The following is a 140,193-nucleotide window of genomic DNA, read 5'->3' as shown; positions in this document are numbered from 1 at the left end:
TAAATCCATGCTGGCTTTCCTTTATTAATCCACACTTGCCCAAGTGACTGTTCATTTTGGCCCGGATCATCGTTTATAAAAGCTTCCCCCCACCGAGTTTAATTTTACTGGCCTGTAGTTGTTGGGTTTATCCTTACACCCTTTCTGAACAAGGATCTAACATTTGTAATTATCCAGTCCTCTGGCATCACCCCCGCATCTAAGGCGGATTGGAAGATTATGACCAGGACCTCTGAAATTTCCACCCTTCCACTCCCTCAGCAACCTTGAAAGCATCCCATCCGGACCTGGTGACTTATCAACTTTAAGCATGGCCAGCCTTTCAAGTGCCTCCTCTCTATCAATTTTCACCCCATCCAGTGTCTCAACTACCTCCCTTTTTACTGTGACTTTGGCAGCATCTTCTTCCTTGGTAGAGACAGATGCAAAGTACTCTTTTAGTGCCTCAGTCACGCTTTCTGCCTCCATGCGTCGATCTCCTTTTTGGTCCCGAATCGGCCACACCCCTCCTCTTTTGAACCTTTCATTATTTAAATGCCTGTCGAAAACATTTGGATTACCTTTTATGTTAGCCGTCAAACTATGTTCATACTCTCTCTTTGCCCCTCTTATTTACTTTTTCACGGTACACGGAACTCACTTGCATTGTCAAACTGATATCTATCATAAACCCCCTTTATCTGCTTCATTTTACCCCCTATCTCTTTCGTCATCCAGCGATCTCAGGCCCTACCTTCCCCCTTCTTGGGAATCTACCTAATCTGTACCCGAAACATCTCCTCCACCCATTGTTCGATTATATTTTAGCCTGCAAATCTTTGATTCCAATTTACACGGGCCAGGTACGTTCTCAACCCATTAAAATTGGCCCTTCTCCTGTTAAGTACTTTACTCGAGATAGCTCCTTCTCCTTTTCCATAACCAATCTAAACCTTATGATACTATGATCACCGTTCCCTAAATATGACACTGACACTTGCTCCACTTGACTCACCTCTTTCTCCAGAACCAGATCCACCAATGCCTCCTTCCTCGTATCATTATGTGTTAATATTAACACCTGTGACGTATTTGTATATTTGTTATATTTAATGTAAGATATTTGAGCTGCGAATGTGTCCAAAACACGTTTTCAGGATAACGCACTCGTGGGCTTATTTTACAAACTCCTTTAACTACAACCAGCAACCAATCTCCATGAAAGGTTGCGAAGCAAAGCTGGTTTCAGAGCAGTTTTCGGCGTTCAGCTTTTGTCCACAATGTGTAATTAGTAGAAACTCATTTAAAGCACATCTTAGTATCAATGAGAATGTCAGGCACAGGACAGTTGGGATGGAACCGTCTCTTATAATAATTACAAAGTGTAATAGATTATAAAGTGAAAAAGCCAATCCAATCTCTCAGTCTCTCTCTCTGTCATTTTCTCGATGAGTGAACGTAAACCAGCAGAAGAAGCTAAAACAAAGTACTGAGAAGTTTTGTTTGTTTCCTTTTCCTTCGGGCGAGTACAGTTGAAGAGAATGATTTCTGATTTCTGCTGGACAAATAACTGGAATGAGCAGTGCATCTGGTTCCCATGGTTACCCAGTGAAACATCCACGTTTATATTTCACATTTACACTGATACCTTCCTTCCTCACTAATTATAGGAAACTTTTGGTAAGGTTCAATCACACTTCAGAAGTCCAGAAGCGCAAAGAAAGGTGAACACCTCATGGTGACGTAACCTGCAGGCGAGGGAGGTTTGCAGTTTTACCTGGAGCTGTAAATGTATAAACTCCTTCCAATGTACAAACTCCCCTCACCAACAGTAATTCAATTCTAACTGATCTGAGACTTTGGTCATTTTGGTGATTATACTTTGTAGAGTTAAAGGAGCAGTAAAATCCGTTGTGTGTTGTACACATAGCCGTTCAGTCAATATAAAACATTGTCATCCGACCTACCATGAGCAATGCCACAGGGGGTATGTTTGGTTACGGACAGTTCTGCCTCCAGCAGTTGTTCTCTCGGTCACACATCCGGCATCACCTCTTGGTCTCACACTTCAGAGTCACGCCTGAATATAAACACATTTCTGTTTCAGAATTTGACCTGAAGGTCAACAAATCGCAAGTCAAGAGGAAGGGAACAAACAAATCAAATATTTAAGAACGTTAACGGATAGAAAATTCACCATAAATGACTGAGGAAAAAATGAAGCAAACGGATCAAGATGAACAATTAGCAAAATGTAACAAATAAAGAAAGGAGAAGGGGAACCGATCAAATCGCTCCAAATAGTTTTTGAAAAATCCTTTTGTTTTTCATCTTAATTTCTCCGTTAAGTTGGGGACGAACATCGAAAAATACTTTTCGTAACATCATAAAGACAATTAGAATACAAATTTCACAAAGTAGGCCTTAATCTTACTTATACGATAGCATGTTATGTGTTTGTAAAATCTGCAATTGTTTTACCATTCTTTAAGTTTAGAGAGATGCTCTGAATATATGTTCTACATTGAAACGGAAGTGGATTAATAAAATAAAATGAGGACATTTGTTTATGAATATGAAGAGCTGATTTTCCATGTTAGATATCGCAATAACTGTAATTTGTGAAATGGTGGAATGTATTTATTTCTATATCTGTACAGGTAAGGAAATCCCCACTGGATCATTTCCAGGAACCAGTCAAGTACTTAAATTAGTTTGTCAAACCCAAAACACCCTTTGGGATTTGCTGATTGAAAATTTCAATGGAAATCGCGACCATCACAAAGCATTGGAACAAATATACCCGCTGAGGTTTTGGGATTGTTACTGACTTCTTTATATCACTGAGTAACCTATTTTAAACTGGGTGAAGCTACAAATCTGATGATAAGAGTTTGGGTTAGAGAAGGAACAAATGAAAGTATCAAATTTAATTACACTTATTCCACAAACACTGTACACCACATCCTTTAAACATTGTTAACTGTTTCGACATAAAACTGGAGAGGGTGTAAATAGAAAGTAACAGAAAAAAATCTCATTAATGTCTCAAATTTAATTTTGATATTGTTGCATAAACATCGAACAGCCCATCCCCAAAACACTGTCCCGATCTAAAATCTATCAGCAGGACCCTGAGCCACAGTGAAAATGCTGCGATATCAACCTGGTTCAAAACACACAGCCTTCTGATTTGGAGTCAGACGCGACTGTTCTTGCACCAGGCCCACAACAAGCGGCTGGAGCCGGATCCATTGGAGGGCGATCGGTGCAGACTGCCGCCGCGGCTCTCGGAATGTGAGAGGCGGAAGCAGGAGCAGCCTGACCGCCTCAACCACAGCACAGGATCCCCGCTCTGCCTCACATTGCATAACTGACTCTGTGGCGCAATGGATAGCGTGTTGGACTTCTACTTAAGGGTTGGAGGAGACATCCAAAGGTTGTGGGTTCGAGTCCCACCAGAGTTGGATTTTAGTTCAGGGATCGGGAACTGGGAAGTGAAATTTTGCAGCAAAACCGCAACAGGATCATTGATGTCCGTGAAGGACGGGAAGATTGGCGAAACATTCTCAAGGAGGAGACTCAACATCTGCTCAGACCGAATGTCAATCCGCTGGACTTCCGGCTCTGTCATACTGCATGTTCCTTCAGACAGGTTTCCAACTGGACACATGCATCAGGCTGCCGTGACAGCATTGGTGCTTCAGGGGTAGAATTCTTGCTTGCAGTAATTCTATTCCTGTAAAAGCGGCTCCTAAAAATCGCAAGATGGAAAGTATCCTGCCTGAGAGGTCTAACCCGCTGGTTTAAAGCTCCAGTTAAATCCCTGAAATTTAGATGGATCAAAATCATAGTTTGTGGTTCCAATTCCGCAGCCTCCCTCCGGAAAACAAGTAATGCTAAACATCTCATCTGATATTGCAACAGCGCAGACCGGAGGAACCACATGGCAATTCAAATAAGTAGATGCATTTTGGAACACACCAATTGTACCTTCAACTCCGGTTGAAATGTTCACGAGCAAAAGGATTGTTTGACCTTGCTGAGACTCGAATTAACAACCACGGCATTTCCCGATCCTGCACTGTCATGGAAGGAACGCTCACTGACCGATTGCGCCGCTAAAGTCCGGTCACTCTGATCACCTGTCCCACTCTGCTGGAAAGAATCTTAAGGTAAGAGGCCCTCACCTGTGGAAACGTGTCCTGTCCCCGAAATGAAACTAATATCTGCACTTCCACTTCCAGCTTCTTGCACATCCTCTGCTCCATCGCACGACAATCGGGTTTTCTGCGAACAGGTCAAAATGAACATTGCAAGAAATTCTATCAGTCGTAAGATTTGAACCCAGCGCCCACGCAGCGATTGGATTTATTATCTTAAAGCAGTGATTTCCGTTCGGACAACGCCTTGTCAGCCTTTCACTTTTTGTTTAATGCCCAAATAAATAAATTGGAGCTAATTGACCACATTTACGCCGTGCTGGGGTTGTTCTCCTTAGAGCAGAGAAGGTTCAGAGGAGATTTGATGGAAGTGTTCAAAGTCATGGAGGGTTTAGATAAAGTTAATAAAGAGACGCTGTTCCCATTGGCGGAAGTGTCGAGAACCAGAGGACACAGATTTGAGGTGATTGGCAAAAGAACCAAAGGCGACATGAGGAAAATCCTTTTTTTACGCAGTGTATGGTTCTGATCTGGAATGCGCTTCCTGAAAGGGTGGTGGAAGCAGATTCAATCGTGGCTTTCAAAAAGGAATTTGATAAATACTTGAAGGGGAAAATGCAGGGCCACGGGGAAAGGGACGGGGAATGGGACCAATGGGATTGCTCTTACAAAACGCAGGTAAGGAATTGATCGGTCGAATGATCTCCTTCTCCGGTGTGTTCATTCTATGATAAATATTATTTTACATACAGTGAACAGACCATCCCTAAAAGACTGCCCCGCGTCAAAACAGAGTAATACTGAAAAGTGATTTGAGCACGCATCTATTCTAATCTGGAGTCAGATGCGCTACGGTTGCGCTACGTGGTCATCAGCAAGTAGATGGAGCCGTATCTATTGGAGGGAGATCGGTACCGACCGCCACAGGGACTCGAAGAAACGGAAGCAGCAGCAGCAACAGCGCAGGAGCCCCACTCTCTCATCCAGCCGTTACCAGCGGAGAGCTGCCAGTCCCGGCCTGAGCCCTGTCTGGGAGCCGCCTACCATTCTTTCTTTACAGAACGGGACCGATCCAGTTTCAGCTCACACACAAGCTCAGGAATCCCACTCCTGTCAGATTCACTTATTTAAACCTTGTTTAGCTTCAGTGAATTGGGATTTAATTCAATCCTCATCTGCCCGCCGCTCTGTCAGTTCAGGACTTTATTTAAACCGACACTTGGAACTCTGTTTTAGAGGGTGCCGACTGATTAAGCATTTCGCAGTCCCACCTCAAACACTTTTTGCTGCTAACTTCTGCTTAATACAAAGTTCCCAGGAACGAGGGAATTTCTCCTGGTTACTGAGTTCGAGTTAAGGAACAATAGGGGTGCCATTACACTACTTGGTGTATTCTATGGGCCACCAGCTAGTGGGACGGATATAGAGGAGCAAATTTACAGGGAAGATACAGAGAGGTGCAAAAGCCATAGAGTAGTGATAACAGGGGATTTCAGCTATCCTAATATAAACTGGGATAACAATAATATAAGGCGCAAAGAAGAGGAAGAATTTGTGAAATGGGTTCAGGATAACTTTCTCGACCAGTACGTTTCTGGCCCACTGAGGAAGGAGGCATTGCTGGACTTGGTTCAAGGGAATGACGTGGGCCAAGTGGAGCACGTGTCAGTGGGGGAGCATTTTGGAGCAGCGATCAGTATCATAAGGATTAGAATAGCTATGGAAATGGACTCTGTCCACTCTAAAGAAAAATACTCAATTGGAGGAGGGTCAATTTCAGTGGGATGAGAACAGATCTGGCCCCGGTAAATTGGAATTAAAGGTTGTCAGGCAAAAGTATAATTGGACAGTGGGCGGCTTTTAAAAAGATTATTCGGGTATAGAGAAGGTACATTCCAACGAGGTAGAAAGGTAGGGGAACTAAAGCCAGAGCTCCCCGAATAATAAGAGAGATAGAGAGTAAGATGAAGCGGGAAAAAGTGGCGTATGACAGGTGTCAGGTTGATAACACAAGTGCCAACCAGAGAGAATGTAGAAAGTTCAGAGGGGAAGTGAAAAAGGAAATAAGAGGGGCAAAGAGAGAGCACAAGAATAGCGGAAAACATAAAATGGAATCAAAAAGTATGCTACAGACATGTTAACAGTAAACGGGTAGTAAGAGGAGGGGCGGGGACGATTAGGGACCATAAAGGAGATCTACTCATGGAGGCAGTGGGGATGGCAGAGGTATTAACTGAGTACTTCGCATTTTTCTTTACCAAGGAAGAAGATGCTGCTCGATTCTCGATAAAGGAAGATATAGTTAAGAAACTGGATGGGCTAAAAAATGAGAAAGAAGAGGTACTAGAAAGGCTTGCTGTGCTTAAAATAGACAAGTCACCTAGTCTGGATAGGATGCACCCGAGGATGCTGAGGGAAGTAAAGGGGGAAATTGCAGAGGGACTGGCCATAATCTTCCAGACATCCTTCGATATGGGGATGGTGCCAGAGGACTGGAGAATTGCAAAGGTTTCAACCTTGTTCAAAAAAAGGGTGTAAAGATAAACCCAGCAATTATAGGCCAGTCAGTTTAACCTCGGTGATGGGGAAAGTTTTGGAAATGATAATCCGAGACAGAATTAACAGTCACTTGGACGAGTGTGGATTGATTACGGAATGCCAGCACGGATTTGTTAAAGGCAAATCGTGTTTAACCAACTTGATAGAGTTGTTTGATGAGGTAACAGAGAGGGTAGATGAGGTCAATGCAGTTGACGTGGTGTATATGGACTTTCAAAAAGCGTTTAATAAAGTGACACGTGGTAGGCTTGCTATCAAGATTGCAGCCCATGGAATAAAGGGGGCAATTGCAACATGGATGCAGCACTGGCTAAATGACAGGAAACAGAGAGTTGTGGTGAATGGTTGTTTTTCGGACTAGAGGGAGGTGGGCAATAGTGTTCCGTAGGGGTCGGTGCTGGGACCACTACTTTTCTTGATCGATATTAATGACTTGGACTTGGGAGTAAAGGGTACAATATCAAAATTTGCAGATGACATAAATCTTGGAAGGGTAGAGAACAGTGAGGTGGATCGACTTAAAGAGGATATGGACACGCTGTTGGCATGAACGGACACGTGGCAGATGAAGTTTGACACTGAACAATGCGAGGTGATGCATTTCGGTGGGAAAAACGAGGAGAGGCAATATAAACTAGAGGGCACAATTCTAAAAGGGTTAGAGAAACAGAGCGATCTGGGGGTATATGTGCACAAATCGTTGAAAGTGGCAGGGCAGGTTGAGAAAGTGGTTTAAAAAGCAGACGGGGTCCTGGGCTTTATAAAGAGGGGCATAGAGTACAAAAACAAGGAAGTCATGATGAACCTTTATAAAACACTATTTCGGCCACAAATGGAATATTGGGTCCAGTTCTGGGCAGTGCACTTTTGGAAGGACGTGAAGGCCTTGAGAGGGTGCAGAGGAGATTTACTACAATGATTCCAGGGATGAGGGACTTAAATTACATGGATAGACAGAAGAAATTGGGATTGTTCTCCTTGGAACTGAGAAGGCTGAGAGGAGATTTGATAGAGATATTCAAAATCATGAAAGGCCTAGACAGAGTAGATCGAGTGAAACTGTCCCCATTGACGGAAGGTACATGAACCAAAAGGCATAGATTTAAGGTGATTGGCAAAAGAACCAAAGGTGACATGAGTAAAAACTTCTTTACACAGCGAGTGGTTGAAATCTTTGCTTTTTGTGCTTTGCATGTGATGAAATGTCATCATTTTACAGACTGTATCTTAAGAGTGGGATTCAAAGTTCAGTGCTTCTGACACCAGGAATCGGGTGCAGCCGTTGTTAAATTTATCAAAGCAAGCAATTGTCGCCGTTTATCACAAGAACGCCCGAACCGGATATGCGGTCAAGATGAAAGTAACGCAACGAGAAGCATCTGATACAACACGAAAGGCATCGGACTATGACAACAATCCCCACCGTTTTGCTTTTCCAACATGAAGGGTGTGACATTTATTCTCTGAATATAGAAACAGTCTGGTATCGCTCGCTACAGAAATCTCCACGTCACAGCGAATTCACCTTTCGGGACCTTGTCTGTCAAGATGAATTGTAATTTCCGTGAAGCCAATGTTCCATTCCTTTATACGTTTCATGTGCCTGCTCTCCGATCACAAGGTTTTTTTTAGTCCACAGGGTAAATGTTGGACTAACAGCCATGCTCAGCCGGCAATGATCACGGTACATTTTCTTGCAGACAAAACACACAATGAAACCCTGGAACTTTGAGGCGATGAATCCTCAGGAAAAATAAAATAAGGGCTCGAATCAATCTTACCAATAGCACCATCGAGTGAAGAGGTCACCTGCTAAACCAGTAATTCACTGAGCTCAACCTTGAGGTTGCAGTGACCAATATAACAGCTGTCTCCTGTCAGGTTACTTTTCCGAAATGAATGGTTGAAGCTTGCAGGAGTGAAAATCCAACGAGCCGGTCTTCACTCTTAAACCAGCAACTGTGAAGTTAAGAGAAACGTGCGGGAGAAATACTCGATTTCAGCGCGGTGACACTGGGCCAGAGTAAAGCTCAGTTAATATGATCGCCGAATGGCGAGAGGATGGATTTGGAACTCCTGATCGACCGCACTGTGCATTTTCCAGATCTGCTTGGAGCACCAATCCCTTCAATTCATCACTTACAGGGACAATTCGATTCTCGGTTTCTTTTCCCTGAGTTTGGCGAGATCTTCAAAATTGAAAGCGATCCATATCAGAGCGAACCTTGTCACCGACATGCTCACAGATACAAAGCGGCCGCACTCTGCTTCAGTGAGATGAAAGACCAGAGCGATTTCAAGTTGGAAGGCAATTGCAAAGAAAGCTCGTTCAATGAAAGTGCAGGTCATTGAGGTGCTTTTAAAGTCCTGATTGTTTGAAGTGAACTTCTTCCGAAAGCGCTTGAGATTCAGGTGGAGTGATTTGGGGTCTTCCTTTCCCTCTTTGCAAATGTTTGAACGGCACGTCAAGATCAAAAGTCTCGAGCCAAATTTGGGTTTCTCCGGGTTATGAAACTCGAATCAAAAATTATACCCCGCCCTCAACGAGCCCAGAAACAAGAACGTTTCTTCACATTAATGTGTTCGCGACACATTCTATGAGAGGTCTGTCTGTATAATGAAAGAGGATTTTTGAAGAGAGATTCTGATCAACTCCGTGTTGCTCCTGAACAAAATACAAACACCAAACTGTGCGTTTTTGCTACTCAAATTCAATAAATATCACGAATTACACATAAGTACCGTTGGAAGTTGAACGCAGGATCTTCCTGTTTAACGAGACAGGCACGTTAACCAACTTAGCCACTTCTGAGCCCATTCACGGCCGCGTGTCCAACCTCCTCTCATTAATATCTACCTCACATTCTTTTGCGGGATCAGACTGTTTTATCTTTGTCCATTTCGCTTGCCCGTTTCCCTGTGAATCCCGATACTGACTGCGTTTCAGACTGTGTTCATCTTTGTGTGTCCATCAGTGTGCTGATACACAGATGAATATTTGTGCTTGTGTTTGTTTGTTACATTAAATAAATTAGGGGATCAGACAATTCTCGCTCTGACACTGAAGAACTAATTGAGCAAATTTCACAGCGAAGTATTGTTTATTGTGGAGCTGAAACTAAAAAAATCGTAAGAGGTGCAAAAAGGGAAAACGAGAAAAACTTGTGAGGGAAATTAAGACAACAATCAAGGTTTTTACACGTACATTAAGAGAAAGAAGGGTGACTAAGAGTAATGTGGGCCCCTTAAAGACAGATGGAGGTGATATTTTAATTGAAAATCAGGAAATGGCAGACCAGCTGATACTCACAGAAAAGCATGAGGATAATCGACCAGAAACACGAGGAAAACTAAAAATAAATCAAGGGGATTCAGTGTAAGTAAAATAATGGTAATGAAGAAAATAATGAGACTAAAGATGGAAAAATCTCCAGGATCTGATGGTTACCACCCCAGGGGATTAAAAGGAGTAAGTGAGGAGATTGTACAAGCTTTGGTCATGATCTTTCATACTCTCATGATTCAGGATTTGTTCCATGGATTGAAAAATTGCCAATGTCATTCCATTATTTAGGAATGGGAGCAGAGATAAAATAGGACATTATAGACTTTTAGTCTGATGTATGTTGTGGGGAAGTTACCCGTATCTGTTATGAGGGAAAGAATGACTGAGCACTTGGATAAATATGAATTGATCAGAGAAGCCAGCATGGATTTGTAAAGGGTAAGTCAAGTCTAACGAAACAAGCTGAACTTCTTGAAGATGTAACTAACGTGGTAGATAATGCAGTGTCTATGGATGTTATATCGACTTCCAGAGGCATTCGATAAGGTACCACGTAAGAGACTGTCAACAAAAATGAGAACACATGGAAATTAAAGCAACCTATTGACATGGGTAGAGAGTTGGTTGGGAGGTAGGAGACAGAGAGTAGGGATAATAAATCTGTGCTCAAATTGACAGGATGTGATTAATGGTGTCCCCCAGGGATCTGTACCGGGGCATCAACTTTTTACTATATGTATAAATGAGGCAAATGAAGAAATAGAGAGCCATATATCCAAATTTGTCGACGACACCAAGTTAGGTGGCACAGTGAGTAATGTAGATGGGAGCATAAAGTTACAAAGCGAAATTGATAGATTAAGTGAGTTCGTAAAACTGTGGCAGATGGAGCTTACATCGAATTACATAGAATGTACATCACAGAAACAGACAATTGTGCCCAACTAGACTATGCCGGTGTTTATGCTGCAGACGAGCCTCCTCCAACCCCTCTTCATCTAACCCTATGAGCAAACCCTAATATTCCTTTCTCCTCCATGTGTTTATCTCGCTTCCCCGTAAATGCATCCATGCTTTTCGCCTTAACTACTCCTTGTGGGAGCGAGTTGCACATTCTGGCGAGCATCTTTGTAAATATGGTTCTCTTGAATGTCATATTGGATTAATTTGTGACTATCTTATACTTATGGCCCCAATTTTGGACTCCTCCCCACAAAATTGCAAACACCTTATCTGCATAATCTTAAAGTCCTATTTCAGGTCACCCTCAGCGTTCTATTTTCTATGGAAAAGAGCCGAAGACTGTTCAATCTTTCAATACGGGGAAGTGTGACGTCATCCACTTTGGACCTAAGCAAGATAGATGAGAATATTTTCTAACTGGTGAGAAACTAGGAATTGTGAAGGAGGAAAGATGTTTACGGGTCCAAGTGCAGAAATCATGAAAAATCAGTGGACAGTTACAAAAAATAATTGAAAAGGCTCATGGAACTTTGGCCTTTATCTAAAAGGAGCTGGAATTCAAAGGGGTGTAAGTTATGTTACAGTTATATAAGCCCTGCTGAGGCCACATTTCGAGTACTGCATTCAGTTCCAGGCACCACACCTCAGGGAGGATATATTGGCCTTGGAGGGGGTGCAGCGCGGATTCATCAGAATTATACCGGAGCTAAAATGTTTAAATTATGCGGAGAAGTTGCAAAGAAAAGTTTTGTATTTCCTTGTGTACAGAAGATTAAGTGATGATGTATTCGAGTTGTTGAAGGTGATTAAATGAACCAATGGTGTGTGTGCGAGCTGTGAGACAGCTTGAAATACCAATCCTCTGCACCACTGGGGACTGAGACTTTCAACAAACAGGGATTTTCATTCGTGCAAGTTTCGTCCACATTTTCTGCTCTTCATTTCTCCGACCTGCTTGTTGCGCATTTCCCTTCAATTCAGGACTTACAGGAAATACTCGATTCTGCGGTCAATCTTCGGGTCACATGGTGAGATTTCAAATAATTGAAATCGACCCTTTTCAACCCCAATATCGTCACCGACACGTTTGACGAATTCAAAGCGGTTTCTATCACGGTTTTGCTGCACAACTCGTTCAAAGATACTGTCGGTAATTGGAGGGTCTTTCAAGTCATGACACGAAAATAACAGTTCGCACTGCCGTTTTCGCAAGACGCTTCAGATTCATGGGGAATGATTACGGTCTGGCGGTTAAATCTGTTCCCTCTTTACTAAAAATACTAAAAGTCCCCCCTTTGAACCCGGGACTTTTAGTATTTTTATAACCTATACCAAACTTGTTTATCCTGTACTGTACATTACTTATTAAATATTACAGGTAAGCAGAGTACTTGAGCTGTCACAGCTGTGACTTTGACTTTTCTCCCTCTCCTCTGGATCTCCCCGTCAACTGCCACGAACCATAATCTTCTGTCACACTTCTCCATCAGAAAGTTCCGAGTCTCGGTTTTTAAATGAAATAACGCCCATCTCTTCAATCAACGACAGCTCAGAGAGAGTTTCTTAGTTTCAGCTCCCACTTTCCCCAAATCCTCAAAGTAGCATGAAAATAATTGTCCTTAAGTTAATAATAATAATATAATTAAAAGTTCTTATCGTCTGGGGTTTTGTTTCAGATGCCACGGCTTTTAAATGTCGCTGCGGATGTTTAACGAATCGCCTCTTGGTTGGAGGCTTCTGTGTGGGAAAGATCAGGAAGCGATAATTGAGAGAGCGAGGATGAAGCTGTTTGATGGGAGCACTGGTGACACAGACCGTGCGCGGCTCCAGTGGCGCAATCGGTCAGCGCGCGTTATTTCTACAATAATTATACCCTCGAGAAATGCTGGGGTTGTGAGCTCCAGCGCCATCTAAAGTTGTTGAACCTTCTAAACATTCTTGATTGGAGTTCAAGGTACAACCGGTTCCATAACGCATCGACTTCTTCATGTCCCCGTGTGGGCACTGAGGCTCCTCTGGCCTCCCGTCTTGCAACAGCAGGTGAGAGTTTCTTTGTTCATAAGAGGAGAGAGGGCAATTGGTGATAGTTGAAATGGTAAAGCGGCCGGCACGAGATGTTTAAATCTGAAGAACCAAAACACAATTCTTCTTTCCGTGAAGCAGGTATTCATCGGTTTGAAGTGTCGTGGAGGGAAAATTCGGGAGGCAAATCTGTTGCCTGGTGTCACGGTGTAACGGGTGAAATTATTCAGCTTTCAATTGTTGATCGGCTGAAATGTCGAGAGGCATTTTCCAGCTCCCGTGTGGAACAAGTTTAGCTTTTGAGCCATTGGGTAAAGTGTTTTATTTTTATTGCTGCTAACGAATGACAAGACATTTTGTACAAACAAGAAGAATTGCAAAATCACGAGTTCACTGTCCATGTTTCTGACATCATGTTCAACAGAAACAAGGATTCTCCTCAACACGTTGCTGAAAATTGGATAAAAGGGATACTCCCCCAAATTCGACAGCGACAAGGATAATTCTGAGTCCTACCATGAATCTGTATGATGGAAACCAATTTGACAGCGAGCTTGAATAGCTCAGTCGGTAGAGCATCAGACTTTTAAAACAGGTAGTGATCTGAGGGTCCAGGGTTCAAGTCCCTGTTCAGGCTAAAAGTTTTAAAACAGCTGGCAAGATCTGCTTTTCCAGCGGACCAATATCAGCGAAAGGAGCAAGAGTTGGCCATGCAGTCCCTGGAGCCTGCTTCGCCATTTGATAAGGTCATCGCTGATCTTCGACCTCAACTCCACTTTCCCGACCTATCCCCATATCCCTTGAGTTCTTTTGTGTCCAAAAATCTATCTACCTCAGTTTTGAATCTATTCAATGGCTCAGCATCCACAGGCCTCTGGGGTGGAGAATTCCAATGATTCACAACCCTCTCAGTGAAGAAATCTCTCTACAAAATGGCCGGCCCCTTATCTTGAGATTATAACCATTAGTTCTAGACTCTCCAGCGTGAGGAAACAACATCCCAGTATGTACCCTGTCAAGCCCTCTAAGAATTTCACATGTTTCAATGAGATCACCTCATTATTTTAAACTGCAGAGAATATCGGCCCATTCTACTCAATCTCTCCTCACAGGACAACCCTCTTATCCCAGGAATCAATCTAGTGAACCTTTGTTGCACCCACCCGAAGACAAGTGCATCGATCCGCAGATAAGGAGATCTGCCAGGTGAATTAGATGTTTGTTGCAAACACGGAGAATTAATGAAACCAAGACTTCCCTGCAGAGCAAGGAGTTGGAAAGAAAGATGCTGGGCATTGAGAGGCGAAGGATTTTGTATGTTGCAGGATGAATGGACAAAAGGATCTCAACTCCCTGCTTCTTTTCTACACTGATAAATCTAGACAAAAATATAATCTCCGTGCTTCTTTCAGATAATGAATGTCTGAATGCTCAAGAGATCACTGATCCAAGCCAATTATCTCCTCTCGCACTCTCCTTCCAATCTTGCACATGTTGCTTCGCTTTGAAATTGTGCATTTTTTCACACTGGGATTCAACTTGAAGAAAACGATGCTGTGATCAGCTGGTGTTGTTCAGGAAACGGAGTGCAAGAAGATATATAAAAGGCTAATGATAACAGTGACTGTTCGAACACTGTGAGCTACAGTTAAAGATTAGCAACATTTGAAGTGTCAGGCAGCAGATATTTTCCAAGTCATGACAGAAATGGCAAGAAAATTTCATGCAGACTTTGATCAGCGTCATGACTTTAGAAAAAGCCGGCATTTCAGACCGGCATTTCACACTCTGGATCTTGACCCTTCCCCTGGGATTCTCACTTTGAACAAGTGGGATTTGTTTTGAGACAGGATGTCCCAGCTCTCCACCTTTAAAGGGACAAGGACAGGACCAGATGTGCTGAATGGCATTTCTTTTTTACTTCACTGCAGTGCCTAGAAACCCTGCTCACTATGGTCTGTGTGTGTTTGATGGGACAGCATAGAGGGTGTGGAGGGAGCTTTACTCTGTATCTAACCCGGGCTGTCCCTGCCCTGAGAGTGTTTGACGGGGCAGTGTAGAGGGAGCTTTACTCTCTATCTAACCCGTACTGTCCCTGCCTTGGGAGAATTTGATGGAACAGTGTAGAGGGAGCATTACTCTGTGTCTAACCTGTGCTGTAGGTATCCTGGGTGTGATTGATAGGGCAGTCCTGAGGGAGCTTTACTCTGTATCTAACCCGTACTGTACATACCCCAGGAGTGTTTGATGGGACAATTTAGAAGGTACTTTACTTTGTATCTAACCCGTGCTGTACATACCCGAGGAGGGTTTGGTGGTACAGTGAAGAGGGAGCTTTACTCTATATGTAACGCGTGCTGTACCTGCCCTGGGCGTGTTTGATGGTGCAGTGCAGAGGGTCTTTAGTCTGTATCTAACCCGTGCTGTACCTGACTGGAGAGTGTTGACACTGGGTGCTCACCTCGATGAGAACAACATTTAACCCGAAGATGATAAGATAAACCCATCTGCTCCTCCCCTGTACACAGACCTTGGGAGACATTGAGTGTACCTAACATATTTAGACAATGCCCATAATCAAATTTTGAACACCTCCCTCAGATCTCCCCTTACCGTTCTTTGTCCTATGAAAAGAGTCCCAGTTTCTCTAATCTCTCCTCATATCTAAAGTCTCTCGTCACTGATATTTCACATTTCAGTGAATCATTTCTGCACTCTCTCCATGGCATTGACATCCTTCCGAGTGTAAGATCCCCAAAACTTGACACAATATTCTAACCGCAGCCTAACCAATAACTTGTACAGGTTTACATGGCCTCTGTCCTTTTGTACTCGATACCCCTATTTGTAAAACCGAGGATCACATGTATTTTTCAACCACTTTATCAACTTGACCTCCCACTTTTAAAGGTTTGTGTATCTGAACACTTTGCAGGTTTAGAGATATTAACATAACATGGCTAAAATACATTGACATTAAATGTCTGATATAATGTGTATTATGGGAAAGAGAAGTTTAATCTGAGTTAGAAACTCAAACAGTCGCTTGACTGCAGGCAGGTCGTCATGGCAACACTAATCAGCCATTCCATTCCACAGAGTCGGCTGGTTGCAATCTCGAATCCGATAAGGGGAAGGAACAGGAATTCGTCTGTTATTAACCATAATATAAACCTGAACCAGAGTGAGCAATATAGTAGATTAGATTGTAATGTGTGATGCTTATTTAATGAATATGAAATGTTATCTCCTGATGTCAAGTAGCATACAGGGTAAGATAAGGCAGAAAAGGAAAGCTTATGTCAGACACCGAGAGCTCAATAATACAGAAAGCCGAGAGGAGTATAAAAAGTGCAGGGGTGAAATTAAAAAGGAAATTAGGAAACCAAAGAGAGAGCATCAAAAAATATTGGCAAATAAAATCAAGGAAAATCCAAAGATGTTTTATAAATACATTAAGAGCAAGAGGAAAATGAAGGAAAGGGTAGGGCCTTTTAGAGACCAAAAAATGAACCTATGTGTCGAGGCAGAAGATGTAGGTCTGGTTCTTAATGAATACTTTGCTTCCATCTTCACAAAAGAGAGGGATGGTGCAGACATTGTAGTTAAGGAGAAGGTGTGTGAAATATTGGGTGCGATAAACTTAGTGAGAGAAGCAGCATTAAGGGGTTTAGCATCTTTGAAAGTAGATAAATCACCAGGGCCGGATGAAATGTATCACAGGGTGTTACAAGATGCAAGGGAGGAAATAACGGAGGCCCGAACCATCATTTTCCAATTCTCAGTGGATACAGGCGTGGTGCTGGAGGATTGGAGGACTGCTAATGTTGTACTATTGTTTAAAAAGGGAGCGAGGGACAGACCGAGTAATTACAGGCCAGTTAGTCTAACTTTGGTGGTGGGCAAGTTTAAGAATCAATTCTGAGGGACATGATAAACCATCACTTAGAAAGGCACGGAGTAATCAAGGACAGTCAGCGTGGATTTGTTATGGGAAGGTCGTGTCTGACTAACTTGATTGAATTTTTTGAGGAGGTAACAAGGAGAGTCGATGAGGGTAATGTATTTGATATAGTCTACATGGATTTTAGCAAGAGTTTTGACAAGATTGCACATGGCAGACTGATCAAAAAGGTACAATCCCATGGGATCCAAGGGAGAGTTGCAAGTTGGATCCAAAATTGGCTCAGTGGCAGGAAGAAAAGGGTGATGATCGACGGGTGTTTTTTTGACTGGAAGGCTGTTTCCAGTGTGGTTCCGCAGAGCTCAGTACTCGGTTCCTTGCTTTTTGTGATGTATATGAATGATTTGGACTTAAATGTAGGGGGCTTGATCAAGAAGTTTGCAGGTGATACAAAATTGGCCGCAAGGTTGATAGTGAGGAGGAAGCTGTAGAGTGCAGGAAGATATCAATGGACTGGTCAGGTGGGCATAAAAGTGGTAAATGGAATTCAATCCGGAGAAGTGTGAGGTAATGAATTTGGGGCCAGCAAATAAGGCAAGGGAATACACAATAAATGGGAGGATACTGAACGGTGTAGAAGAAGTGAGGGACCTTGGAATGCATGTCCACAGATCCCTGAAGGTAGCAGGATAGGTAGATAAGGTGGTTAACAAGGCATATGGAATGCTTTCCTTTACTAGCCACGGCATAGACCAGGGAGGTTTTGCTGGAACTGTATATAACACTGGTTAGGCCACAACTTGAGTACTGTGTACAGTTCTGGTCACCACAATACAGGAAGGGTGTAATTTCACTTGATTGGGTACAGGGGAGATTTACGAGGATGTTGCCAGGACTGGATAATTTTATGCACGAGGAAAGATCGGATAGGCTGGGATTGTTCTCTTTGAAACAGAGGAGGCTGAGGAGTAATTTCATTGAGGTGTACAAAATTATGTGTGGCCGTGATAGGCTGGGTAGCAAGGACCGATTTCCCTTAGCAGAGAAGTCAATAAACAAAGGGCAGGGCATAGATTTAAAGTGATTGGTAGTAGGATTATTGAGGAGCTGAGGAAAACATTTTTCACCCAGAGGCTGTAGGGGTCTGGAATTCACTGCCTGAAAGGGTGGTGGAGGCAGAAACCCTCAACTCATTTAAAAGGAACCCGGATATGCACCTGAAGTGCTGTGACCTACAAGGCTATGGACCAAGTGCTCGAAAGTGGGATTAGGCTGGATGGGACGAATGGCCTCCTTCTGTGCCGTAAATTTTCTATGATTCTATGATTCTAATTAACAGTAAGCAGGGTAGTTCAGGGATCAGGAGAACACTACTGAAGAAAAGTAACTGCTGGGAACCAAGCAATGTGTCCTTGTAAACCACAGATTAGGGAAGTTGCAGCTCCAGTGACAGATGGATCACAACAGGGTATAAAAATGAGGGGATACTGATGTAAGGGGCAGTTGGGACTGGAGACACCGGAGATCAAGCTCAGGGCGTCCGTCGTTCCATCCAGAGGACTGATCTCGTCTACACGGGGGATTTGCATGTTTACTCTGGAACGGTAGAGGCAAGAGAATTTGCTCATATATTTCTTAATGAGGTATTAAAGTTGCTGACTCTCAGACTTGTTAATTAATAAGACAATGCATCAGTTAGAACCTTCCACACCTAAGTCTCTTTGCTGCTCGACTTTAAGACTTTGACCATTTAGTTTACATTTCATCTCATTTTTCTTCCTCTCAAAATGCATCCCGTCACATTTCTCTGCATTAAATTTCACCTGCCCCATTTACTAACCCGTGGACGTCACAATTGCCCAAGGTGCCAATTTTGGCGTCATCTAGAAATCTTCACCTTGTGTCCCACATATCCAAGCTCAGATCATTCTCTATATTGAGAAGAGCCATGGTAACACTGACCCTGGGGCACACCACTATTAATATCCCTCCAGTCTGAAGAACATCCATTAACCACTACTCTCTGTTTTCTGCCCTTTACACAACTTCCTATCCACACTGCCTCATTCCCGATAATAAGGGCAGTATTAATTTTATCAATAAGCCTCCTGTCCGGCATCTTACCAAACACCCTTTCACAATCAATGTACACAATATCCACTACATTCCCTTTATCAGTAGACTTGAGTTCTCTCAAATGATCCATGTTGGCTGTTCTTAATTAATGTGTTTTTCTAACAAATGTTGAAATGCTTGCTCCACCTCATCTGCTTTGATCTGTTTCAAAACGCAACAGAAAGATCAAGTCGTCTTCTGGAGTTTAAGATAAATTAGATTTTAAAAATTATGTTTAAGACAATGACGGGCATCTGGGCTGAGACCCGCCCATTCTGTGCCGCAACTCTCGCCCCGCACACACTCCGATTGATTGGAGGAACAACTCACCCGCTCACCCCTCCAGTCAATTTCCGCTCCTCCTATTGATACGGAACTCTCCTTCATCGCCATGGTGGGATTAGTGTTGACACTGACATCCTGAGGTGCAGTTCGAAAATAAACCTTAATTGAACCCGTCAGTTGCAACATTTAATAAAACGAAATTAATAAAAGTTACCGTAAAAAATATTTTCTGGAGTTTACCAAAGTGGTGGAGCGTCTGCGCTGTATGTTTGTGCCAGTTTAAATGGCACGAAGAGCTGGGGTTTCAGTTAATTTTATTTTCCTTGGTCCAAACGCGCTCTCGCTTCTTCCAATGTATTTGCTTCTCAGCAAGATGTTAAGACCAGCAATGGCGGCTGCAACACCCAGCATGCAGCACGGTACAGATTGTGCCCTATCTGAATCAGTGGAGCCCAGCGCGCAGGCGCAGTCTGACTCATTATCGGGCAGTGTGTCCTGAGCATGCGCGGTCAGTCGAGGCTGCGGGAGGAGCGCGTTCGGTGCAGGTGAGAGGATCGGAGCAAGAGGATCAATAAACCCCGGGGCCCGGGTCCGGGCTCAGGCCCAGGCTCAGGCTTCACAAACCCCGAGTGCGGCCCCAGACCCGAATATAAAACAGTGAACATTATCCCCCCCTCACTACCCGCCGGTTTCCGGTTTCTCCCGTTTCGCTCCGGACCAACTCTGAACAAAAGGCCGCGGGCCCGCGCCTGCGCGGTGTAAACTGGGACTTCTCAGGGAGCGTCTGTAAATGAAGGAGAAATGGTGATCGGTCAGGGAGCGTCTGTAAATGAAGGAGAAATGGTGATCGGTCAGGGAGCGTCTGTAAATGAAGGAGAAATGGTGATCGGTCAGGGAGCGTCTGTAAATGAAGGAGAAATCGTGATCGGTCAGGGAGTGTCTATAAATGAAGGAGAAATGGTATTCGGTCAGGGAGCATCTGTAAATGAAGGAGAAATCGTGATCGATAAGGGAACATATGCAAATGATGGGGAAATTGTTATCGGTCAACGAGCGTTTGTAAATGAAGGAGAAATGGTGATCATTCAGGGAGTATCTGTAAATGAAGGAGAAATGGTGATCAGTCAGGGGGAGTCTGTAAATGAAGGAGAAATGGTGATCAGTCAGGGAGCATCGGTAAATGAAGAAGAGATGGTGATCTCTTTTTCTTCAGTCATCCAGGGAGCTCTAGCTTTGGATGCTATTCCTTTGCTCCTCGTGGGAATCTGTCTACTCTCTACCAAACCCACTCCTTGAAGGCCACCCATTGTTCAATTACTGTTTTGTTGCCAATTTTTGATACCAATCCACCTGGACAAGATCCCATTTTAACTCATGAAATTAGCCCTCCTCCAGTTAAGAATTTTCACATTTGACTGTCCCTTGTCCTTTTCCATAACTGTTCTAAACCTAATGAGATTATGATCACTGCTGCCCCACTGAAACATGCTCCACCTGCCCCACTTCATTCTCCACACCGAGCCCACTGCTGTAATCACATTCACTCTCTCACATTCACTCTCTCACACTCACTCTCTCACACTCACTCTCTCACACTCACTCTCTCACACTCACTCTCTCACACTCACTCTCTCACACTCACTCTCTCACATTCACTCTCTCACCCTTTCACTCATGGTTCAGGGCCACTGAAAGATGATGCAATGTGTTTGGATTTCAGCACAGGGAGGAGGGAGAGTGTGTGGGACGGGGATTTACAGCTTTGAGGAATAAGAGAGGAAAGAATGTTCCATAGAACGTCGAGTTATCTGTTCTCAATTTTTATCCTGTACTTACAGTGATAACTTTTATAAACTCCTTTTACAGGGGATGAGAAGGGGAGGATTTGCAGACAGGAAACTCAAACCAAAGATCACGTCACGATCTGACAGATTCATTTGATTCATCAGGACTTGAAGATCATCGGCCTTTGAATGTGGAAGGAGAAATGTTTGTCTGTTCTATCTCTGGGAGAAGATTTCAAACATCAGTGTGAGTGGAAAAGCACCAAGACACACACACCCGAGTGAGAGTGTTCCAGTGCACTGACTGTGGAAAGAGCTTTAACCAGTTACATAGCCTGAAAAAACATCACACCATTCACAGCGGGGAGAAACTGTACACGTGTTCTGTGTGTGGACGAGGCTTCAACTGATCATCCAACCTGGAGAGACACAAGGACACCCGGACCACGGAGAAACCGTGGAAATGTGGGGACTGTGGGAAGGGATTCAATTACCCGTCACTGCTGGAAACTCATCGACGCAATCACACCGGGGAGAGACCGTTCACCTGCTCCGTGTGTGGGAAGGGATTCACTCAGTCATACAGCCTCCTGATGCACCAGCGATTTCACTCTGATAAGCGACCTTTTAAGTGTTCGAATTGTGAAAAGAGGTTTAAAAGCAAAAGTAACCTGCTGACACACCAACGCATTCACACCGGGGAGAGGCCGTTCACCTGCACCGTGTGTGGGAAGGGATTCACTCGGTCATCTCAGCTTCTGTCACACCAGCGAGTTCACACTGAGGAGAGGCCGTTCTCCTGCTCCGTGTGTGGGAAGGGATTCACTGGTTCATCCACCCTGCTGACACACCAGCGAGTTCACACTAGGGAGAGCCCGTTCACCTGCTCCGTGTGTAAGAAGAGATTCACTCAGTCATCCCACCTTTTGTCACACCAGCGAGTTCACTCTGATGAGAGACCTTTTAAATGTTCTGACTGTGAGAAGAGGTTTAAAAGCAAAAGGAATCTGCTGACACACCAATGCACTCACACTGGGGAGAGGCCGTTCACCTGCTCCGTGTGTGGGAAGGGATTCACTCGGTCATCCATCCTGCTGACACACCAGCGAGTTCACACTGGGGAGAGGCCTTTCAACTGCTCCGTGTGTAAGAAGAGATTCACTCAGTCATCCCACCTTCTGCAACACCAGCAAGTTCACTCTGATGAGAGACCTTTTAAATGTTCTGACTGTGGGAAGAGATTTAAAATCAGAATTGAACTATTGAGACACCAACGCACTCACACTGGGGAGAGGCCGTTCACCTGCTCCTTGTGTGAGAAGAGATTTACTCGGTCATCCAACCTTCTGTCACACCAGCGAGTTCACACTGATGAGAGACCTTTTAAATGTTCTGACTGTGAGAAGAGATTCAACAGCAAAATTGATCTGCTGTCACACCAACGCAGTCACACTGGGGAGTGGCCGTTCACCTGCACTGCATGTGGGAAGGGATTCACTCGGTCATCCACCCTGTTGATGCACCAACGCACCCACACTGGGGAGAGGCCGTTCACCTGCTCTGTGTGTGGGAAGGGATTCACTCGGTCATCCACTCTGCTGACACACCAGCGAGCTCACACTGGGGAGAGGCCATTCACCTGCTCTGTGTGTAAGAAGAGATTCACTCAATCATCACACCTTCTGTCACACCAGCGAGTTCACACTGATGAGAGACCTTTTAAGTGTCCTGACTGTGAGAAGAGATTTAAAATCAGAAACGAAATGGTGAGACACCAACGCACTCACACTGGGGAGAGGCCGTTCACCTGCTCCGTGTGTCAGAAGAGATTTACTCGGTCATCCAACCTTCTGTCACACCAGCGAGTTCACTCCGATGAGAGACCTTTTAAATGTTCTGACAGTGAGAAGAGATTTAAAAGCAAAATTGATCTGCTGACTCACCAGCGCACTCACACTGGGGAGAGACCGTTCACCTGTTCCTTCTGTGAGAAGAGATTTACCCGGTCATCCACCCTGCTGAGACACCAGCGAGTTCACTCTGGTGAGAGACCTTTAAATGTTCTGACTTTGGGAAGAGATTTAAAATCAGAAACGAACTGCTGAGACATCGACGGACTGACACAGGGGAGCGACTGTTCACCTGCTCCGTGTGTGGGAAGGGATTCACTAATTCATCCCACCTTCTGAAACATCAACTTGTTCACACTATTGAGTGACCTTTTAATTCACTGACTGTGAGAAGAGCTTTAAAAGCAGAAATGAACTGCTGACACATCAACTCACGCCCATTGAGGAGAGACTGTTCACCTGCTCCGTGTGTGGGAAGGGATTCACTCAGTCATCACACGTGCTGAGACACCAGCGAGTTCACATTTGACTGCAGGGTTTGGATTCTGCTGTTAATCCCATCCAGGACTGAACCATGTTCATTCTGACAGTTGGGGTTTGTTTCTGCTGATGTCAATAACCCCTATAACTGGGCTGGAGTTTAATAATCTGGATATCTGTAAAATAAATCAGATTTGTTTTAAACACCTTGTTGTAGATTTTAGTCTTTCCCACCTGTGTTTAGCCTCACCTGACTGGAGCTCAGAAAGGACAATCTGGGGGGAGGATCGTCCGGGGGGAGCAGAACTTCAGCCTGGACACAGTCCTTCAGGGCCACACTGAGAGGGGCAAACGGCACTTTGGTCTTTCTCGTCTCTCTTCACTGACAGTAAAGTGGCCGTGAGGCATCCAGTCTAAAAATGTCTGTGGTAATTATTCTATGGACATTTCACCTGTTTGAGTGACAGTCCTGAGTCTACCATTTAAGGCAGGCGTTAACTCATTTAAAATAAACCCGTTTAAAATAAATGAGTTAAAGTCTGCATTAAAATAGCAGAGGGAGGAGTTCACAGGAGCCTGTTAACTGCTGGTACAATTATACAACAGTCATTCGATCTCCAGATAAAGAAGGACCTGCAGTGTGTTTCCAGAATTCACGGTTTTATTGATGTGTGCGTGTTAGACACCAGGATCACTAAAAATACACGACCCGGACCATCCACAGGGTGGGGGCGATCCCGACAGTTACTCTGGGATCACTCCCACTGCGGAACTCCACCACTGACCCTGCTGAAGGTTGCAGGCTCAGGGAGTGGGGCCTCCAGGAGTGGACTGTAAGAAAGCTGGGTTTCAGTATCCTGACAAATATATGCTGAGGTACCAGAGGAATCCTTACTAAGGAACCGTCTGGGATTTTACCTCTCAGTGTGGGTCTAGCGGTGAATGATTCCTGAGTCCCCGAACTGTCTTACATTTAACCCAGATCGGATCAGGATGAATTCAGTTTACAGGAGAATTGGGACAAATATCACCCACAATCGAGGGAGACAAAAGCAGCCATTGGAGAAGCTCAGAGATCTTTGGAAAAGAAGATGGTGCACAATTGTGGGAATAATAGCAAATGTCTTTCCAGCTACGTCAGGAGTCAGAAGACCATTAAAGATGGTTTAGGGCCACTCAAAGACAGTTCAGGACAGATTCCCGGGCTATGGCAGAGCTGTTAAATGACTATTTCTCATCAGCCTCCACTCCTGTGGATGATGCTCAGATTCCAGCTGTGGGATGTGCTGTCAACAATAACATCATAAATATTAAAATGGAAAGGGATGTCACTTTGGATAAAATATGAACTCTCAAAATGCATTGTGCTCCAGGTCCAGATGATATCCACCCCTGGGTGTTTAAAGAGATGGGACGGGTGCTCTGTAACCCCCTTGCCTGTATCTTCAACAGCTCAATAGAGTCAGGGATTGTCCCCTGAGATTGGAAGGTAGCTCACGTAGTTCCCATTTTCATTAAAGGGGACAAATCAGAGCCGGGGTATGACAGGCCCATCAGTGTGACCTCGATCAGAGGGAAGATGCTTGAAGGGATCCTAAGAGATGCTGTTTATCATCACGGGGAAAGAGAAGGGGCCATTAGAGATACTCAACACGGCTTCTGGGAAAGAAGGTCGTGTCTCACAAACTTGCTTGAGTTTTTTGAAGAAGTTGTTGGGTTAGTGGATGAGGGTAATCCGGTTCACATTGTCTATCTCAGGGGTGTCAAACTAATTTCCTATGGTGAACCTGACCCGATATCCTGGCACTTGGCCTGGGCCACATTCAGCAAAAGTTATTAAACTGGAAATAGATGAAAATGAACTCTATTGTTACTTACGTACATTTAGATGTTGTTTACTGCTACTGCTGCTCCCGATACCTGGTGCCTCTTAGCTTGAACTATTGCACCAACATTTGGAGTAAATGACTGGCCTGAGGCCTGTCTTGGATAAAAACATGAGGACCACTTGTCATTACAGAACTGTGTGCCCCAAACACTAACCGTGGAAGTGAATTCCACAGACTGCCTACTCCCTATGTAAAGAAGTTTCTCTTGACGACTGCTCTAAAACAGATAGCAGGGGTTAATTGTAGCGGCTCACACTGTATAAGGTGGAAAGTGATGTTCCACAAGGATTGGTTCTGGGACCACTTTTCACAATTCACATCAACAATTTGGTCTCGGGAATCGGAAGTACAATTTCAAAATTTACAGATGACACCAGATTGGCGGGTGGGGTGGAGTTTAGATAATATTAATGAAGATTGCGAATAAATACAAAATTAATTGATAAACTTGTAAAATGGGTGTATAATTGGCCAATGAATTTTAATGCAGATGACAGTGAAGTGGAGCATTTTGGTAGCATGAATTTGGAAATTGTGCCCTGTATACCCAAGTCCAAGTCATTAATGTATATCAAGGAAAGCAGTGGTCCCAGCACCGACCCCTGGGGAACAACACTGTACATCTCCCTCCATTCCGAAAAACAACCTTTCACCACTACCCTCTGTTTCCTGTTATTTAGCCAATTCTGTATCCATGCTGCTGCTGCCCCTTTTATTCCATGGGCTTCAATCTTGATGACAAGCCCATTATGCGGCACTTTATCAAACGCCTTTTGGAAGTCCATGCACACCACATCAACTGCATTGCCCTCATCGACCCTTTCTGTTACCTTCTCAAAAAACTGTATCAAGTTAGTTAAACACGATTTGTCTTTAACAAATCCGTGCTGGCTTTCCCTCATCCTTGTCCAAGTGACTGCTAATTCTATCCCGGATTATCATTGCTGGAACTTTCCCCACTACCGAGGTTAAACTAACTGGTCTGGAGACGCTGGGTTTTATCTTTCACTCTTTCTTGAACAAGGGTGTAACATTTGCAATTCTCCAGTCCTCTGGCATCACCCCCATATCTAAGGATGTTTGGAAGATTATGGCCAGTACCTCTGCAATTTCCACCGTTACTTCCCTCACTAACCGAGGATGCATCCCATCCAGACCAGGTGACGTTTCTACTTTAAGTACAGCCAGCCTTTCAAGTACCTCCTCTTTATGAATTTTTAGCCAATCCAGTATCTCAACTACATCTTCCTTTACTGATATTCTGGCAGCATCTTCTTCCATGGTGAAGACAGATGGAAAGTATTTATTTAGTACCTCTGCCATGCTCACTGCCTCACAATGCTACTTCCTCACTATAATTGTGACGAGTGGTGCAATGGATAACGCATATGATTATGGATTAGAAAACAAGAGGTTCGATTCCTACATGGTTTGGGAATTTTTGTGCAAACTGTACATTATTTTATTGCTTTCAATACCTTGCAAACTGTCCAACTTGGTGGTGCTGCCTGGCTCCAGACCTGGTAAGTGCCTTCTTAGTGCAGCAAGCAGTGCATCAGTGTCATAATCTGAAGGTCCTGAATTCAATCTTCAGAGAAGGCATCAGGGATTACGAAGCTTTTTTTCCATCTCTCACCTCATCTTTCCATCTTTGCTGCAGAGCAAAATCAAGAACTTTTGCTGACTGCAGCCCATCAAAAGATGTTCTGCCCCTTGACCTCTCTGTACTCAAACACACAGTAAAGTTTAGGAAGTACATGGGCTATGGACTCGCTGACAAAACTCCTCTTTCTGTATAATTGCACCAAGACAATCGGTGAGTGGAGAATATAATTCTATCCCGGATTATCGTTGCTAGAACTTTACCACTACCGAGGTTAAACTGACTGGTCTGTAGATGCTGGGTTTTATCATTCACCCTTTCTTGAACAAGAATGTAACATTTGCAATTCTCCAGTCCTCTGGCATCACCCCCATACCAAGGGATGTTTGGAAGATTATGGCCAGTACCTCTGCAATTTCCACCGTTACTTCCCCCAGCAAAGTAGGATGCATCCCATCCGGACCAGGTGACGTTTCTACTTTAAGTACAGACAGCCTTTCAAGTACCTCCTCTTTATGATTTTTTCGCCAATCCAGTATCTCAACGACATCTTCCTTTACTGACACTTTGGCAGCATTTTCTTCCTTGGTAAAGACAGATGCAAATTATTTATTTAGTGCCTCCGCCATGCCCACTGCCTCCTATTGCTACTTGCTTACTCTATCCTGGGCCAGTGGTGCAATGGATAACGCATTTGACTAAAAATCACAAGATTATAAGTTCGACTCCAATTAGGCTTGGATTTTTTTTTTGCAAACTGTGCATTATTTTATGGCCTTCAATACCTTGTAAGATGTCCTACTTGCTGGTGCTGCCGGGCTGCATACCTGGTAAGTGCCTTCTTAGTGCAGCAAGCAGTGCATCAGTGTCATAATTTGAAAGTCCTGAATTCAATCTTCACAGAAGACATCAAGGATTACGAAGCTTTTTTTTTCCATCTCTCACCTCATCTTTCCATCTTTGCTGCAGAGCAAAATCAAGAACTTTTGCTTGCTGCAGCACATCAAAAGATTTGCTGCCCCTTGACCTCTCTGTACCCAAACACACAGCGAAGTTTAGGAAATACATGGGCTATGGAATCACTGACAACACTCTTGTTTCTGTAGAATTGCACCAAGACAAACGGTGAGTGGAGAATATAATCAATGATCCCACTCCTTCTCACATGCTAAGTGACAGCTTTACCAGTTGAGCTAATTCCTCATTTGCTGTTTGTAAATCGCCCTTCACAGTTCCCGCCTCGCACTCGCCTCCAAGCTGCTCCACGACCAGCAGAGAAATCTTGCCTTGGGTTGCCGCTCCCTGAATATATGAAATACTTTGCTCCAATCAGCGGTATCGAGCATCAGTAAGTGAGGAACAGCAGAACGGGAAGCCACAGTAATCATGAATGATGCTGAGAAGAGCCCGAGCCTGCGGAAGGAAGATGAGGTCACTGGAAAGCAACAGCCGCCCGAGCTTGAGGGAGCAGCGTGAGCCCTGACTGACTGACTGATCGAAGACCTTTTTGCCTGAAATTGAGGGCGAATTGAAGTGTTGCTGCTCAAAGGCACTCCCTGCTGGTGAGCAGAGGCAAATGCTCGAGTGAAACAGCCGTGCTTGGGCAGAAACAGAAAGCTTTCAGGTTTGAGAAAGGAAAAGTGGTGTCCTGTGACTCAGTGGCAACATGTTAATCTGGGAGGTGCCTGTAAAGTTCAAAGAGCGACCTTGAGGTAATTGCTGCTTATTCCAAAAGCACACTCACTCCTTCGAGCCGGAATTGAACCAGCGACCTAAGGATTACTTCAATTGTTTAATTCACTACAGTCCTCCGCTCTACCAGCTGAGCTATCGAAGGGAAGTGATAAAAATTGATGTCTGTGGTGATTATTCACCGTGCGGCTGTTGACATGTTCAGACTCATGGACTCCAGTGCTGATCGAAGCCTTCTTTCACCTGAAAGCGAGAGCTGAGTGTTTTGAAGTATTGCTGCTCAAAAGCACTCCCTGCTGGTGAGCAGAGGCAAAACAGCCTTGTTTGGGCAGACACAAAAAGTTTTGCGGCTTGAGAAAGGAAAAGAGGCGTCCTGTGCCTTCATGGCAACATGTTAATCTGTAAGGTGCCTGTAAAGTTAAGAGAGCGACCTTGAACTAACTGCTGCTTATTGCAAAATCACGCATACTCCTTCGAGCAGGAATTGAACAAATGACGTAAGGATGACTTTATCTTATTTTCCACGACAGTCTTGTCGCGCTACCAGCTGAGATATCGAAGGGAAGCGGCAAAAATGTTTCACTTTGGTGATTGTTCACCGTGCACCTTTGACACACCCGGACTCGTGGATTCCAGTGCTCATGACTGAGGCTGACTCGGTACCTGCTCATACCGCAGCGCTGTGGGAGTGTGAGCTGCTCTGTGTTCTCCACAGCCTGGGCCAGTGACACAATGAATAATGTGACTGATTATTGATCTGGAGATTGTGGGTTTAAGTTTACGGAGGGTGTCAAGTGGAAGGCCGTGCCTGGAGAGCATTGGAATAGTCGAGTCTAGAAGCAAACAAAGGCACGGATGAGGGTTTCAGCAGCAGAACTTCATTCTGGCAGTTGGGATTTGTTTCTGCTGATGTTAATAACCGCTATAACTGGGCTGAAATTCAATATTCTGGATCTATGTCAAATAAATCAACTTTGTTTCAAACGGAATGGTTCAATTACTTGCTGAATTCAAGATAAGAGACTAATTGATGTGCTAATTACCGATTATTATGCCTATTCTCCTTTCTCACTGCAGATTATTTCAGCTCGCATACCTTCAATTACTCTCATGGCCAAGTCCCAGTTCCCCGGTCCTTCCTGATTGCCTTATCCAGCCTTCAGATCCATGGAAGGTATCGGTAATGTACCCGGGATCACTAAACACAAAACCCAGTCTGTGAATCACTTTCAGCTACTGGACTTATCGTGTGTCCCACAGCATCTCTCTCACCTTCAATGCGTGAATAGAGCATCAGGCCTGGAAATCTCGTCTTCAATTTAAATACACTCATCAAATGTATTTAACAAAATACAAACAAGTAAACACATCACGGACCAATAATCCAGCACTAAATTCAAAGGAGTAAGTCTGTTATCAAACTCCTTGAGTGGACAGAATAAAGAAAAATCCCAACTCTAAGATTCCCTCGAATCCTTTGCAAATACCTTACAAATCTTGACAATAATCAACAAGTCTAATTTAATGTTGACCTTTATCTTGAGTGGGGTTGGAATACAGAAGTGATGCTTCAGTTGCAAAGAACCTTGGTCAGACCCCATCTGGAGAACTGGGCACTGAACAGAGAGAGAGATACAGTGCAGATTCACCAGAATGATGCCGGGGTTAAAAGGATTAAATTATGAGGATAGGTGGCATGAACTTGGTTTTTATTCCCATGAGTTTGGAACATTGAGATGTGATCTCACCGAGGTGTTTAAAATAATAAAGGTATACAATAAGGTAGATACAGAGAAATGATTTCTTCTGGAGGGGGAATCCAGAACAAGTCAGCAATATTATCAAGAAAAGCAGTGGTCCCAGAATCGACCCCTGGGGAACACCACTGTATACCTCCCTCCATTCCGAAAATCAGTCATTCACCACTACACTCTGCTTCATGTTATTCAGCCAATTCTGTATCAATGCTGCTACTGCCCCTTTTATTCCATGGGCTTCAATCTTGATGACAAGCCTATTATGCGGCACTGTATCAAACGCCTTTTGAAAGTCCATACACACCACATCAACCGAATGGTCCTCATCGACCCTCTCTGTTACCTTGTCAAAAAACTGTATCAAGTTAGTTAAACACGATTTGCCTTTAACAAATCCGTGCTGGCTTTCCCTAATCCTTGTCCAAGTGACTGCTAATTCTATCCCGGATTATCGTTGCTAGAACTTTACCACTACCGAGGTTAAACTGACTGGTCTGTAGATGGTGGGTTTTATCATTCACCCTTTCTTGAACAAGAATGTAACATTTGCAATTCTCCAGTCCTCTGGCATCACCCCCATACCAAGGGATGTTTGGAAGATTATGGCCAGTACCTCTGCAATTTCCACCGTTACTTCCCCCAGCAAAGTAGGATGCATCCCATCCGGACCAGGTGACGTTTCTACTTTAAGTACAGACAGCCTTTCAAGTACCTCCTCTTTATGAATTTTTCGCCAATCCAGTATCTCAACGACATCTTCCTTTACTGACACTTTGGCAGCATTTTCTTCCTTGGTAAAGACAGATGCAAAGTATTTATTTAGTGCCTCCGCCATGCCCACTGCCTCCTATTGCTACTTGCTCACTCTATCCTGGGCTAGTGGTGCAATGGATAACGCATTTGACTAAAAATCACAAGATTATAAGTTCGACTCCAATTCGGCTTGGATTTTTTTTTTGCAAACTGTGCATTATTTTATGGCCTTCAATACCTTGTAAGCTGTCCTACTTGCTGGTGCTGCCGGGCTGCATACCTGGTAAGTGCCTTCTTAGTGCAGCAAGCAGTGCATCAGTGTCATAATTTGAAAGTCCTGAATTCAATCTTCACAGAAGACATCAAGGATTACGAAGCTTTTTTTTTCCATCTCTCACCTCATCTTTCCATCTTTGCTGCAGAGCAAAATCAAGAACTTTTGCTTGCTGCAGCACATCAAAAGATTTGCTGCCCCTTGACCTCTCTGTACTCAAACACACAGCGAAGTTTAGGAAATACATGGGCTATGGAATCACTGACAACACTCTTGTTTCTGTAGAATTGCACCAAGACAAACGGTGAGTGGAGAATATAATCAATGATCCCACTACTTCTCACATGCTAAGTGACAGCTTTACCAGTTGAGCTAATTCCTCGTTTGCTGTTTGTAAATCGCCCTTCACAGTTCCCGCCTCGCACTCGCCTCCAAGCTGCTCCACGACCAGCAGAGAAATCTTGCCTTGGGTTGCCGCTCCCTGAATATATGCAATACTTTGCTCCAATCGGCGGTATCGAGCATCAGCAAGTGAGGAACAGCAGAACGGGAAGCCACAGTAATCATGAATGATGCTGAGAAGAGCCCGAGCCTGCGGAAGGAAGATGAGGTCACTGGAAAGCAACAGCCGCCCGAGCTTGAGGGTGCAGCGTGAGCCCTGACTGACTGACTGATCGAAGACCTTTTTGCCTGAAATTGAGGGCGAATTGAAGTGTTGCTGCTCAAAGGCACTCCCTGCTGGTGAGCAGAGGCAAATGCTCGAGTGAAACAGCCGTGCTTGGGCAGAAACAGAAAGCTTTCAGGTTTGAGAAAGGAAAAGTGGTGTCCTGTGACTCAGTGGCAACATGTTAATCTGGGAGGTGCCTGTAAAGTTCAAAGAGCGACCTTGAGGTAATTTCTGCTTATTCCAAAAGCACACTCACTCCTTCGAGCCGGAATTGAACCAGCGACCTAAGGATTACTTCAATTGTTTAATTCACTACAGTCCTCCGCTCTACCAGCTGAGCTATCGAAGGGAAGTGATAAAAATTGATGTCTGTGGTGATTATTCACCGTGCGCCTGTTGACATGTTCAGACTCATGGACTCCAGTGCTGATCGAAGACTTCTTTCACCTGAAAGCGAGAGCTGAGTGTTTTGAAGTATTGCTGCTCAAAAGCACTCCCTGCTGGTGAGCAGAGGCAAAACAGCCTTGTTTGGGCAGACACAAAAAGTTTTGCGGCTTGAGAAAGGAAAAGAGGCGTCCTGTGCCTTCATGGCAACATGTTAATCTGTAAGGTGCCTGTAAAGTTAAGAGAGCGACCTTGAACTAACTGCTGCTTATTGCAAAATCACGCATACTCCTTCGAGCAGGAATTGAACAAATGACGTAAGGATGACTTTATCTTATTTTCCACGACAGTCTTGTCGCGCTACCAGCTGAGATATCGAAGGGAAGCGGCAAAAATGTTTCACTTTGGTGATTGTTCACCGTGCACCTTTGACACACCCGGACCCGTGGATTCCAGTGCTCATGACTGAGGCTGACTCGGTACCTGCTCATACCGCAGCGCTGTGGGAGTGTGAGCTGCTCTGTGTTCTCCACAGCCTGGGCCAGTGACACAATGAATAATGTGACTGATTATTGATCTGGAGATTGTGGGTTTAAGTTTACGGAGGGTGTCAAGTGGAAGGCCGGGCCTGGAGAGCATTGGAATAGTCGAGTCTAGAAGCAAACAAAGGCACGGATGAGGGTTTCAGCAGCAGAACTTCATTCTGGCAGTTGGGATTTGTTTCTGCTGATGTTAATAACCGCTATAACTGGGCTGAAATTCAATATTCTGGAACTATGTCAAATAAATCAACTTTGTTTCAAACGGAATGGTTCAATTACTTGCTGAATTCAAGATAAGAGACTAATTGATGTCCTAATTACCGATTATTATGCCTATTCTCCTTTCTCACTGCAGATTATTTCAGCTCGCATACCTTCAATTACTCTCATGGCCAAGTCCCAGTTCCCCGGTCCTTCCTGATTGCCTTATCCAGCCTTCAGATCCATGGAAGGTATCGGTAATGTACCCGGGATCACTAAACACAAAACCCAGTCTGTGAATCACTTTCAGCTACTGGACTTATCGTGTGTCCCACAGCATCTCTCTCACCTTCAATGCGTGAATAGAGCATCAGGCCTGGAAATCTCGTCTTCAATTTAAATACACTCATCAAATGTATTTAACAAAATACAAACAAGTAAACACATCACGGACCAATAATCCAGCACTAAATTCAAAGGAGCAAGTCTGTTATCAAACTCCTTGAGTGGACAGAATAAAGAAAAATCCCAACTCTAAGATTCCCTCGAATCCTTTGCAAATACCTTACAAATCTTGACAATAATCAACAAGTCTAATTTAATGTTGACCTTTATCTTGAGTGGGGTTGGAATACAGAAGTGATGCTTCAGTTGCAAAGAACCTTGGTCAGACCCCATCTGGAGAACTGGGCACTGAACCGAGAGAGAGATCAATCGGCCTTGGGAAAGATACAGTGTAGATTCACCAGAATGATGCCGGGGTTAAAAGGATTAAATTATGAGGATAGGTGGCATGAACTTGGTTTTTATTCCCATGAGTTTGGAACATTGAGATGTGATCTCACCGAGGTGTTTAAAATAATAAAGGTATACAATAAGGTAGATACAGAGAAATGATTTCTTCTGGAGGGGGAATCCAGAACAAGTCAGTAATATATATCAAGAAAATCAGTGGTCCCAGAATCGACCCCTGGGGAACACCACTGTATACCTCCCTCCATTCCGAAAATCAGTCATTCACCACTACACTCTGCTTCATGTTATTCAGCCAATTCTGTATCAATGCTGCTGCTGCCCATTTTATTCCATGGGCTTCAATCTTGATGACAAGCCTATTATGCGGCACTGTATCAAACGCCTTTTGAAAGTCCATACACACCACATCAACCGAATGGTCCTCATCGACCCTCTCTGTTACCTTGTCAAAAAACTGTATCAAGTTAGTTGAACACGATTTGCCTTTAACAAATCCGTGCTGGCTTTCCCTAATCCTTGTCCAAGTGACTGCTAATTCTATCCCGGATTATCGTTGCTCGAACTTTCCCCACTACCGAGGTTAAACTGACTGGTCTGTAGATACTGGGTTTTATCATTCACCCTTTCTTGAACAAGAATGTAACATTTGCAATTCTCCAGTCCTCTGGCATCACCCCCATACCAAGGGATGTTTGGAAGATTATGGCCAGTACCTCTGCAATTTCCACCGTTACTTCCCCCAGCAAAGGAGGATGCATCCCATCCGGACCAGGTGACGTTTCTACTTTAAGTACAGTCAGCCTTTCAAGTACCTCCTCTTTATGAATTTTTCGCCAATCCAGTATCTCAACGACATCTTCCCTTACTGACACTTTGGCAGCATTTTCTTCCTTGGTAAAGACAGATGCAAATTATTTATTTAGTGCCTCCGCCATGCCCACTGCCTCCTATTGCTATTTGCTCAGTCTATCCTGGGCCAGTGGTGCAATGGATAACGCATTTGACTAAAAATCACAAGATTATAAGTTCGACTCCAATTAGGCTTGGATTTTTTTTTTGCAAACTGTGCATTATTTTATGGCCTTCAATACCTTGTAAGCTGTCCTACTTGCTGGTGCTGCCATGCTGCATACCTGGTAAGTGCCTTCTTAGTGCAGCAAGCAGTGCATCAATGTCATAATTTGAAAGTCCTGATTTCAATCTTCACAGAAGACATCAAGGAATACGAAGCTTTTTTTTCCCTTCTCTCACCTCATCTTTCCATCTTTGCTGCAGAGCAAAATCAAGAACTTTTGCTTGCTGCAGCACATCAAAAGATTTGCTGCCCCTTGACCTCTCTGTACTCAAACACACAGCGAAGTTTAGGAAATACATGGGCTATGGAATCACTGACAACACTCTTGTTTCTGTAGAATTGCACCAAGACAAACGGTGAGTGGAGAATATAATCAATGATCCCACGACTTCTCACATGCAAAGTGACAGCTTTACCAGTTGAGCTAATTCCTCGTTTGCTGTTTGTAAATCGCCCTTCACAGTTCCCGCCTCGCACTCGCCTCCAAGCTGCTCCACGACCAGCAGAGAAATCTTGCCTTGGGTTGCCGCTCCCTGAATATATGAAATACTTTGCTCCAATCAGCGGTATCGAGCATCAGCAAGTGAGGAACAGCAGAACGGGAAGCCACAGTAATCATGAATGATGCTGAGAAGAGCCCGAGCCTGCGGAAGGAAGATGAGGTCACTGGAAAGCAACAGCCGCCCGAGCTTGAGGGAGCAGCGTGAGCCCCGACTGACTGACTGATCGAAGACCTTTTTGCCTGAAATTGAGGGCGATTTGAAGTGTTGCTGCTCAAAGGCACTCCCTGCTGGTGAGCAGAGGGAAATGCTCGAGTGAAACAGCCGTGCTTGGGCAGAAACAGAAAGCTTTCAGGTTTGAGAAAGGAAAAGAGGTGTCCTGTGACTCAGTGGCAACATGTTAATCTGGGAGGTGCCTGTAAAGTTCAAAGAGCGACCTTGAGGTAATTGCTGCTTATTCCAAAAGCACACTCACTCCTTCGAGCCGGAATTGAACCAGCGACCTAAGGATTACTTCAATTGTTTAATTCACTACAGTCCTCCGCTCTACCAGCTGAGCTATCGAAGGGAAGTGATAAAAATTGATGTCTGTGGTGATTATTCACCGTGCGGCTGTTGACATGTTCAGACACATGGACTCCAGTGCTGATCGAAGCCTTCTTTCACCTGAAAGCGAGAGCTGAGTGTTTTGAAGTATTGCTGCTCAAAAGCACTCCCTGCTGGTGAGCAGAGGCAAAACAGCCTTGTTTGGGCAGACACAAAAAGTTTTGCGGCTTGGGAAAGGAAAAGAGGCGTCCTGTGCCTTCATGGCAACATGTTAATCTGTAAGGTGCCTGTAAAGTTAAGAGAGCGACCTTGAACTAACTGCTGCTTATTGCAAAATCACGCATACTCCTTCGAGCAGGAATTGAACAAATGACGTAAGGATGACTTTATCTTATTTTCCACGACAGTCTTGTCGCGCTACCAGCTGAGATATCGAAGGGAAGCGGCAAAAATGTTTCACTTTGGTGATTGTTCACCGTGCACCTTTGACACACCCGGACTCGTGGATTCCAGTGCTCATGACTGAGGCTGACTCGGTACCTGCTCATACCGCAGCGCTGTGGGAGTGTGAGCTGCTCTGTGTTCTCCACAGCCTGGGCCAGTGACACAATGAATAATGTGACTGATTATTGATCTGGAGATTGTGGGTTTAAGTTTACGGAGGGTGTCAAGTGGAAGGCCGGGCCTGGAGAGCATTGGAATAGTCGAGTCTAGAAGCAAACAAAGGCACGGATGAGGGTTTCAGCAGCAGAACTTCATTCTGGCAGTTGGGATTTGTTTCTGCTGATGTTAATAACCGCTATAACTGGGCTGAAATTCAATATTCTGGATCTATTTCAAATAAATCAACTTTGTTTCAAACGGAATGGTTCAATTACTTGCTGAATTCAAGATAAGAGACTAATTGATGTCCTAATTACCGATTATTATGCTTATTCTCCTTTCTCACTGCAGATTATTTCAGCTCGCATACCTTCAATTACTCTCATGGCCAAGTCCCAGTTCCCCGGTCCTTCCTGATTGCCTTATCCAGCCTTCAGATCCATGGAAGGTATCGGTAATGTACCCGGGATCACTAAACACAAAACACAGTCTGTGAATCACTTTCAGCTACTGGACTTATCGTGTGTCCCACAGCATCTCTCTCACCTTCAATGCGTGAATAGAGCATCAGGCCTGGAAATCTCGTCGTCAATTTAAATACACTCATCAAATGCATTTAACAAAATACAAACAAGTAAACACATCACGGACCAATAATCCAGCACTAAATTCATAGGAGTAAGTCTGTTATCAAACTCCTTGAGTGGACAGAATAAAGAAAAATCCCAACTCTAAGATTCCCTCGAATCCTTTGCAAATACCTTACAAATCTTGACAATAATCAACAAGTCTAATTTAATGTTGACCTTTATCTTGAGTGGGGTTGGAATACAGAAGTGATGCTTCAGTTGCAAAGAACCTTGGTCAGACCCCATCTGGAGAACTGGGCACTGAACCGAGAGAGAGATCAATCGGCATTGGGAAAGATACAGTGCAGATTCGCCAGAATGATGCCGGGGTTAAAAGGATTAAATTATGAGGATAGGTGGCATGAACTTGGTTTTTATTCCCATGAGTTTGGAACATTGAGATGTGATCTCACTGAGGTGTTTAAAATAATAAAGGTATACAATAAGGTAGATACAGAGAAATTATTTCTTCTGGAGGGGGAATCCAGAACAAGTCAGTAATATATATCAAGAATAGCAGTGGTCCCAGCACCGACCCCTGGGGAACACGACTGTATACCTCCCTTCATTCCGAAAATCAGTCATTCACCACTACTCTCTGTTTCATGTTATTCAGCCAATTCTGTATCAATGCTGCTACTGCCCCTTTTATTCCATGGGCTTCAATCTTGATGACAAGCCTATTATGCGGCACTGTATCAAACGCCTTTTGAAAGTCCATACACACCACATCAACCGAATGGTCCTCATCGACCCTCTCTGTTACCTTGTCAAAAAACTGTATCAAGTTAGTTAAACACGATTTGCCTTTAACAAATCCGTGCTGGCTTTCCCTAATCCTTGTCCAAGTGACTGCTAATTCTATCCCGGATTATCGTTGCTAGAACTTTCCCCACTACCGAGGTTAAACTGACTGGTCTGTAGATGCTGGGTTTTATCATTCACCCTTTCTTGAACAAGAATGTAACATTTGCAATTCTCCAGTCCTCTGGCATCACCCCCATACCAAGGGATGTTTGGAAGATTATGGCCAGTACCTCTGCAATTTCCACCGTTACTTCCCCCAGCAAAGTAGGATGCATCCCATCCGGACCAGGTGACGTTTCTACTTTAAGTACAGACAGCCTTTCAAGTACCTCCTCTTTATGATTTTTTCGCCAATCCAGTATCTCAACGACATCTTCCTTTACTGACACTTTGGCAGCATTTTCTTCCTTGGTAAAGACAGATGCAAATTATTTATTTAGTGCCTCCGCCATGCCCACTGCCTCCTATTGCTACTTGCTTACTCTATCCTGGGCCAGTGGTGCAATGAATAACGCATTTGACTAAAAATCACAAGATTATAAGTTCGACTCCAATTAGGCTTGGATTTTTTTTTTTGCAAACTGTGCATTATTTTATGGCCTTCAATACCTTGTAAGATGTCCTACTTGCTGGTGCTGCCGGGCTGCATACCTGGTAAGTGCCTTCTTAGTGCAGCAAGCAGTGCATCAGTGTCATAATTTGAAAGTCCTGAATTCAATCTTCACAGAAGACATCAAGGATTACGAAGCTTTTTTTTTCCATCTCTCACCTCATCTTTCCATCTTTGCTGCAGAGCAAAATCAAGAACTTTTGCTTGCTGCAGCACATCAAAAGATTTGCTGCCCCTTGACCTCTCTGTACCAAAACACACAGCGAAGTTTAGGAAATACATGGGCTATGGAATCACTGACAACACTCTTGTTTCTGTATAATTGCACCAAGACAAACGGTGAGTGGAGAATATAATCAATGATCCCACTACTTCTCACATGCTAAGTGACAGCTTTACCAGTTGAGCTAATTCCTCGTTTGCTGTTTGTAAATCGCCCTTCACAGTTCCCGCCTCGCACTCGCCTCCAAGCTGCTCCACGACCAGCAGAGAAATCTTGCCTTGGGTTGCCGCTCCCTGAATATATGAAATACTTTGCTCCAATCAGCGGTATCGAGCATCAGCAAGTGAGGAACAGCAGAACGGGAAGTCACAGTAATCATGAATGATGCTGAGAAGAGCCCGAGCCTGCGGAAGGAAGATGAGGTCACTGGAAAGCAACAGCCGCCCGAGCTTGAGGGAGCAGCGTGAGCCCTGACTGACTGACTGATCGAAGACCTTTTTGCCTGAAATTGAGGGCGATTTGAAGTGTTGCTGCTCAAAGGCACTCCCTGCTGGTGAGCAGAGGCAAATGCTCGAGTGAAACAGCCGTGCTTGGGCAGAAACAGAAAGCTTTCAGGTTTGAGAAAGGAAAAGTGGTGTCCTGTGACTTTAGTGGCAACATGTTAATCTGGAAGGTGCCTGTCAAGTTCAAAGAGCGACCTTGAGGTAATTGCTGCTTATTCCAAAAGCACACTCACTCCTTCGAGCCGGAATTGAACCAGCGACCCAAGGATTACTTCAATTGTTTAATTCACTACAGTCCTCCGCTCTACCAGCTGAGCTATCGAAGGGAAGTGATAAAAATTGATGTCTGTGGTGATTATTCACCGTGCGCCTGTTGACATGTTCAGACTCATGGACTCCAGTGCTGATCGAAGCCTTCTTTCACCTGAAAGCGAGAGCTGAGTGTTTTGAAGTATTGCTGCTCAAAAGCACTCCCTGCTGGTGAGCAGAGGCAAAACAGCCTTGTTTGGGCAGACACAAAAAGTTTTGCGGCTTGAGAAAGGAAAAGAGGCGTCCTGTGCCTTCATGGCAACATGTTAATCTGTAAGGTGCCTGTAAAGTTAAGAGAGCGACCTTGAACTAACTGCTGCTTATTGCAAAATCACGCATACTCCTTCGAGCAGGAATTGAACAAATGACGTAAGGATGACTTTATCTTATTTTCCACGACAGTCTTGTCGCGCTACCAGCTGAGATATCGAAGGGAAGCGGCAAAAATGTTTCACTTTGGTGATTGTTCACCGTGCACCTTTGACACACCCGGACTCGTGGATTCCAGTGCTCGTGACTGAGGCTGACTCGGTACCTGCTCATACCGCAGTGCTGTGGGAGTGTGAGCTGCTCTGTGTTCTCCACAGTCTGGGCCAGTGACACAATGAATAATGTGACTGATTATTGATCTGGAGATTGTGGGTTTAAGTTTACGGAGGGTGTCAAGTGGAAGGCCGGGCCTGGAGAGCATTGGAATAGTCGAGTCCAGAAGCAAACAAAGGCATGGATGAGGGTTTCAGCAGCAGAACTTCATTCTGGCAGTTGGGATTTGTTTCTGCTGATGTTAATAACCGCTATAACTGGGCTGAAATTCAATATTCTGGATCTATGTCAAATAAATCAACTTTGTTACAAACGGAATGGTTCAATTACTTGCTGAATTCAAGATAAGAGACTAATTGATGTCCTAATTACCGATTATTATGCCTATTCTCCTTTCTCACTTCAGATTATTTCAGCTCGCATACCTTCAATTACTCTCATGGCCAAGTCCCAGTTCCCCGGTCCTTCCTGGTTGCCTTATCCAGCCTTCAGATCCATGGAAGGTATCGGTAATGTACCCAGGATCACTAAACACAAAACCCAGTCTGTGAATCACTTTCAGCAACTGGACTTATCGTGTGTCCCACAGCATCTCTCTCACCTTCAATGCGTGAATAGAGCATCAGGCCTGGAAATCTCGTCTTCAATTTAAATACACTCATCAAATGTATTTAACAAAATACAAACAAGTAAACACATCACGGACCAATAATCCAGCACTAAATTCAAAGGAGTAAGTCTGTTATCAAACTCCTTGAGTGGACAGAATAAAGAAAAATCCCAACTCTAAGATTCCCTCGAATCCTTTGCAAATACCTTACAAATCTTGACAATAATCAACAAGTCTAATTTAATGTTGACCTTTATCTTGAGTGGGGTTGGAATACAGAAGTGATGCTTCAGTTGCAAAGAACCTTGGTCAGACCCCATCTGGAGAACTGGGCACTGAACCTAAGGAGAGATCAATCGGCCTTGGGAAAGATACAGTGCAGATTCACCAGAATGATGCCGGGGTTAAAAGGATTAAATTATGAGGATAGGTGGCATGAACTTGGTTTTCATTCCCATGAGTTTGGAACATTGAGATGTGATCTCACTGAGGTGTTTAAAATAATAAAGGTAGACAATAAGGTAGATACAGAGAAATTATTTCTTCTGGAGGGGGAATCCAGAACAAGTCAGTAATATATATCAAGAATAGCAGTGGTCCCAGAATCGACCCCTGGGGAACACCACTGTATAGCTCCCTCCATTCCGAAAATCAGTCATTCACCACTACTCTCTGTTTCATGTTATTCAGCCAATTCTGTATCAATGCTGCTACTGCCCCTTTTATTCCATGGGCTTCAATCTTGATGACAAGCCTATTATGCGGCACTGTATCAAACGCCTTTTGAAAGTCCATACACACCACATCAACCGAATGGTCCTCATCGACCCTCTCTGTTACCTTGTCAAAAAACTGTATCAAGTTAGTTAAACACGATTTGCCTTTAACAAATCCGTGCTGGCTTTCCCTAATCCTTGTCCAAGTGACTGCTAATTCTATCCCGGATTATCGTTGCTAGAACTTTCCCCACTACCGAGGTTAAACTGACTGGTCTGTAGATGCTGGGTTTTATCATTCACCCTTTCTTGAACAAGAATGTAACATTTGCAATTCTCCAGTCCTCTGGCATCACCCCCATACCATGGGATGTTTGGAAGATTATGGTAAGTACCTCTGCAATTTCCACCGTTACTTCCCCCAGCAAAGTAGGATGCATCCCATCCGGACCAGGTGACGTTTCTACTTTAATGACAGACAGCCTTTCAAGTACCTCCTCTTTATGAATTTTTCGCCAATCCAGTATCTCAACGACATCTTCCTTCACTGACACTTTGGCAGCATTTTCTTCCTTGGTCAAGACAGATGCAAAGTATTTATTTAGTGCCTCCGCCATGCCCACTGCCTCCTATTGCTACTTGCTCACTCTATCCTGGGCCAGTGGTGCAATGGATAACGCATTTGACTAAAAATCACAAGATTATAAGTTCGACTCCAATTAGGCTTGGATTTTTTTTTTGCAAACTGTGCATTATTTTATGGCCTTCAATACCTTGTAAGCTGTCCTACTTGCTGGTGCTGCCGGGCTGCATACCTGGTAAGTGCCTTCTTAGTGCAGCAAGCAGTGCATCAGTGTCATAATTTGAAAGTCCTGAATTCAATCTTCACAGAAGACATCAAGGAATACGAAGCTTTTTTTCCCCATCTCTCACCTCATCTTTCCATCTTTGCTGCAGAGCAAAATCAAGAACTTTTGCTTGCTGCAGCACATCAAATGATTTGCTGCCCCTTGACCTCTCTGTACTCAAACACATAGCGAAGTTTCGGAAATACATGGGCTATGGAATCACTGACAACACTCTTGTTTCTGTAGAATTGCACCAAGATAAACGGTGAGTGGAGAATATAATCAATGATCCCACTACTTCTCACATGCTAAGTGACAGCTTTACCAGATGAGCTAATTCCTCGTTTGCTGTTTGTAAATCGCCCTTCACAGTTCCCGCCTCGCACTCGCCTCCAAGCTGCTCCACGACCAGCAGAGAAATCTTGCCTTGGGTTGCTGCTCCCTGAATATATGAAATACTTTGCTCCAATAAGCGGTATTGAGCATCAGCAGGTGAGGAACAGCAGAACGGGAAGCCACAGTAATCATGAATGATGCTGAGAAGAGCCCGAGCCTGCGGAAGGAAGATGAGGTCACCGGAAAGCAACAGCCGCCCGAGCTTGAGGGAGCAGCGTGAGCCCTGACTGACTGACTGATCGAAGACCTTTTTGCCTGAAATTGAGGGCGATTTGAAGTGTTGCTGCTCAAAGGCACTCCCTGCTGGTGAGCAGAGGCAAATGCTCGAGTGAAACAGCCGTGCTTGGGCAGAAACAGAAAGCTTTCAGGTTTGAGAAAGGAAAAGTGGTGTCCTGTGACTCAGTGGCAACATGTTAATCTGGGAGGTGCCTGTAAAGTTCAAAGAGCGACCTTGAGGTAATTGCTGCTTATTCCAAAAGCACACTCACTCCTTCGAGCCGGAATTGAACCAGCGACCTAAGGATTACTTCAATTGTTTAATTCACTACAGTCCTCCGCTCTACCAGCTGAGCTATTGAAGGGAAGTGATAAAAATTGATGTCTGTGGTGATTATTCACCGTGCGCCTGTTGACATGTTCAGACTCATGGACTCCAGTGCTGATCGAAGCCTTGTTTCACCTGAAAGCGAGAGCTGAGTGTTTTGAAGTATTGCTGCTCAAAAGCACTCCCTGCTGGTGAGCAGAGGCAAAACAGCCTTGTTTGGGCAGACACAAAAAGTTTTGCGGCTTGAGAAAGGAAAAGAGGCGTCCTGTGCCTTCATGGCAACATGTTAATCTGTAAGGTGCCTGTAAAGTTAAGAGAGCGACCTTGAACTAACTGCTGCTTATTGCAAAATCACGCATACTCCTTCGAGCAGGAATTGAACAAATGACGTAAGGATGACTTTATCTTATTTTCCACGACAGTCTTGTCGCGCTACCAGCTGAGATATCGAAGGGAAGCGGCAAAAATGTTTCACTTTGGTGATTGTTCACCGTGCACCTTTGACACACCCGGACTCGTGGATTCCAGTGCTCATGACTGAGGCTGACTCGGTACCTGCTCATACCGCAGCGCTGTGGGAGTGTGAGCTGCTCTGTGTTCTCCACAGCCTGGGCCAGTGACACAATGAATAATGTGACTGATTATTGATCTGGAGATTGTGGGTTTAAGTTTACGGAGGGTGTCAAGTGGAAGGCCGGGCCTGGAGAGCATTGGAATAGTCGAGTCTAGAAGCAAACAAAGGCACGGATGAGGGTTTCAGCAGCAGAACTTCATTCTGGCAGTTGGGATTTGTTTCTGCTGATGTTAATAACCGCTATAACTGGGCTGAAATTCAATATTCTGGATCTATGTCAAATAAATCAACTTTGTTTCAAACGGAATGGTTCAATTACTTGCTGAATTCAAGATAAGAGACTAATTGATGTCCTAATTACCGATTATTATGCCTATTCTCCTTTCTCACTGCAGATTATTTCAGCTCGCATACCTTCAATTACTCTCATGGCCAAGTCCCAGTTCCCCGGTCCTTCCTGATTGCCTTATCCAGCCTTCAGATCCATGGAAGGTATCGGTAATGTACCCGGGATCACTAAACACAAAACCCAGTCTGTGAATCACTTTCAGCTACTGGACTTATCGTGTGTCCCACAGCATCTCTCTCACCTTCAATGCGTGAATAGAGCATCAGGCCTGGAAATCTCGTCTTCAATTTAAATACACTCATCAAATGTATTTAACAAAATACAAACAAGTAAACACATCACGGACCAATAATCCAGCACTAAATTCAAAGGAGTAAGTCTGTTATCAAACTCCTTGAGTGGACAGAATAAAGAAAAATCCCAACTCTAAGATTCCCTCGAATCCTTTGCAAATACCTTACAAATCTTGACAATAATCAACAAGTCTAATTTAATGTTGACCTTTATCTTGAGTGGGGTTGGAATACAGAAGTGATGCTTCAGTTGCAAAGAACCTTGGTCAGACCCCATCTGGAGAACTGGGCACTGAACCGAGAGAGAGATCAATCGGCCTTGGGAAAGATACAGTGCAGATTCACCAGAATGATGCCGGAGTTAAAAGGATTAAATTATGAGGATAGGTGGCATGAACTTGGTTTTTATTCCCATGAGTTTGGAACATTGAGATGTGATCTCACTGAGGTGTTTAAAATAATAAAGGTATACAATAAGGTAGATACAGAGAAATGATTTCTTTTGGAGGGGGAATCCAGAACAAGTCAGTAATATATATCAAGAAAAGCAGTGGTCCCAGAATCGACCCCTGGGGAACACCACTGTATAGCTCCCTCCATTCCGAAAATCAGTCATTCACCACTACTCTCTGCTTCATGTTATTCAGCCAATTCTGTATCAATGCTGCTACTGCCCCTTTTATTCCATGGGCTTCAATCTTGATGACAAGCCTATTATGCGGCACTGTATCAAACGCCTTTTGAAAGCCCATACACACCACATCAACCGAATGGTCCTCATCGACCCTCTCTGTTACCTTGTCAAAAAACTGTATCAAGTTAGTTAAACACGATTTGCCTTTAACAAATCCGTGCTGGCTTTCCCTAATCCTTGTCCAAGTGACTGCTAATTCTATCCCGGATTATCGTTGCTAGAACTTTCCCCACTACCGAGGTTAAACTGACTGGTCTGTAGATGCTGGGTTTTATCATTCACCCTTTCTTGAACAAGAATGTAACATTTGCAATTCTCCAGTCCTCTGGCATCACCCCCATACCAAGGGATGTTTGGAAGATTATGGCCAGTACCTCTGCAATTTCCACCGTTACTTCCCCCAGCAAAGTAGGATGCATCCCATCCGGACCAGGTGACGTTTCTACTTTAAGTACAGACAGCCTTTCAAGTACCTCCTCTTTATGAATTTTTCGGCAATCCAGTATCTCAACGACATCTTCCTTTACTGACACTTTGGCAGCATTTTCTTCCTTGGTAAAGACAGATGCAAAGTATTTATTTAGTGCCTCCGCCATGCCCACTGCCTCCTATTGCTACTTGCTCATTCTATCCTGGGCCAGTGGCGCAATGGATAACGCATTTGACTAAAAATCACAAGATTATAAGTTCGACTCCAATTAGGCTTGGATTTTTTTTTGCAAACTGTGCATTATTTTATGGCCTTCAATACCTTGTAAGCTGTCCTACTTGCTGGTGCTGCCGGGCTGCATACCTGGTAAGTGCCTTCTTAGTGCAGCAAGCAGTGCATCAGTGTCATAATTTGAAAGTCCTGAATTCAATCTTCACAGAAGACATCAAGGAATACGAAGCTTTTTTTTTCCATCTCTCACCTCATCTTTCCATCTTTGCTGCAGAGCAAAATCAAGAACTTTTGCTTGCTGCAGCACATCAAAAGATTTGCTGCCCCTTGACCTCTCTGTACTCAAACACACAGCGAAGTTTAGGAAATACATGGGCTATGGAATCACTGACAACACTCTTGTTTCTGTGTAATTGCATAAAGACAAACGGTGAGTGGAGAATATAATCAATGATCCCACTACTTCTCACATGCTAAGTGACAGCTTTACCAGTTGAGCTAATTCCTCGTTTGCTGTTTGTAAATCGCCCTTCACAGTTCCCGCCTCGCACTCGCCTCCAAGCTGCTCCACGACCAGCAGAGAAATCTTGCCTTGGGTTGCCGCTCCCTGAATATATGAAATACTTTGCTCCAATCAGCGGTATCGAGCATCAGCAAGTGAGGAACAGCAGAACGGGAAGCCACAGTAATCATGAATGATGCTGAGAAGAGCCCGAGCCTGCGGAAGGAAGATGAGGTCACTGGAAAGCAACAGCCGCCCGAGCCTGAGGGAGCAGCGTGAGCCCTGACTGACTGATCGAAGACCTTTTTGCCTGAAATTGAGGGCGATTTGAAGTGTTGCTGCTCAAAGGCACTCCCTGCTGGTGAGCAGATGCAAATGCTCGAGTGAAACAGCCGTGCTTGGGCAGAAACAGAAAGCTTTCAGGTTTGAGAAAGGAAAAGTGGTGTCCTGTGACTCAGTGGCAACATGTTAATCTGGGAGGTGCCTGTCAAGTTCAAAGAGCGACCTTGAGGTAATTGCTGCTTATTCCAAAAGCACACTCACTCCTTCGAGCCGGAATTGAACCAGCGACCTAAGGATTACTTCAATTGTTTAATTCACTACAGTCCTCCGCTCTACCAGCTGAGCTATCGAAGGGAAGTGATAAAAATTGATGTCTGTGGTGATTATTCACCGTGCGCCTGTTGACATGTTCAGACTCATGGACTCCAGTGCTGATCGAAGCCTTCTTTCACCTGAAAGCGAGAGCTGAGTGTTTTGAAGTATTGCTGCTCAAAAGCACTCCCTGCTGGTGAGCAGAGGCAAAACAGCCTTGTTTGGGCAGACACAAAAAGTTTTGCGGCTTGAGAAAGGAAAAGAGGCGTCCTGTGCCTTCATGGCAACATGTTAATCTGTAAGGTGCCTGTAAAGTTAAGAGAGCGACCTTGAACTAACTGCTGCTTATTGCAAAATCACGCATACTCCTTCGAGCAGGAATTGAACAAATGACGGAAGGATGACTTTATCTTATTTTCCACGACAGTCTTGTCGCGCTACCAGCTGAGATATCGAAGGGAAGCGGCAAAAATGTTTCACTTTGGTGATTGTTCACCGTGCACCTTTGACACACCCGGACTCGTGGATTCCAGTGCTCATGACTGAGGCTGACTCGGTACCTGCTCATACCGCAGCGCTGTGGGAATGTGAGCTGCTCTGTGTTCTCCACAGCCTGGGCCAGTGACACAATGAATAATGTGACTGATTATTGATCTGGAGATTGTGGGTTTAAGTTTACGGAGGGTGTCAAGTGGAAGGCCGGGCCTGGAGAGCATTGGCATAGTCGAGTCTAGAAGCAAACAAAGGCACGGATGAGGGTTTCAGCAGCAGAACTTCATTCTGGCAGTTGGGATTTGTTTCTGCTGATGTTAATAACCGCTATAACTGGGCTGAAATTCAATATTCTGGATCTATTTCAAATAAATCAACTTTGTTTCAAACGGAATGGTTCAATTACTTGCTGAATTCAAGATAAGAGACTGATTGATGTCCTAATTACCGATTATTATGCCTATTCTCCTTTCTCACTGCAGATTATTTCAGCTCGCATACCTTCAATTACTCTCATGGCCAAGTCCCAGTTCCCCGGTCCTTCCTGATTGCCTTATCCAGCCTTCAGATCCATGGAAGGTATCGGTAATGTACCCGGGATCACTAAACACAAAACACAGTCTGTGAATCACTTTCAGCTACTGGACTTATCGTGTGTCCCACAGCATCTCTCTCACCTTCAATGCGTGAATAGAGCATCAGGCCTGGAAATCTCGTCTTCAATTTAAATACACTCATCAAATGCATTTAACAAAATACAAACAAGTAAACACATCACGGACCAATAATCCAGCACTAAATTCAAAGGAGTAAGTCTGTTATCAAACTCCTTGAGTGGACAGAATAAAGAAAAATCCCAACTCTAAGATTCCCTCGAATCCTTTGCAAATACCTTACAAATCTTGACAATAATCAACAAGTCTAATTTAATGTTGACCTTTATCTTGAGTGGCGTTGGAATACAGAAGTGATGCTTCAGTTGCAAAGAACCTTGGTCAGACCCCATCTGGAGAACTGGGCACTGAACCGAGAGAGAGATCAATCGGCCTTGGGAAAGATACAGTGCAGATTCACCAGAATGATGCCGGGGTTAAAAGGATTAAATTATGAGGATAGGTGGCATGAACTTGGTTTTTATTCCCATGAGTTTGGAACATTGAGATGTGATCTCACTGAGGTGTTTAAAATAATAAAGGTATACAATAAGGTAGATACAGAGAAATGATTTCTTCTGGAGGGGGAATCCAGAACAAGTCAGTAATATATATCAAGAATAGCAGTTGTCCCAGCACCGACCCCTGGGGAACACGACTGTATACCTCCCTCCATTCCGAAAATCAGTCATTCACCACTCCTCTCTGTTTCATGTTATTCAGCCAATTCTGTATCAATGCTGCTACTGCCCCTTTTATTCCATGGGCTTCAATCTTGATGACAAGCCTATTATGCGGCACTGTATCAAACGCCTTTTGAAAGTCCATACACACCACATCAACCGAATGGTCCTCATCGACCCTCTCTGTTACCTTGTCAAAAAACTGTATCAAGTTAGTTAAACACGATTTGCCTTTAACAAATCCGTGCTGGCTTTCCCTAATCCTTGTCCAAGTGACTGCTAATTCTATCCCGGATTATCGTTGCTAGAACTTTCCCCACTACCGAGGTTAAACTGACTGGTCTGTAGATGCTGGGTTTTATCATTCACCCTTTCTTGAACAAGAATGTAACATTTGCAATTCTCCAGTCCTCTGGCATCACCCCCATACCAAGGGATGTTTGGAAGATTATGGCCAGTACCTCTGCAATTTCCACCGTTACTTCCCCCAGCAAAGTAGGATGCATCCCATCCGGACCAGGTGACGTTTCTACTTTAAGTACAGAGAGCCTTTCAAGTACCTCCTCTTTATGATTTTTTCGCCAATCCAGTATCTCAACGACATCTTCCCTTACTGACACTTTGGCAGCATTTTCTTCCTTGGTAAAGACAGATGCAAATTATTTATTTAGTGCCTCCGCCATGCCCACTGCCTCCTATTGCTACTTGCTTACTCTATCCTGGGCCAGTGGTGCAATGGATAACGCATTTGACTAAAAATCACAAGATTATAAGTTCGACTCCAATTAGGCTTGGATTTTTTTTTTGCAAACTGTGCATTATTTTATGGCCTTCAATACCTTGTAAGCTGTCCTACTTGCTGGTGCTGCCGGGCTGCATACCTGGTAAGTGCCTTCTTAGTGCAGCAAGCAGTGCATCAGTGTCATAATTTGAAAGTCCTGAATTCAATCTTCACAGAAGACATCAAGGAATACGAAGCTTTTTTCCCCCATCTCTCACCTCATCTTTCCATCTTTGCTGCAGAGCAAAATCAAGAACTTTTGCTTGCTGCAGCACATCAAAAGATTTGCTGCCCCTTGACCTCTCTGTACTCAAACACACAGCGAAGTTTAGGAAATACATGGGCTATGGAATCACTGACAACACTCTTGTTTCTGTAGAATTGCACCAAGACAAACGGTGAGCGGAGAATATAATCAATGATCCCACTACTTCTCACATGCTAAGTGACAGCTTTACCAGTTGAGCTAATTCCTCGTTTGCTGTTTGTAAATCGCCCTTCACAGTTCCCGCCTCGCACTCGCCTCCAAGCTGCTCCACGACCAGCAGAGAAATCTTGCCTTGGGTTGCCGCTCCCTGAATATATGAAATACTTTGCTCCAATCAGCGGTATCGAGCATCAGCAAGTGAGGAACAGCAGAACGGGAAGCCACAGTAATCATGAATGATGCTGAGAAGAGCCCGAGCCTGCGGAAGGATGATGAGGTCACGGGAAAGCAACAGCCGCCCGAGCTTGAGGGAGCAGCGTGAGCCCTGACTGACTGACTGATCGAAGACCTTTTTGCCTGAAATTGAGGGCGATTTGAAGTGTTGCTGCTCAAAGGCACTCCCTGCTGGTGAGCAGAGGCAAATGCTCGAGTGAAACAGCCGTGCTTGGGCAGAAACAGAAAGCTTTCAGGTTTGAGAAAGGAAAAGTGGTGTCCTGTGACTCAGTGGCAAAATGTTAATCTGGGAGGTGCCTGTAAAGTTCAAAGAGCGACCTTGAGGTAATTGCTGCTTATTCCAAAAGCACACTCACTCCTTCGAGCCGGAATTGAACCAGCGACCTAAGGATTACTTCAATTGTTTAATTCACTACAGTCCTCCGCTCTACCAGCTGAGCTATCGAAGGGAAGTGATAAAAATTGATGTCTGTGGTGATTATTCACCGTGCGCCTGTTGACATGTTCAGACTCATGGACTCCAGTGCTGATCAAAGACTTCTTTCACCTGAAAGCGAGAGCTGAGTGTTTTGAAGTATTGCTGCTCAAAAGCACTCCCTGCTGGTGAGCAGAGGCAAAACAGCCTTGTTTGGGCAGACACAAAAAGTTTTGCGGCTTGAGAAAGGAAAAGAGGCGTCCTGTGCCTTCATGGCAACATGTTAATCTGTAAGGTGCCTGTAAAGTTAAGAGAGCGACCTTGAACTAACTGCTGCTTATTGCAAAATCACGCATACTCCTTCGAGCAGGAATTGAACAAATGACGTAAGGATGACTTTATCTTATTTTCCACGACAGTCTTGTCGCGCTACCAGCTGAGATATCGAAGGGAAGCGGCAAAAATGTTTCACTTTGGTGATTGTTCACCGTGCACCTTTGACACACCCGGACTCGTGGATTCCAGTGCTCATGACTGAGGCTGACTCGGTACCTGCTCATACCGCAGCGCTGTGGGAGTGTGAGCTGCTCTGTGTTCTCCACAGCCTGGGCCAGTGACACAATGAATAATGTGACTGATTATTGATCTGGAGATTGTGGGTTTAAGTTTACGGAGGGTGTCAAGTGGAAGGCCGGGCCTGGAGAGCATTGGAATAGTCGAGTCTAGAAGCAAACAAAGGCACGGATGAGGGTTTCAGCAGCAGAACTTCATTCTGGCAGTTGGGATTTGTTTCTGCTGATGTTAATAACCGCTATAACTGGGCTGAAATTCAATATTCTGGATCTATGTCAAATAAATCAACTTTGTTACAAACGGAATGGTTCAATTACTTGCTGAATTCAAGATAAGAGACTAATTGATGTCCTAATTACCGATTATTATGCCTATTCTCCTTTCTCACTGCAGATTATTTCAGCTCGCATACCTTCAATTACTCTCATGGCCAAGTCCCAGTTCCCCGGTCCTTCCTGATTGCCTTATCCAGCCTTCAGATCCATGGAAGGTATCGGTAATGTACCCGGGATCACTAAACACAAAACACAGTCTGTGAATCACTTTCAGCTACTGGACTTATCGTGTGTCCCACAGCATCTCTCTCACCTTCAATGCGTGAATAGAGCATCAGGCCTGGAAATCTCGTCTTCAATTTTAAATACACTCATCAAATGCATTTAACAAAATACAAACAAGTAAACACATCACGGACCAATAATCCAGCACTAAATTCAAAGGAGTAAGTCTGTTATCAAACTCCTTGAGTGGATAGAATAAAGAAAAATCCCAACTCTAAGATTCCCTCGAATCCTTTGCAAATACCTTACAAATCTTGACAATAATCAACAAGTCTAATTTAATGTTGACCTTTATCTTGAGTGGGGTTGGAATACAGAAGTGATGCTTCAGTTGCAAAGAACCTTGGTCAGACCCCATCTGGAGAACTGGGCACTGAACCTAAGGAGAGATAAATCGGCCTTGGAAAGATACAGTGCAGATTCACCAGAATGATGCCGGGGTTAAAAGGATTAAATTATGAGGATAGGTGGCATGAACTTGGTTTTTATTCCCATGAGTTTGGAACATTGAGATGTGATCTCACCGAGGTGTTTAAAATAATAAAGGTATACAATAAGGTAGATACAGAGAAATGATTTCTTCTGGAGGGGGAATCCAGAACAAGTCAGTAATATATATCAAGAATAGCAGTGGTCCCAGAATCGACCCCTGGGGAACACCACTGTATACCTCCCTCCATTCCGAAAATCAGTCATTCACCACTACTCTCTGTTTCATGTTATTCAGCCAATTCTGTATCAATGCTGCTACTGCCCCTTTTATTCCATGGGCTTCAATCTTGATGACAAGCCTATTATGCGGCACTGTATCAAACGCCTTTTGAAAGTCCATACACACCACATCAACCGAATGGTCCTCATCGACCCTCTCTGTTACCTTGTCAAAAAACTGTATCAAGTTAGTTAAACACGATTTGCCTTTAACAAATCCGTGCTGGCTTTCCCTAATCCTTGTCCAAGTGACTGCTAATTCTATCCCGGATTATCGTTGCTAGAACTTTCCCCACTACCGAGGTTAAACTGACTGGTCTGTAGATGCTGGGTTTTATCATTCACCCTTTCTTGAACAAGAATGTAACATTTGCAATTCTCCAGTCCTCTGGCATCACCCCCATACCAAGGGATGTTTGGAAGATTATGGCCAGTACCTCTGCAATTTCCACCGTTACTTCCCCCAGCAAAGTAGGATGCATCCCATCCGGACCAGGTGACGTTTCTACTTTAAGTACAGACAGCCTTTCAAGTACCTCCTCTTTATGAATTTTTCGCCAATCCAGTATCTCAACGACATCTTCCCTTACTGACACTTTGGCAGCATTTTCTTCCTTGGTAAAGACAGATGCAAAGTATTTATTTAGTGCCTCCGCCATGCCCACTGCCTCCTATTGCTACTTGTTCACTCTATCCTGGGCCAGTGGTGCAATGGATAACGCATTTGACTAAAAATCACAAGATTATAAGTTCGACTCCAATTAGGCTTGGATTTTTTTTTTGCAAACTGTGCATTATTTTATGGCCTTCAATACCTTGTAAGCTGTCCTACTTGCTGGTGCTGCCGGGCTGCATACCTGGTAAGTGCCTTCTTAGTGCAGCAAGCAGTGCATCAGTGTCATAATTTGAAAGTCCTGAATTCAATCTTCACAGAAGACATCAAGGAATACGAAGCTTTTTTCCCCAATCTCTCACCTCATCTTTCCATCTTTGCTGCAGAGCAAAATCAAGAACTTTTGCTTGCTGCAGCACATCAAAAGATTTGCTGCCCCTTGACCTCTCTGTACTCAAACACACAGCGAAGTTTAGGAAATACATGGGCTATGGAATCACTGACAACACTCTTGTTTCTGTAGAATTGCACCAAGACAAACGGTGAGCGGAGAATATAATCAATGATCCCACTACTTCTCACATGCTAAGTGACAGCTTTACCAGTTGAGCTAATTCCTCGTTTGCTGTTTGTAAATCGCCCTTCACAGTTCCCGCCTCGCACTCGCCTCCAAGCTGCTCCACGACCAGCAGAGAAATCTTGCCTTGGGTTGCCGCTCCCTGAATATATGAAATACTTTGCTCCAATCAGCGGTATCGAGCATCAGCAAGTGAGGAACAGCAGAACGGGAAGCCACAGTAATCATGAATGATGCTGAGAAGAGCCCGAGCCTGCGGAAGGAAGATGAGGTCACTGGAAAGCAACAGCCGCCCGAGCTTGAGGGAACAGCGTGAGCCCTGACTGACTGACTGATCGAAGACTTTTTGCCTGAAATTGAGGGCGAATTGAAGTGTTGCTGCTCAAAGGCACTCCCTGCTGGTGAGCAGAGGCAAATGCTCGAGTGAAACAGCCGTGCTTGGGCAGAAACAGAAAGCTTTCAGGTTTGAGAAAGGAAAAGTGGTGTCCTGTGACTCAGTGGCAACATGTTAATCTGGGAGGTGCCTGGAAAGTTCAGAGAACGACCTTGAGGTAATTGTTGCTTATTCCAAAAGCACACTCACTCCTTCGAGCCGGAATTGAACCAGCGACCTAAGGATGACTTTATTTTGTTTAATTCACTACAGTCCTCCGCTCTACCAGCTGAGCTATCGAAGGGAAGCGATAGAAAGGATTGTCTTTGGTTATTGTTCACCGTGTGCCTGTTGACATGTTCAGACTCGTGTCGACCAATGCTGATCGAAGACTTCTTTTGCCTGAAAGCCAGAGCTGAGTGTTTTGAAGTATTGCTGCTCAAAAGCACTCCCTGCTGGTGAGCAGAGGCAAAACAGCCTTGTTTGGGCAGACACAGAAAGTTTCAAGGTTTGAGAAAGGAAAAGAGGCGTCCTGTGCCTTCATGGCAACATGTTAATCTGTAAGTTGCCTGTGAAGTTAAGAGAGCGACCTTGAACTAATTGCAGCTTATTGCAAAATCACGCGTAATATTTCGAGCTGGAATTCAACAAATGACATAAGGATGACTTTATCTTATTTTCCACGACAGTCTTGTCGCGCTACCAGCTGAGGTATTGAAGGGAAGCGGCAAAAATATTTCACTTTGGTGATTGTTCACCGTGCTCCTTTGACACACCCGGACTCGTGGATTCCAGTGCTCATGACTGAGGCTGACTCGGTACCTGCTCATACCGCAGTGCTGTGGGAGTGTGAGCTGCTCCGTGTTCTCCACAGCCTGGGCCAGTGACACAATGAATAATGGGACTGATTATTGATCTGGAGATTGTGGGTTCAAGTTTACGGAGGGTGTAAAGTGGAAGGCCGGGCCTGGAGAGCATTGGAATAGTCGAGTCTAGAGATAAACAAAGGCATGGATGAGGGTTTCAGCAGCAGAACCTCATTCTGGAAGTTGGGATTTGTTTCTGCTGATGTTAATAACCGCTATAACTGGGCTGAAATTCAATATTCTGGATAAATATCAAATAAATCAACTTTATTTCACAAAGAATGGGTCAATTACTTGATGAATTCAAGATAAGAGACTAATTCATGTCCTAATTACCGATTATTCTGCATTTTTTCCTTTCTCACTTCAGGTTATTTCAGTTCTCACACCTTCAATTACTCTCATGGCCAAGTCCCAGTTCCCCGGTCCTTCCCGAGTGCCTCTCCCAGCCTTGGGATCCAGGGAAGGTATCGGTAATGTACCCGGGATCACTAAACACAAAACCCAGTCTGTGAATCACTTTCAGCTACTGGACTTATCGTGTGTCCCACAGCATCTCTCTCACCTTCGATGTGTGAATAGAGCATCAGGCCTGGGAATCTCGGCTTCAATTTAAATCCACTCAGCAAATGTATTTAACAAAATACAAACAAGTAAACACATCACGGACCAATAATCCAGCACTAAATTCAAAGGAGTAAGTCTGTTATCAAACACTTTGAGTGGACAGAATAAAGAAAAATCCCAACTCTAAGATCCCCTCGAATCCTTTGCAAATACCTTACAAATCTGGACAATAATCAACAAGTCTAATTTAATGTTGACCTTTATCTTGAGTGGGGTTGGAATACAGAAGTGATGCTTCAGTTGTGAAGAACCTTGGTCAGACCCCATCTGGAGAACAGGGCACCGAACCTAAGGAGAGATCAATCGGCCTTGGGAAAGATACAGTGCAGATTCACCAGAATGATGCCGGGGTTAAAAGGATTAAATTATGAGGACAGTTTGCATAAACTTAGTTTTTATTCCATTGATTTTAAAACATTGAGATGTGATCTCACCGAGATGTTTAAAATAATAAAGGGATTTAATAAGGTAGATACAGAGAAATGATTTCTTCTGGAGGGGGAATCCAGAACAAGAGGGCATAAGAAATAGGAGCAGGAGTGGGCCATACGGCCCCTCGAGCCTGCTCTGCCATTCAGTAAGTACATGGCTGATCTTCTATCTTAACTACAATTTCCTGCCCGATTCCTTGATTCCTCGGTGCACAAAAATCTCTCGATCTCATTCTTGAATATATTCAACGACTGAGCATTCACAGCCCTCTGCGGTAGAGAATTCCAAAGATTCACCACCCTCTGATTAAAGAAATTTTTCCTCATCTCAGTCCTAAATGGCCGATCACTTATCCTGAGACTATGCCCCCTCGTTCTATACTTTCCAGCCAGGGGAAACAGCCTCTCAGCATCGACCCTGTCAAGCCCTCCAAGAATGTTAGATGTTTCACTGAGATCATCTCGCATTCTTCTAAACTCCAGACAATATGGGACTATTTTACTCAATCTCTCCTCATACAACAACCCTCTCATCCCAGGAATCAATCCAGTGAACCTTTGTTGCACCCCCTCTAAGGCAAGTATATCCTTGCTCGGGTAAGGAGACCAAAACTGTGCACAGTACTCCAGGTGTGGTCTCACCAAAGCCCGATATAATTGCAGCAAGACTTCCTTACTCTTATTCTCCAAAGCACTTAAAATAAAGGCCAACATATTATTTGTTTTCCTAATTGTTTGCTGCACCTGCATATTAACTTTCTGTGATCAGTGTACAAGGACACTCAAATCCCTCTGAACACCAACATTTCTTAGACTCTCACTTTTAAAAAATATTCTGCTTTTCTATTCTTCCTACCAAAGTGAATAATTTCCACATTTCCCCACATTGTACTCCATCTGTCACCTTCTTGATAATCTTAAAATTAGAGCTAGGTCATTTGAGAGCAAAATAAGGTGGCAATTTTTCACACAAAGGGTAGTGGAAATGACAAACTCAATTCCCCGAAAGGCTGTGGATGCTGGGGCTCGATTGAAATTTTCAATATTGAGATCGATAGATTTGTGTTGCATGAGGGTTGCAAGGGATTTGGAGCAAAGGCAAGTAAATGGAGTTGTGACACAGATTAGTCCTGATCCAATTGAACGGTGGAGTAGGCTTCAGGGGCTGAATGGCTAATTCCAGTTCCTGAACCCAGTCAATGACACCAATCACCTCCAGTCTGATAAAAAACACACAGTCACAGACATCAATTTCCACCTGTCTGATGTATACCAATCCCACAGTCACTGATACCAATCTCCCCCACACTGATACAAAACAATTCCACAGTCACTGACACCAATCTCCTCCCGTCTGATGTCAACCAATTCCACAGTCACTGATACCAATCTCCTCCTGTCTGATATAAACCAACCGCTCAGTCACTGATACCAATCTCCTCCTGTCTGATATAAACCAACTGCACAGTCACTGATACCAATCTCCTCCTGTCGGATATAAACCAACTCCACCATCACTGACACCAATCTCCTCCTGTCTGATATAAACCAACTGCAGAGTCACTGAAACCAATTTCCTCCTGTCTGATATAAACCAACTGCACAGTCACTGATACCAATCTCCTCCTGTCGGATATAAACCAGTCTCACAGTCACTGACACCAATCTCCCCCTGTCTGAGAAAAACCAATTCCACAGTCACTGACACCAATCTCCCCCTGTCTGATATAAACCAATTCCACAGTCACTGACACCAATCTCCTCCTGTCTGATATAAACCAATTTCACAGTCACTGACACCAATCTCCTCCTGTCTGATATAAATCAACCCCACAGTCACTGATGCCAACATCCTCCTGTCTGATATAATCCAACCCCACAGTCACTGAAACCAATCTCCTCCTGTCTAACATAAACCAAACCGACAGTCACTGACACAAATCTCCTCCGATCTGATATAAACCAACTCCACAGTCACTGATACCAATCTCCTCTTGCCTGATATAAACCAGTCCCACCATCACTGTCATCAATTCACCCCACTCTGATATAATCCAACCCCACAGTCACTGACACCAATCTCCTCCTGTCTAACATAAACCAAACCGACAGTCACTGACACAAATCTCCTCCGATCTGATATAAACCAACTCCACAGTCACTGATACCAATCTCCTCTTGCCTGATATAAACCAGTCCCACCATCACTGACATCAATTCACCCCACTCTGATATAATCCAACTCCACGGTCACTGATACCAATCTCACTGAATGGTGGAACAGGCTCGAGGGGCTGAACGGCCTACTCCAGTTCCTAATGTTCCGATGTCACCCTGAAGTTGCTAACATTCCTCTTCACAGTTCTTAATGCTCCCTATCTTGGTGTTGTCAGGAAATGTTGATCTTCTGCCCTTGTCCCGAAGCCCAGGTCATTGCTCTGTATTGAGAAGAGCAATGGTCCCAACACTGCCCCTGGGGGACACCACTGTTTACATCCCCACAGTCTGAAAAACATCCATTAACCACCACTCTGCCCTTTCTCCAACTTCCCATCCACACTGACCCACTCCCTTTAATACCCTGAGCTTTAATCTGATCAACAAGCCTCCTGTCCGGCATCTTCTCAAACACTTTTTAACAATCCATCTTCACAACCTCCATTGCATTTTATCCCCACACTGTGTTATTCCCTCCAATAATCCCTGCTGTCTGTCCTGAATTAATCCATTTCATTCCCAATGTTGAAATCTTTGCTCCACCCACTCGGTTCCATCGGTTTTTCTCCACAACACAAAGGGCCAGTTTTCCCCAAGAGTTTCACACCAATCAGCTTTCAAAATGAGGCAGAGTTTCAGCCAATGAGGGAGATCCGGGCTCAGCCCCGCCCACTCGGTGCCGCAAGTCCCGCCCCTCACCCACTCCCATTGGTTGGAGGACCAACCGCCCGCTCGGTCCTCCAGTCCCTCTCCGCTCTTCCTATTGGTCCGGAGCTCCCGTCAATCACCCGGGCAGTGTGAGCTGAGCATGCGCGGCGGGCGGGGAGTGAGGCCGAGATCGTGTCCGCAACAGGTGAGAGATGGGCGGGGGGAGCGGGTTAATAAACCCCGGGGGAGGGGGAGGGGGCTTCACAAACCCCGAGTGCGGCCCCGGGCCCGAATATCAAACAGTGAACATTCTCCTCTCTCTCTCTACACTCCGGGGGCTCCGGTTTAGATCAGACCCGAAACTCAACACACGGCCCGCGGCCTCCGAGCATGCGCAGAGTCAGCGTCAAACCTCGTGACTCATCGAATCAGGGAGCGTCTGTAAATGAAGGAGAAATGGTGATCGGTCAGGGAGCGTCTGTAAATGAAGGAGAAATGGTGATCGGTCAGGGAGCGTCTGTAAATGAAGGAGAAGTGGTCCTCGGACAGGGAGCGTCTGTAAATGAAGTTGAAATGCTGATCAGTCAGGGAACATCTGCAAATGAAGGAGAAGTGGTCCTCGGTGAGGAAGCGTCTGTAAATGAAGGAGAAATGGTGATCGGTCAGGGAGCGTCTGTAAATGAAGGAGAAATGATGATCGGTCAGGGAGCGTCTGGAGATGAAGGATAAATGGTGATTGGTCAGGGAGCATCTGTAAATGAAGGAGAAATGATGATTGGTCAGGGAGCGTCTGTAAATGAAAGAGAAATGGAGATGGGTTAGGGCGCATCTGTAAATGAAGGAGAATTGGTCATCGGTCAGGCATTGTCTGTAAATGATGGAGAAATGTGCATCGGTCAGGGAGCATCTGCAAATGAAAGAGAAATGGTGAAGGTCAGGGAGTCTGAAAATGAAGGGGAACTGGTGATCGGTCAGCGAGCATCTGTAAATGAAGGAGAAATGGTGATTGGTCAGGAATTGTTTGTAAATGAAGGAGAAATGTTGATCAGTAAGGAATCGTCTCTAAATGAAGGAGAAATATTCAATGTCAGGGAGAGTCTGTAAATGAGGAAGAAAATGTGACGGTTCATAAGAACATAAGAAATAGGAGCAGGAGTAGGCCGTACACCCCCTTGAGCCTGCTCTGTATTCAATAATTGTAAACAATTTTACAACACCAAGTTATAGTCCAGCAATTTTATTTTAAATTCACAAGCTTTCGGAGGCTACCTCCTTCCTCAGGTGAACGATGTGGAAGGTGTGGAACATCGTTCACCTGAGGAAGGAGGAAGCCTCCGAAAGCTTGTGAATTTAAAATATAATTGCTGGACTATAACCTGGTGTTGTAAAATTGTTTACAATTGTCAACCCCAGTCCATCACCGGCATCTCCACATCATGTATTCAATGAGATCAAGGCTGATCTTCGACCTCAACTCCACTTTCCTGCCCGATCCCCATATCCCTTGATTCCCTTAGAGTCCATAAATCTATCGATCTCAACCTTGCATTAACTCAACGACTGAGCATTCACAGCCCTCTGAGATAGAGAATTCCAAAGATTCACAACCGTCTGAGTGAAGAAATTCCTCCTCTTCTCAGTCCTAAATGGCCGACCCCTTATCCTGAGACTATGCCCCTCGTTCGACACTCTCCAGCCAGGGGAAACATCCTCTCAGTATCGACCCTCGAAAGCCCTCTCCGAATCTTACAAGTTTCAGTGAAATCACCTCTCATTCTTCCAAACTCCAGAGAGAATGAATTCGCCCATTTTACTCAATCTCTCCACATAGGACAACCCTCTAATCCCAGGAATCAATCGAGTGAACCTTCGCTGCACCGGCTCTAAGGCAAGTATATCCTTCCTTAGATAAGGAGAGCACAACTGTACACAGTACTCCAGGTGTGGTCTCACCAAAGCCGTGTACAATTGCAACAAGACTTCCTTATTCTTCTACTCCAACCCCCTTGCAATAAATTCCAACATTCCAGTTGCCTTCCGAATTGCTTGCTGTACCTGCATGTTATCTTTCGGTGTTTCTTGTACGAGGACACTCAAATCTCTCTGAACACCAACATTTAATAGTTTCTCACTGTTTAAAAAATATTCTGTTTTTCTATTCTTCCGACCAAAGTGAATAACCTCACATTTCCCCACATTATACTCTATCTGCCACCTTCTTGCCCACTCACTTAACCTGTCTATATCCCTTTGCAGACTCTTTGTGCCCTCCTCACAGCTTACTTTCCCATCGAGCTTTATATCATCAGCAAACTTGGATACTTTACATTCGGTCCCATCATCGAAGTCAATGATATGTATTGTATATAGCTGAGGCCCAAGCACTGATCCTTGCGGCACCCCATTAGTTACAGGTCTCGGTCATCAATATATATCAAAAAGAGTTATGGTCCTAATACCAATCCCTACGGAACATCACTGCATACTTTCTTCCAGTCTGTAAAACAATGGTTCACCACTGCTCTCTGCTTTCTGTCTCTCCGCCAATTTTGTATCCATGCTGCCATGGGCTTCAATTTTACCAACAGGTCCATTCGGTGGCACTTTACCAATCGCCTTTTAAATGTCCATGTACACAACATCAAGTGCACTACCCTCATCAACCCTCTCCGTTATTTCATTGAAGAACTCAATCAAATTAGTCAGACATGATTTTACTTTTAACAAATCTATATTAGCTCTCATTTATTAACTCACGTTCTTCCAAGTGAGAATTAATTTTTTCCCGGATTCTGGTCTCTAGAAGTTTCCCACCACCGACGTTAGGCTGACTGGCCTGTAATTGCCGGGTTTATCCCTCTCCTACATTTTTGAACAGGGGTGTAACACTTGCAATCCTCCAGTCCTCAGACACCACTCCCATATCCAAGGAGGATTGGAAGATTGTGGTCAGAGCCTCCACTATCTGCACCCTTACTTCCCTCAATAATCTAGGAGGCATCCCATCTGGACCGAAAGACTTTTTTACTTTGAGCACTACCAATATTTTAAGTGCCTCCTCTTTATCTATTTTTATCGTCTCCAACATCACTACTACCTCCTCCTTTACTGCTACAATGGCAGAATCCTCTTCTCTGGTGAAGACGGATGTAAAGTACTCATTTAGTGCCTCCGCCATGCCCTATGCCTCCACAAAAAGATATTGTTTTTTTCCCTAATCGACCCCACCCTTCCTTTCACTACCCTTTTACTGTTTGTATGTTTATAAAAGACTTTTGGATTCCCTTTTATGTTAACCGCCAATCTATTCTCATACTCTCTCTTTGCACCTCTTATTCCCTTTTTTAGATCTCCTCTGTACTTTCTTTATTCAGCCTGGTTCACTACGATATTATGAACCTTACATTCGTCATAAGCCTCCTTTTTCTGTTTCATTTTAATCTCTATCTATCTCTTTCGTCATCCAGGGAGCTCTAGCTTTGGATGCCCTTCCTTTCTCCCCCGTGGGGATCTGTCTGCTCTGTACCTGAACCAACTCCTCCTTCAAGGCCTCCCATTGTTCAATTACTGTTTTGTTGCCAATTTTTGATTCCAATCCACCTGGACAAGATCCCTTTTTAACTCACTGGAATTGGCCCTCCTCCAGTTAAGTATTTTCACATTTGTTTGTTCCTTGTCCTTTTCCATAACTATTCTAAACTTAATGAGATTATGATCCCTGCTGCCCCACTGAAACATGCTCCACCTGCCCCACTTCATTCTCGACACCGAGGTCACCGCTGTACTCACATTCACTCTCTCACATTCACTCTCTCACATTCACTCTCTCACACTCACTCTCTCACATTCACCCTCTCACATTCACTCTCTCACATTCGCCCTCTCATATTCACTCTCTCACATTCACTCTCTCACATTCTCTCTCTCACATTCTCTCTCTCACATTCTCTCTCTCACATTCACTCTCTCACGCTCTCTCACATTCACCCTTTCACTCATGGTTTAGGACAACTGAAAGATGATGCGATGGGTTTGGATTTCAGCGCAGGGAGAGTGCGTGGGACGGGGATTTACAGCTTCGGGGGATAAAGAGAGGAAAGAATGTTCCATAGCAACTAGAAGAGCCTGTTCTCAATTTCTATCCTGTATTTACAGTGATTACTTTTGTAAACTCATTTTACAGGGTATGAGAAGGGGAGGATTTGCAGACAGGAAACTCAAACCAAAGATCATGTCAAGATCTGACAGAGTCACTCGATTCATCTGGACCTGAATGTCATCGGCCTTTGAATGTGGAAGGAGAAATGTTCGTCTGTTCTATCTCTGGGAGAAGATTTCAAACATCAGTGTGAGTGAAAAATCACCGAGACACACACACCCGAGTGAGAGTGTTCCAGTGCAGTGACTGTGGAAAGAGCTTTAACCAGTTACACAGCATGAAAAAACACCGCACCATTCACAGTGGGGAGAAACCGTACATGTGTTCTGTGTGTGGATGAGGCTTCAACTGATCGTCCAACCTGGAGAGACACAAGGACACCCGGACCACGGAGAAACCGTGGAAATGTGGGGACTGTGGGAAGGGATTCAATTACCCGTCACTGCTGGAAACTCATCGACACAGTCACACTGGGGAGAGGCCGTTCACCTGCTCTGTGTGTGGGAAGGGATTCACTCGGTCATCCACCCTGCTGACACACCAGCGAGTTCACTCTAATGAGAGATCTTTTAAATGTTCTGACTGTGGAAAGAGCTTTAAAAGCACATACATGCTGCTGAGCCACCAACGTACTCATCCTGGGGAGAGGCCGTTCACCTGCTCTGTGTGCGAGAAGGGATTCGCTATTTCATCTGAACTGCTGACGCACCAGCGAGTTCACTCTGGGGAGACAGCTATTAAATGTTCTGATTATGAGAAGAGCTTTAAAAGCACAAACGAACTGCTGGAACATCAACACACTCACACTGGGGAGAGGCCGTTCATCTGTTCCGTGTGTAAGAAGAGATTCATTTGGTCATCACACCTTCTGTCACAGGAGCGAGGTCACTCTGGGCAGAGGCCGTTCACCTGCTCCGTTTGTGGGAAGGGATTCACTCAGTCATCCCACCTGCTGGCACACCAGCGAGTTCACACTGATAAGAGACCTTTTAACGTTCCGACTGTGGGAAGAGGTTTAAAAGCAAAAGGAATCTGCTGACACACCAACGCACTCACTGGGTAGAGGCCGTTCTCCTGCGCCATGTATAAGAAGAGATTTACTTGGTCATCCCACCTTCTGTCACACCAGCGAGTTCACACTGGGGAGAGACCTTTAAATGTTTTGACTGTGAGAGGGCTTTCAAAGCACAAATGATCTGCTGAAACACCAACGCACTCACACTGGGGAGAGACTGTTCACCTGCTCCGTGTGTGGGAAGAGATTCACTAATTCATCCCCCCTTCTGAGATGGGTTGCACCCAAGCAGAACTGGGACCAATATCCTCGCGGGGGCATTTGCTCGTTCTGTTGGGGAGGGTTTAAACTGGTATCGCAGAGGGATGGGAACCAAAGGGCAGATACAGATAGGACAAAAGCAGACCAGGAAACGGGAAGTAGAAATGCAGTTAGTTACATAGTTAGCGACTCAGAAAGGCAAAAGAAGCAAAGGTTAAATAGTGTTCAGCACAGGAATTTGACGGGGTTAAAGGGCATATACTTCAATGCAAGGACTATGACAAACAAAGCAGATGGGGTGATATAAATAGTGTTCAAAATTATGTGGGGCCGGGATAGAGTAGACAGGAAATACGTGTTTCCCCGAGCGGAGAGTTCAAGAACTAGAGGACATAGATTTAAACTGATTGGCAGGAGGATGAGAGGTGACATGAGGAAAATCTTTTTTACCCAGAGGGTGCTGGGTGTATGGAATTCACTGCCCGAATTGGTGGTCGAGGCAAGGACCCTCAACTCATTTAAGAAGTACCTGGACCTGCACCTAAAGTGCTGTAAGCTGCAGGAATATGGACCGGGTGCAGGAATGTGGGATTAGAATGGGGACCTGGTTGTTCTTCAAGCCGACACGGACACGTTGGGCCGAATGGCCCCATTCTGTGCAAAATCTTTTCTATGGTTCTCTGGTTACCTTATATCCATTAATACCAGGTTTTGGCTGTTGTCAGAAATAGTCTCTTCGTAGTCATCAATTGTAGGATTTAAACCACTATTTTCAGGATTATAATCTAATCCAATCTAAGAACTGGTTCCTGATAACAACAAGACCACCACGGTACTGGTATTATGGTTGAAGGCAAAACAGATTTATTCAGCACATCACAATTAGTACAAAAAAGGTGATACTTAAAAAAAAAGAAAAAGTCACAGTCTGTTCCTTGAAACCTCGGAAGTATCCCTCCAAGTGACTGTGGTGCGGTCTCTCTCTCTCTCGCTGTGATCTGTTGACTGAAGAGTTCTCTTCTTCCTTGCCAGAATCTTGTGCGCCTTACTCAGCTTTTGAGGTCTCTCCTTATCCCCTTTTTCAGTCTATGTGGAAGTTCACTATCACATCCACATCTCTCAGCCTCACCATTATTCATGTCTCTCAACCTTCAGAAGTTACATTCCAAGCATAACTCCTGGTACCATCCGTGCCTTGTTACAGATTTAACGGTACCTTATCTTGGAGTTTACATTGGCAGCCTTCACAAAACCGTTTGTATAAACAGACTTCTATTCACTGGCTTGTGGAGGCTCGAGATAGAGAGGCCTGAGCCTGCGTGACTCCTTGATTTAATTAACCTTCAGTCCCAGTTATCTACGTCTTTTAGACATTATGCTATTCCAGCACATCCTCCCTTAGTGCCTCTGATTTACCCACAGTCTGTTAATTCCCACTTTAATATTGTCAGCATCCTATTAGTTTTAACTGCAAACTTGACTATAATAACCATCATGCATCCTTCTCGGCCCACCAGCACTTTCTTATTGAATACACGTTACATGGTTCATACTATATTAATACACAGTACAGTTTACATTTATTGATTCATAGATTCATAGTACATTTCATTGTACTTCTCCTATTGATTATAATTATACTAAATTATATCTGTTAATGGGTTAATCCTTACACATTGTTCTTGCTCTTCCTGACTCATAAACACCATTGTAAAGGAGCCTTCTGTTCCATTCCGAGGAGCCCTGAACCATAAAAGGGAGCGGCTGGGACACATTTCTTACACGCCTCAAGGCTAACCCGCACGGCGACTTTGCTGTCAGGAAAGAGAGACAAGAAAGACCAAAGTGCCGTTTGCCCCTCTCAGTGTGGCCCTGAAGGACTGTGTCCAGGCTGAAGTTCTGTTCCCACCGGACGATCCTCCCCCCAGATTGTCCTTTCTGAGCTCCAGTCAGGTGATGCTAAACACTCAGGTGTTGAAGACCAAAATCGACAACAAGGTGTTTGAAACTAAGCTGATTTATTTAACATGTATCCAGAAAATTAAACTCCAGCCCACTTATAGGGGTTATTAACATCAGCAGAAACAAACCCCAACTGTCAGAATGAACATGGGTCAGTCCTGGAAGGGATTAACAGCAGAATCCAACCCCTGCAGTCATATGTGAACTCGCTGGTGTCTCAGCACGTGTGATGAATGAGTGAATCCCTTCCCAAACACGGAGCAGGTGAACAGTCTCTCCCCAATGGGCGCGAGTTGATGTGTCAGCAGTTCATTTCTGCTTTTAAAGCTCTTCTCATAGTCACTGCATTAAAAGGTCACTCAATCGTGTGAACAAGTTGATGTCTCAGAAGGTGGGATGAATTAGTGAATCCCTTCCCACACACGGAGCAGGTGAACAGTCTCTCCCCAGTGTGAGTGTGTTGGTGTTTCAGCAGATCATTTGTGCTTTTAAAGCCCTTCTCACAGTCAGAACATTTAAAAGGTCTCTCATCAGTGTGAACTCGCTGGTGTCTCAGCAGGTTGGATGACTGAGTGAATCTCTTCTTACACACGGAGCAGGTGAACGGCCTCTCCCCAGTGCGACTGTGTCGATGAGTTTCCAGCTCTGACGGGTAATTGAATCCCTTCCCACAGTCCCCACATTTCCACGGTTTCTCCGTGGTGCGGTTGTCCTTGTGTCTCTCCAGGTTGAACGATCAGACGAAGCCTCGTCCACACACAGAACACGTGTACGGTTTCTCCCCGCTGTGAATGGTGCGGTGATTTTTCAGGCTGTGTAACTGGCAAAAGCTCTTTCCACAGTCAGTGCACTGGAACACTCTCACTCGGTGCTTTTCCGCTGACACTGTTGTTTGAAATCTTCTCCCACAGAGGCCGATGATATTCAGATCCTGATGAATCAAGTGACTGTCAGATTTGACGTGATCTTTCGTTTGAGTTTCCCTCTGCAATTCCTCCCCTTCTCATACCCTGTAAAAGGAGGTTATAAAAGTTATCACTGTAAATAGAGGATATAAATTCAGAACAGACAATTCTAGTTTCTATGGAACATTCTTTCCTCTCTTCTTCCTCTAAAGATGTAAATCCCCGTCCCACACACTGTCCCTCCTCCCTGTGCTGAAATCCAAACCCATCGCATCACCTTTCGGTGTCCCAAAACCATGAGCAAAAAGGTGAGAGAGCATGAGAGAGTGAATGTGACAGTGGGTGAATGTGGGAATGTGAATGTGAGAGTGAGCGTGAGAGAGTGAATGTGAGAGTGCGTTAGAGAGTGAGTGAGTACAGCAGTGGACTCGGTGTGGAGAATGAATTGGGGCAGGTGGAGCATGTTTCAGTGGGGCAGCAGTGATCATAATCTCATTAGGGTCAGAATAGTTAGGAAAAGGACAAGGAGCAAACAAATGTGAAAATACTTATTAAATGGAGGAGGGATAATTTCAGTGAGTTAAAAAGGGATCTTGTCCAGGTGGATTGGGATCAAAATTTGGCAACAAAACAGTAATTGAACAATGGGAGGCCTTCAAGGAGGAGTTGCTTTGGGCAGAGAGTAGACCGATTCCCACGAGGAGGAATGGAACGGCCTCCAAAGCTCGAGATCACTGGATGACGAAAGATACAGAGAGCACCATTTCTCCTTCATTTGCAGACGCTCCCTGTCCGATCACCATTTCTCCTTCATTTACAGACCCTCCCTGACCGATCACCATTTCTCCTTCATTTACAGACGCTCCCTGACCGATCACCATTTCTCCTTCATTTACAGACGCTCCCTGAGAAGTCCCAGTTTACACCGCGCATGCGCGGGGCCGCGGCCTTTTGTTGAGAGTTGGTCCGGAGCGAAACGGGAGAAACCGGAAACCGGCGGGTAGTGAGGGGGGATAATGTTCACTGTTTTATATTCGGGTCTGGGGCCGCACTCGGGGTTTGTGAAGCCTGAGCCTGGGCCTGAGCCCGGACCCGGGCCCCGGGGTTTATTGATCCTCTTGCTCCGATCCTCTCACCTGCACCGAACGCGCTCCTCCCGCAGCCTCCACTGACCGCGCATGCTCAGGACACACTGCCCGATAATGAGTCACTACTGCGCCTGCGCACTGTGCTCCACTGATTCAGATAGGGCACAATCTGTACCGCGCAGCATGCTGGGTGATGCAGCCTCCATTGATGATCTTAATTTCTGGCCGAAAAGGAAATCGATTGGAAGCAGGAAGAGCGCGTTTGGACCAAGGATCAGAAAATAAACTGAAACCCCAGCCCTTGGTGCCATTCTAACCGGCAGAAACACACAACGTTGACGCGCCACCGCCCCCCGTCCCCACTTTGGTGAACTCCAGAAATTATTTTTTTCGGTAACTTTTATTCATTTTGTTTTATTAAATGTTGCAACTGACGCGTTCAATTAAGGTTTATTTTCCAACTGCACCTCAGTTTGCCAGTCTCACCATTAACCCCGCCCTGGTGATTAAGGAGAGTTCCGGACCAATCGGAGGAGCGTAAATTTATCGGAATTTCCGAAACTTGTGGGGTGCCGCAGGGATCAGTGCTGGGGCCTCAACTATTTCCAATATATATCAATGACTTGGATGAAGGAACAGAGTGTCTTGTGGCCAAACTTGCTGATGATACAACGATAGGTGGAAAAGCAAGTTGCGAAGAGGACACAAAGTGTCTGCGAAGGGATGCTGACAGGTGAAGCGAATGGGCAAAAATTTGGCAGATGGAATATAATGTGGGAAATGTGAATTCATCCACTTTGGGATGAAAACATATAAAAAGCAAAATATTATTTGAATGGAGAAATACTACAAAATGCTGCGGTACAGAGGGATTTGGCAATCCTCTTGCATGAAACACAAAAAGTCAACATATAGATGCAGCGGGTAATCCGGAAGGCAAACAGAATATTGGCGTTTAGTTCGAGGGGGTTTCATTGTTAAAGCAGGGAAGTCATGCTACAACTGTACAGGGTGCTGCTGAGACCACATCTGGAGTACTGAATACAGTTCTGGTGCCCTAATTTAAGGAAGGGCATACTTGCATTGGAGACTGTTGAGATAAGGTTCACTAGGTTGATTCCGGGTATGGAAGGGTTGTCTTATGAGGAAAGATTGAACAGGTTGGGTCTATTCTCATTGGAGTTTAGAAGAATGAGAGGAGATCTTATTGAAACATACAAGATTCTGAGGGGACTCGACAGGGTAGATGCTGAGAGAATGTTATCCCTCATGGGGGAATCTAAAACTAGGGGGCATAGTCTCAGAATAAGGGGTCGGCCGTTAGAGACGGAAATGAGGAGGAATTTCTTCTCCCAGAGGGTCGTGAATCTTTGGAATTCTTTACCCCAAAAAGCTGTGGACGCTGAGTCATTAAATACATTCAAGGCTGAGTTACACAAATTTTTGATCAGCAAGGGAGTTAAAGGATTTGGGGAAAGGGCGGAAAAGTGGAGTTGCGGCAAACATCAGATCAGCCATGATCTCATTAAATGGCAGAGCAGGCTCAATGGGCCGAATGGCTTACTCCTATTCCTATCTCGTGTGGACTTTTGGTCTTATGGTAAATTGACAGGAGTTATGATCGGACAGTTGGTCCTCCAGCCAATCGGAGTGTTTGAGGGTCGGGAGTTGTGGCACCGAATGGGCGGGTCTAAGCCCAGATGTCCGTCATTGTCTGAAGCATCGTTTTTAAAAATTAATTAATCTTAAGCTCTCGGAGAAAATCGTCCTTTCTGTTGTGTCTTGAAAGAGATGAAACCAGATAAGGTGGAGCAAACATTTAATCATTTGTTAGAAAAACACATTAATGAAAAAACAGCCAACATTGATTATTTGAGATAATTCAATGCTACTGATGAAGGGAATGTCATGGATGTTGTGTAGATGGATTGTGAAAGATGTTTGATAACATGCCAGACAGGAGGCTTGTTGATAAAATGAATATTCGCTGTATTTGAATGAGTGGGGCAGTGTGGATAGGAAGTTGTTCAAAGGGCAGAAAACAGAGAGTAGTGTTTAATGGATGTTCATCAGACTGGAGGGATGTAAACAGTGGTGTCCCCCAGGGTCAGTGTTGGGACCATTGCTCTTCTCAATACAGAGAATGATCTGAGCTTGGGTATGTGGGACACAAGGTGAAAATCTCCAGATGACGCCAAAATTGGCAGCGTGGGGAACTGTGAAGAGGAGTCAGTGACTTCATTGTGACGTCCACAGGTTCGTAAACAGGCAGGTGAAGTTTAATGGAGAGAAATGTGACGTGATACATTTTGAGAGGAAGTAAATTGAGATGAAATGTAAACTAAATGGTCAAAGTTTAAAAGTAGAGGAGCAGGGAGCCTTAGGGGTGGAAGGTTCTAACTAAAGCATTGTCTTATTAATTAACAAGTCTGAGAGTCAGCAACTTTAATGCCTTATTAACAAATATATGAGAAAGTTCTCTTTCCTCTACCGTACCAGAGGAAACATGCAAGTCCCCCGGGTACATTAGATGATCCCGCTGGATGGAACCTCAGGCACCCTGAGTTTGATTTCCGGTGTTTCCTGTCCCGACTGCCCCTTACATCATGTTCCCCTCACTTTTATACACTGTAGTGATCTAACTCTGTCACTGGAGCTGGAACTTCCCTAGCCTGTGGTTTACTAGGACACATTGCTTGGTTCCCAGCAGTTATTTTTCTTCAGTAGCGTTCTCATGACCCCTAAACTATATGTGACTCCAGACCCACAGCAATGTGGTTGATTCTTAATTGCCCTCTGAAATGGCCTAGCAAGCCACTCAGTTGTACAATCTCGCTAAAAAAAAGTCATAATTAGAATAAAACCGGACGGGCGCCCCTGCATCGGACCACTAGTCACTGGACACGACAAAGGCAAACCAAGCCCAGTCGACCCTGCAAAGTCCTCCTCACTAACATCTGGGGACTTGTGCCAAAATTGGGAGAGCTGTCCCACAGACTAGTCAAGCAACAGCCTGACATAACCATATGAACAGAATCATGACTTTCAGCCAAAGTCCCAGTCTCTTCCATCACCATCCGTGGGTATGTCCAATCCCACCGGCAGGACAGACCCACCAGAGGTGGCGGTACAGTGATATACAGTCAGGAGGGAGTGGCCCAGGGAGTCCTCAACATGGACTCCGGACCCCATGAAATCTCATGGCATCAGGTCAAATATGGGCAAGTAAACCTCCTGCTGATTACCACAGAGAGACTGGGACTTGCACATTCCCCTCAAAGTCACACACCATCCCGACATGAAAATATATCGCCGTTCCTTCATCGTCGCTGGGTCAAATCCTGGAACTCCCTACCGAACAGCACTGTGGGAGAACCTTCACCACACGCACTGAAGCGGTTCATGAAGGCAGCTCACCCAACACCTCCTCAAGGGCAATTAGGGATGGGCAATAAATGCTGGCCTCGTCAGCGACGCCCACATCCCATGAATGAATATAAAAAACTACGCTGCTTATTGTAAATTAGAATCCTGGAATCAAAGAAATTTACGGCATAGAAAGAGGTCATTCGGCCCATTGTGTCAGTGCCGGCCGACAAACAACGATCCTGCTTAATCCCACTTTCCAGCACTTGGTCTGTTGCCTTGTAGGTTACGGCACTTCAAGTACATACCCACGTACTCTTTAAATGCGATGAAGGTGTCCGCCTCTACCATCCTTTCAGACAGTGAGATCCAGACCCCCACAACCCTTGGGTGAAGGAATTTCTCCTCAGCTCCCCACTAATCCTTCTACCAATCACTTTAAATCCAAGCCCCCCGTTATTAACCTCTCTGCTAAGGGAAATGGGTCCTTCCACTCCACACTCGGCCCCTCATAATTTTGTTCACCTCGATTAAATCTGCCCTCAGCCTCCTCTGTTCCAAAGAAAATAACCCCAGCCTTTCCAATCTTTTCCCTTAGCTAAAATATTACAGTCCAGGCGACATCCTTGTAAATCTTTCTTGCCTTGTATAAAATGTCTGCTATTTGAAAGTCGTGATATTGATCAAAGTCTGCGTTAAGTTTTGTTGCCATTTGTGATCTATTACCTGACACTTTAAATGTTGCCGACCTTTAACTGTAACTCACAGTGTCTGAACAGTCACTGCTATCATTAGCCTTTTATATATCTTCTTGCGCTCCATCTCCTTAACAACACGAGCTGATCACAGCAATGTTTCCTTCAAATGGAATCTCATTGTGAAAAATGCACAATTTCAAAGCGAAGCATCATATGCAAGATTGGTTGGAGATGCGACTGGAGGGAATGGGTCTGGGACAGTGAGAACATCTCTTGAGCATTAAGATATTCAGTATCCGAAGAAGCTGGGAGATGAGATCGTTGTGTCTATTGATCCAGGTATCTGCAAAATCCATCGTCTCTCAATGCCCAGCATCATTCTTCCCCTCTCCTGCTTTCCAGTTAAGGTTTTTTTCTCGTTGAGTCGCAGTATTTGCTTTGAACATCTATTTCACCGGCATCTGGAGGAGCAGAGGAGGCTGGAGATAAAGTAGTGACAGAAACAGAAGGAGATGGCTCGTGATGGCAGAATCTTGTGTGTGTCAATTGCTACAAGTGAGACATGACAGTCCTGCGTTGCCCTGCATCATTCCAAGGAGCTGCACTGATTCGGTGCGTGCGTTTTGGAAATGGAAACAGTTACACCAGCAGCTTGTGGTAATATTTCCCCTCACTGTCCATTTCATGTACCTGCCTACCCGCACTTGGTGCTGTCGTTGTCTGAACAAGTCTTTCATGTTCTAACAGTAAATTCCATTTTGTGCGAGCAACTTGTCTGGGGCGAAAGTGACGTGAGTTTCAAAGGGACAAGTCGGAAAGGCAGCGTTGGTCTGTTTGCTTGAATGAAAATTGCAGCGGATTCGCTGGTGGTCCAGTGCTGAGGATTCGGCGCTCTCGCCGCCGCGGCAGCATGTTTGATCCTCGATCAGGGAACTTGACTTTCCTGGTGTTGTTCAAAATAGCACCAACCAAATTCCCCCGACTGAGCATAAAGCTCGCTCCTGATCAACATGAGCAATTTCACCGCTCCTGCCTGAACAGCCAGCAGCCCATCATTCTTCAATTTTACAACCCATAAGAGCGATACACAATGCACTTTCTTGCCTTCTGTAAAATGCCTCCTGTTCCAAAGTCGTGCCGCGGATCAAAGTCTGCATGAAGTTTTCTTGCTATTTCTGTCATGATTTGGAAAAGATCTGCTGCTTGACACTTTAAATATTGAAGAACCTTTAAAAGTAGATCACAGTGTCCGAACAGTCACTGTTATCATTAGCCTTTTATGTATCTTCTTGCACTCCATTTCCTGAACAACACCAGCTGATCACAGCTTCGTTTTCTTCAAGTTGAATCCCAGTGTGAAAAAATGAACAATTTCAAAGCGAAGCAACGTGTGCAAGATTGGAAGAAGATTGCGAGAGGAGATAATTGGCTTGGATCAGTGATCTCTTGAGCATTCAGACATTCATTATCTGTAAGAAGCACGGAGATGATATTTTTGTCGAGATTTATCAGTGTAGAAAAGAAGCAGAGAGTTGAGATCCTTTTGTCTATTCATCCTGCTATCTACAAAATCCTTCGCCTCTCAATGCCCAGCATCTTTCTTTCCAACTCCTTGCTCTGCAGGGAAGTCTTGGTTTCATTAATTCTCCGTGTTTGCAGCAAACATTTAATTCACCTGGCAGATCTGGCCGTGTCTTCCAGTCATAATCATCCTATCGTGTTGACATCATGTTAGCAACTCAAGATAAGCTGTCTTATGTTCATGGAATGCATTCGAGCCTGTTTTCTAGATCAATATGTCGAGGAACCAACAAGGGAACAGGCTATTTTAGATCCAATATTGTGTAATGAGACTGGATTAATTAGTAATCTGAAAGTAAATGATCCTCTGGGGAAGAATGATCAGAATATGATAGAATTTCAGATTGAGTTTGAGAATGATGTCGTTAAGTCCGAAACTAGGGTCTTAAATTTAAACAACACCAATAACGGAGTTATGAGGGGTGAGTTGGCTGAGATGGTTTGTGAAATTAGATTAAAAATATGATGGTAGATAATCAATGGCGAACATTTAAAGAAATAATTCATAATTTCTCAACAAAATTACATTCGCTTGAGGATTAAAAACACCACCGGAAAAGTAGAGAAATTAATGATAGAATTCGGGTAAAAGAGGCTTATATTTTTCCCAAAAAGAGTAGTAAGCCTGAGGATTAGGAGGGTTTTGGAAATCAGCAAAGGATGACCAAGAAATTGCTAAAATGGGAGAATATCGAAAGAGGATAAACCAGCAGGAAATGCAAACATGAATTGTAAGAGCTTCTACAAGGGAATTAGGGGTTACGGGGAGCGGGCAGGAAATTGGACATGAATTTAGATTTGAGGTTAGGGTCAGCTCAGCCATGATCTTATTGAATGGCGGAGCAGGCTCGAGGGGCCGATTGGCCTACTCCTGCTCCTATTTCTTATGTTATTATGTTCTTAAGAATGTTTAAAGGAAGAGATTAGCGTATGTAAACATGGGTCCTTGGAGACAGAGACAGGAGAATTTATATTGGAGAATAAGGAAATGGCAGAGACGTTAAACAAGTATTTTGTATCTGTCGTCATAGTAGAAGACACAAAAATCATACCAGAACGATTGGGGAACCAAGGTTGTAATGAGAGTGAGGAACCTAAAGCAATTAAGATTAGTAATGAAAAAGTACTGGAGGAATTAATGGGACTAAAAGCTGACAAATTCATTGGCCCTGGTGGCCTACATCCTAGGGTTTTAAAAGAGGTGGCTGCAGAGATAGTGGATGCATTGGTTTTATCTTCCAGAGTTCCCATGATTCCAGAAAGGTCCCCATGGATTGGGAGGTACCAAAAGTAACCCCGCTATTCAGGAAAGGAGGGAGAGAGGAAACAGGGAACTGCAAGCAATTTAGCCTGACAATAGTAGGAGGGAAAATGTTCGAATCTATTACTAGGGACTTGATAATCATAACATGATTAGGCACATGCAACACGGTTTTGTGAAAGGGAAATCGTGTTTGACAACTCTGTTCGAGGTTATGAGGGTGCAGATAGCAGGGTAGATAAGGGAGAACGAGTGGATCTAGAATATTTGGATTTTCAAAAGGCAATCGATAAGGTGCCACACAAAAGTTTGTTAGACAAGATTAGGGCTCATGGGATAGTGGGTAATATATCAACATGGATTGAGGATTTGTTGATGTACATAAAATAGAAAGTCGGAATAAACAGGTCATATTCGGGTTGGCAGGTTGTAACTAGTGGGGTGCCGTGAATATCAGTGCTTGGGCCTCAGATATTTACAATCGATATTAATGACTGAGATGAGGGGACCGAGTGTAATGTATCCAAGTTTGCTGACGATTCAAAACTAGGTGGGAAAGTAAGCTGTGAGGAGGACGCAAATAGGATGCAAAGTGATACAGACAGGTTAAGTGAGTGGGCGAGAAGTTGGCAGATGAATTATAACGTGGGGAAATGTGAGGTTATTCACTTTGGTAGGAAGAATTGAAAAGCAGAATATCTTTTCAAAGGTGAGAGACTGCGAAATGTTGGTATTCAGAGGGATTTGTGTGCTCTTGCACACGGATCACAGAAAGTTAACATGCAGATGCAGCAAGCAATTAGAAAAGCAAATGGTATGTTGCCCTTTATTACGAGGTGGTTGGAGTACAAAGATAAGGAAGCCTTGCTGTAATTATATAGGGTTTGGTAAGACCGCATCTGGAGTACTGTGTACAGTTTTGATCTCCTTACCTGCGGAACGATACACTTGCCTTAGAGTGGATGCAACAAAGGTTCACTCGATTGATTCCTGGGATGAGAGGGTTGTCTTGTGAGGAGAGATTGAGTAGAATGGGCCTATATTCTCTGCAGTTTTCAATAATCAGGTGATCTCATTGAAACATATAAAATTCTTAGAGGGCTTGACAGGGTAGATGCTGGGATGCTGTTTCCCCTTGCTGGAGAGTCTAGAGCTAATGATGATAATCTCAAGATAAGGGGCCGGCCATTCAGTACAGAGATGAGGAATAATTTCTTCACTGAGAAGGTTGTGAACTATTGGAATTCTCGACCCCAGAGGGCTGTGGATGCTGAGCCATTGAATAGATTTAAAACTGAGATAGATAGAATGCTGGACACGAAGGAACTCAAAGGATATGGGGACAGGTCAGGAAAGTGGAGTTGAGGTCGAAAATCAGCGATGACCTTATCAAATTGGCGAAGTCGGATCGAGGGACTGAATGGCCAACTCTTGCTCCTTTCGCTGATTTTGGTCCGCTGGAAAAGCAGAACTTGCCAGCTATTTTAAAAGTTTTCGCCTGAACAGGGACTTGAACCCTGGACCCTCAGATCACTACCCGTTCTTAAAAGTCTGATGCTCTACCGACTGAGCTATCCAGGCTCGCTGTTGGATCAGCTTCCATCATACAGATTCATGGTCGGACTCTGAATTATCCCTGTCGATGTCGAATTCGGGAGAGTGTCCCTTTGAAACAATTTTCAGCAACGTGTTGAGGAGAATCCTTGTTTCTGTTGAACATGATGAAAGAAACATGGACAGCGAACTCGTGATTTTGCAATTCTTCTTGTTTGTACAAAATGTCTTGTCATTCGTTCGCAGCAATTAAAAACAACACTTTACCCAATGGCTCAAAAGCTAAACTTGTTCCACACGGGAGCTGGAAAAGGCCTCTCGACCTTTCAGCCGATCAACAATTGAAAGCTGAATAATTTCAACCGTCACACCGTGACACCGGGCAGCAGATTTGCCTCCCGAATTTTCCCGACACGACACTTCAAACCGATGAAAACCTGCTTCACGGAAAGAAGAATTGTGTTTTTGGTTCTTTCGATTTAAAGATGTCGTGCCGGCCGCTTTACCATTTCAGCTGTCGCCAATCGCCCCCTCTCCCTCCCATAAACAAATAAACTCTCAACTGCTATTGCAAGACGGTCGGCCAGAGGAGCCTCAGTGCCCACATGGGGACATGAAGAAGTCGATGTGTTATGGAACCGGTTGTACCTTGAACTCCAGTCAAAATGTTGAGAAGTTTCAACTACCTTCGACGGCGCTGGAGCTCACAACTCCAGCATTAATCGAGCGGAGAATTATTGTGGAAGTAACGCGCGCTGACCGATTGCACCACTGGAGCCGCGCACGGTCTGTGTCACCAGCGCTCCCATCAAACAGCTTCATCCTCGGTCTCTCAATTATCGCTTCGTGATCTTTCCCACACAGAAGCATCCAACCAAGAGGCGATTCGTTAAACATCCGCAGTGACCGTTAAAAGCCGTGGAATCTGAAACAAAACCCCAGACCATAAGAACTTTTAATTATATTGTTATTATTATTAACTTAATGACAATTATTTTCATGCTACTTTGAGGATTTGGGGAAATTGGGAGCTGAAATTAAGAAACTCTCTCTGGGCTGTCGTTGATTGAAGAGATGGGCGTTATTTCATTTAAAAACCGAGGCTCGGAACTTTCTGATGGAGAAGAGTGACAGAAGATTGTGGTTAGTGGCAGTTGTCGGGGAGATCTAGAGGAGAGGGAGAAATGTCAAAGTCACAGCTGTGACAGCTCAAGTGCTCCGCTTATCTGTAATATTTAAAAAGTAATGTACAGTACAGGACAAACCGATTTAGTATCGGTTATCAAAAATATTAAAGTCCAGGGTTCAAAGGCGGATTCGTAAAAAGGTTACGGATTTAACCGCCAGACAGAAATCATTCCACATGAATCTGAAGCGTCTTGGCGAAAACGGCAGTGCGAACTGTTATGTTCGTGTCATGACTTGAAAGACCCTCCAATTACCGACAGTATCTTTGAACGAGTTGTGCAGCAAAACCGCGATAGAAGCCGCTTTGCATTCGTCAAACGTGTCGGTGACGATATTGAGGTTGATAAGGGTCGATTTCAATTATTTGAAATCTCACCATGTGACCCGAAGATTGATGGCAGAATCGCGTTTTCCCTGTAAGTCCTGAATTGAAGGAAAAGGCGCAACAAGCAGGTCGGAGAAATGAAGAGCAGAAAATGTGGATGAAACTTGCACGAGTGAAAATCCCTGTATGTTGGAAGACTCAGTCCCCAGTGGTGGAGAGGATTGGTATTTCAAGCTGTTTCACAGCTCACACACACACCATTGACTCATTTAATCACCTTCAACAACTCGATTACATCATCACTTAATCTTCAATACACAAGGAAATACAAACATTTTCTATTCAACTTGTCCGCATAATTTAACCATTTTAGCTCCGGTATAATTCTGGTGAATCTGCGCTGCACCCGCTCCAAGGCCAATAAATCCTCCCTGAGGTGTGGTGCCTAGAACTAAATGCAGGACTCGAACTGTGGTCTCATCAGAGTTTATATAACTGTAACATAATTTCCACCCCTTTGAATTCCAGCTCCCTTAAGATAAAGGCCAAATTTCGATTTGCCTTTTTAATTATTTTTTTGTAACTGTCCACTGACTTTTAATGATTTCTGCACTTGGACCCGTAAACATCTTTCCTCCTCTACAGTTCCTAGTTTCTCACCAGTTAGAAAATATTCTCATCTATCTTGCTTAGGTCCAAAGTGGATGACCTCACACTTTCCCTTATTGAAAGATTGAACAGTCTACGGCACTTTCCATAGAAAATAGAAGGCTGAGGGTGACATGAAATAGGACTTTAAGATTATGCAAGGGTTTGAGAGGTCAGAGGTATTTGCAATTTTGTGGGGTGGAGTCCAAAATTGGGGCCATAAATATAAGATCGTCACATTTAATCCAATATGGCATTCAAGAGAACCTTATTTACAATGAGGCTCGCTAGAATGTGCAACTCACTACCACAAGGAATAATTCAGGCGAAAAGCATGGATGCATTTACAGGGAAGCGAGATAAACACAGGGAGGAGAAAGGAATATTCGGGTTTGCTCATAGGGTTAGATGAAGAGGGGTTGGAGGAGGCCCGTCTGCAGCATAAACACCGGCATAGTCTAGTTGGGCCGAATTGTCTGTTTCTGTGATGTACATTCTATGTCATTCTATGTAAGCTCCATATGCTACAGTTTTACCAACTCACTTCATCTATCAATTTCGCTTTGCAACTTTATGCTCCCATCTACATTACTCACTGTGTCACCTAACTTGGTGTCGTCGACAAACTTGGATATATGGCTCTCTATTTCTTCATTTGCCTCATTTATACATATCGTAAAAAGCTGATGCCCCGGTACAGATCCCTGGGGGACACCATTAATCACATCCTGTCAATTTGAGCACAGATCCATTATCCCTACTCTCTGTCTCCTACCTCCAAACCAACTCCCTACCCATGTCAATAGGTTGCTTTAATTTCCATGTGATCTCATTTCTGTTAACAGTCTCTTATGTGTTCCCTTATCGATTGCCTCTGGAAGTCAATATACATATAACACCCATAGACACTGCATTATCTACCACATTATTACATCTTCAAGAAGTTCAGCTAGTTTTGTTACACTTGACTTACCCTTTACAAATCCATGCCGGCTTCTCTGATCAATTCATATTTATCCAAGTGCTCAGTCACTCTTCCCTAATAGCAGATACTGGTAACTGCCCGACAATAGACGTCAGACTAATAGGTCTATAATTTCCTACTTTATCTCTCCTCCCATTCCTAAATAATGGAATGACATTGGCAATTTTTCAATCCATGGAACAATTCCTGAAACAAGAGAGTTTGAACGATCATGACTGAAACATGTACAATTTCCTCACCTACTCCTTTTAATCCCCTGGGATGGTCACCATCAGGTCCTGGAGATTTGTCTATCTTTAATCTAATTATTTTCTCCAATACCATTATTTTACTTCGATTGAATCCCCTTGATTTATTTCTGGGTTCGATGAGGTCAGGGTATAATTCTCGATTCGAACTTCATACCCCGGAGAAACCCAAATTTAGCCCTCGAATTTTGATCTTGACGTGTGGTTCAAACTTTTGTAAAGAGGGAAAAGAAGTCCACAAATTACTCCACCTGAATCTCAAGCGCTTTCGGAAGAAGTTCAGTTCAAACAATCTGGACTTTAAAGGCACCTCAATGACCTACACTTTCATTGAACGAGCTTTCTTTGCAATTGCATTCCGCCTTGAAACCGCTCTGGGCTGTCATCTCACTGAAGCAGAGTTTGGCCGCTTTGTATCTGTGAGCATGTCGGTGACGAGGTTCGCTTTGATATCGGTCGCTTATAATTTTGAAGATCTCGTCAAGTTCAGGGAAAAGAAACCGAGAATCGAATTGTCCCTGTCAGTGATGAATTGAAGGGATTGGTGCTTCAAGCAGATCAGGAAAATGCGCAGTGCGGTCGATCAGGAGTTCCAAATCCACCCTCTCGCCACTCGGCGATCATATTGACTGAGCTTTATTCTGGCCCAGTGTCAGCGCGCTGAAATCGAGTATTTCACGGCACGTTTCTCTTAACTTCACAGTTGCTGGTTTAAGAGTGAAAACCGGCTCGTTGGATTTTCACTCCCGCAAGCTTCAACCATTCATTGTGGAAAAGTAAACTGACAGTGGACAGCTGTTATATTAGTCACTGCAGCCTCAAGGTTCAGCTCAGTGAATTACTGGTTTAGAAGGTGGACTCTTCACTTGTCTCGATGGTGCTATTAGTTAGATTGATTCGAGCCCTTATTTTATTTTTCCTGAGGATTCATCGCCTCAAAGTTCCAGGGTTTAATGTGTGTTTTGTCTGCAAGAAAATGTACCGTGATCATTGCCGGTTGAGCAGAGCTAATATTCCACCATTTACCATGTGGACTAAAAAAAAACCTTGTGATCGCAAAGCAGGCACATTAAACCTATAAAGGAATGGAACATTGGCTTCACGGAAATCACAATTCATCTTGACAGACAAGGTCCCGAAAGGCTAATTCTCTGTGACATGGAGATTTCTGTAGTGAGCGAGACCAGACTGTTTCTATATTCAGCGAATAAATGTCGCACCCTTTATGTTGGAAAAGCAAAACGGTGGGGATTTTTGTCATAGCCCGATGCCTTTCGTGTTGTATCAATTGTCCATCTTTGCATTATTTTCATCTTGATCGCATAACCAGTTAGGTCGTTCTTGTGATAAACGGCGACAATTGCCTGCCTTGATAAATTTAACAACGGCTGCACCAGATTCCGGGCATCGTAAACACTAAACTTTTAATCCCACTCTTAAGATACAGTCTGTAAAATGATGAAATTTCATCACATGCAAAGCACAAAAATCAAAGCTTCCTACCACTCGCTGTGTAAAGAAGTTTTTACTCATGTCACCTTTGGTTCTTTTGCCAATCACCTTAAATCTATGCCCTTTGGTTCATGTCCCTTCCGCCAATGGGAGCAGTTTCACTCTATCTACCCTGTCTAGGCCCTTCATGATTTTGAATATCTCTGTCAAATCTCCTCTCAGCCTTCTCAGTTCCAAGGTGAACAATCCCAGCTTCTTCAGTCTATCCATGTAATTTAAGTCCCTCATCGCTGGAATCATTCTGGTAAATCTCCTCTGCGCCCTCTCAAGGCCTTCACATCCTTCCAAAAGTGCACGGCCCAGAACTGGACCCAATACTCCATTTGTGGCCGAAATAGTATTTTATAAAGGTTCATCATGACTTCCTCTTTCTAAAGCCCAGGACCCCGACTGCTTTTTAAACCGCTTTCTCAACCTGCCCTGCCACTTTCAACGATTTGCGCACATATACCCCAAGGTCCCTCTGTTCCTCTCACCCTTTTAGAATTCTGCTCTCTAGTTTATATTGCCTTTCCTCTTTTTTCACATCGAAATGCATCATATCGCATTTTTCCGCGTTAAACTTCATCTGCCACGTGTCCGTCCTTGTCACCAGCGTGTCCATATCCTCTTCATGTCGATCCACCTCTCTGTTCTCCACCCGTCCACGTTTTGTGTCATCTGCAAATATTGATATTGTACCATTTACTCCCAAGCCCAAGTAAATCATATATATCAAGAAAAGACGTTATCGCAGCACCGACCCCTATGGAACACCATTGCCCACCTCCCTCCAGTCCGAAAAACAAGCTTTCACCACAATTCTCTGTTTCCTGTCATTTAGCCAGTTCTGTAACCATATTGTTTTTGCCCTCTGTGTTCCATGGGCTGCAATCTTGATCAATAGCCTACCACGTGACACTTGATCAAACGCTTTTTGAAAGTCCATATACACCACGTCAACTGCATTGACCTCATCTACCCTCTCTGTTACCTCATCAAACACTTTATCAAGTTGGTAAAACACGATTTGCTTTTAACAAATCCGTGCTGGCATTCCCTAATCAATCCACACTCGTCCAAGTGACTGTTCATTCTGTCCCGGATTATCATTTCCAAAACTTTCCCCATCACCGAGGTTAAACTGACTGACCTATAGTTGCTGGGTTTATCTTTACACCCTTTTTTTGAACAAGGTTGTAACCTTTGCAATTCTCCAGTCCTCTGGCACCATCCTCATATCTAAGGATGTCTGGAAGATTATGGCCAGTACCTCTGCAATTTTCCCCTTTACTTCCCTCAGCATCCTAGGTTGCATCACATCCGGACCAGTTGACTTATCTATTTTAAGTACAGCAAGCCTTTCTAGTACCTCTTCTTTCTCATTTTTTAGTCCATCCAGAATCTTAACTATATCTTACTTTACCTAGAATCTGGCAGCATCTTCTTCCTTGGTAAACACCAATGCAAAGTAATCATTTAGTTCCTCTGCCATGCCCACTGCCTCCATGAGCAGATCTCCTTGATGGTCCCGAATCGTCCCCAACCCTCCTCTTACTCCCCGTTTACTGTTAACTTGTCTGTAGAAGACTTTTTGATTCCCTTTTATGTTTTCCGCTTTCTTATGCTCTCTCTTTGCCCCTCTTATTTCCTTTTTCACTTCCCCTCTGATCTTTCCCTATTGTCTCTGGTTGGCACTTGTGTTATCAACCTGACACCTGTCATACGCCACTTTTTCCCCCTTCATCTTACTCTCTATCTCTCTTATTATCGTTGGAATGTACCTTCTCTCTACCCGAATCATCTTTTTAAAAGCCGCCCACTGTCCAATTATAGTTTTGTCAGACAATGTTGGATTCCAATTTACCGGGGCCAGATCTGTTCTCATCCCACTGAAATTGGCCCTCCTCCAATTGAGTATTTTTACTTTAGAGTTGACAGAGTCCATTTCCATAGCTATTCTAATCCTTATGAAACTGATCGCTGCTCCCTAAATGCTCCCCCACTGACACTTGCTCCACTTGGCCCGCCTCATTCCTTTGAACCAAGTCCAGCAATGCCTCCTTCCTCAGTGGGCCAGAAACGTACTGGTCGAGAATGTTATCCTGAACACATTTCAAAAATTCTTCCCCTTCTTTGTGCCTTGTATTATTGTTATCTCAGTCTACATGAGGATATTGGAAATACCCGGTTATTAATACTCTATGGCTTTTACACCTCTCTGTAATTTCCCTGCAAATTTGTTCCTCGATATCCGTCCCAGCAGCTGTTGGCCAATAGAATACACCAAGTAATGTAATCGCACCTCTATTGTTCCTTAACTCGAACTCAGTACCCAGGAGAAATTCCCTCGTTCCTGAGCACTTTGTATTAAGCAGAAGTTAGCAGCAATCAGTGTTTGTAGTGGGACTGAGAAATGCATGAACAGGCGGCACCCTGTAAAACAGAGCTCCAATATCGGTTTAAATAAAGTCCTGAACTGACAGAGCGGAGGGCAGGTGAGGATTGAATTAAATCCCAATTCACTGAATCTAAAAAAGGTTTAAATAAGTGAATCTGTCAGGAGTGGGATTCCTGAGCTTGTGTGTGAGCTGAAACTGGATCGGTCCCGTTCTGTGAAGAAAAAATGGCAGGCGGCTCCCAGTCCGGGCTCAGGCCGGGACTGGCAGCTCTCCGCTGGGAACGGCTGGATTCGAGAGCGGGACTTCTGCGCTGTTGCTGTTGCTGCTTCCGCCTCTTCGAGTCCCTGTGGCGGTCGGTACCGATCTCCCTCCTATGGATCCGGATCCAGCTGTTTGCCGTAGACCTCGTGGCGCAACGGCAGCGCGTCTGACTCCAGGTTAGTAAAATGCGTGTTCAAATCATGTCGGGTGCATCTCATTTTCGCAACGTTTCAGTGTCACTCTGTTTTATCGCGGGGCAGTCTTTCAGGGATGGTCCATTCACTGTATGTAAAATAATATTTATCATAGAATGAACACACCACAGAAGGAGGCCATTGGACCCATCAATTCCTTACCTGCCTTTTGTAAGAACAATCCCATTGGTCCCATTCCCCGTCCCTTTCCCCGTGGCCCTGCATTTTCCCCTTCAAGTATTTATCAAATTCCTTTTTGAAAGCCACGATTGAATCTGCTTCCACCACCCTTTCAGGCAGCGCATTCCAGATCAGAACTATTCGATGCGTAAAAAAGATTTTCCTCATGTCGCCTTTGGTTCGTTTGCCAATCACCTCAAATCTGTGTCCTCTGGTTCTCGACACTTCCGTCAATGGGAACAGCTTCAATTATTAACTTTATCTAAACCCTTTATGACTTTGAACACTTCGATCAAATCTCCTCTGAACCTTCTCTGTTCTAAGCAGAACAATCCCAGCACGGTGTAAATGCGGTCAATTAGCTCCAATTTATTTATTTTGTAATTAAACAAAACGTGAAAGACTGGTAGGCGATTTGCGAACAAAGCTCGTTGCTTTAAGACAATAAATCCAATCGCTGTGTGGGCGCTGGGTTCAAATCCAACTACTGATATAATTTCCGGCAATGTTCATTTTGACCTGTTCGCAGAAAACCCGCTTGTCGTGCGGTGGGGCAGAGGATGTGAAAGAAGCTGAAAGTGGAAGTGCAGATATTAGTTTGATCACAGTGACTGGACACGTTTCCACAGGTAAGGGCCTCTCACCTTAAGATTCTTTCCAGCAGAGTGGGACAGGTGATCAAAGTGACTGGACTCTCGCGGCGCAATCAGTCAGTGCGCGGTCCTTATATGACAGTGCAGGATCGGGAAATGGAGAGATTGTTGATTCGAGTCTCAGCTAAGTCAAACAATCATTTTGATTGTGAAAATTTCGACCAGAGTTGAAGGAATAATTGGTGTGTTCCAAAATGCATCTACTTATTTGAATTGCCATGTGGTTCCCCCGGACTACTCTGTTGCAAAGGTTAGTATTTTTTTTAATTCGTTCATGGGATGTGGGCGTCGCTGGCGAGGCCAGCATTTATTGCCCATCCCTAATTGCCCTTGAGGAGGTGGTGGTGAGCCGCCTTCTTGAACCGCTGCAGTCCGTGTGGTGACGGTTCTCCCACAGTGCTGTTGGGAAGGGAGTTCCAGGATTTTGACCCAGCGATGAAGGAACGGCGATATATTTCCAAGTCGGGATGGTGTGTGACTTGGAGGGGAACGTGCAGGTGGTGTTGTTCCCATTTGCCTGCTGCTCTTGTCCTTCTAGGTGGTAGAGGTCGCGGGTTTGGGAGGTGCTGTCGAAGAAGCCTTGGCGAGTTGCTACAGTGCATCCTGTGGATGGCACACACTGCAGCCACTGTGCGCCGGTGGTGAAGGGAGTGAATGTTAAGGCTGGTCGATGGGGTGCCAATCAAGCGGGCTGCTTTGTCCTGGATGGTGTCGAGCTTCTTCAGTGTTGTTGGAGCTGCACTCATCCAATCAAGTGGAGAGTATTCATTCACACTCCTGACTTGTGCCTTGTAGATGGTGGAAAGGCTTTGGGGAGTCAGGAGGTGAGTCACTCGCCGCAGAATACCCAGCCTCTGACCTGCTGTTTTAGCCACAGTATTTATATGGCTGATCCAGTTAAGTTTCTGGTCAATGGTGACCCCCAGGATGTTGATGGTGGTGGATTTGGCGATGGTAGTGCCATTGAATGTCAAGGAGAGGTGCTTAGACTCTCTCTTGTTGGATATGGTCATTGCCTGGCACTTGTCTGGCGCGGATGTTACTTGCCACTTATGAGCCCAAACCTGGATGTTGCCCCCGATAGACTTCTCAGGCTTCCTTGAACGGCGATGGCTGATCTACCCTACAACAATAGCACAGAAGGGTAAAGAAAAAAACACTGAGACAGCAGGAAAAGGAAAGGTGCAAACTAGCTGATAAATTCGTAGCTAATGTTTCCACATTCATGGCTCTTCACTCTCATAGTGAATGAAAGCAGCAATTTGAGTAAAGTGTACTTATGGTGGAGTGTAAACTATGACGATGCCGAGTAGGACGACAATGTCGTTTCAGAGTAATTCATTCTGTAAAGTGTTACTTGATAATACAAGTCGTACATTCAAAACAAATTTGATAAAGAGAGGCTAATACTGTTGATATGAAATAATTAGTGTAGAACCTGATATTGCTCTACATCGTATATCGTACAAGAAAGCGAGTTTGGATGGCCATCGTGTTCTGAAAGGATGGCTGATCGGCTGCGTGGCAGCGAAATTTTACAGGGGCTGCACGGCTCTGTTGCCAGTTGATCTTTGGATCTGATTCCCGCTCAGTGAGTTTTACTGGCTCAAATCCCGGATGACCCCTGTTGTGTCCCCGTTTTTGGTCAAAAATCACCAATTGGCTTCTCACATCTTTTCAGCGATGTAAAAGGCAGGTTTGACTTATCTCCAGCAGAGCTTGTTTGAGCACCAGAGGACAGAATGCAGAGGGTTTGTTCACGCAACACACGTTGACGAAATGAAGATAATCTTTCAAGAAGTTGTACAGATTGAACCCGGAACATGAATTTATCCCAATTCAGGCGATCTCATGGGTACAGAATACAAAAAGGTAAAGGAAGCTGCATTGGACTGGAACCAATCCCCGGTTTCCCGCCGGCAGGCGAGGATTCCACACTGAGCCATCAATGCACACACGGCTGCAGGCTGCACGTGTAGCGTTGGATACGTGTCTGGAACATGCAGTTTGACAAAGTTCCTGTGATAAGCCTGCGCAGTCTGCTCGACAGCCGCGTGCTACCTGTGGGTGACCAAACGAGTGGGTCAAGCATGGCCTTGAAATTCACTGGGGGTTCGAAATCACTTCACACCGCCACTGTGAAATGCTCAAATAAATAAGAGCTGTAGTTACCAGGCAGTGTTTACATCTCTCAGAAATAAAGTTATAATCCAGCCCTATGTCCACCTCTAAGATTTCACGACATGCGACGAATTTCCTTTAAGCTGCAGCTTAAATTCTGCTCAATCACAGAATTGGAGATTTATACTATTTTTCTTTTCATGTATCTCTCTATCTCTGTCTGCGTTTCTTCACTTTCGGTGTTGCTCCCTAATGGACTTATCCGGCTTCCTTCAACGGCCAGGTCTGGAAACCCGGGATGGGAAAAGGCTGTCGGTTCTTCGTCCAATTGTTGGATTTCGACGGGATGAGTTTTGCTATTTTCCGTCTCCGTTTTCGGAAAATATAAACCCAGATGGGATTTCCCCTGCTCGGGTCCCGTCAACTTCGAGTAATGGGAATGAACCCGATCTATCACTCGGTCTAAATATCTGTATTCTCATTGCTTAACAATAAAATTACAGTTATTTTGAGGACACATTTTAGAAATTAACACATCACAGACTTATTCGATAACTAGAAACATGTGCGATTAAAGGGCCGGTGGTAACGTGGGCACGTAATTGGCTGAGGGATAGGAGGCAGAGATTAGTGGTGAACGGATGTTTTTCTGACTGGGGAGAAATATGCAGTGGAATCCCCCAGGGGTCGGTATTCGGATTATTGCTTTTCTTGTTGTATATAAATGACTTGGATGTGGGAATAGGGAATACAATTTCGAAGTTTGCGGATGATATAAAAGTTGGCAACGTAGTTAATAATGAGCAAGATAATAGCAGACTTCAGGATGACATCGACAGACTGGTGAAATGGGAAGTCACGTGACAGATTCCATGGATCGGCAGTATAATCTAATTGGAAAAATTTATGGGGGATTCCAATAGCAGAGGGACCTGGGGGTTCATATTCGGAAAACAGGGCAAGTTGATAAGGCGGTTAAGAAAGCGTATGGGATACTTCGCTTTGTAAATAGGGGCATTGAATATAAAAAAAAAGGAAATCATTCTAATCCTGACAAATCATTTCTTCGGCCTCAGCTGAAGTATATTGTACAGATCTGGGCACCACACTTTAGGATGAAAAGGCATTGAAGAGGATCCAGAGCAGGTTGACTGGATGATACCAGTGATGAGGGACTTCAGTTATATGGAGAGATTGGAGAAGCTGGGATTGTTCTCCTTACAGCAGTGATGGTTAACGGGAGACCTAATAGAGGTATTCAAAATAATGAGGGGTTTTGAAAGAGCAAGTAGGGAGTAACTGTTTCCTCTGGCAACTGGGTCGGTAACCGGAGATCACAGCTTTAAAATAATTGACAAAAGAACTAGAGGGGATTTGAGGAGAATTATTTTCACACAGAGGGTTGTTAAGATCAGGAACGCACTTCCATGGGATCATTCAAAAGGCAATTGGACAAAATTGAAGACGATTAATTTGCATGATTATTGGGAAAAATCTGGGGTGTGGGTCTAATTTGGACAGGTCTTCTAAAAAGCCGACACTGGCATGACGGCCGAATGGCCTCCTTCTGTGCTGTAAGATTCTATGATTCGATGATTACCTTCTGAATCATTGCAATTGAAGCTATTCAGTGTTGAGCAACGAAGAAAATTATAACCGTGATATTCTGCTTCTCCATTCCCGAATGAATATCGCAGCTCATAATGTCCAGGCGGGTGTGGGACTGAATGGGGGATAGAGTGCGGAGATTGGGATGGAAGCCCAGCAGAATGAACTTGGTCTCATCAGTTTTTGTTATTTTTCCTTATAGTTGCCCGATGCAGGCGGTGAACCTTTTTCTCGAGAGAGGATCGTCATTTCATTTCAGAAGCAAAAAGGTATCAAGAAAATCGGGAAAAACGCACACAGAATGATTCGGGACTTACAGCACATCCCTTTTAATCAGACACCGACACGGAATGATCCGGACATAAATCATAATTATGGGACGTAAGTTTCTCTTACGTTAACCATAAGATTTACTCTTTTTACAATGACACCAATGTACAATCTGATATTTCGCGACCTTACAATCTCAACACCTTCCTGGAAGGAACTGTTGCTGATTTCAGCAAACAATGCAAAACCCACCGTTTGCCGTTTCGAGAAGGATGGGACATTGACCAGACCTTCTGGGTGCACTGAATGAGAGAAACAAAACTTAAGCATAATAACGACGAGGATGGGATTCGAACCCACGTGTGCAAAGCACAATAAATTAGCAGTCCATCGCCTTAACCTCTCGGCCACCTCGTCGCATACGAAAATATGCGAAACCCCTTTCAAAATGAAAATACTGGCTATGTTGCCAATCTGAAATAAAAACTGCAAATGTGTCTATCCTCAGCAGGTCAGGCAGAATCTTTAGACATAGAAACAGTGTTAACGTTTCAGGTCGATGACCATCACATGAGTATTCCAACTCACTCAACTTGCGCCTTGTCGATGGTTGAACGTCTTTAGAGAGTTAGAAGGTGAGTCACTTGGCGCAGAATATCCAGCCTCTGACCTGCTCTTGTCGCCACAATGTTGCTGCAGCTGGCCCAGTTAAATGTCTGGTTAATGGTGACCACTCGTATGTTGATGGTGGGGGATTCGGCGATGTTAATTCCGAATCCCCACAGAAGAGATTTACTGTAATGATTCCAGGGATGAGGGGCATAAGTTTCATGGATAGATTGGAGAAGCTGGGGTTGTTCTGCTTGGGACAGAGACGGTTCCGAGGAGATTTGATAGAGTTATTCAAAATCATGAATGATGTCGATAGAGAGAAACTGTTCCCATTGGCGGAAGGTTCAAGGACCAGAGAACATCGATTTAAGGTGTTTGGCAAAAGAACCAAAGGTGACATGAGGAAAAACTTTTCTCCACAGCGAGTGTTTAGGATCTGGAATACACCGCCATCGGGGGTGGTGGAGGCAGATTCACTCATGGTCTTCAATAAGGAACTGGATAAGTATTTGAAACGAAAGAGAATAGAGGGCTACAGCGATAGGGTGGGGGAGTGGGTCTGTCTGGGTTGCACTTGCAGAGAGCCGGCACGGAATCGATGTGCCGAATGGCCTCTTTTCGTGCTGTGACCTTTCTTTGATTCTGTTCTATTTGTGGGAGGCGATGCGAAGCGACCGGAGCGTGACGTAAATCGACCTGCTCATGTCCATTCCCTGATAATAAATCCTAGTGTGATGCAAAGAAGAAATTCATAATTATGGTGCATATCTTTTATATTATACTGACTATAGGAGGTACTCGGTTCACCAGGGCACCATTGTGCACATTGATTGATACTTCGCCGAGATCACCCCTTACACTCCCAACACCTCCGTCTAAGAAACAGTTGGGTGGCAATCCAGACTTTGCTGAATTGTGCAAACAGGTTTAAACCAGCAACGCGGAAAAGCACTTCTTATCAAAGAAGGGTTTTTGGTGAGGCGGCCAAAATGAAAGGGTGCACAAATTCTAGCAGCAGTGAGATTCGAACCCACATAATTCAGAGAAGGAAGCCAGCATCTGAGACAGCGCAATTACTCACGCAAATGTTGAACCATTCAGATCTGATGATTCAGGTCATGGAGCTGAAACGTTTCCTCTGGTTCTTTCGCCACAGGTGCTGCCTGACCTGCTCAGCATTTTCTATTTTCATTTTTGTGATTTCACAATGACTGTTTTCCTGAAAACACCCAATTTGACCCAAGGACGCAGCTCACACTTCACTTTCCTCACGCGCTTAAAGTCTGCCGTTTCCGAACTAAATCTCCTCCGCGCCGAGCTTTCAAAGGACCTTTCGCTCACGGTCAATCTCCTGTAATCGACACCTTTTCACCATTGCCGCTCTTCTCATTTCTCCTCATTCCTTTTCAATCGGACATTTCCACAGACCTATTAAGATCAAGCGGAACATTTCCGACCTGACTGCACCGCCCAAATTGCCAAAAGTGCACCTTTCAGCCGTCATTCGCAGCTATGTATCGCCGCCCGTCACTCCCGCACATCAACTGCTCGGGGAAAAGCACCAACGTCCATGAAAACAAAACCCAGTTCTTCAGTTAACATCCCCCGTATCACAAGATACCCCATGGAAATTTCACGGAAAAGTATGCGCTGTACTTCCGAATGCCAGCCCTGCTTTCTTCGAGCTTGTCTCTGGAGCAGACAGGCAGATCAAAATGTATCGACTGGTTTCAAGTCACAAATGAACATTGATGCGAACGGGACATGTGCCCCCGAGAAACAGCAGTCGATGGACAGCAAACTTAAAGGCGTAAGAATGTGAAAGTGAATGTTTGAGTGGGCAAGGCCGCAGTAAAGTCTCAATGAAATAGACCATGATTGTGGAAGTAAGGAAAAGTTGGAAGAAGCGGCGGGTCTGAATTTCGGATCATCCAACAGAGACACATGTGAGAACAAAAACAGGATACAGACAAATGTGCTGGGGCAGAAAGAAAAAGAAAGAAAGAAGAGGAATGGGAGAGAGGGAGGTGAAAGAAAGAAAGAGAGAAAGAAAGATAGAAGGGAGCGAGAAAATCAAGCGTGCAATTCTCACCCCGCAAACGGGCGCTGCTCCCAATCGGCTGCACTTCGCCCCACTGACCCTCATCCCATTCACACCATCCTACAATACACTGTCAATGCTGTGCAGAGAGACAGAGAGTATAAAGGCATGAAGACACACACACCATCCTACAATACACTGTCAATGCTGTGCAGAGAGACAGAGAGTATAAAGGCATGAAGACACACACACCATCCTACAATACACTTTCAATACCCGTGCAGAGAGCCAGAGATACTCACATACTGTCCTACAGTACACATTAAATATCCGTGCAGTGAGTCAGAGAGTATACAGGTACAGAGACACTCACAGCGTCCCACAATACACTTTAAATCATGTGCAGTGAGTCAGAGCGTTTAAAGATATAGAGAAATTCACCTTTTTTTTTCAAAAGTGGCACATCCCAGAAGCAAGAGAGAGCGTGGGTCAGTCTCCCTCTCCTGATAGAGCTGAGGCTTGTCAGTCAAGAGTCCTCTCCTCCGTGTATTGGCCGTGGAGGAAGTGCAGAGTAGATTTAATAGAATACCTTCAGCCTGACGAAGGTTTGGCTGACTGGCCTGTAATTACTTGATCTATCCTATTCTCCCTTTTTGGACAACAATACAACTTTAGCAGTCCTCCAATCCTTCGGCATATCACCTGTAACCAGGGAGGATTGGAAAATTATGGTCAGAGCCTCTGTTATTTCTTTCCTTGCTTCTGTTAACAGCCTGGGATATATTTCCTCGGGGTCTGGAGATTCAGGTGGAGTGATTTGGGGACTTCATTTTCCTCTTTGCAAAGATTTTCAGCGCAGGTCAAGATCACAAGTCTCGGTCCAAATTTGGACGACTTCCGGGTTGAACCTCATATCGTGAATTGTACCCTGACCCCAACGAGCCCAGAAACAAGAACGTGTCTTCAAGTTAACCCGTTACAGACACATTCTATGAGAGGTCTGACTGCACAATGAAAGGGCGCTTCAGAAGAGTCAATCTGATATCCGTTTCCTCCTCATACCTGAACAAATACCAATTCCAAAGTGTCATTTTGTCACTGAATTCCACAAATCAGGTAAAAATAATTAGTTGGATAAGGCACTGCTGGGAGTTGAACCCAGGATCTTCTGTTTACAAGACAGATGCTTTAACCAACTAAGCCACAGCGCCCAGCCATGATAACTTAGCCCTACCTCCTCTCACTAATATCTATCAGCGATACGTTACTGTCTGTTTGGGGTTCAGACCGTTTCATCTTTGTCTGTTTCGCTTGTCCGTTCACCTGTGCATCCCGATGCTGCCTGCATCTCTCTTTGTGTGTCCATCAGTGCGTTGATACAGGGATGATTCCGTGTACTTATGTTTGTTACATTAAATAAATTCCCGGTTTAGACAATTCTCGGTCTGAAAGTGAAGAACTATTGAGACGAACTTTACAGCAAAGTATTGTTTATTTTGGTGCTGAAAATAAAAAAACCGTAAGAGGTCCATACAGGGAAAAGGAGAAAAACCTGTTAGGGAAAATGAGGACAACAGTCAAGATTTTTGCCAGTATATTAAGTGAAAGAAGGGAGGCTTAGAGTAATGTGGGCCGCTTAAAGACAGATGGAGGTGATATTGTAATTGAAAATCATGAAATGTAGAGTTGCTAAATACTTACTTAGCTTCGTTCTTCACAGAAATAAATGAGGCTAACATATCAAAGATATGAGGAAAACTATAAATAAATCAAGGGGATTCAGTATAAGTAAAATAATGACAATGGAGAAAATAATTAGATTAAAGATAGACAAATCTCCAGGACCTGATGGTGACCATCCCAGGGGACTGAGAGGACGAGGTGAGGACATTGTACATGCTTTAGTCATGATCGTTCAAACTCTCTTGATTCAGGAATTGTTCCTTTGATGGAAACAATTTCAATGTCACTCCATTATTTGGGATGGGTAGCAGAGATGATGTTGGAAATTATAGACCCATTAGTCTGACATCCGTTGTGGGGAAGTTGCCAGTATCCGTTGTTAGGGAAAGAAAGATTGAGCACTTGGATAAACATGAATTGATCAGAGAGAGCCAGCATGGATTTGTAAAGGATAAGTCAAGTCTAACAAAACTAGTTGAACTTTATGAAGATGTAACGAACGTGGTAGATAATGGAGTATCCATGGTTGTTAAATGATATTGACTTCCAGAGGTATTCGATAAGGTACCATATAAGAGACTGTTAACGACAATGACAGTGCGTAGAATTTGAGGCAACCTAATGAAATGGGCAGGGAGTTGGTTAGAAGGTGGGAGACAGAGTCCCGGTATATAAATGACGTAGACAAAGGAATAGAGAGCCGTGTATCCAAGTGTGTCGCTGACAACAACATAGGTGTCACAGCGAGTCGTGTAGATGGAAGCATAAAGTTGCCAAGGGAAATTGATAAATTAAGAGAGTTGGCAAAACTGTGGCAGATGGAGTAACATAGAATTACACAGAATGTACATCACGGAAACAGGCAATTCGGCCCAACTTGACAATGCCGGTGTTTATGCTGCAAACAAGGCTCCGCCATCCCCATTTAATCTAACCCTATGAGCAACCCCTTAGATTCCTTTCTCCTCCATTTGTTTTTCTAGCTTCGCTGTAAACGAATCCATGCTATTCGCCTAAACTACTCCTTGTGGGAGCGAATTGAACATTCTAACCACTCTCTGGGTGAATGTGTTCCTCTTGAATGCCATATTGAATTAAATAGTGAATACCTTATATTCATTGCCTCAATGATTTGGAGTCCGCACCTCCACAAATGCAAACACCTTATCTACGTCCAACCTATCAAACCCTTGGATAATCTTAAAGTCCAATATCAGGTCACTGCTCAGCCTTCTCTTTTCTGTACAGAAAAGCCCCAGTCTGTTCAAACTTTCAATATGGAGAAGTGTGAGTTTATCTACTTTGGACTGAAGCAAGACAGGTCAGAGTATTTTCTAAATGGTGAGAAGCTAGGAACTGTGGAGGAGCAGAGAAATTTAGGGGTCCAAGTACAGAAATCGCTCAAAGCCAGTGGAATGGGAGAAAAATTAATTTAAATGTCTCATGGGATGTTGGCCTTTATTTCAAGGAAGCTGGTATTCAAAGGGGGGAAGTATGTTAAAGATAGAAATCTCTGCTGAGACCCCATTTAAAGTATTGCATTCAGTTCTGGGCACCACATCTCAGGAAGGATATATTGGCCTTGGAGGGAGTGCAGCGCAGATTCACCAGAATGATACCGGGGCTAAAATGGTTAAATTATGAAGACAGGTTATGCGGAGGTCGGTCCTCATTTTTCTCTTATGGATCCGGCCCCATCCGTTTACTGTGGACGGGAGCGCGTCTGATACTAAGTCAGTCAGAATCGGATGCAAATCACACAACCGGCACAGCGGCTCTGGAACTGGCGACTGGTTTTACATTGAGTCTTTTTGAAGGTATAGGCTGTACATTGTTTGTCTAATAATAATAATAATAACTTTGAGACAATGAAGGTTTTTTCAGTTATTTCCCATTTCCACCCTCACCAATTTTATACAGTAACATGTAACAATGTTTAAGGGATGTGATGTCCAGTGTTGGTGGAATCAGTGTAATTTAACTTGATACATTGAAGAATCTCTTGTCTATCCCAGGCTTTTACCTTATGTTCAGACCCTCAGCGAGTTTAAAATCGGTCACTCACTGATATAAATAAACCAGGAACAACCCCGAAACCTCAGCGGGTATATTTGTTCCGATAATTAGTGACGGTCCCAATTCCCATTGAAATTCCAATCAGCAAATCCCAGAGGCTGTTTCGGGTTTGACAAACTGTGAAACAGATTGTTTTAAAAGCCGAAAAGATGGAAAACCTGGTGGTTGATACACAGTTTTATACATTATCACTTTCTGTTTCAGATTTACAATTTCTCTTTGTGTGTTGCTGACAGGAGCGGCTATAATAGAGCCCAGTGACTGGGTCATGAGCTGCACTGAGACTGTGTTACAGACCGGCTCGTTGGACCTGCTCATTTCGACTCATCTCATTGTCAGGAAACGGGAAATTACTGAAATTGAGGCTGGTGAATAACTGCTCGAAACACCAATCCTCTCTACCACTGAGGACTGAGTCTTCCGACAAACAGAGATTTTCAATCGTGCAAGTTTCATTCACGTATTCTGCTCTTCGTTTCCCTGATCTGATTGGTGCGCCTTTCCCTTCAATTCACGACTTACAGGAAAAACTCGATTTTACAGTCGATTTTTGGGTCATGACGTACAGTGATATTTCAAATAATTGAAATCGCCCCTTATTAACGCCAATATCGTCACCTACACGTTTGACAAATGCAAAGCGGCTTCAATCGCGGTTTTGCTGACACAACTCGTTCAAAGATACTGTCGGTAATTGGAGGGTCTTTCAAGTCATGACACGAACATAAGAGTTCGCACTTCCCTTTTCCGCAAGACACTTCAGATTCATGTGGAATTATTTCGCTCTGGCGGTTAAATCCGTTCCCTCTTTACGAATCCACGTTTGACCCCGTGTCTTTTAGTATTTTTGATAACCGATACCAAATCGGTTTGCCCCGTATTGTACATTACTTTTTAAATATTACGGATAAGCAGAGCACTTGAGCTGTCACAGCTGTGACATTGACTTTTCTCCCTCTCCTCTCGATCTCACCGGCAACTGTCACGAACCACAATCTTCTGTCACACTTCTCCATCAGAAAGTTCCGAGCCTCGGTTTTCAAATGAAATAACGCCCATCTCTTCAATCTCCGACATCCCAGGGAGAGTTTCCCAGTTTCGTCTCACACTTTCCCCAAATCCTCCTTAAAGTACCATCAAAAATTGTCCTTAAGTTAATAAAAATATAATTAAAAGTTCTTATCTTCTGGGGTTTTGTTTCAGATTCCACGGCTTTTAAAGGTCATTGCGGATATTTATCGAAGCACATCTTGATTGGAGGCTTCTTGGAGAAATTGGAGAAAGATCACGAAGCTCTTGAAGCGCAAGCGGTCAGCGTGCGGCACTTTTATCAGCTTCAGAAATGCCCAAGTTGTGAGTTTCAGCCTCACCGAGAACAGACGAACATTTTACTCCGAACATTTTGACCGGAGTTCAAGGTACAACTGGTCTGTTCCATAACGCATCTACTTCTTAGTGTTCCCATGTGGGCCCTTGTGTTCCTCTGGCCTACCATCTTGCAATAGCAGGTGCCAGTTTGCTTGTTTATAGTGGGAGAGGGGGGCTATAAGCGGCAGTTGATGTGCCAAAGGGCCCGGTCCGAGATCTTGAAATCCAAAGAACCAAACACACAATTCTTTTTTTCGTTTAGCAGATATTCATCGGGTGGAAGTTTAGTGTGGGGAAAATTTGGAAGGGAAATCTGCTGCCTGGTGTCACTGTGTAACTGGTGAAATTATTCAGCTTACAGATGTCGAGAGGCCGTTTCCAGCTCCCGTGTGGGACAAGTTTAGCTTTTGAGCCACTGGGTAAAGTGTTATTTTAATTGGTGCTAACGAATGACAAGACATTTGGCAAAAACAAGAAGAATTGTAAACTCACGAGTTCACTGCCCATGTTTCTTGCATCATGTTCAACAGGAACAAGGATTCTCCTCAACACGTTACTGAAAAATTTATAAAAGGGATCTTCACCTCAGTTCGACGTCTACGAAGGATAATTCAGAGTCCTACCATAAATCTGTATAATGGATCGCTTTTTAATGATGAGCCTGGGGAGCTCAGTCGGTAGACTACTGGACTTCGTTAAAGTGGCCAGTGAGTTGAGTGTGCAGAATTCAAATCCTTATTCAGACAATGAACGTTGAAACAGCTGGCGAGTTCTGTGTTTGCAGCGAAGTAAGAACACTGTGGGACAGATGATGCCTGCGATGTGTTGTCAAAGCTTCGGTGGGAAATTGTTTCCCAGGGATGGGCAGTATTGCGCTGTCTGAGGCGGCATTTGCGGCCTTCCGCCGCAACCTGTGATTGGAGGGAGCGGGGCCGGACAGGCGGCCTGAATGTCGTTGCTGTCGTGGCCTCACTCAATCCGGGAACTGGGGAATATCGAACATCGAAAAACGGATGTGTTTGTTGCCGCGGCTGCAACGCTGTTTCGAACTGTCGTTATTAACCGAGGCAGCTCTTCAGGGTCCTTCAATGATCTCTCACAAATCAACTAAAACCAGTTGCAAAGAGTCGCTTTGAGAGGGGATTTCTGCACAGTCAGGGCAGGAAACTGGAGTGAGGGAGAGACATTTTCGGTATCCGTGTAATGTTTGAGTGTGTGTAGAACTGGACAGAGAAAGGAAAATATACCGGATCTGTATTTTATTCATATTTCACCACAGAGTGAATTCTTGTGTTTTTTCATATTTATTGATTTTTAGTGGATTCCGTTTTGAAAATGTTTCCGCCCGGTTTCGAACCGGGGACCTTTCGCGTGTGAGGCGAACGTGATAGTCACTACACTACGGAAACTCTGCTGTTCAAATGCTTGTAGGAAATGCTCGGAAGATAGTTGCCGTCTTCAAATGTTCTCAGTGCTGGGAGACGGGGCCGGTTCCCCTTCAGGGAATTAAATTTTACAAAATAGTTTGTTGTATCAATTTTGCAAAACTCATCAAACTCAATAAAAAGACGAATAGTTGTTCAAATCGCCATTATATCAACCAATAACTTTCTGTTTCAGACTGACGGAAACCCAACATGTTTTTCATTCATTCATTCACCAGGCTGAATATAGAAAGTTCAGAAGGGAAGTGAAAAAGGAAATGAGGGGCAAAGAGAGAGTGTGAGAATAAACTGGCGGCCAACATAAACTGGCATGTAAACATTAAACGGGCAGTAGGAGCCGTACTCTGAAAAAGGACCATAAAGGAGAGCTATTCATGGAGGCAGAGGAGATGGCCGAGATCCGATATAAATACTTTGTGTACGTCTTCACCAAGGAAGAAGATGCTGCCAGAGTTTCAGTAAAGTTAAATACAGTTGAGATACTGAATGGGCTAAACATTGATAAAGAAGAGGTACTCGGAAGGCTAGCTGTACTTAAAGTGGATAAGTCACCCGGTCCGGATGGGATGCATCGTAGGCTGCTGAGGGAAGTAAGGGTGGAAATAGCAGGAGGTACTGACCATAATCTTACAAACATCCACAGATACGGGGGTGGTGCTAGAGGACTGGAGAATTGCAAACGTTACATTCTTGTTCAAAAAAGGTTGTAAGGATAAAGCCAGCATCTATATGCCAGTCAGTTTAACCTCAATGGTGGGGGAACTTTTAGAAACGATAATCCGGGACAGAATTAACAGACACTTGGACGACTGTGGATTGATTTGGGAAAGCCGGCATGGGTTTGTTGAAGGCAAATCGTGTTTAACTAACATGATAGAGTTTTTTGTTGAGTTAACAGAGAGGGTAGATGAAGGCAACGCAGTTGATGTGGTGCATATGGACTTTCAAAAGGTGTTTGATAAAGTGCCGCACGGTAGGCTTATCAGTAAGATTGAAGTCCATGGATTAAAGGGGGCAGTAGAAACATGGATGCAGAATTAGCTAAGGGACAGGAAGCAGAGAGTAGTGGTGATTGGTTGTTTTTTGGACTGGAGGGAGGTGTACAATGGTGTTCCCCAGGGGTCAACGCTGGGACCACTGCTTTTCTTGATTTATATTACTGACTTGGACTTGGGTGTACAGGGCACAATTTCAAAATTTGCAGATGACACAAAACTTGGATCGGTAGTAAACAGTGTGAAGGATGGTGACAGACTTCAAGAAGTTATAGATTGGCCGGTGGCATGGGCGGACACGTGGCAGATGAAATATAACGCAAAAAAAATGAGAAATGATACATTTCGGTAGGAAGAACCAGGAGAGGCAATATAAACTGGAGGGAACAACTCCAAAATGGTACAGGCCCAGAGAGATCTGGTGGTTTATGTGCACAAATCGGTGAAGGCTTCAGAGCAGGTTGCGAAAGCGGTTGAAAAGGTATACGGGATCCTGGACTTCATAAATAGAGGCATCGAGTAAAAAAGTATGGAAGTCATGATGAACCTTTATGAATCACTGTTTCGGCCACAACTGGACTATTGTGTCCGGTTCTGTGCACCGCAGTTCAGGAAAGATGTGAAGGCCTTACAGAGGGTGCAGGAGAGAATTACTGGAATGATTGCAGGGATGAGGGATTTTAGTTACTTAGACAGTCTGGAGAAGCTGGGGTTGGTTGTCGTTGGAACAGAGATGGTTGCGGGGAGATTTGAGAGAGGTATTCAAAATCATGGTGGGTCTTGACAGAATAGATAGAGAGAAACTGTTCCCAATGGTAGAAGGGTCGAGACCCAGACGACATAGATTTCAGGTGATTGGCAAAAGAACCAAAGGTGACATGAGGAAAAACTTTTTTAAACAGCGAATGGTTAGGATCTGGAATGCACTGCCCGAGGGGGTGGTGAAGGCAGATTCAAAGGCAACTGTATAAGTGCTTGAAAGGAAAAAAATGCAGGGCTACAGGGAAAGGGCGGGAGAGTGGGACTAGCTGGATTACGATTGCATGGAGCCGAATGGCCTCCTTCCGTGCTGTAAACTTTCTACGATTTCTATGATATGTGAGTGTCGCTGGCAAGGCCAGCATTTATTGGCCATCCCTAATTGTGCTTGAGAAGGTGGTGGTGAGCCACCTCTTTGAACCGCTGCAGTCCGTGTGGTGAAGGTTCTCCCACAGTGCTGTTAGGTCGGGAGTTCCAGGATTTTGACCCAGCGATGATGAAGGTACGGCGATATATTTCCAAGACAGGATGGTGTGTGACTTGGAGGGGAACATTCAGGTGGTGTTGTTCCTATGTGCCATATGCCCTTGACTTTCTAGGTGATAGAGGTCGCGGGTTTGGGTGGTGCTGTCGATGAAGCCTCGGCGAATTGCTGCAGTGCATCCTGTAGATGGTACACACTGCAGCCACGGTGCGCTGGTGGTGGAGAGGGTGAATGTTTAGGGTGGTGGATGGGGTGCCAATCAAGCGGGCTGCTTTGTCCTGGATGGTGTCGAGCTTCTTGATTGAAGCTGGAGCTGCACACATCCAGGCAAGTGAAGGGTATTCCATCACACTCCTGACTTGTACATTGTCGATAGTAGAAAGACTTTGGGGAGTCAGGAGATGAGTCACTCGCCGCACAATACCCAGCTTCTGACCTCCTCTTGTAGCCTCCGTATTTATGAAGCTGGTCCAGTTCGTTTCTGGTCAATGGTGGCCTCTCCCAGGCTGTTGATGGTGGGGAATTAGGCAATGGTAATGCCGTTGAATGTCAAGGGGAGTTGTTAGACTCTCTTGTTAGAGTTGGTCATTGCCTGGCACTTGAATGTTACTTGTCACTCATCAGCCCAAGGCTGAATGTTGTCCAGGTTTTGCTGCACACGGGCACGGACTGCTTCATTATTTGAGGGGTTGCAAATGAAACTGAACACTGTGCAATCATCAGCGAACATCCCCATTTCTGACCTTATGATGGAGGGAAGGTCATTGATGAAGCAGCTGAAGATGGTTGGGCCTAGGACACTGCCGTGAGGAACTCCTGCAGCAATGTCCTGGGGCTGAGATGTTTGGCCTCCAACAACCACTGCCATCTTCATTTGCACTAGGTATGACTCCAGCCACTGGAGAGTTTTCCCCCTGATTCCCATTGACTTCAATTTTACTAGGGCTCCTTGGTGCCACACTCGGTCAAATGCTGCCTTGATGTCAAGGGCAGTCACTCTCACCTCACCTCTGGAATACAGCTCTTTTGTCCATGCTTGGACCAAGGCTGTAATGAGGTCTGGAGCCGAGTGGTCCTGGCGGAACCCAAACTGAGCATCGGTGAGCAGGTTATTTGTGAGTAAGTGCCACTTGATAGCACTGTCGATGACACCTTCCATCACTTTGCTGATGATTGAGAGTAGACTGATGGGGCGGTAATTGGCTGGATTGGATTTGTCCTGTTTTTTGTGGACAGGACATATCTGGGCAATTTTCCACAATGTCGGGTAGATGCCAGTGTTGTAGCTGTACCGGAACAGCATTGCTAGAGGCGCAGCTAGTTCTGGAGCACAAATCTTCAGTACGACAGCTGGGATGTTGTCGAGGCCCATAGCCTTTGCTGTATCCAGTGCACTCAGCCGTTTCTTGATATCACGTGGAGTGAATCGAATTGGCTGAAGACTGGCTTCTGTGATGGTGGAGATATCGGGAGGAGGTCGAGATGGATCATCCACTCGGCACTTCTGGTTGAAGATGGTTTCTCACGCTTCAGCCTTGTCTTTTGCACTCACGTGCTGGACTCCGCCATCATTGAGGATGGGGATATTTACAGAGCCTCCTCCTCCCGTTAGTTGTTTAATTGTCCACCACCACTCACGACTGGATGTGGCAGGACTGCAGAGCTTTGATCTGATCCGCTGGTTGTGGAATCGTTTAGCTCTGTCTATAGCATGTTGCTTCCGCTGTTTAGCACGTATGTAGTCCTGAGTTGTAGCTTCACCAGGTTGGCACCTCATTTTTAGGTACGCCTGTTGCTGCTCTTGGCATGCTCTTCTACACTCCTCATTGAACCAGGGTTGATCTCCTGGCTTGATGGTAATGATAGAGTGAGGAATATGCCGGGTCATGAGGTTACAGATTGTGCTGGAATACAAATCTGCTGCTGCTGATCCCCAGTTTTGAGCTGCCAGATTTATCCCATTTAGCACGATGGTAGTGCCACACAACACGTTGGATGGTCTCCTCAGTTCGAAGGCGGGACTTGGTCTCCACAAGGACTGTGCGGTGGTCACTCCTACCAATACTGTCATGGACAGGTAGATTGGTGAGGACGAGGTCAAATAAGTTGTTGACAGGAGGGCGGTTGCGGTTTTGGAGACGCAAACTATGATTTTGATGCATCTATAAATCGTGGGATTTAACTGGAGCTTCAAACCAGCACCTTTGACCGCTCAGCCAGGATGCTTTCCATCCTGCACTGCAGGAGTAGTTTTACAGGAATAGAATTACAGCAAACAATAATTCTACCCCTCAAGCACCAATGCTCGCAGGATGCATGTGTCCAGTTAGAAACCTGTCTGAAGGAACATGCAGTCTGACAGAGCCGGAAGTCCAGCAGATTTACTTTCGGTCTGAGCAGAGGATGAGTCTCCTCCTTGAGAGTGTTTCACCAATCCAGCTCAGAGTGGATTTAGAATAATAAATTCGGGTGTGACTGGAGCCACTTGTGTGAGATGAAGTGTCGGGGGCAGTTTCTCATCCTTGACGGACATTAATGATCCTGTTGCGGTTTTGCTGCAAAATTTCACTTCCCAGCTCCCGAATCTGAAATTCAACTCTGGTGGGACTTGAACCCACAACCTTTGAATATCTCCTCCAATTATTAGGTAGAAGTCCAACACGCTATCCATTGCGCCACAGAGTCAGTTATGCAATGGGTGGGAGAGCGGGGATCCTGTGCTGTGGTTGAGGCGGTCAGGCTGCTCCTGCTTCCGCCTCTCACATTCCGATTGCCGCGGTGGCAGTCTGCACCGATCGCCCTCCAATGGATCCGGCTCCAATCGCTTGTTGTGGGCCTGGTCCAAGAACAGTCGCGTCTGACTCCAAATCAGAAGGCTGCGTATTTTGAACCAGGTTGAAATCACAGCATTTTCACTGTGGCTCAGGTTCCTGCCGAATAATTTTAGATCGGGACAGTGTTTTAGGCATGGTCTGTTCAGTGTTTGTGCAACAATATCAAAATTAAATTTGAGACAGTAATGAGCTTTTTTTCTGTTACTTTCTTTTTACACCCTCACCAGTTTTATGTCGAAACAGTTCACAATGTTTAAAGGATGTGGTGTACAGTGTTTGTGGAATCAGTGTAATTAAATTTGATACTTTCATTTGTTCCTTCTCTAACCCAGACTCTTATCATTAGATTTGTACCTTCACCCTGTTTAAAATAGGTTACTCAGTGATATAAATAAATCAGTAACAGCCCCGAAGCCTCAGCGGGTATACTTGTTCCAATGCTTTGTGATGGTCGTGATTTCCATGCAAATATTCAATCAGCAAATCGCAAAGGGTGTTTTGGGTTTGACAAACTAATTTAAGTACTTGACTGATTCCTGGAGATTATCCAATGGGGATTTCCTTACCCGTACAGATATAGAAATAAATACCTTCCATCATTTCACAAATGACAGTTGTGTATATAAATATATATTCAACATGGAAAATCAGCTCTTCATATTTTTAAACAGATTTCCTCATTTTATTTTATTAATCCACTTACGTTTCAATGTAGAACACATATTCAGAGCATCTCTCTAAACTTGAAGAATGGTAAAACAATTGCAGATTTTACAAACACATAACACGCTATCGTATAAGTAAGATTAAGGCCGACTTTGCGAAATGTTTATTCTAATTGTCTTTATGATGTTACGAAAAATATTTCTCGATGTACGCCCCCAACTTAACGGAGAAACTAAGATGAAAACTGAAAGTATTTTTCAAAAACGATTTGATCGGTTCCCCTTCTCCTTTCTTTAATTGTTACCTTTTGCTAATTGTTCATCTTGATCCGTTTGCTTCATTTTTTCTCAGTCATTTATGGTGAATTTTCGATCTGTAACGTTCTTAAATATTTGATTTGTTTGCCCTCTCCATCTTGACTTGTGATTTGTTGATCTCCATGTAAAAGTCTGAAGAAGAAATGTGTTTATATGCAGGCGTGACTCTGAAGTGTGAGACCGAGAGGTGATGCCGGATGTGTGACCGAGAGACCAACTGCTGGAGGCAGAACTGTCCCTAACCTAAAATACCCCCTGTGGCATTGCTCATGGTAGGTCGGGTGACAATGTTTTATATTGACTGAACTGCTATGTACACAACACACAACGGATTTACTGCTGCTTTAACTCCACAAAGTATAATCACCAATAATGACCAAAGTCTCAGATCAGTGAGAATTGAATTGTTGTTGGTGAGGGGAGTTTGTACATTGGAAGGAGTTTATACATTTAAAAGCTCCAGGTCAACCTGCAAACCTCCCTCGCCTGTTGGTTACGTCACCATGAAATGTCCACCTTTCTTTGCGCTTCTGGACTTCTGAAGTGTGATTGAACCTTACCAAAAGTTTCCTATAATTAGTGAGGAAGGGAGGTATCAGTGTAAATGTGAAATATAAACGTGGATGTTTCACTGGGTACCATGGGAACCAGATACACTGATCATTCCAGTTATTTGTCCAGCAGGAAACAGAAATCATTCTCTTCAACTGTACTCGCCCGAAGGAAAAGGAAACAAACAAAACTCTCAGTTCTTTGTTTTAGCTTCTTCTGCTGGTTTACGTTCGCTCACCGAGAAAGTGACAGAGAGAGACTGAGAGATTGGATTGGCTTTTTATCTTTGTAATCTATTGCACTTTGTAATTATTGTAAGAGTCGGTTCCATCTCAACTATCCAGTGCCTGACATTCTCATTGATACTAAGATGTGCTCCAAATGAGTTTCTACTAATTGCACATTGTGGAGAAAAGCTGAACGCCGAAAACTGCTAATAAACCAGCTTCACTTCACAACCTTTAATGGAGATTGGTTGCTGGTTGCTGGTAAAAAGTTTGTAAAATAAGCCCTCCAGAACAGTATCCTCAAACCGTGTTTTGGACACATTCGCAGGTCAAACATCTTACATTAAATGTAACAAATATTCAAATACGTCACAGGTGTTAATATTAACACATAATGATACGAGGAAGGAGGCATTGGTGGATCTGGTTTTGCTGAATGAGGTGGGTCAAGTGGAGCAAGTGTCCCTGGGGGAATATTTAGGGAACGGTGATCATAGTAACATAAGATTTAGATTAGTTATACAAAAGGAGAAGGAGCTATTTTGAGTAAAATACTTGATAGCAGGAGGGCCAATTCAAGTGGGTTGAGAACGTATCTGGCCCGTGTAAATTGGAATCAAAGATTGGCAGGCTAAAATGTAATCGAACAATGGGTGGCCTTTAAAGAGGAGATGTTTCGGGTGCACTCTAAGTAGATTCCCAGTAGGGGGAAGGCAGTGCAACTAAAGCCAGAGCCCGCTGGATGAGGAAAGAGATAGAGTGTAATAAGGAGCAGATAAAGGGGGTTTATGACATATGTCATTTTGACAATACAAGTGAGAACCAGGCTGAATATAGGAAGTACCGTGAAAAAGTAAATAAGGGTGGTAAAGAGAGAATGTAAACATCGATTGGCGGTTAACAGAAGAGGTAATCCAGAAGTCTTCTGTAGGCATATAAATAGAGAAATGGGAATAAGAGGAGGGGTGGGGCCGATTCGGAACCAAAAAGGAGATCTACGCATTGAGGCAGAGGGCATGACTGAGGAAAGTAAATGAGTACTTTGGATCTGTCTCTACCAAGGAAGAAAATGCTGCCAAAGTCACAGTAAAAAGGGAAGGAGTTGAGATACTGGATGGGGTGAAAATCAATACAGAGGAGGTACTTGAAAGGCTGGCAATGCTTAAAGTTGATACGTCACCCGGTCCAGATGGGATGCTTTCAAGGTTGCTGAGGGAAGTAAGGGTGGAAATTTCAGAGGTGCTGGTCATAATCTTCCAATCCGCCGTGGAAGCGGGGGTGATGCCAGAGGATTGTATATTTACCAATGCTACATCCTTGTTCTAACAGGGTGTAAGGATAAACCCGGCACCTACAGACCAGTCAATTTAAACTCGGAGGTGCGGATGCATTTAGAAACGATTATCTGGGCCAAAATGAATAGTCACTTGGGCAAGTGTGGATTAATAAAGGAAAGCCGGCATGGATTTGTTAAAGGCAAATCGTGTGTAACTAAGTTGAGTGAGGTAACGGAGAGGGTTGATGAGGGCAGTGCAATTGAAAAAGTGCCACACAACAAGAAGAACAACTTGCATTTATATAGCGCCTTTAACGTAGTAAAACTTATCAAGGCAACTCACAGGAGCGTAATTAAACAAAATTTTACACTGAGCCACATAAGGAGGTATTAAGACAGGTGAATAAAATCTTGGTCAAAGAGGGAGGTTTTAAGGAGAATCTTAAATCAGGAGCGAGAGGTAGCGAGGCGGAGAGATTCAGGGCAGGAATTCCAGAGCTTAGGGCAGAGGCAGCTGAAGGTCCGGCCGCCAATGGTGGAGCGATTAAAATCGGGGATGCACAAGAAGCAAGAATTGGAGGAGCACAGAGATCTCGGAGGGTTTTAGTGCTGTAGGAGGTTACAGAGATAGGGAGGGGCGAGGCCATGGAGGGATTTGAAAACAAGGATGAGATTTTAAAAATCGAGGCGTTCTGCGACCGGAAGCCAATTTGTTCAGCAAGAATTGGAGGAGCGCCGAGGTCTCGGAGGACTGTAGTGTTGTAGGAGGTTACAGAGATAGGGAAGGGCGAGGCCATGGAGGGATTTCAAAACAAGGATGAGAATTGGTGGGCTGTAGGAGGTTACAAAGATCGGGAAGGGCGAGGCCATGGAAGGATTTCAAAACAAGGATGAGAATTGTAGGGCTGCAGGACGTTACAGAGACAGGGAGGGGCGAAGCTGTGGAGGGATTTGAAAACAAGGATGAGAATTGTAGGGCGGTAGGAGGTGACAGAGATAGGGAGGGGCGAAGCCGTGGAGGGATTTGAAAACAAGGATGAGAATTTTAAAATCGAGGCGTTCCCGGACTGGAAGTCAATGCCGCTCAGTGATCACAGGGGAGATGGGAGAACAGGGTTAGGTTGCGGGCAGCAGAGTATTGGATGAGCTCAGGTTTATTGAGGGGGGAAGATGGGAGTCCAACCAGGAGACCATTGGAATAGTCCAGTCTTGAGGTAATATAATCAGCTTGTCAGCAAAATTGAAGCTATTGGAATAAATAGAGGCAGTGGCAGCATGGATGCGAATTGGCTAAATGACAGGAAACAGAGTGTCGTGTTGAACGGTTGTTTCTTGAAGGTATAAAGTCGTGTTCCCCAGTGGTCGGTACTAGGTCCGCTGCTTTTTTGATATATGTTGATGACTTGGAATTGGGTGTACAGGACACAATTTCAAAAATTGCAGATAACTCAAAAGTTAGAAGTGTAGTAAACAGTGATGAGGATAGTAATAGACTTCAAGAGGACATAGACAGGCTGGTGGAATGGGTGGACACGTGGCAAATGAAATTTAATGCAAAGAAGTGCGAACTGATATATTTTGGAAGGAAGAACGAGGAGAGGCAAAATAAACTAAATTGTACAATTCTAAAGGGGTTGCAGGAACAGCGACCTGGTGGTATATGTGCACAAATCTTTCAAGGTGGCAGGACAGATTGAGAAAGCGGTTAAAAAGGAGACTGGATCCTGGACTTTATAAATAGAGGCGGAGAGCACAAAAGCAAGGAAGTTATGTTAAACCTTTATAAAACACTGGTTCGGCCACAACTGGAGCATTGTGTCCCAATCTGAGCACCGCAGTTTCGGAAGGATGTGAAGGTCTTAGAGAGGGTGCAGAACAGCTGCAGAAAAGAGGGTGCAGAAATGGTTCCAGGGATGAGGGACTTCAGTTCCGCGAATAGACTGGAGAAGCTGGGGTTGTTCTCCTTCGAACAGAGAAGCTTGAGAGGAGATTTGATGGAAGTGTTCAAAATCATGACGGGTTTAGATAAAGTAAATACGGAGAAAGTGTTCCCATTTGCGGAAGGCCCTAGAACCAGGGGACACAGATTTAAGATGATTGGCAAAAGAACCAAAGGCGACATGAGAAAAAAAAATAAGCAACGAGAAGTTCTGATCTGGAATGCGCTGCCTGAAAGGATGGTGAAAACAGATTCAATCGTGGCTTTCAAAAGGGAATTGGATAAATAGTGTAAGGGAAAACATTGCAGGGCTACGGGGAAAGAGCGAGGGAATGGGACGAATTGGAATACTCTTACAAAGAGCCGGTGCAGACTCGACGGGCCGAATGACCTCCTTCAATGCTCCAACGATTCAATGATTTGTCAAGCTCAAAGTGCTTGCTAATTCAATGAGAGGTCCGTCTGCACAAAGAACAAGCACTTCCGCATTGCAGTTCTGCAGTCCTTTCCTTGTTGGCTCCGGAATTAATACAAATACCGCCCTGTGTTATTTTGTTGTTTAATTCACAAATAAGGTAAATATCAGAGAGAATAAAAAGGCTCCACTGGGAATCGAACCGCTGAACTCTTGTTACGAAAAAGGCAATTTGCCCAGCTTTGCCAAGGAGACAAATTAAGCTGCAAAAGTCCCAGCTCCTCTGACTGACGCCGAGCATCGACCTGTCACTGTCTATTAGTGTTTGAGACAGTTTGTATTTTTCCATTTCTCTTGTCTCTCTCGCTGTATTTACCGATACTCTGTATCTCCCGCTGTGTTTACCGATACTCTGTATCTCCCGCTGTGTTTACCGATACTCTGTATCTCCCGTTGTGTTTACCGATACTCCGTATCGATCGCTGTATTTACCGATACTCTGTATCTCTCGCTGTGTTTACCAATACTCTGTATCTCCCGCTGTGTTTACCGATACTCTGTCTCTCTCGCTGTGTTTACCGATACTCTGTCTCTCTCGCTGTGTTTACCGATACTCTGTCTCTCTCGCTGTGTTTACCGATACTCTGTATCTCTCGCTGTGTTCACCGATACTCTGTCTCTCTCGCTGTGTTTACCGATACTCTGTATCTCTCGCTCTGTTTAGGGATACTCTGTATCTATCGCTGTGTTCACCGATACTCTGTATCTCTCGCTGTGTTTATCTCTCTGTGTCAATCCGTCAGCTGATTCTGAATGAACAATGAAATAAACAAGGGGTTTTAGACAATTCTCCCTCTGACAGTGAGGAACCAATGAGCGAAACTTTATAATAAGATATTGTTTATTGTGATGCAGCGAAGAAAACATTGCATTTTGGATGTTTTAGGTTCAGTTATGTGCAAAAAGAAATTGTGACCACAACGTGTTTGCAACAAGCCGCCTTTTCAGTTGATGTCAGGCTCGCTAACATTGCAGCACGAGGTACAAGCACCGCACTGATGACCTTCATGTGTATACCGGCCTTTCAGACACTTCGTGTGACACAAGAACTTTCCAATCCCCGCCAGCTCCTGGACACCGACACATCCGTCGAAACAGCATTCACCGGCAGGGCCGATATCGCGCCCCCTTTGCCGGACTTCTGCAAATTTAACGTTGAAAATACAAAGTAGGACGGACAGTATCTGGAAAACAGTTAAACTTTCAGTGTTCAAACTTCAGTGAGAACCATAAATAGGACATTGGGTAGATATTAAGTGGGTGTGCAGTAGGAGTGCGCTGTTGTTTTATTAAGTGTGGGAGTGTACATATGAGTGCGATGTTTATATATGAACTGTGGGTGTGTATATATGAGTGCGATATTTATATATGAACTGTGGGTGTCTATATATGAGTGTGATGTTTATATATGAACTGTGGGTGTGTATATATGAGTGCGGTGTTTATATATGAACTGTGGGTGTGTATATATGAAAGTGATGTTTATATATGAACTGTGGGTGTGTATATATGAGTGCGGTGTTTATATATGAACTGTGGGTGTGTATATATGAGTGTGATATTTATATATGAACTGTGAGTGTGTATATATGAAAGTGATGTTGATATATGAACTGTGGGTGTGTATATATGAAAGTGATGTTTATATATGAACTGTGGGTGTGTATATATGAGTGCGGTGTTTATATATGAACTGTGGGTGTGTATATATGAGTGTGATGTTTATATATGAACTGTGGGTGTGTATATATGAGTGCGATGTTTCTATATGAACTGTGGGTGTGTATATATGAGTGCTTTGTTTATTATGAGTGCGGTGTTTATATATGAACTGTGGGTGTGTATATATGAGTGCGGTGTTTAAATATGAACTGTGGATGTGTATATATGAGTTTCTTGTTTATTATGAGTGCGGTGTTTATATATGAACAGTGGGAATGTATATATGAGTGTAAAGTTTATATTTGAACTGTGGGTGTGTATATGTGAGTGTGATGTTTATATATGAACTGTGGGTGTGTATATATGAGTGCGATGTTTATATATCAACTGTGGGTGTGTATATGTGAGTGTGATGTTTATATATGAACTGTGGGTGTGTATATATGAGTGTGATGTTGATATATGAACTGTGGGTGTGTATATATGAGTGCGATGTTTATATATGAACTGTGGGTGTGTATATATGAGTGTGATGTTTATATATGAACTGTGGGTGTGTATATATGAGTGTGATGTTTATATATGAACTGTGGATGTGTATATATGAGTGTGATGTTTATATATGAACTGTGGGTGTGTATATATGAGTGTGATGTTTATATATGAACTGTGGGTGTGTATATATGAGTGTGATGTTTATATATGAACTGTGGGTGTGTATATATGTGTGTGATGTTTACATATGAACTGTGGGTGTGTATATATGAGTGCGGTGTTTATATATGAACTGTGGGTGTGTATATGTGAGTGTGATGTTTATATATGAACTGTGAGTGTTTATATATGAGTGCGATGTTTATATATGAACTGTGGGTGTGTATATATGAGTGCGGTGTTTATATATGAACTGTGGGTGTGTATATATGAGTGCGATATTTATATATGAACTGTGGGTGTGTATATATGAGTGATTTGTTTATTATGAGTGCGGTGTTTATATATGAACTGTGGGTGTGTATGTTTGAGTGCGGTGTTTTTATAAGAACTGTGGGTGTGTATATATGTGTTTCTTGTTTATTATGAGTGCGGTGTTTATATATGAACAGTGGGAATGTATATATGAGTGTAAAGTTTATATTTGAACTGTTGGTGTGCATGTATGAGTGCGATGTTTATATATGAACTGTGGGTGTCTATACATGAGTGTGATGTTTACATTTGAACTGTGGGTGTGTATATATGAGTGCGATGTTTATATATGAACTGTGGGTGTGTATATATGAGTGTGATGTTTATATATGAACTGTGGGTTTGTATACATGAGTGCGATGTTTATATACGAAATGTGGGTATGTATATATGAATGCGATGTTTTTATTTGAATTGCGGAATGAACAGGAGGGGCAATTCCTCCTGGGGTTATTTTTTTCAAGACAATGACATAAAGTAGCACATGCACATGGGGCCGAAATAGCTCAGTTGGGAGAGCGTTGGACTGAAGATGTAAAGGTTTTTGGTTCAATCCCGAATTTCGGCAGTTTTTGGTTATTGAGTTTCTTCTTCTTCTATTCTCGCATTTAATTACAGTGAAATTTGATACCCGCCACTGAAGGATTGGGGACGGAATGGAGAGGCATCAAGTATGGGCAATATTTGTATCGTCTGTAGTTGAATTTTAATTCTCTGTTATCTGCTGCCTTTTTCTCTTGTTTTTTTCTCTCTCGGTCCCAGGTGACTATTTGATTTGATGCATTTGTCCGAATCTGATTACTTTTCCACATCTCGGGGCGGTCAGACCCCCTCTGTCTGTCTGTTGCTGCTGATGATAATTAATGGGAACAGGCCGGGAGTTGAACGTTTATCTGCAAACCGGAGAAAAACAAATACAAAGAAAGACGTGTTTCTCCGGACCCAGGAGTAAAGTTACAATGGGTGTTATTCAAAAAGCTGGCCCCGTGAATTTGTCTGTGGATATTTTTGCAAAGCTTCGATTTTAAAAGTTGCAAAAACCCGAAATAAATTAAGGTAAATTACAAGAATCGAATCCGTGATCATGACATTACTGTATTCTCGATGCAAATGAGTTAATCGGCCCGACTAACGGCACATTCGGCTGTTTCATTATTTTTTGTAACTGTACGCTGGTCGGTAACGATTTCTATACACGGACCCCAAAATCTCTCTGCTCCTCCACAGTTCCTAGTTTCTCAGCATTTAGAAAATATTCTGATTTATTTTTCTTAGACTTAAAGTGGGTGACCTCGCTCTCCCACACATTGAACTCGGTTTTCCGCAGTTTTGCCCACTCACTGAATCTATCAGTTCACACTTTTCAATTTGCTGCTTCCATCTCCATAACTGATTGTTCCACCAGAAGGCTGCGTGTTCAAATCACGGGGTAACCGTTGCTTTTAGAGCTAATAGGATTCTGGATCGTTCCGGAATGAATGTTTTATCTGCTTTTTCTAAATTGACGGTACGTTGATCTAAAGTCTGCTTCCCTGGTTCTGAAATTTGAGCAAATCGTTTCATTCTGCCCTCGACTTTTGATCTTGAACAGCGGAGTAAACTTTTTCGAAGAGGGAAAAGAAGTCCCCAAATCGCTCCACGTGAATCTCAAACGCTTTGAGAAGAAGTTCAGTGCAAACAATCAGGAATTTAAAGGCACCTCAATGACCTGCACTTTCTTTGAATGAGTTTTGTTCGCCATTTCATTCGACCGTGCAATCGCTCTCGGCTTTCATCTCACTGAAGTAAAGAGTGTGACCGCCTTGTATCTGTCAGTGTGTAAGTGACGAGTTTGGAGTCGGTATGGGTCGCTTTCAATTTTGAAATTTCACCAAGCACCAGAAAAAAGAAACTGAGGAAGTGATGAATTGAATGAATATCGCTCTGTGCCGATCTGGACAATGCGCAGTGCAGCCGCACAGGAGTTCCAAATCCACCCTCTCACCACTCGACAATCACAACTTTACTCTGACGTAGTGTCACCGCGCTGAAATCAAGTCTTTCTCGGCCACTTTTTTTCCTAACATCATAGTTACTGGTTTAAGAGTGAAAACTGCCGTCCGCTTCACTGTAAGTGCAAAAGACAACTTTGTAGATACCGTGTAGTGTCACAGACCTGCTCGTTGGACCTGCTCATTTCATCTCATCTCATTTTCTGCAAACCGAAACATTACTGGAATCGAGAATGGTGAATCGCAGCTCGAAACATCAATCCTCTCCACTACTGGGTGACCGAGTCTTCCAACATACAGGCATTTAGGGGCAAGGGGAGTTTGATGTTCAGAAATAAGACAGCACCGACTTTCACTCGTGCAAGCTGCACACCCTTTATTTTGGAAAAGTAAACTGATGGGAAGACAGCTGTTCTATTGATCGCTGCAAGCTGAAACGTTAACTTGGTGAATTAGTTGTTCGGGCAACCAAACGTCGTGTCTCTGTGGCGCAATTGGTCAGCGCATTCGGCCACCCGGGGACGATAGATTGTTTTTTACCTTAACATTCCTTGTTTTGTATTTCCAGGTTTCGAATGTGTGTTCTGTTTGCACGAAAATGTACCATCAACATTGTCAGCTGAGCGCGGCTGATCTTCCCCCATTTAATCTGTGGTCGGATAAGAGGCATCTGACCAATATCCAAAAAACCGAGAATGGCTTGAAGGTGATCGGAATACTTCTTGCAGACAAGGTTCAAAAGGAAGGCTCACGAGTAAAGTGAAATGTTATTCACGTTCCGACAGGTTTCAGTTGATTTTTGAGAGATCCTTAAAGGATCAATCTCCGGTTCAGGCGGCCTTTTTTTCTCCCTCTGTTGGCCGAATCCAAACTGAATTTGGAGCTGGACTAATCAGGCAAGAAATCAGGAATCACTCTAGCCAACAAAATACGGCGGAAAGCTGGAACTCTCTCATCCCAAAGGATGTGGATTGTGGCTCAATTCAAATTTCAAGTCTGATATTGATAGATCTTTTTTCGGTTCGGGTACCAAGGGATATGAGTTACAGATCACCTCATGACCTAATTGAATGGTGCAGCAGGTTCGAGGGGCTGAATGGTCTTCTCTTGTCCCGATGTTCCTGTACTGCTCAGCGCGGGGCTGGACGATTGGTAAAAGTAATCAGACTGACTCCAGAAAGAAAAGCGAGTGTTTAGACGGAGATACCCTGAGATTGTGGAACGAACTGAACCCCTGCAGGAAAGCCAACAGCTGTCTCTCTACAATAATAGGATGGGAAGAATTTTGCCACTTGGCCCGGCTTGCTCAGTCGGTACAGCATGAGATTCTTAACTTTAGGATCATGCGTTCGAGCCCCACGTTTGACGATTTGCGTTCTATTATTCACACTGGTTGATTAAAGTTTCAATGTGTAACCTCTTTTCTCCAGTAAAGTGACGAGACACAAGACTGAGCTGTGTGAAAGGGAACCGTGAGCGTTGCCAAATATCCAGTCCCTCCCGATTCTACCTTCTCATTCCCTCCAGATGGGACACGGCAGATTATAGGTATAACCGGCTTCATTTTTTGCTTTTATTAAAAATGTTGAAGGTTAGAAAATGTAATATTTAGAAGATGACAACTCTGGATCCATTCGCCTCACTGATACCTCCTGAGCCCCCCCCCCACCCCCCACTTACCCTTTATGATTCTCCCTGAGTTCCTTATCTTCTCTGATACGCTCTGTCTCTTACCTTCTCCGATCCCCTCAGAGAGTCCATGATCCTCTTTGAACTTTGTCAGCGTTCTTCACCTTCTCTGATACCCACTGAGTGCCCCTTACACAGATACGCCCTTAGCCCCCTTACACTCTCTTATACTCGACAGTCCTCCCCCTCTCTCAGATCTTAACCTACTCTCCGATGCCCTCTGACTGTCCCGTCCCCTCTCTGAGATCCCCTTGCACACTCTGATACCCTCTGACCGTCCCTTCCCCTCTCTGAGATCCCCTTGCACTCTCTGATACCCTCTGACCGTCCCTTCCCCTCTCTGAGATCTCCTTGCACTCTCTGACATCCTCTGACAGTCCCTTCCCCTCTCTGAGATCCCCTTGCACTCTGGTGCCCTCTCGGAGTCCCATCCCCTCTCTGAGATCCCCTTTCACTCTCTGAGACCCTCTAACAGTCCCTTCCCCTCTCTGAGATCCCCTTACACCCTCTGATGCCCTCCTACAGTACTGTCCCCTCTCTGAGATCCCTTTACACTCTTAAATACCCTCTGACAGTCCTTTCCCCTCTCTGAGATCCCCATGCACTCTCTGATAGCCTCTGATAGTCCCTTCCCCTCTCTGAGATCCCCTTGCACTCTCTGATGCCATCTGATCGTCCCTTCCCCTCTCTGAGATCCCCTTGCACTCTCTGATGCCCTCTCACAGTCCCTTCCCCTCTCTGAGATCCCCTTGCAATCTGTGATACCCTCTGATAGTCCCTTCCCATCTCTGAGATCCCCTTGCACTCTCTGATGCCCTCTCACAGTCCAATCCCCTGTCTGAGTTCCCCTTGAACTCTCTGATACGCTCTGACAGTCCCTTCCAATCTCCGAGATCCCCTTACACTCTCTGATGCCCTCTCACAGTCCCTTCCCCTCTCTGAGATCCCTTTGCACTCTCTGATAATCTCTGATAGTCCCTTCCCCTCTATGAGATCCCCTTGCACTCTCTGATGCCCTCTCACAGACCCTTCCCCTCTCTGAGATCCCCTTACACTCTCTGATATCCTCTGATATTCCCTTCCCCTCTCTGAGATCCACTTACACTCTCTGATGCCCTCTCACAGACCCTTCCCCTCTCTGAGATCCCCTTGCACTCTCTGATATCCTCTGACAGTCCCTTACCCTCTCTGAGATCCCCTTGGCCCAATGGATCTCCACTAAGAAGCCATTAGCTCTCTGATACCTCCTCAGAACCCATTACACTCCCTGATACACAAGTGAGATGTAAAATCACAGTTGGATCTACCGGTCTGTCTTAAGGATGAGATCCAGAGTTTGTTCGTTCGCTGCTACTTCCGGCTCTCGCACTCTGAGAACTCGATTGGCGGTCGGTACCGATCTCCCTCCTATAAACTGGGTGTGGATGTATGATTGTGCTGCTGATTTATAAACTGTGTGAGTTTACATATGAGAGCGATGTTTATATATGAACTGTGGGTGTATATATATGAAATCGGTCTCGGCTTTCATCTCACTGAAGTAAAGAGTGTGGCCGCCTTGTATCTGTCAGCGTGCAAGTGATGAGTTTGGAGTCGGTATGGGTCGTTTTCAATTTTGAAATTTCACCAAGCACCAGAAAAAAGAAACTGAGAATTAAACTGTCCGTGTAAGTGATGAATTGAAGTGAATATCGCTCCAAGCAGATCTGGACAATGCGCAGTGCAGCCGCACGGGAGTTCCAAATCCACCCTCTCACCACTTGACAATCACAACTTTACTCTGACGCAGTGTCACCGCGCTGAAATCAAGTCTTTCTCGGCCACATTTTTTCCTAACATCATAGTGACTGGTTTAAGAGTGAAAACTGCCGTCCGCTTCACTGTAAGTGCAAGAGACAACTCTGTCGACATCGTGTAGTGTCACAGACCTGCTCGTCGGACCTGCTCATTTCATCTCATCTCATTTTCTGCAAACCGAAACATTACTGGAATAGAGAATGGTGAATCACAGCTCAAAACATCAACCCTCTCTACTACTGGGTGACCGAGACTTCCAACATACAGGCATTTAGGGACAAGGGGAGTTTGATGTTCAGAAATAAGACAGCACCGATTTTCACTCGTGCAAGCTGCACACCCTTTATTTTGGAAAAGTATACTGATAGTAAGACAGCTGTTACATTGGTCGCAGCAAGCTGAAACGTTAGCTCGGTGAATTAGTGGTTCAGGTACCAAAACGTCATGTCTCTGTGGCGTAATTGGTTAGCGCATTCGGCTGTTAATTGAAAGGTTGGTGATTCGAGCCCACCCAGGGACGAAAGGGTACCTTTTACCTTAACATTCGTTGTTTCGCATTTCCAGGTTTCGAATGTGTGTTGTGTTTGCATGAAAATATACCGGAAACATTGGCAGCTGAGCGCGGTTGATATTCCACCATTTAATCTGCGGTCCGACAACAGGCATCTGAACAATATCCAAAAAACAGAGATTGGCTTGAAGATGATTGGAATACTTCTTCACAGACAAGGGCTCACGATTAAAGTGAAATCTTAGTCACCTTCCGACAGGTTTCAGTTTATTTGTGATAAATCGTTGAAGGATCCTACAGCACTGCCTCAGTTAACAAAAGCAGTTCTAAGCCGCATTTTTGACGCAGCAACAAACCCATCAGTTTTTCGTTGTTCCCCAGCTCCCCGAGTGAGTGAGGCCGTGACTGCAGCAACATCGTCCGGCTCCGCTCCCTCCAATCACCCGCTGCCGGCGGAAAGCAGCGAATGAAGCCTCAGACAGCGCATTACTGTCCATCCATGGGAAACAATTTCCCACTGAAACAGATTGGATTTGTGCTGAGCTTTGAGTCTGTCGCGTGTCCGTGACGAGGTTCAGGTTGATATCATCGATTCGTTTTTTTATATCCCAGAAGCGCACCAGGAGAAAACAGGAACTGAGAATCAAATTGTCCCTGTCGGTGATGAATTCAAGGGAATATCGCTCCAAGCAGATCTGTGAAAGTCGCAGTGCAACCGCACAGAAGTTCCTCATTCTCGCTCTCGCCACTCGGCAATCATTAACTGACCTTTACTCTGGCCCAGTGTCACCTCGCTCAAGCCGTCTCTTTCGCGTATAATTGTTTACGAGTGCAAAGCGTCCTCCGCTTCTCTCAAGCTGCAATCGGCATTTTCTTCTAGATGCCATGTCACGGGCCAAATAAAGGATGTGCACAGTTGCTGCTGAGAACAAATTAAAATGTAGCAGAAGATCATCAAATTTTCACCATTGAAAGTCCAGGGTGGAGGTTTAGAGGATGCGATTGTGGGAAGAGTTTTATTGCAAATTTAACAGACCCTCACGTGAATTGCCGGGATGTCCAGAGCACCGAAAAAGCTCAGTCAGACTGAAGATCTGAAGGGTTCAATCCCGGGTTTCAGGAGCCTTTTCTCTCCCTCTCTGTTATCTTGATACCTCCTCCGTGCCCTTTACATTCTCTGATACGCTCGGAGTGCCCCTTACCCACTGACACGCCCTGACTCTCCCTGACAACCTCTGACAATCAATTTCCCCCTCTGATAAATTCTGAGAGTGCCGTAAACTCTTTGATACCTCGTAGCCTCATACCCCTTTATAACCCCTGAGAAGCCCTTTGATTCCCTTATAGCCTTTGGGATCCCGTTACGCCACCGGATCGACACGAAGAAACACTTGGACTCCCTGATTCATTCTCAGGCGCCATTAACCTCTCTGATACCCAAGTGCGATGTAATTCCACATGTGGATCTACCAGTCTGTGTTAAGGATCAGATCCACAGTTTGTTCGCTCCCATTCCTCCGAAGTGCTTCATTCATCGAGAGGGAAATCTCATCTACTTTTATCTGATTTTCAAAGCAAAATAAAACATTGCATGTGCAGAAAACAGAAATAGCTCAGGTGGGGGAGCGTTAGAATTAAAATCCAGCGATCCTTTGTTCAATCGCCGCTTAAGGCGGCTTTATTTTCCTCTCTCTCTGTTGGCGGAATCCATAATGAGGGGGCTTAATCTTGAAATTGGAGATAGACCAATCAGGCAAGAAATCAGGAATCACTTTAGCAAACCAAATTCGGCCGAAAGCTGGAACTCTCTCATCCCAAAAGATGTGGATTGTGGTTCAATTCAAATTTACAAGACTGATATTGATGAATCTTTTTTCGGTTCGGGTACCAAGGGATATGTGTCCAACGCGGGTATTTTTTTTATTCGTTCAAGGGATGTGGGCGTCGCTGGCGAGTCCAGCATTTATTGCCCATCCCCAATTGCCCTTGACAATGTGGTGGTGAGCCATCGACTTGAACCGCTGCAGTCCGTGTGGTGAAGGTTCTCCAATCGTACTGTTAGGAAGGGAGTTCCAGGATTTTGACCCAGCGACGATGAAGAAACGGCGATATATTTCCAAGTCGGGATGCTGCGTGAATTGGAGGGGAACGTGCAGGTGGTGTTGTTCCCATGTGCCTGCTGCCCTTGTCCTTCTAGGTGGTAGAGGTCGCCGGTTTGGGAAGTGCTGTCGAAGAAGCCTTGGCGAGTTGCTGTAGTGCATCCTGTGGATGGTACACACTGCAGCCACAGTTCGCCGGTGGTTAATGGAGTTTATGTTTAGGGTGGTGGATGGTGTGCCAATCATGCGGGCTGCTTTGTCCTGGATGGTGTCAAGCTTCTTGAATGTTGTTGGAGCTGCACTCATCCAGGCAAGTGGAGAGTATTCCATCACACTCCTGACTTATGCCTTGTAGATGGTGGAAATGCTTTGGGGAGTGAGGAGGTGAGTCACTCGCCGCAGAATATCCAGCCTCTGACCTGCTCTTGTAGCCACAGTATTTATGTGGCTGGTCCAGTTAAGTTTCTGGTCAATGGTGACCCCCAGGATGTTGAAGGTGTGGCATTCGGTGATGGTAATGCCGTTGAATGCCAAGGGAAGGTGGTTCGACTCTCTCTTGTTGGAGATGGTCATTGCCTGGCTCTTGTCTGACCTGAATGTTACTTGCCACTTATCAGTCCAAGCCTGAATGTTGTCCTGGTCATGCTGCATGCGAGCTCGGACTGCTTCATTACCTGAGGGGTTGCAAATGGAACTGAACACTGTGAAATCATCAGCGAATATCCCCATTTCTGACATTATGATGGAGGGAACGTCATTGATGAAGCAGCTGAAGATGGTTCGGCCTAGGACACTGCCTTGAGGAACTCCTGCAGCAATGTCCTGGGGCTGAGATGACTGGCCTCCTACAACCACTACCATCTTCCTTTGTGCTAGCCATGACTCTTGCCACTGGAGAAATTTGCCCCTGATTCCCATTGACTTCAATTTTACGAGGGCTCCTTGGTGCCACACTCGGTCAAATGCTGCCTTGATGTCAAGGGTAGTCACTCTCACCTCTCCTCTGGAATTCAGCTCTTCTGTCCATGTTTGGACCAAGGCTGTAATGAGGTCTGGAGCCGAGTGGTCCTGGCTGAACCCAAACTGAGCATCGGTGAGCAGGTTATTGGTGAGTAAGTGCACTGTCGTCGACACTTTCCATCATTTTGCTGATGATTGAGAGTGGACTGACGGAGCGGTAATTGGCCGGATTGGATTTGTCCTGTTTTCAATGGACTGGATATACCTGGACAATTTACCATATTGTCGGGTAAATGCCAGTGTTGTAGCTGCACTGGAACAGGTTGGCTAGAGGTGCAGCTAGTTCTGGAGCACACACTTCAGCACCACAGCCGGGATGTTGTCTGGGCCCATAGCCTTTGTTGTTTCCAGTGCACTCCAGCCGATTCTTGATTTCACGTGGAGTGAATCGAGTTGGCTGAAAACTGGCTTCTGTGATGTTGGGGATATCAGGAGGAGGCCGAGATGGATCATCCACACGGCACTTCTGGCTGAGAATGGTTGCAAACGCTTCAGCCTTGTCTTCTGCACTCACGTGCTGGGCTCAGCCATCGTTGAGGATGGGGATGTTTGCAGAGCCTCCTCCTCCCGTTAGTTGTTTAATTGTCCACCATCATTCACGTCTGGGCGTGGCAGGACTGCAGAGCTTTGATCTGATCCGTTGGTTGTAGAATCGCTTAGTTCTGTCTTTTGCATGTTGCTTCCGCTATTTCGCATGGATGTAGTCCTGAGTTGTTGCTTCAGCAGTTTGGCACCTCCTTTTCAGGTACGCCTGGTGCTGCTCCTGGTATGCTCTTCTACACTCCTCATTGAACCAGGGTTGATCCACTGACTTGTTGATAATGTTACAGTGAGGGATATGCCGGTCCATGAGATGACAGACTGTGATGCTGCTGATGGCCCACAGCACCTCATGGAGACCCAGTTTTGAGCTGCTAAATCTGTTTTTTTTTTTTTTTTTTTTTTATTAGGCCCCCCTTTTATAAGAAGGGGGGTGTGGGGTGTGCTTAAATACTAAAAACCAAATAAACCAAAACCAAGTGTTCAAATTAAAATTTTATTTTCCTCGTCCAGGATACACTCCAGCCCCTGCGGTGCCCACCGGTCGTGGAAAGCCTCAAGCGTACCGGCAGACACCGCGTGCTCCATCTCCAGGGCCACCCGGGCACGGAGCAACCCGCGAAAGAGAGGCAGACAGTCCGAGCGACCGCCCCCACGGACCGCGAGCATCCTGGACCTGTGGATGGCCACCTTGGACAGGCCCAGGAGCAGGCCCACGAGGACGTCCACCGACCTGCCCGCCCCCCTCCTCACCGGGCGGCCAAAGATCAGGAGCGTGGGACTGAAGTGCAGCCAGAACTTGAGGAGCAGCCCCTCCAAATAATGGAACAGGGGCTGCAGTCTCGCACACCCAGTGTACAAATGAAAAACGGACTCCTCCAGGCCGCAGAAAATGCAAGCGGCCTGGGTGTCCATAAAATGGCGTAAACGCCTGTTGCACGGGACTGCTCCGTGCAACACCCTCCACCCCAGATCCCCAAAGTAACACGGGAGGACCCCCGTATAGAGAGCCTCCCACTGGGGACCCCCGTCTCCGCCGGACGGCAGGATGGCACGCCAGGGCGTGTCCGGGCGAGAGACGAGGGCGAGGAAGTGGATGGTGTGCAGGAGCAGCCCGTACAGGAAATCCCTCCGTGCGGTGTGAAACGGCACGGAGGGAATTTCCGAGAGACGGCTCAAGTTGTGAGGCGCGGCCCTCCGAGGGAGGTTCCGGTGTTTGGCGCCGAGGAGGAATTCCGTCCGAACGGGGGTCAGGTCGGACGGGATGGCTCCGCACGCCTGAGCCGCCTCCACACCCCGAGTGGAGTCAGGGCCGAGCGCCGATTTCAACGCCTGGATGGCGGCGGCCGCGTCCCCGGTACGCCACGAGGACATGCGAGTGGCGAGCGCCCACGGCTCGAGTCAACCCGACCCTCCGCCATCCAGGACGTCCCTGACTCTGGTCACCCGACCGGCCACAGCCCTCCGCTCCGTCAGCCACGAGCGGCCGAAGCCGACATCGCGGAGGAACGGATTCCCGAGCAGCGGCTCCTGCAGGACGGCCGCTACCCCCGACGGGCGAGAGCTCCGGCTGGAGGCGAACATGGTCGAGACCCTGAGCAGATCCTGGTACAAGACAGGCAGCTCCTGCAAAGACGTGCGGCCGCCCAACAGCGAGACGAACAGGAGCTGCGTGTCGTAGTTCAGGCCGTGCAGCTGGCGGAATAAATACGTCGCCAGCGCACGCCATCTAAGAGGACGCTCAACGTACAGGTATCGCTGCAGCGTCCAAAGGCGGAAAGTTGCCACCTGGGTGCGGACGCACACCAGCCCCTGACCGCCCTCCCCAAGCGGGAGACTCAGGACCGCGGCAGCGACCCAGTGCATCCCTTTGACCCAGAAGAAGTCGACAAACTTCCTCTGAATCTTGGCGACAAAATCAGGGGGGGGGGTCAAAGGAACCAACCGGTACCACAACATGGCGGCCACCAGCTGGTTTATGACCAGCACTCGACCCCTGTAGGATAACACTCGGCGCAGTCCTGTCCAGCGCGCCAGGCGAGCGGTGACTTTGGCCTCCAGCTCTACCCAGTTCGCCGGCCAGGCTTCCTCGGCAGGGCCGAGGTAGACTCCCAGGTACCGGAGGTGCGTGGTACTCCAGGCGAAAGCCCTGAGCTCCTCCGGCAGGGAGTCCACCCGCCACTGACCCACCAGGAGTGCGGAACATTTCTCCCAGTTGATCCTTGCGGAGGACGCGGCAGAGTAGACCTCTTGGCACTCGCGCATTCTCCGCAAGTCAAGGGGATCGGTGACCACGAGGAGCACGTCGTCGGCGTAAGCCGAAAGGACGACCTCCACGTCCAGCTCGCGCAGAGCCAGTCCAGGCGCAGGAAAGGCTCTGCGCAGACGGTATATAATTGGCCGGACATGGGGCACCCCTGACGCACTCCTCTCCCGAAGCGAAGGGGCGCCATCAAGGATCCGTTAACCTTAATCAGACACTCCGCGGCGGCGTACAGAAGTCGGATCCGGGCGACGAAAAGCGACCCGAACCCGAAAGCGCGCAGAGTCCCGAATAGGTACTCGTGATCCACCCTGTCGAACGCCTTCTCCTGATCCAAGGAAAGGAAGGCGACCGACAGACCAGCCCTCTGGGAATGGTGGATCAGGTCCCGGACCAGGTGGATGTTATCCTGGATCGTCCGGCCCGGGACCGTGTCGGACTGGTCGGGGTGGATCATGTGGTCCAGCACGGTGCCGAGGCGAGCAGACATCGCCTTGGCAAAGACCTTATAATCCGTGCTGAGGAGGGAGACCGGGCGCCAGTTTTTAAGGTTGCGGAGATCCCCCTTCTTAGGCAGCAGGACCACGACCGCCCTGCGCCACGAAAGGGGCATCTCCCCGGTCGCCAGACATTCCCCCAGGAACCGCACGTAGTCGCCCCCCAGGACGTCCCAGAAGGCCCTGAGGAACTCCACGGTCAGCCCATCCAGCCACGGGGATTTGCCCCTAGAGAGCTGGTGGAGGGCGCCGGTCAGCTCCGCCAAACTGAGCGGAGCGTCCAGACGCTCGGCGTCCTCCGGGCCGACCTTCGGCAGGTCCTCCCACAAAACTCTGCGCGCCTCCTCGCTGGACGGATCCGGAGAGAACAGAGCCTCGTAGTAGGATAGAGCCCGGGCCCTGACTCCCTCCGGGTCCGAGACGAGGGACCCGTCGTCGGCCAGCAGCGTAAGGAGCTGCTTACGAGCCCCCCGCCACTTTTCCAGCGAGTAGAAGAAGGGAGAGACGCGGTCCAGGTCCCGCAGGAGCTGGAGCCGCGACCTCACGTACGCTCCTCGGGACCCGACAAGGTGCAGGTCCCTCAGAGCGTCCTTCTTCTCTTCGTACACCTGCCGCAGGGCCGGATCCTCGGCGGCCTGTCCGAGACGGGACTCCAGGCCAAGCACCTCCTTCTCCAACCGCTTGACCTCGGTCTCCCGCCTCTTAGTCGACCCCCTCGCATACTCTTGACAGAAGAGGCGGACGTGAGCCTTGCCCACGTCCCACCATAGCCTCAAGGAGGAGAAGCCTCCCCGCTTCCCTCTCCAGTCGCTCCAGAACAGACGGAACGAGTCCCGGAACCGCGCGTCCTCCAGCAGCCGGTTGTTAAAGTGCCAGTACGCGGACCCCGACCGGGCGCGGAGCAGAGCGAGCTCCATCCACACCAGGTGGTGGTCCGAGCACGACACCGGCCGGATGGAGGCCGACGGGACGCAGGAGGCGTACGCCCGCGAAACGTACAGGCGGTCGATTCTGGTGCTCCCTCCTCCGGCCCTCACAAAGGTGAACTGGCCGGAGTCGGGATGGAGATTCCGCCAGACGTCCACCAAGTCGAAGGACCCGACCAGGTTCCTCAACTTCCCCGTCGCAGACCGGCGATCCGTGGGACCGGAGCGGTCCCTCGCCTCGAGGGTATGGTTAAGATCCCCCCCGAGGATAATGCACTCGCCGGCGTCGACGGAGTTCAGGTAAGTGGACACTTCTTCAAAGAAGATCACTTGCTCGGCTCCGGACCAGGGGGCGTACACGTTCACCAGGTGAAGCGGCACGTCCCCGTGGCGAAGCGTTACGTGGAGCAAGCGGCCCGGCACCGGCTCCTTGACCCCCAAGATCTCCGGCTGCAAAGTCGGGGCCAACAAGATGGCCACCGCGCTCGAAACGCTGGCGAGATGACTCAAGTAGACCCCCCCTTCCCATTCCAGGATCCACGTGGCCTCGTCTCCCGGAACGGTGTGGATTTCCTGCAGAAAGCACACCGCATACTTCCCGTCCCGAAGGACCTTAAGAATCAACCACATTGCTGTGGGTTGGAGTCACATGTAGGCCAGACCGGGTAAGGACGGCAGGTTTCCTTCTTTGAAGGATATTCGTGAAGCAGATGTGTTTTCACGACAATCCGGTAGTTTCATGACAACCCATTACTGATACCAGTATTTTAATTCCAGATTTTATTTAATTAATTGAAATTAAATTCCTCAGCTGCCGTGGCGGGATTTGAACTTATGACTTGGAGATTATTCAGCCAGGACTGCGAGATTACTATTTCAGTAACATAACCACTCTGCTACCGTACCGTATCTGGACAATAACATATTGATTTCACTCTGTTTATTAATTAGTATTAAAAAACCCGCATTCCCACCGGTCACACGGAGATGGGGCCTATTTTTAATAAACTATTGCAGGTGACGTTGGGTCTAAAAAATAAAGGTGACTAAAAAAGCAAAAAAAAAACAAATAATGCGATTTGGTTCCAGTTTGGTTGTGATGAAGAAATAAAGGTGACGTTGGACCCAGTCTCACCTTTATTTTTTGTCTATAGTTCACATCATAATTTTACTGTGATTAATTTCAGTCGGTGTTGGACATTCACATGGTACAAGTTGTAAATCAAATTCAGCACCAACAATGGAAGAGTTAATGTCACGTGTGTACCAAGTAATTCTGTCTCACCTTTATTCTTCCATTAAAAACAGGCCCATCCGTGTTCGCCGTGCGAATGCGGGTTGATGTTCGGGAGCTCGTGGGCCACGGACTCTGCCTCAGGCTGATTGGGACATTCCGTTACTGCGGGTTAAACAGCGCTGCGATAAAAAGGGGGAGTCGGCTTTCTATTATCATTTACTTAGGAGAGTTCGCTTGTTATAATGGAGGGGTTGGGGATGCTCGGTTTGTTATTTGTTGTAATCTGTTCAGCTCAGCCGCCCTCTCTCCTTTTCCCCGCTGACAAATGTTGGTTATCTCCTAAAAACCGCAAAGACTGCGGATTTCCGGGAATTGAAGCGAGTGAGTGTGTGCAGAGAGGTTGCTGTTTCGATGCGGGGAATCGGGATGCGCCGCCATGTTTCTATTCACTGGACAATCTGCCAGGTGGGTGTATTCTCAGTCCGTCTATATTCTGGGCCAGGACTTTCCAGGGTCACCCGCAATCCAGCTGCACGCGGTTTCCCAGGACAGTTTCATCTCTCTCCTTGTCCGACAACGCCAGTTGGAAATTCAAACGTATCCAGTCCGGAGAGTGGAACCGGTGGTGGGATTGGGAGCTTCCAATCCCGCAGAGTAGATTTGATGGTGGGATTGGGGGGTGGCTGTTAATCAGATACAGAAAGGGCAATAGTTAATCGCCCTTTGACCCAGTATCTGGAGTTCGAATCATTCTACTGTTGCTCGATAACTTGGGAATCACACTGAGGAAGGGCAGAGTGAACGACCTCCGGCCCCTGCTGCCACTGACCATTTGGATTTGATATTTGATTTCTATCGGAGATGCGGGCAATTTAAGACCAAGCAGCGTGGTGATGAGCTGTCGTTGGTCGACTGGTCTCCATTAGACAGATGATGGGGTGGGATAGAAACTGAAACATGGATGGGGTTTGTCCCCCTCCCGGTAACAGTTCCCTTGACCCTCCCCGTGGGGCAACTAACCGCCTTCCATTGCCTCTCTTGCAGTCTGCACCAAGGATGGGCGGGTCCTGATCGCGATTTCCAAGGATTTGACGCTGCCTCCTGTAAACCTAACAACCCTCCATCTGAAGGATGGAGACGGAGCTGAGTGCAGTCCAACCGTGGCCTCTGCAGACACTGTGCTCTTTCAGTTCGCAGTCACTGAATGTGGCGCTACTCAGCGGGTAGGTATTGCGGGCTGGGAGTCTCGTCAATGGCTCAGTTCGGGACTGATGGTCTTCTGTCTCTTGTAGCTGGACGGCGTGAACATCCTGTATGAAACGGATGTGTTGGGTGAGTTTGAGATCTTGGATGGCGCTTTGGGATCGGTGACCCGGGACAGCCCTTTCAGGTGAGAATAGGAGCCCATTCAGCGGGTAGAGACAGTGAGGAGCTGGATTCTCCAGCCGTGTCCGTTGTCTTGCAGGCTCCATGTCCAGTGCAGTTACAAGGGAAGCCAGGAGTCTGATCTGCAGGTGAAGCCCAGAGTTTACACCCTTTCTCCGCCACTGCCAGCTACTGAGGCCGGGATCCTGCTTCTGGAGCTGAGAATAGCGAGAGGTAACGAGTGCTGGCTGATAGTAGTGTCCAAATTCAGTCTCTCTCCAAATAGTGCCCGCCCTTCATCTTTCTCTTTCCAGATGGTGGCTACCGGAGCTGGTACGTGGCCAGTGACTACCCGATCCTGAGTGTGCTCCGGGACCCCGTGTTTGTGGAGATTCGTGTCCTGAACCGGAACGATCCGTCCCTTGTGCTGGTGCTCAATGACTGCTGGGCGACCCCCACCCCAGAGCCGTATTCGGGGCTCCGATGGGACCTCCTGGTGGGCAGGTAAGGGATCGAGTGAGGGGGCTTGTGGCAGTGTGGGGGTTGGGGAGGGGGCGACATGGGTGGGGATTAATACAGAAATCATTACTTCAGTCCGGGTTAGTGATTGGGGAAATATTCCTTCGAAGGTGACATTTTGGTCCATTCTCCGGAATAATTGGGTTGATGTCAACCTATAACCGTGTGGCCATCAATTGGAGGTCTCCTCTCCCCGTGACGCGCCTCTGTCTCTGTTCCAGGTGCCCCTTTGCTGGTGATAACTACAAAACCCGCCTCCTACCAGTAAACGCTGCTTCCCATTTGCGGTTCCCAACTCACCATAATCGTTTTGTAGTCAGCACGTTCGCTTTCTGGGACCGAGTTTCGGGCCGGGCTCTGACCGGAGAGGTGAGTTTCCTTCAGTGCTTCTTTCCCCGTCACTTGGTATCACTTGTTGCCTGGCTCTTAATAAGTGAGCAGGCCTCTGTTGGTCGGTTGACTGTGGAAGCATTAATCTGACTGTAACCTGTGGGATTGACCATACCGCACTGTCTCTTTGCAGGTTTATTTCCACTGCAGTGCTGAGGTTTGCTACCCTTCCACCCGAGAGAACTGCACGGCTCCCTGCAGCTCCAGTAAGTACCTGTGATCTGAATAGAAATTAAACCCTGATTGGGAGGGGTGGGTGTGGGACATCTGGATATGGGGCTCCCTCACCCTGTGCCCAGTGCTCGGCCACTTGCTGAGTGTCCCGGATCTGGGAACTTGTCCCGTTCCATTCGGTGCCGGTTTCCATTAGACTAGCAATCTTGGTCAGCGGGTCTGAGCACATCTTGCACCAGGTCAGTAATTGTGAAGGATGCTCTAATCCTTGAGCTGGGATGAATGAAGTATTTTTGGTTCCTTGCTACTTGCCCGGATGCTGAGCTGTCCTAATTGCCGATCCCTGAGGAGCAGAATCCCCATTGTTGGCACGGGTGTGTTCCACATCCGGTTCGGAAGAGTCCACCCTTGGCCTTGGAGAACATTTAACCAGCATCTAACTATCATCATTCTAACACTGGGAATTCAGGGTGGAACCGAACGGATGTCCCGGGGCCGGACACCTGGCCAATTGTCAAAGTCTCATGAAACTGCGGGTCAAAGTAATGCATCAGTGTCTCTTCACCAGGAGACCAGACTGGCCATTGTGGCGGCAGCAATTGCAAACTCTGCTCCGATGCCGCGTCCTTCTGAGAATCGGTTTGGTGAGAACCAGATGCAATAATAGCCGGAACTCTCAACTCAGTCCGGTACCCAGGGCCTTGATGTTTTTTGCATGAGGCCATCTGATTCAGTATTTGCAGAGAGCTGAAGATTTAATCATTCACCATAAACTGTCTCTTGTTCTCCTTGTCCCCCAGAAAGGCGAAGAAGCGCCGATGACCGGTCTGGGATCTTGGTGACCGCTAATGGACCCATCCTTTTCCTGGAAGGTGAAGCGAGGTTGGCTGCTCGAATCCACCAGGACGAGAAAGGTAAGCAGTAAGCTCCACTTGTGTCTAGTGATGGAGTATCTGGTGCCCATCTAACCCTGGATTCTCCCCACAGATGCTGCTGTTGATTCACCCTCCCGTGTTCCTGGATTGGCGATTGGGGTAGCGCTGCTCTCCGTGGCCCTGTTGGTCGGGACTGTTGCTATGTGGAAAATGGAGCCTGGCCGCAGGGTGGGCTCCGAGTGCAGCTCCATGGAACTGTAGATGTGTCTGTTGGATAATAAAATCCTGTTATAGATGATTGCTGGTCTCGTGTTATCTTCCAAATGCTGGCTGGATTTTACTCTTTGCAGTGAGTTAACTTGGTGCCTGGTTTGAGAATTGTTTGTGCAGCATCCGACGGCTGCAGCCAACAATTACCCCTGCCCCCACCCCCACCATTCGGATTGAGATCCTGGGCAAAGTTGCGGTGGGTTTGTCGTAAAATGGTGTCGGGCAGGAATGACTGGTTCATTTGCCTCTAACTCTGATCCTGTGGGTTGGTCCTGGGCCCATGACTCTGGCATTACCTGTTCACTGAGGGCATCGATTGACCAGTTTGCCAAGCCTGAAGTGTTGGGCTCTCCTCGCATGCCTGCTGGCTGCTGGTCTCTCCAGCTTTTGGAACAGGAGAATGGACCAGATGAATATGTGGCTGCAGGGATGGTGTGGGAGGGATTTAAGTTCCGGAGACATTGGGACCGGTTCTGCGGAAGGTGGGACCTGTACACGTGGGATGGGCTACGCCGGAGCAGGACCAGGACCGATGTCCTCGTGAAGGTGTTTGCCAGTGCTGTTGGGGATGGGAATTTGAGCAGGGAGGCGGAGGAGGTTGAAACAAGACAGAACGGGAAGAAGCAATAGTGGAAGGCAGAAAAAACAAATAGGCTCATAGTGTAAAATAATACTAAGATGGCTAGCAATCTCCAAAACCAGTCTAAAGGCGTTGTCTTAATGTGCAGAGCATTCGCAATAAGGTAGATGTATTAAATGCAGATCGATATTAACGGGTATAATATAGTTGCGATTATGGAGACATAGTTGCAGGGTGACCAAGGATGGGTACTGAACATCCACGGGTATTCAATATTTAGGAACGACAGGCAAAAAGGGGAAAGGAGGTGGGGTAGCGTTGCGAGTAAAGGAGGAAATCAATGCAATAGTAAGGAAGGATATTTCCTCCGAAAATCAGGATGTGGAATCTCTATGGGTGGAGCTAAAACACCAAGGGGTGAAAGCGTCGGTGGGGGTTGTCTATTGCCCCCTCCCCCCAAGCTGTAGGGGAGGGCATTAAACCGAAAATTAGGGACGCATGCAAGAAGGGTACAACTATAATCATGGGTGACTTTAATTTACACATCGATTGGTCAAACTAAATTAGCAATAATACTGTGGGGGAGGAATTCCTGGATTGTGTACGTGATGGATTTCTCGACCAATATGTTGAGGAACCAACTAGAGAACAGACGATCCTAGAATGGGTATTGTGCACTGAGAAAGGATTAATTAACAATCTTGTTGTGCGGGGTCCCTGAAGGAAGAGTAACCATAACTTGATAGAATTCCTCATTAAGATGGAGAGTGAAGTAGTTGAATCCGAAACTAGGGTCCTGAATCTAAATAAAGGAAATTACGAAAGTATGAGGTGTGAGTTGGCCAGGATAGATTGGGGAACTTTACTAAAAGGGATGACGGTCTGGAGGCAATGGCTAATATTTAAAGAACGTGTGCACGAATTACAACAATTATTCATTCCTGTCTGGCGCAAAAATAAAACAGGAAAGATGGCTCAACCGTGGCTTGCAAAAGAAATTAGGGATAGTATTAGATCCGAAGAGGAGACATATAAAATTGCCAGAAAAAGCCGCAAGCCTGAGGATTGGGAGCAGTTTAGAATTCAGCAAAGGAGGACAAAGAGATTGATTAAGAGGGGAAAGATAGAGTAAACTAGCAGGGAACATAAAAACTGACTGTAAAAGCTTCTATAAAAATATGTCAAGAGAAAAAGATTAGTGAAGACAAATGTAGGTTCCTTACAGTCAGAAATGGGAAGTTATAATTGGAAACAAAGAAATGGCAGAACAATTAAACACATACTTTTTGTTCTGTCTTCACAAAGGAGGATACAAATAACCTTCCAGAAATATTAGGGAACCAAGGGCCTAGTGAGGGACAAACTGAAGGAAACAAGTATTAGTTTTAAAAAAAATAGTGCTCGGCAAATTAATGGGGCGAAAGGCTGAAAAATCCCCAGGGTCTGCTAATCTCCAACCCAGAGTACAAAACGAAGTGGCCCTGGAAATAGTGGATGCATTCGTGATCATCTACCAAAATTCTATAGACTCCTGAACGGTTCCTACAGATTGGAAGGTGGCAAATGTAACTCCACCATTTAAAAAAGGAGGGAGAGAAAAAACAGGGAATTACGACCAGTTAGCCTAACATCAGTCGTGGGGAAAATGCTCGTCTATTTTAAAAGATGTTAATGCAGAACGCTTGGAAGGCATCAATGGGATTAGACAAAGTCAGCATAGATTTGTGAAAGGGAAATCATGCTTAACAAATCTACTGGAGTTTTTTGAGGATGTAACTAGTAGAATAGATAGGGGAGAACCAGTAGATGTGGTGTACTTGGATTTTCAGAAGGCTTTTGATAAGGTCCCACACAAGATGTCGCGTGCAAAATTTAAGCACATGGGATTGGGGGGAATAGACTGGCATGGATTGAGAATTGGTTGACAGACAGGAAACAGAGTAGGAATGAACGGGTCTTTTTCCGGGTGGCAGGCAGTGACCAGTGGGGTACCGCAGGGATCACTGCTTGTGCCCCAGCTAGTCACAATATATATCAGTCTGGTAAACCTTCGTTGCACTCCCTCCATGGCAAGGACATCCTTCCTCACATAAGGAGACCAAAACTGCACACAATACTCCAGATATTGGTGTGGCCTGACCAAGGCCCTGTATCAATGCAGTAAGACGACGCTGTTCCTGTACTCAAATCCTCTTGCAATGAAGGCCAACATACCATTCACCTTCCTAACTGCTTGCTGCACCTGAATGCTCGCTTTCAGCGACTGGTGTCCAAGGACACCCAGGTCTCGTTGCACTTCCCAATCTATCACCATTCAGATAACAATCTCTCTTTATTTTTACAACCAAAGTGGATAACATCACATTTATCCACGTTATACTGCATCTGCCATGTTCTTGCCCACTCACCCAACTTGTCGAAATCACATTGGACAATATATGATGTGGATGAGGGAACGGAATGTAACATTTCCAAGTTTGAAGACGACACAAAGCTGGGGTGAAATGTGAGCTGTGAGGAGGATGCAAAGAGGGTCCAATGTGTTATTGTGGACAATGCAAGGACAAATCAAGTATGAAAATACTCAACCTGGAAGAGCGAATTTCAGCGAGTTGAAAAGGGATCGGGTCCAGGTGGATTGGAATCAAAGATTGGCAGGTAAAACAGTAAATGAGCAATGGGAGGCTTTGAGTGAGGAGATAGCTTGGGTACAGACTGGACACATTCTTACTTGGGAAAGTTAGGGCATGGAAAACTAGAGCTCCGTGGATGACAACAGAGTATTTGAGACAGCATTTTGTACATTCTGAATACCAATGTCCGGACAGGTGTGCCCGCGGTTATCAACCACAACCTCGTCACCTGCACGCTGACAGATAAAAAGCGGCCACATTCTGCTTCAGTGAGATGAAATCCGAGAGCGGTTTCAAGGTCAATTGCAATTGCGAGCAGAATGCATTCAGAGGGCGTGAGATCATTGAGATACCTCCAAACACCCTGCCAGTTTGAACAGCAGCTCAAGATCAAAAGTCTGGGGGGAAAAAAAAATGAGGGCTTGTCCGGGACCTCTCACATATTTCAAGTAACAAACGCGAAGCGAGAATCATCGCCCGAGACCAACGAGCCCGCTGGAAAAAAAAAACGCCAAGCATTAATTTCTGACTATCAGCGGCCACTTTCCCCAAATCTCCCTTAAAGTACCGGAAATAAAAATGTGTCCGTACATTGGTGAAGAATCATGAAGCCAATGTCTTCTCTGTTGGGTTTTGTTTAGGTCTCCCGACGCTGATAAAGAGGATTAGGGACAGTTGATGAGTTAATGGTTGTAACGGTGCAGATACTCCGGTGTAACGGTGCAGATATCCCAGTGTGAGGGTGCAGATACACCACTGTGAGGGTGCAGATACTCTGCTGCAAAGGTGCAGATGCTCGGATTTCAAGGTGCAGATACCCCGGTGTAATGGTGCAGATATTCCGGTGTAAGGGTGGAAATACTCGGATGTGAGGATTTGTTGCCGCGACTGAAATGCGGCTGAGAACTGTTGTTATTATCCAAGGCAGCGCTGCAGGATCCTTTCATGATCTCTCACAAATCAACTGAAACCCATCGGAATGTGAATACAATTTTGCGTTTCCAAAATAAAAGGGAGTGACATTCATTGTGGAAACAGTCTGGTGTCGCTCACTGCAGAAATATCCATGTCAGAGTGAAGCGGCTCTCCTGCAACCTTCGGACCTTGTCTGTCAAGAAGAATTCAGATTTCCGCGAAGCCAATCCCAGGTCAAATGATGGAAGATCGGCCGTGCTCAGCTGGCCATCGAAACCGGGCATTTGTTTTGCAGCCAAAACAAACATCAGAACCAGGAAATGCGAGGCCATGAAGATAAAAGTTTCCCGACCGTCCCTGGTTGGGATCGAACCAACAAACCGTGAACGCGCTAACCGATTGCGCCACAGAGACAGAACACGGTTGCTGTTGAACTACTGATTCAACGAACTAAAAATTCAGGTTGCAGCGATCAAAATAAATTCTCTCCACTATCGGTTCACTTTTCCAAAATAAAGTGTGTGAAGTTTGCACGACCGAAAATCTGTGCTCTATTATTCCTGAACATTAAACTCACTTTGCCATTAAACACCTGTATGTTGGAAGACTCAGTCCCCTCATGGTCGAGAGGATTGATTTATCGAGCTGTGATTCGCCATTCTCTATTCCAGTAATATTCAGGTTTGCTGAAAATGAGATGAGATGAAATGAGCAGGTCCGACGAGCAGGTCTGTGACACGACTCGTTGTTTACAAAGTTGTCTCTTGCACTTACAGTGAAGCGGACGGCAGTTTTCACTCTTAAACCAGTAACCATGATGTTCAGAAAAAGTGTGGCCGAGACATACTCGATTTCAGCCCGGTGACACTGGGTCAGAGTAAAGTTCAGTTCATGCGATTGCCGAGTGGCGAGAAGGTGGATTTGGAACTCCTGTGCGGCTGCACTGCGAGTTGTCCAGATCTGCTTGGAGCGATATTCACTTCAATTCATCACTGACAGGGACAATTTGATTCCAAGATTCTTTTTCTCTGCTGCTTGGTGAGATTTCAAAAGTTGTAAACGACCCACACCGACCCCAAACTCATCACTTACACTCTGACAGATGTAACGTGGTCACACTCTTCACTTCAGTGAGATAAAAGCCGGGAGCGATTTCACTGAACTTCTTCCCAAAGCGTTTGAGATTCACGTGGAGCGATTTGGGGACTTTTTTTCCCTCTTTGCAAAAGTTTCAACCGCAGGTCAAAATCAAAAGTCGAGGGCGGAATGAGACGACTTCCTGAAATTTGAGAACCAGGGAAGCAGACTTTCGAGCAAGGTTCTGTTTATTGACAAAAAGCAGATACAATATTCATCCCGGAACGATCCAGAATCTGATCAGCTCGAAAAGTAACGGTTACCCCGTGATTTGAACACGCAGCCTTCTGGTGACGCAATAAGTCATGAAGATTGAAGCAGGAAGTTGAAAAGTGGGAATTGATAAATTCAGTGAGTGGGCAAAACTGCGGCAAATATAGTTCAATGTGGGGGAGAGCGAGATCATCCACTTTAAATCTAAGAAAGATAAATCAGATTGTTTTCTAAATGGTGAGAAATTGGAACTGTGGAGGAGCAGAGATATTTCGGGGTCCAAGTACAGAAAGCGCTACCAACGAGCGTACAGTACAGACATTAATTAAAATGTCTAATAGACCGTCAGTACGGCCGTTAACTCAGTTGCTTAGAGTATGTTGTAACGCCTTAATCACGGATTCGATTCTTATAATTTACTTTATTTATTTCGGCATTTTATAACTTTTAAAATAGAAGCTTTCCAAAAAAATATATAAAGACAGATTCGAGGGGACAGTTTTTTGAATAACATCCATTGTCACTTTGCCCCTGGAATGGAGAAACACGTCTTTCTTTTTATTCGGGATTTGTTGGCAACTGACCCTGTGACGCAATGGCGAGTGTGTTGGACTTCTACTTGTTTTGTTTGAGAAGCCATTCAAAGGTTGTGGATTCGAGTTGCAACGGCGTTGGATTTTAGTTCGGGAGCTGGGAAGTGAAATTTTACAGCAAAACCGCAACAGGATCATTAATGTCCGTCAAGGATGTGAAACTGTCCCCGACACTTCATCTTACACAAGTGGCTCCAGTCCCAGCCGAATTAATGATTCTTAAACCACTCTGAGCTGGATTGGCGAAACTCTCTCAAGAAGGAGACTCAACATCTGCTCAGACCGAAAGTCAATCTGGTCGACTTCCGGCTCTGTCAGACTGCATGTTCCTTCAGACAGGTTTCCAACTGGACACATGCATCCAGTTAAATCCCACGATTTGAAGATGGATCAAAGTCATAGTTTGTGTCTCTAAAACCGCAGCCTCCCTCCTGTAAACAAGTAATACTAAACATCTCATCTGCTCTTGCAACCGCATAGTCCGGAGGAACCATATGGCAATTCAGATAATTAAATGAATTTTGGAACACATCAATTGTACCTTCAACTCCGGTCGAAATGTTCACAAACAAAAGGTTTGTTTGATCTTACTGAGATTCGAATTAAAAACCCCGGCATTTCCTGAGCCTGTAACTCAAATAAGGACTGATTGCGCCGCTGGAGCCCGGTCACTCTGAACACCTGTCCCACTCTGCTGGAAAGAATCTGAAGGTGAGATTTCCTTACCTGTGGAAACGTGTCCTGTCCCCGTGATGAAACTAATATCTGCACTTTCACTTTCAGCTTCTTTCACATCCTCTGCTCCATTGCACTGCAATCGGGATTTCTGTGAACAGGTCAAAATGGATATTTGCAGAAATTCTGTCAGTGGTAAAATCAGAATCGAGAAACGCACCAAACATTGAAACCAGCGATTTAAACCACGAGCTCACAGTTCCACAAAACAAGGCCTGTCTTTAAAGGTCTGTTTAATGATCGAATAAATTAATTGAAGCCATTTGACCGCATTTGCCTCGTGCTGGGGTTGTTCGCCTTAGAGTCGAGAAGGTTCAGAGGAGATTTGATTGAAGTGTTCAAAGTCATGAAGAGTTTAGATAAAGTAAACAAAGAGAAGCTGTTTTAATTGGCGGAATGGTCGGGAACCAGAGGACACAGATTTGAGGTGATTGCAAAAGAACAAAAGGCGATATGAGGAAAAATTTAATGACGCAGCGAGTAGTTCTGATCTGGAATGCGCTGCTTGAAAGGGTGGTGGAAGCAGATTCAATCGTGACTTAAAAAGGAATTTCAAGGGGAAAAATACAGAGCACCGGGAAAGGGCCGGGGAATGGGACTAATTGGATGGCTCTTATAAAAAGCCGCCACGGGCTCGATGAGCCGAATACCCTCCTTCTGTGCTGCAACCATTCTATGATTCGATGGACAGAAGCGGTCTGAATGAATGGGCGATCGGTTGTGGGGAGCAGGGAAATTTTCGACTGGTTGTCCGGTTGTGTTACTGACGGCTCCTTGTTCTCGGATTATGGTTTTCATTTTGGCCGTTTCACTGTTTGATATGTGAGAGGTCCCCAGTTCAAATCCCAGAACCCTCCTGTTTCACTATTTCCAGTGAGGATTCACTCATTTCTTTCTCACATCTTTTCAGCGTTGCAGAAAGCAGGATTGATTTAATTCTCGAGCATATTTGAGGACAAGGGGTCGGAATGCAGCCGGTTTATCGACACAACACACATGGAGAAAGTAAAATGCCTCACGCCGGTGTGCAGATTGAAACTGAAGGTGAATTTATCCCAATTCAGGCGATCTCAGAGGTGCAGAATAAAAATGCGCCTTAATTGGTCGGGAATATGAACCCTGTTCCCCCGCGTGGTAAGTGCAAATTCTACCAATGAAACAGCAACGTTTGCATGGAATCGGGCTCTCTGTGTCCAGTTGGAAACCTGTTTGAAACGACATATAATTTCACAAATCTCCTCTGAGTACCTTGCACATTCTGATTTACAGCCGTGCATTACCAGCACTCGCTGCTTGTGATGGCCGAGTGGTTCAGCCGTTACATCTAAAACTCGACAGGGTCTTTCGGTGAAACATTGGAATCCTGCTCACGGCGCCATTTTTTACAGTTTTGTTCAATGCTCAAATAAGTATGAACTGGAGATAACGGACCGCATTTCCTTCTCTCAGACAGATCCTCCACCGCGGCAGAGCCTTTTAATTGGGAGCCCAATGGTCTCTTGCAAAACTTCAAGGTGCTTGAAGGAAACTTCACAATAATCCACAACTGGAGTATTGTGTCCAATTCTGGGCACCGCACTTTAGGAAGGATGTGAAGGCCTTAGAGGTGGCGCAGAAACGATTTACTGGAATGGTTTCAGGGATGAAGGACTTCAGTTACGTGTATAGACTGGAGAAGCTGGGCTTATTCTCCTCAGGGCAGGAAGTTTGAGAGGAGATTTGATAGAAGTGTTCAAAATCATGACGGGTTTAGATAAAGTAAATAAAGAGAAACTGCTCCCGTTGGCGGAATGGTCGAGAACGAGAGGGCACAGATTTACGGTGGTTGACAAAAGAACCAAAGGCGATATAAGGAAAAACGTTTTAAATCAGCGAGTAGTTATAATCTGGAATGCATCGCCTGAAAGGGTGGTGGAAGCAGATTGAATCGTGACTCTCTAAAAGGAATTGGATAAGTATTTGAAGGAAAAATATTTGCGGGTCTACAGGGAAAGAACGGGGAATGGGACGAATTGGATTGCTCTTAAAGAGACCCGGGGAAGGCTCAATGGGCCGAATGGCCTCCTTCTGTGCAGTAACGATTCTATGAATGTATGATTCCATCTCTCTCAAGCTTCATTTCAAATTCTGCTAACTTGATAATCAAGCTTTTTTTCTATACTTAGATCTCTCTATCTCTCCCTGTCTCTGTCCCTCTCTGTTTTCCCCTGATGGACTTCTCAGGCTTCGTTGAACGGCCAAAGCTCATCGAACCTGCGACACCAGCAGAGAACGGTAAAGATCGAAAGACTGAGACGGTCGGCAAAGTAAAGGACCAACCCAGATGATGAATTCGTAGTCAATGTCCACATATTGATGTCTCTTCGTACTCATAGTGAAAACATCAGTACTTTTAGCCCAGTATAAAAACAAAGTCTTGTATTTATAAAGCGCTTTTCACGACCTCAAGACGTCCCAAAGCGCTTCACAGCCAACGAAGTATTTTTGAAGTGTGGTCACTGTTATTCTTGTGGGAGAGTGGATAATCTGCGGATGCCGAGACAGACAACAATGTAGCTTTAGAACAATTAATTCTGCAAAGTCTCACTTGATATTACAACTCGCACATTCAAAACGAATGTGGTAAAGAGAGGCTAATATTGTTGATATGAAATAGTTAATGTACGTCTTCACATTGCCGTACATCGGAATAGAAAAAGTGAGTGGGTGGCACAGAATTCTGCATTGATTTCACCCCTCTGTTATCAGTGGCTCGTTGGTCTTCGGGTGTGATATCTCGCTTTGGGGATTTGCTGATTGTTATGTGAGAGATCCCGGACGAGCCCTGCGGTGTTACCATTTTTAGTTCAAAATCACTAATTGGCTTCTCACGTCTTGTCAGCGGTGTAGTCGGCAGGATTATCTTAATTCCAGTGCATGGAGGACAGAATGCAGAGGTTCTGTCGACGACAACACACATGGAGAAAGGAAAATGTCACAAGATGGTGTTCAGATTGAAGCTGAATGTCAACGGATCCCAATTCACGTGAACTCATGAATGGAGAATGAAAAATGCTCCTCTATTGGGCGGTGATCGAACCTGGGCCTCCCGAGCAGAAATCAAGAATTTTATTACTGAAATAACAAAGTCCGCACAGCAGCCGGCGGCATGCGCTCAGTTCGAAACCTCTCTAAAAGAACATACAGTCTCAGAGTTCTCCTGTCACAACCTTCTTCATTCTCTTCTGCAGCCGTGTCGGATTTGTCGCTTGCAGCTGCGATGTCCCAATGATTAAGGCGTTAGACTTGCAATGTGATTTTCCAACCCAGCTTCGACGCAACACACGTGGAGAATGGAAAATGTCTCAAATGGTGCGCAGATTGAAGCTGAGGGCGAATGTCGCACAATTCACGCGATCTTATGAATGGAGAATGAAAATAATCCTAAACGAACCGGAAATCGAACCCCGGTTTCTCACGTGATGAATGAGAATTCTATCACCGAGACAGCAAAGTCAGCACA

At 45.2% G+C, this 140,193-nt stretch overlaps 2 protein-coding genes, 1 long non-coding RNA gene and 17 other non-coding genes across 20 annotated transcripts; 7 read left to right on the top strand and 13 right to left on the bottom strand.

Annotated features, from left to right (window-relative positions):
- Positions 1–3,354: 3,354 nt before the first annotated feature.
- Positions 3,355–3,446, top strand: trnar-ucu (transfer RNA arginine (anticodon UCU)). Its single transcript is given in 2 exon segments — positions 3,355–3,391; positions 3,411–3,446. It is a non-coding gene; the product is annotated as a tRNA-Arg (tRNA).
- Positions 3,447–13,524: 10,078 nt separating this feature from the next.
- trnak-uuu (transfer RNA lysine (anticodon UUU)) lies at positions 13,525–13,609 on the top strand. Its single transcript is given in 2 exon segments — positions 13,525–13,561; positions 13,574–13,609. It is a non-coding gene; the product is annotated as a tRNA-Lys (tRNA).
- A 7,879-nt stretch (positions 13,610–21,488) lies between these two features.
- On the top strand, positions 21,489–23,167 carry LOC137335667 (zinc finger protein 271-like). The gene has a single exon (XM_068000956.1). The coding sequence runs from the start codon at positions 21,654–21,656 to the stop codon at positions 23,163–23,165; it is 1,512 nt and encodes a 503-aa protein (XP_067857057.1). The 5' UTR covers positions 21,489–21,653; the 3' UTR covers positions 23,166–23,167.
- Positions 23,168–28,626: 5,459 nt separating this feature from the next.
- Positions 28,627–28,719, bottom strand: trnay-gua (transfer RNA tyrosine (anticodon GUA)). The gene is made up of 2 exons: positions 28,683–28,719; positions 28,627–28,662 (listed from the first exon to the last, which is right to left on the bottom strand). It is a non-coding gene; the product is annotated as a tRNA-Tyr (tRNA).
- Positions 28,720–32,281: 3,562 nt separating this feature from the next.
- trnay-gua (transfer RNA tyrosine (anticodon GUA)) lies at positions 32,282–32,374 on the bottom strand. Its single transcript has 2 exons — positions 32,338–32,374; positions 32,282–32,317 (listed from the first exon to the last, which is right to left on the bottom strand). It is a non-coding gene; the product is annotated as a tRNA-Tyr (tRNA).
- Positions 32,375–35,958: 3,584 nt separating this feature from the next.
- trnay-gua (transfer RNA tyrosine (anticodon GUA)) lies at positions 35,959–36,051 on the bottom strand. The gene is made up of 2 exons: positions 36,015–36,051; positions 35,959–35,994 (listed from the first exon to the last, which is right to left on the bottom strand). It is a non-coding gene; the product is annotated as a tRNA-Tyr (tRNA).
- Positions 36,052–39,637: 3,586 nt separating this feature from the next.
- On the bottom strand, positions 39,638–39,730 carry trnay-gua (transfer RNA tyrosine (anticodon GUA)). Its single transcript has 2 exons — positions 39,694–39,730; positions 39,638–39,673 (listed from the first exon to the last, which is right to left on the bottom strand). It is a non-coding gene; the product is annotated as a tRNA-Tyr (tRNA).
- A 3,584-nt stretch (positions 39,731–43,314) lies between these two features.
- On the bottom strand, positions 43,315–43,407 carry trnay-gua (transfer RNA tyrosine (anticodon GUA)). Its single transcript has 2 exons — positions 43,371–43,407; positions 43,315–43,350 (listed from the first exon to the last, which is right to left on the bottom strand). It is a non-coding gene; the product is annotated as a tRNA-Tyr (tRNA).
- Positions 43,408–46,986: 3,579 nt separating this feature from the next.
- On the bottom strand, positions 46,987–47,079 carry trnay-gua (transfer RNA tyrosine (anticodon GUA)). The gene is made up of 2 exons: positions 47,043–47,079; positions 46,987–47,022 (listed from the first exon to the last, which is right to left on the bottom strand). It is a non-coding gene; the product is annotated as a tRNA-Tyr (tRNA).
- A 3,584-nt stretch (positions 47,080–50,663) lies between these two features.
- trnay-gua (transfer RNA tyrosine (anticodon GUA)) lies at positions 50,664–50,756 on the bottom strand. The gene is made up of 2 exons: positions 50,720–50,756; positions 50,664–50,699 (listed from the first exon to the last, which is right to left on the bottom strand). It is a non-coding gene; the product is annotated as a tRNA-Tyr (tRNA).
- A 3,583-nt stretch (positions 50,757–54,339) lies between these two features.
- On the bottom strand, positions 54,340–54,433 carry trnay-gua (transfer RNA tyrosine (anticodon GUA)). The gene is made up of 2 exons: positions 54,397–54,433; positions 54,340–54,375 (listed from the first exon to the last, which is right to left on the bottom strand). It is a non-coding gene; the product is annotated as a tRNA-Tyr (tRNA).
- Positions 54,434–76,709: 22,276 nt separating this feature from the next.
- Positions 76,710–76,795, bottom strand: trnak-uuu (transfer RNA lysine (anticodon UUU)). The gene is given in 2 exon segments: positions 76,710–76,745; positions 76,759–76,795. It is a non-coding gene; the product is annotated as a tRNA-Lys (tRNA).
- Positions 76,796–89,677: 12,882 nt separating this feature from the next.
- On the bottom strand, positions 89,678–89,759 carry trnas-gcu (transfer RNA serine (anticodon GCU)). The gene has a single exon. It is a non-coding gene; the product is annotated as a tRNA-Ser (tRNA).
- Positions 89,760–93,132: 3,373 nt separating this feature from the next.
- Positions 93,133–93,206, bottom strand: trnat-ugu (transfer RNA threonine (anticodon UGU)). Its single transcript has one exon. It is a non-coding gene; the product is annotated as a tRNA-Thr (tRNA).
- Positions 93,207–98,458: 5,252 nt separating this feature from the next.
- On the bottom strand, positions 98,459–98,531 carry trnav-cac (transfer RNA valine (anticodon CAC)). The gene has a single exon. It is a non-coding gene; the product is annotated as a tRNA-Val (tRNA).
- A 4,867-nt stretch (positions 98,532–103,398) lies between these two features.
- On the bottom strand, positions 103,399–103,490 carry trnar-ucu (transfer RNA arginine (anticodon UCU)). The gene is given in 2 exon segments: positions 103,399–103,434; positions 103,454–103,490. It is a non-coding gene; the product is annotated as a tRNA-Arg (tRNA).
- Positions 103,491–112,217: 8,727 nt separating this feature from the next.
- trnaf-gaa (transfer RNA phenylalanine (anticodon GAA)) lies at positions 112,218–112,290 on the top strand. Its single transcript has one exon. It is a non-coding gene; the product is annotated as a tRNA-Phe (tRNA).
- A 5,355-nt stretch (positions 112,291–117,645) lies between these two features.
- Positions 117,646–117,719, top strand: trnan-guu (transfer RNA asparagine (anticodon GUU)). Its single transcript has one exon. It is a non-coding gene; the product is annotated as a tRNA-Asn (tRNA).
- An 8,807-nt stretch (positions 117,720–126,526) lies between these two features.
- On the top strand, positions 126,527–127,636 carry LOC137335669 (uncharacterized). The gene is made up of 3 exons (XR_010966471.1): positions 126,527–126,757; positions 127,337–127,515; positions 127,585–127,636. It is a non-coding gene; the product is annotated as an uncharacterized lncRNA (long non-coding RNA).
- Positions 127,637–127,638: 2 nt separating this feature from the next.
- Positions 127,639–129,905, top strand: LOC137336002 (zona pellucida sperm-binding protein 4-like; the record flags this gene model as incomplete). Its single annotated transcript, XM_068001505.1, has 7 exons — positions 127,639–127,682; positions 127,758–127,891; positions 127,972–128,161; positions 128,398–128,545; positions 128,700–128,772; positions 129,541–129,654; positions 129,728–129,905. Coding segments are annotated over 7 exons (852 nt in total), but the record flags the coding sequence as incomplete, so codon positions are not given.
- Between the last annotated feature and the right edge of the window lie 10,288 nt (positions 129,906–140,193).

Source organism: Heptranchias perlo, chromosome 20 (assembly GCF_035084215.1).
Source record: "Heptranchias perlo isolate sHepPer1 chromosome 20, sHepPer1.hap1, whole genome shotgun sequence".
In the NCBI taxonomy this organism is placed as follows: domain Eukaryota; kingdom Metazoa; phylum Chordata; class Chondrichthyes; order Hexanchiformes; family Hexanchidae; genus Heptranchias; species Heptranchias perlo.
This window is presented reverse-complemented; position numbering and strand designations above follow the sequence as displayed.

Bases quoted from the DNA above. Each gene is read 5' to 3' on its own strand.
- LOC137335667 (XM_068000956.1), top strand. From the start codon at position 21,654: ATGCACCAGCGATTTCACTCTGATAAGCGACCTTTTAAGTGTTCGAAT.